We start from the raw sequence: 136,792 nt of genomic DNA, 5'->3' as shown, positions 1-136,792 counted from the left end.
GCAAATTATAGGCAAGGCTGCAGCAGCTGTAACCAGAGGGCTGGAAGCTGGAAAATGTCACACCACATTTGAAGTGAAACTGATATAAATCCATGATGTGATGACCTCGTTAAAAAAGAACCAATTCCAAACAAACATTTAACACTCAACCTTTCCCCCATGAGTAATGTGGAGAGAAAGGATATATGGAAGGATACTTTGAAGGCCAGCAAGTGTTTGTGTGGCTAATAGCTCTTGATGTTAAGTATTAACAAACAGTTGTTCACTAACAAAATATCAAACGGTTGCTCATGCTAAAACATAAACAGCTTTTAAGAGACACCTAAACAAAGCTGGATCAGGAAGCAAATTGGCTCAGCTGAAACGTCTGTCATAGAGGAAAAGGAGGATTAAGAAGGGAAAATGGGCTTCTAAATAAAATAACATAAAGATGCCTGAACCATAAGAAGCTTTCTGCACTTGTTGCAGTGTGACAAGAAGGTGGTCGCCAACACAAGTGCTCTGTTGATCCATGGAGCTTTTACAGTTCTAAGTACGTTCAGTCATCCAGTTTCTGAAGCTTTCTATAAGCTAAAGCATCTACTTTCCTGTATTGGAGAAAGTGATAATGTTCCATTTACTTGATTTAGGTTGCACATCCCAGGAATTCCCTGAACATGCTCTAGTTACTTGAAAACCTCAAAATTACTCCATCATTTACGTCTGGAGGACAAGAGAGAGTTGCAATAAAAAAAATAAAATAAAATAAAGATTGTATTGCAAAAGAGAGTTGCAATTAAAAAAAAGAGTTTTTTTTTTTCTCCACATCATGCAAATATATCCATGTGCTCTAATAACCGTTGCAGACAAATTTGTGTAACAAAAGTGTGTGGGCAGACAATGAGTTCTGCTGGAGGGCAGTTTGGCCAGACTTAGCTGGTAGCCCCTCTGGGTGGGTATTTATTAAATGTTAAGTGCTGCATGGTTGGACATTTTGCTGTTGTTGTTTGGGGTCATTATATTGCCTGCTAGAGTGAAGACTTTGTTTTCTATGCTGCCTTAGGTGTACATGTGGAGAAACTTCACGCTGCCTTAGGTGTACATGTGGAGAAAAACCTCACAGTGTACTGGTGAAACTGGAGGGCATCAGGCTGCTGAAATGTCACCTAGTGCAGTGTTTCTCCAGTTTTGTGGGTCAGCCTCCTTTTGATCCCCTCTGACTACCATTTCCCTCTGCTCAGAGGGTGAGAAATTTCTCCACATCTGGGGGAAGGAAAAGAGGTAGTAACTGCTACAAGTATTTACATTCTCTAGGAATAGGGACCTACCTATAATTGCTGGCAGCAGCCAGGCAATTAGCTGTTCTCTGAGTAGTATAAACATTTATGACCATCTCTGAACTCACCTTTGAGGATCCCCTTGAGACAGAAGCATCACAATTTGAGGAAACAGACCTAAAGACAAGGAGAACTGAGGAAAAGCATCTGCACAAAAAACACAAGTACAAACTTCAATCTGACGTTGTGATGGGAATCTTTATTCATTTCTGGAGTTCTTAAAGTTATTTTAAGCTTTGTAAAAAGATTCACAGATTGCACTGTAAAAATACTGTTATGCTAGACTGAGTCAGAGAGAGCACAGTCAATAATTATGCACCAAGACATGGAGTTGTCATATGACTTCCATTCTGTCTTCAGCTTGTTAATAGTGATTAGTTCATAGTCTTTCCATTCTTCATCCAACAACACTCCAAAGAAGAGTGTGTTTAGGTACTGTAGGGGCTTTCTTTGCTATGAATTAAGGCAAATTCTGAGATTCATGATGTAGCAGACACATTGCTGCACATGGTGTTTATTCAGTAAAGATATTGCAGTCATGATCCTTCAGCTGTAAAAGAGATTCTCTGCTGTGCATTCAGAGGTTTATCCATTTTGGCAAGTGTGGCCCTCTGAAAAATTATGTTTGTGCAAAGCATGCCTGGTCATTCCTGATTGTCATTCACTAGGCTGAGTCAACTTCAGTCTCTTCCTCTGGAAATGCAAGTTTTTGTATATGCAGGGTTTCTGGTGAGAGCCTGCCATCAAGTTCCATCCAGCAGTAGGCTGCACAGATGGAAGACTGCCTGTCCACAGGGCATCAGCTTTTGCAGGTGATCTAGCATAAGGAGAAATGAGTAACAGTAATTGTAAAAATCAGTTGGATTTAACAAGTTTGGGTTGGCTGGGACTCAACTCAATGACCTCTTGTAGGATCTGGAAGTTCAGACCTAGCCTGCTTATTCACCTGCAGTGCACCTGAGCTCGTGAAGCCAATCCTTAGTACTTACTTTTTAATGGGGAATCTACTAAAATGAAAAAGGTTTTGGCCTTTCAGCTGCATGGAACATAAGTTTTAACACGAGGAAGTTAAGCAGTCAGTGATGGATGAGATCAAATGCAGGACTCAACTGTGTTTTTTCTAATATTTTCTGTGGAATTAGACTTAGCCCCCGTCAAGAAGGTCCATTGCATTTTTACACTATTCTAGCATGTTTTTTCTTAACACCTTCGTGCCCTTAGCAATTTGGCAAGTTTAAAAATAGCAAGCACATCGAATATTGTTTCATGAATGACTCCAACTCAGCAAAGGTTTCCTTGCTTGTAGTGTATAAATTAGCCAAAGAAGTAACAGCTCAGAGGCAAAGTTTGAATTTTATGCAGTATAAAGGGAGGCACTCCCAGCCTGAGAAATTATCCTTTGCTGATTTGTCACATGTATGGCAAGTATGTGATTTTTATATAAGGGTACTTAAAAGTAGAGTATAAGAGACTCCTTAAAAATATCTACAACCAGTAGCTTGCAATAGTAATAGCTACCATGTCTTACAGTTGCATCATCTAAAATTTATTGTGAATAAGCAAAGATAAAACGTTCTGCTCTAAGGAAAAACAAAGGCTACTTTGGAGTTTGCAATAATGAAATAAGCAAATGAGTTACATGAGCTAAAGAAGTAGAATGAATTTGCATCTCTGATGATCTAAGTGACTGGAGTTTCCATCTTACATCTGAAATAACTAAGCAGAAAAAGAGGGCAAGTGAGTGTGTTTGCTGCTATGGTGCAGTTTCCTGAGGTGGTGAGACGACGATGTGAGGCCAGTACTGAGACATGACTTTCAATACATTCTTCACTCTGACGAGGGCTTGTTCTGGCCCACCAGCAACTTCACTTCTTGCTTATCCAGGCTGGAATTGACGCTCTCCGCCTCCTTTTCCTGCTCGGGGACGCAGGTGCAGCCCACGGGGATGGTGATATAATCCTCAGCGTAGACGTAGCGGCCGCCGGCGCAGGCGGGCGTGCGGCGCAGGATCACCGTGGGCATGAACACCGGGGTGCTGCGGAAGTGCAGGCTCTCCTCGCCAAAGATCCCCATCAGGCAGCCCTTGCACAGGCAGTAGGCCTCGGGAATGTACTTAGGGTATCTCGTGGGATCGTAGGAAATTCTAGAGGGAGCAAGTAAAGATTCATTAGGGCCTCTAAAACTAGGTATCTGGAATTATATAGTCCTATATATTATTATAATTATTATAGCATTATAATAATTATGTCATGTTTTTGTAGTCTCTGTCAGGAAAAAGTAGCTGTTGCTGTCTGACTTCTGGTTTGTAAAGGGTAAAGAAAAAACCATGAACAGCTTACAGAACTGATTAGGTCTTACTATGCACATGGAAGTATGGAGTGTCTGGCTTTCTGAATTGTGAGATTCAAGGGTTTAAACAGAATGAGTTTTGCATTTTGGACCGGATGGGTAAACAGAACATTAAAAAAGACACTTGGGCATTTCTAAACTTTTTATCTGCCTTGATTTCTTCAAAAACTGGTTAAATCCTTGTTAACATTATTAGTGTTAAAGCCATGACATGATGTTTTAAAATTTAGTAATTTAAATAGAATTGAATTGTATTATTATTTCTGCAATAGGTTTTTCTCCTTAGTACACTTGGGGTCATAAATTTGCCTTCCCCTTGAAAGCAGAACTCTGTATTGCTTTTTCTAATTCATGTCTACTGTATTTTCCTCTAACCAGAGAAGGGGGCAACATTTTCATGCCCACACTGAGATAAACTGCAGCTTCCTGGGATGGGACATCCACAGCTTCTCTGGGCAACCTGTGCCAGTGTCTCACCACCCTCACTTCTTAATTCTTCCCAGTGTCTGATCTTAACCTGCCCTCTTCCAGTTTAAAGCCTTTATTCCTTGTCCTGTCACTTCATGCCTTTGTGAAGAGTCCTCCTCTCTTGTAGGCCCCCTTTAGATACTGGAAGGCTCAGTCTGTCTTTAGAGGAAAGGCTCCCCATCCCTTTGGGCATTTTCATGGCCTTCTCTGGACTCACTCTAACAAGTCCATGTCCTTCTTGTGTTGCAGTCCCAGCTCTGAATGCAGTCCTCCAGGTGGAATCTGTTAATAGATCTTAAAATGACCTTAAATCTTAATTGATTTCAAGTGATTTCTAAATTGTGTTTCCCAGGGTTGCCATCACTTCCTTGGATATCAAAGTGTTCACCTTTTACCTCTTCAGTCTGTCTCTGAGATGAGAAGAGGCTTCAGGTTTGGAAGAGGCAGAACTCTAAGTCTTGTCTCAAGCTGTGACTGCAGTCACTGCTAGTCCAGAAAATCTGTCCTTGTGAGAACAGGCAGCCTGGCTCTCCCTCTCACACCCACCCCTGGGTTGACATTGATGTTTTTCTGGTCACAGGATTGGTCAAGGAACTCATTCAACTTAGGAGTAACTCCATCAAAAGCTGGGGTTTGGTCTGTCAGCTGTCTTGCCACACGTACACAGAGTGTACCAGCCAGAGTGAATGAGCAGCTTTAGGCAGGGACAGAAGGGAGCCGCTCTTTTCAGAAGTATCACCAATTCATCTGGTTAAAGGAAATCTGGAATTACAGCTTTTGACTGATTACCCTGTCATCAAGGAAAAGAGCCTTTTTTAGTATATATGTAATGACCATTATGTTATATATATATATCTGTATAAATAAATAAAGTTTAAAGAATTTGTTCTCTTCACAAAAGAATCTGACCAGTTCTCTTAAAGCCAGACATCTGTGATGTTTCAGATATTTTTTGCAATGCTCCTCTGTCCCACTTATACTCGCTTACTTCCCCAGGAAATACCTTCATGTTGCAGGATCTCACACCAGTGTGAAATAAAATGCCTGGTAGCCAGCAGAAGGGAAGAAAGGGGAACACAGATCTTTCTACTGTGATACATTCCCATTTGAAACTCAAGTGTGAGTAATTTCAGTGGTGGATTGTTAAAAACACCATGTGTCAAGTTACTGGTATTTCCTCTGCTGTATTATCTCTAGCACCTGGTTTTATGATGTTACAGGAAAGCATGAACATGCTTCTGCATGCAAACATGAGAGGTTTCACTCATAAAAGGAGAACGCTGTCACTGGAATCATGGTCTACAACCATCTCTCTCCTCGAAATTCTCACGTGGAAAAAGTCAGGTATTTCAGTGGGGTGGGTTTTTTGAAAGATGGTGTGGTTGTTGGCATGTTTTTCTACTTTCCAAGGGAAAAAATCTCTTATAATACTAAGTTCAATGTCAATACATGTGAGGACTGGAAGAAATCAGAGAGAATCCAAACTTGATGATGGATTCAAAATATAGATGTGGTTTTGCATCCAGACCAGAACTTCAAGGTTGAAGCCTCTAAGTAAGTAATGCCTCCTGAAATCAATCTTAACTCAAATGTCACTAAAACTTAGAGCCACATATAAGGTTCTGCATCTTCAGCTCAAACCTGTTCAGAAAAGCCATATAAATAAAACCTCATTTGTATCTTTCTAGGCAACCCAGACCTACTTGGGTCAGAGCCACTAACAAACACCAGTAACATCCAACATTTAGCTGAATAAATGCAGCTGGACCTGCTTCCTTCTGTTTGCATGAACTGAGCATAATCGTGCTGTGCAGAGAATGACCACTGCCTCAGCTGCTGTAGTTGGATTCCTCTCCTTTACTTCAACCACTACAAGTCATGTTTTAACATCTTCTCCTGGAAGAGGATAAACATTTTTGATCAGGTTAATTAACCAGGTAAAATACATGCTGAAAGTTCCTACTATGCCTTTCCTACACCCAAAAGATGGATGGGAAAAGTGGTGGAGAACCAGAGAAGTGCAACTTTCCACAGGTATTTAAGTGTCACCTGCAGCCTTGTGTCCCTTGCTGAAGCCACTGCTGCAAACCAGACAGCCCAGACACTTCCGTGAGGATTGCCCTTTCCTGTGAACTCAGGTCACCACTGTGTAAGACCAAGTGTTCCTGGCCAGCACTGCTGGTTCACAAGTGACAGGAGCAGTGAGCTGTGCTGGGCTGCTCTATTCCCATCTGCTGGAACAAGAAGCAGGTTTGTGCTGAACTGGAACTGCTAATGAAGTGTGACTCGGCTGCTTTTCCTTATGACCCTACGAGTGCTTTGAGAGCTCCCAGTGAAAAACAAACTTCCTGCCATTTACGTACTAAGCCTGGAAACTCGAGAGAAAACTTTCTGTCAGAGGTAAAACTCTTGCAGCGACTTAATCTGCCTTCTCCTGTACCACTACTTTTATATGTAGTATTTTTAATAATATTGTCACTTCATAATTTCCAGGCTTCTGGTTCCACAGGGTCAGACGCTGTGCTGGGGCAGGGAGCCCACTCTTCAGAAAACCACTGTTAGCACTGGGCTAACAGCTGGATGTTATCAAAAGTCTAATAAGCAGATCATCATCCCCTTCCTTCACACTCTGAAATACTTACAGGATTAAGAGCTAACAGCTTTTTCCCCCCTTGCCAAGACATACATTTCTCTGTAGCAGGTGTTCTCTTGTTCATGTTATGCTTAGTTTATTTTATATACAGGCAGCAACATAGTTATTACTACTATAGGTAGCACAGTGCTTGCACAAAAATAGCCCAGTGCTAACTGACCTTCTGAAGAATTGTACAAATGTGCTCAACTAAAAAGGATGGCTGCTCTGCATCCCCTTCTATTCCTTCCCTTGGCTGCATCTTTGGGACATGCACACTGTGCTGCATGGTAATGATAAATCCTGGAAAATGCCTTGCATAAGCTTCTAGAAAATCACTGGAGTATTATTTGAAGGAAAACCCTCCTGTATGACTTTGTTCAAACACACTGCAGACAAGCTTGGCTTTTACCAGTGAAAAATTACTTGCCCGTATCATTTTTATTAAGATTTGATGTAAATGAGCACTAAACCAAGGATGCTTATAAACTGAAACTAATTTTTGAAAAACAGAAAGAACAAGCTGGGCAATGTTTGAGAGAGGGACTGGCTAACTTGGCTAACATCATCAGAGCAACACTGACAATAAAAGGTACATCTTTGTAAATTAACCATTAGTAGATGCAGGATTAAGCTCCAGAGGCAGAAAAAAAAAAGCCACAGGATTTGGAAATTCAGAAACATGAACGACTTCTTGAATACACATAAAGGAATTTTCCGAAACTCACATAGAAGTGTGTTTGCAAACTAACAATGATTGTTATTATAGCCTTAAGACATCAGAAAATAAAAATAGATCTGATATCTACAGCTTGTTAATGAATGTCATCTGTGCTCCGCAGCACCATGAATGGAATCACAAGTCAGCACTACCTGTAAAAATGCTGCTGCCCTCAGCAGGATCAGATTTTTCAGCGTTTGCTCTGAGCTTTATGATCAGACCCCCACAAATGTTTAGGCAGACATTTAAAATAAATCCTTTTTATAATGGCTCTTGTCCACGAGCATTTTCTGTGCATCTCTGGAGCTGTGCTTGCACTACTAATGATTCTCCATGATTATGGCTTCTGTAAATGTTAACAAAAGCACCTGTCCTGTGCTGTCAGCAGGGTCTGCAGGTCCCATATCATTAATTCTTGTTAAGCAACCCTGAACCACAGCAGTAGCCAAGTGGCCCATGCCAGAACCTCCTTGTACAAGCAGGCTTTCTGGATTTCATTGAATGTCCATGTAATACTGTTAAAAAGGACAAGCAACCCCTGGATAGATGTCACAAGCTGGCACACAGTCAGCCTGATGATTTCATGGCAGAACTGCTGCTGCTGGCTCTGTTTTTTAAAAAATATGTGTAATTTGTAGCCCACCTTCCTGAACTGCTGAGCAAATCCAGCATGCTCAACTGACTTCAGGGAACTCTGCTGTCTCTTTATAGCTCTGCAGAGCAGAGTGATTCGCATGATTAAACTCTGTGCCCTGAGTTATATACTGATCTCCTGTGGCCACCAGGATGGAATTTCAGTATCAGACACACAAACCAGTATTTTTCCCCTAACTTTTGCCTTAAATACCACCTGTTGGTTGATGCTAGCAGCAGGGTCATGGACCAGATGGATCTGTGGTGCAATCCATATACAACTCCTGTATCTCTGGGTTGTAGTAAGCAAAAATGATGTAAATCTTGATTTTTGCATAACCAAATTAAAAGACCAAGTAACGGAAAGTAAACAGTAAGCACAGAACAAAGACAAGCAAAGAAGCCACACAAGGTTTATCTGAGCTTTGAGCCATTCAAACCTAAATCTTCCACACTTAAAGTTATCCAAGAATGGCAGGCTTCGATACAGATGATGCAGCAGAGCCAACACTATACACAGTTCTCTAAGTAATATATTTGATTCTTTCTCATAAAGGCTGATATGAAAAAATTCCAGCTGACTTGGACTGAACAGTCATGTGAACAGAAGAATTACAAGCAGCAGCGTTAAACAGCTGGGAGCAGGTGCCTGGGGAGATATTCAGGGGAAGGTAAGTAGAGCCAGACTTAATATCTTTATTATTAATGACCTGGAATAGGGAGTATAAACAGTATGTTAATGAAATCTGCAGCTGGTAACAACGGGAACTGCTGCAACACCAGTGAAGACAGAGAAACAGCATGAGGTACCTTAGGCATTAAAATGCACGTCAAAAAGAAAAAAGAGCCTTTATGAACAGAGCAGAAATGAATTGCACTGTAAGTCTGTAGGTGCAGAAAAGAAGCTGGGGAGCAGGATGTCTGTGAGATGCTGGAACAGGACAGGCATCTTGATGCAAATTTCAATTAGCCAAATTCAGCCTTTGAGCAGTGTCCTCTCAGGGCATACAAAAGGGGTCGGCCTACAGTGAATTTATGAGCATTCACCACTAGAACAACTTTGGTGATTCAAAAGATAGTTCAGGAGACAGCAATGAATCTGTGAAGGGGAGCAATTTACGAGGGAAAAGAATTAAATGCAAGTAGGCTTGTCAAGAAAGTGCTGTAATACGGAAGAGACACATGTGCAGCTTTTCAGATTAACACTTCAGCCATGGAGAAGAAATTGTTGGGACTGTATAAACGAAATTGGTTAACCATTGACAAAGCATAATGGGACAATACTTGCAGTCTTTAATGGAGAGCTGTGTGTCCCTCTCAAAGATATGGAATAACTCTATTGGGATTAAGGAGCTTCCAGGGTACCCAGCTTAAGACCACAGAACAAAACAAATTTTCACATCTAGCTTCAAAATCTATGAGATAGCAGGTGGCAATAGCTAAGTATGATATCATCTTATATTCTACACTTTAATTACACATATTGCGATATCTGTTGCTGTCTCGTTGCACACTAATGATACAGTAAAACTGCAGTCACAAAAAAAGCTGTAAATGAGATCTGTTTAATAGACAGGGTACTCAGGCCTCTTTACTCGAGAGAAACATTTTTCCCACTGAATATAATTTTAGATTTTGCTTTCAATGGTGTAATACTTCTTCCCCACTATATTTTAAAATTTGTAGCTTGGAGATGTCATCAAGTTACTTGCATGTGAGTAGTTAGTGTCTGAAAACACTTTGACGAAAAGTACAGTGGATTTACTTTTGTAAGCCAAGCCCCAAAAGCAGCTCCATTAAGAAGTAAGCCTATACAGAGCTCCAACTGAAAACAAATACCTGCCCAACAAGATGTAAGGACGGAAGGCACTGTTTTTAAACCAGAGGAACAGTTTTCTGATAGCACCAGTGTTTTGCAAAACCACTGTAAAAAATACCTGAGCCCACTGGTAGGTGTTTCGTTCATGGTATTTACTTTGTGCACTCTTAGGTAGCTTAAAAATCCTCAGTCTTCTTAAAGAAAATGTATTGCTAAAAATACTTCGCTTATGAAAGGCTTACTGAGCAAATACACCATCTTTCTCTCAGTAGGATTACTTCTTACACTAAAAGCGAGCAAAACCCATGCCATAAAATAAATATTTATTGGAGAGCCTAACAAGGAGATAACTGTTTGCTGAATACACAAGGAACTGCATCAAAGTATATACAGGGATAATGTATAAAAAGTAGCAAGAAAGTAAGATCCTTTTAAGTTTGCACATTTTAGCTTTCTGTTGTCTGCAGTCCTTTACAGACAGCTGTAAGCAGAACTCAGTCTCATTCAAACCACCAGAATACTTCATAGTCTTCTGAGAATATGATCAGACACTGGGTTTAGCATGCTAGATCAGTGGTTTCCAAGCTTGTCCAGAGCTTCCTATAGAAGTGAAAGCCCTTGTTTCATGTGTTAACCAGCCTCACAACAAATTAACTTTACTTAGTTGTTTTTCTGCCTCCTAGAAATAGTCTGTCAGCCCATATCCACCTCAGGGGAAGGAGGTTTGCAAAGCACGTGTTGAAAACACAGGTGTAGAGTATTGCTGCACTCATTCCTTGCCTACGCTCCCACAGCAAAGGGGACACCGAGCCCTTGGGACTGTTTGGTAGGTGACCAGAATACAGACTGCACCCTGATGTATTTTAGAAACAGCGTCTGGAGGCACATTTTGGGGGAAGCCCAGATCTGTGCCCCTCTGTGGCTGCTGCAGTCAAGAGGTGCTTCTTTGGTGGCGACCCTTTGCTGAGGGTCCTCTGATTGTCACACATGACAATTCGCCCAAGTGACTTTTTGAGGGTGGTCGGTGCTCCCGGGTGGGTGTGGATGCGGGTGTGAGCTCCGTCTCACGGCTTGCTCCACCTCATTCATTTCTCTTTTCGCCCATAAGACCTATTCCTCACACAAGCTGTTTCTAGATAATTACCTTATATCGCCTACCTACACGTGTGCTTTAGCGCCTTTCCTGCGGCTGCTGCCCGCGGCCACCCCGAGCCCCCCGAGCCCCGGGCGGGGCGCGGCAAAGGCGGCGGAGCCCGGCGCTGCCGGTGCCGCACGGGGACCCCTCCTCGGCTCCTTCTGCCCGCCGGGCGCCCTGAGGCGGCCGCTCCCCGCTCCCCCGGCGCCCGGAGTCACCTGTATGCCCAGGGCGATGCGCTGCGCAGGTTGACGGGCAGCCGGACCCTCTTGTCGGCGGGCGGCCGTGCCCCGGCGGGGCAGCTGGCGTTGTGCTGGCGGCCCGGCGGCTCGGGCTGCAGGGTGTGGTGGAAGGCGCTGAGCATGCCCGCCGCCAGCCGCCCGTACAGCTGCTCCAGCAGCTCCTCGGGCCGCTCGCCGCAGCTCCGGGTCCGCGCCGGCCGCTGCTTGGGCGCCCTGGCGGCCTCCGGGCGGAGCGGGAGCAGCGCCGCGCAGAGCAGCGCCAGGAGCGCCGCCGGCGCCGCCCGCACCTGCAACGAGGCGGCCGTCAGCGGGATGGGGACACCGGGGACACCGCGCCCGCCACCGCCCGCGCCCCGCAGCCCCCGGCCCGCAGCCCCTTACCCTGCCTCTCTGCATGGCGGCCGGGCTGCTTCTCCTCCAGGGAGCCGGGGAGAGCGGCGGGCTGCGGCGCCGCGCCGTGCCACTGGCTCTCCCGGCGGAGGAGCTGTTGGAAAAGTGCCCCGCGCCTCACTGCATCTCCCCTGGCCTCGCCTGCCAGGAACATGTTCGGCCGCGCTCAGGAGGCGGCGAGCGCTCGGCGCCGGGCGCGGGCCGGTCCCGCATCCCAGCGCTGCCCGCGGCCCCGGGGACGCTCCGGGCACGGGCGGATCCAGACACCGCAAGCCCGGGGCTGCCGTCGGGAGTCCCGCTCTCCCTGTCACCGCACCGGCGGCACGGGCGGGAGCCGGGCTGTCCCCAGCCCCGCCAGGACACTGGGCATCCAGTGGCACTCTCTGGGCCAGGGCTCGAGACTGAGGCAGAGCCAGGGGCATTTGGCCCAGTCGGAGCCGAAGTGTCAAGGCTGCTGTGAAAAGATGTGAGGATTTACAGCTGGGGAAGGAACAGGTCTGTTTAGCCCGGACTTTCCCAGTCACTTTAGAGCAATTGGCACTGTCCCTCGTAGGGGGTTGGGATTTCCGACTTGCCTGACTCCAGGTAGCACCTCTGGCATGTTTCTCCACCCCAGCTCTGTGGCTTCTCCAGCAGGCACCGAGGTGGTTGACGTCCAGCACGAAGACCGGGGCTGGTGACAGCGAGGCCTGATCCTCCCGTTCCTCCTGCCGAGGCGGCCGGGGGCAGACACCCACGGCAGGGTCACTCTGCCGACTGCAAGAGAAGCCGCTGTAGAAGAGGAGAAATTTGCACACCTAAAGGAGGTTGAGGTCTCTCCTCTAATGACTTCTCCATCTATTCTGTACTTTTAAAAACATATGATGCAATATATTCATGGTCCCTGGCGCAACCCACAAAAATAAGCATGTAAATAGTACTCTGGTTAATAAAAGATGTGGTCTGCTGAAATGGTGTGCATTAAAAACTGACTTTAGGATTCATCACTTGAATCAAATATTTCCTGTTCTCTGATTAAGTTCTGCACATCTCTTGAGTAATTTAGGATAAGCATAGTTAAATATGAAAATACTCGTTAGGAATAAGGGAAAATGGGATCATAAATCATCCAAGGACTGAGAAACCCCAACTTGGTACCACAGAAATACAAGACAGCAACTTCACCAAACAGGCTGGAGTTGAAGCAAAACGGTCTGGCATTCATAATGTAATGAAGTTACTTGATTTTGTGGTTTTGGAAAAGTCATACAGTTAAGTCTAACTATGATTTTTTTGTGGTTTTGGTGCCTTTTGCATCACAGGTCAGTATCACTTATTAGCAGCATCTTAACCTTTAACTGTGTGGGATTTGAATCAGATTTCAACCCCGAGGAAGGACAGTTTAACAGAATTCCAAACTCTCCTTTGCAGTCATATCCTCAGGCGAAAGACTGGGACAAGGTGTGTGTCCATTTAGCCCAGTCCAGTCCAACCCCTGACCATGCACCTGGCCTCATGTTACTTCACCTTCAAGTGATGTGTGTGGAAACATGGCAAATATTTATCACCAAAGGTCTTTTTATATTACCCTTTCTAAGACAAACCAGCATCTTGAGAATTGTCAGATTTTTGAGTAGGATGAGGATGTCACACTTGGCTTTGCAAAACATGAGTTTTATGTACTTCTTTATATGCATTGACATTTCTAGGAGAGGTCTCCCTCAAAGAATCGGAGCAGATGAAAAGAAAACAATGGCACAGGCATTAAATTGGCATTGAATTTAAGGCTTTGTGCCTTTTCTAGGCAATTTTCTAATTCTGTACGATAGTTGCGTTGTACTGTCTTATGAAAAATCACATTGATTCAAATAATAAGAACCACAGAAGGGCAGCAAATGAGATTCCATTAGAGAGGAACTAAGAGTGCTATGCCAGTTCTTGTGGCATTGTCTATCCTAGAGACATCTGAGTCATAAAATATTCCCTAATGCACTCTGGCAACTTAGATTCTTCCGTGACTTTAAGAAATTACTAACTAGTACCTTTCTCACTGGTGTTAGTTTATAGTTTTCTTAGAATTTGAGGGGGATTTAAAATATCTATACAAATGAAATATTGAAAAAAATTTTCAGTCATATGAAGTCTGTCCTGAATTTGATATAATAAAAGATATTTCAATCAATGAATTCACAACTATGTGTTTCACTTTTACATAATATTCTTAATGCTCTTCCTGGAAATTGTCATTCAATATTTATATTTGGGAGTAGTGTCTACCTCTCTCCTGAGATTACCACCACAGTCATCAGTGTCAGATAATAAGTTCAGTTCCACAAATTCCTGCTATGAGAAAGCCAGGATGTTCCAAAGAAAACTAAGCTCCACAAGAATAAGACAGACATATTTAGTGAGTTATTAAAAATAAGAAGGAACATTTTCTGCACCTGATTCTATCAGAGAGCATTTCATGCCATGTTGAACACTGAAACATATTAAAGGAAAGACACACCAGGTTTATATCTTCAACCTTACATTGTTACAAACAGCTGAAGAATTGTGTCATAAGCAGGAGAAAAAAAAAATCCTTTTCAAATACATTATCATCAGACCTTTATGATAATTTGGTAAATTGTTTCAGAACTGTTGGAATGATGGTGAAAACCTGACAGTAAATGTAAAAATATAGCCCTTCCCAGACACATTAATTCCCAAGGAGCAGTGTTGTGAGGTCAGGTCATTTTCTGGTTGGGGTTGTTATCCGTAGCTGCTCTGGCACACAACAGCTGGTTTCAGATACTGTGGTTCACACATAAATAAATCCCATTATTCTGACAAACATTAATGATACCACAGTAATATGCTTGTCACAAAACTGGCAGAATTGCCCTATACTGGCACATTCCAAATGCTTATTCCTGTCCTGCTACAGCATTAATGAGATCCTATCTCTATCTGAAATAATGATGTGACAAAGGTTTTAAAAATCATCATACAGACCTTCAAGTTGAACAGCTCATGTTGTTGGGTGTAACAAACATTCAGCTGGCATCCCTAGCAGGTATAAATCTTCAGAGAGAGAATTAAATTGCTCCCTGAAGATGTCCTTCTCCCTCACATTCTGTTTGCAGATAACCTGTCACCCAAACTCTTATGTTCCCATTCATGTTCCCTGCAGTTGTAAGCATTGTAATACCACTTTGCAGTGTCCATGGCGTGGCATCTTCTGCAGCAGCATCTCAGCATATTTTAAAGTTGTTAGGCAATTTAACGTTGCAAAAGTGAATTATTGAGAAGTGCAGAATCTTTAAAAGACTTCATTTTGCCAAGGGGGAAACTGAGGAGCTGTCAAACAGGTTAAAACAGCCTTTTTACCATGAAGTTGATAATCTGTGTCCTTGATATCAAGAATAATCAAAATGTAGCAAATTAGATTAATTTCTTATGATCTCATACTGCTCTTGCAAAGGAACAAAGTTAAAGAGCCCTTTATCATAAAATTTTAATCTAAAATTATTTATTGGCAATTTTGGATTCCTCATTCCTGGAAGTGTTCAAGGCCAGGTTGGATGGGGCTCTGAGCAACCTGGTCTAGTGGAAGGTGTCCCTGCCCACAACAGGGGGATGAAACTGGATGATCCTTAAGGTTTTTTTCCAACCCAAACCATTCTATGATTCTATGAACTGGTTACTGTACAAAGAGAAGTTTTTCATACATGTAAAGAGAAAGGTAACTTGGTACATAAAGTTCCTATCCTGAGAAAGATCTCAAGTCTAACAGGTCAGCTGAGGATTGTTTAATATTGTATAATAGATCTTTTCATGACAATAGAAGCTAAAACACCTCACGAGTCAGTTTCTTCAGGGGGTCAGCATTTTCCTAGGTTTAATGTAGCTGCTCTTCTAACATAAAATAATAAATTAATACAAGAGCAGGAATCTTAAATGACTGATCTACTAATTCCAGAATGATAAACACAAGATGGGAGTTTAACTGCTGCTGGAAGCATGTATCTGCAGTGCGTGGCTTCTGGAGATGTAGTTTTGTGCCACCAAGCCTGACAAAAAGTTTCTGCTTGAATTTCTTGGATGAAAATAGAATTATTTAGCTCATTCAGGTTCCTACTCCTGTGGTTTCCAAGACCCATTGCAGGACCAAGGGCATCCTGTGGCAGCAGGGAACACAACTCACTGCACCTCAGCTGAATGCCAACCAAGGACAGGGTCAGGGACATCACATCAACATAGGACAATAATCCCATATAACCCATTTGAAACAAGCACTCCACTGGCCTGGCAACATTTCCTTGGAGAGCTGAGCTGCCTGAATCACATGGATGTGTTCACCTGTGTGACAGCCTGAGGTTCCCCAACAGCACGGTGACACAGCACTTCAGACGTGCATTTAGCTTCTTTCTCAATAGATTCCAGTCATATCAATCTCCATCAAGGGGTCACTTTTCAGCCTTGAGTCCAGTCCTTGTCTTGAGTCTTGTGTTCCCTCATACAGACTATCTCACACAAAAGAAGGATGAGGCGCTGAAGCTGCTTCCAAAGAATGGTTCCTGGCCCAAGCTTACCTTTGGATCATGCAAGGCAGTTCTCTGGGAGATGAATTGTCACGGTCCGAAACTGTGCTACTGTGCACTACTGTGCTACTGGTCTTACAGAACAGCTGGGTATACATCATCCCCTCTGCTCTGTGCTTGCCTTGGCAACATTGCAGTTGTAGGAGAGATGCAGCCATAGTGAACACGGTTTTGAAGTGGATGAACCTGGGCTATATCATTTTGACTGTCAGCAGGACTCATTATTCCAGTGTTGGAGCTGGATCACATGGCTTTCTGTCAGTTCAGAACAAGCTCAACTGTGCTTGCAAAATAACATGCAAATTCATCATAACCCAAAGCATTATATAATCAGATCCTCATGCTATAGGAAACAGCATGTTCCAGAAGTCCCTGGGAATCTGTACGTAGGAAACAACATGTTCCAGAACTGCCTGTGAGTTTGTGCAGTGCTGGAACAAAAGTGCAATTGTTAGTAATCCACAGAACTTTACCCAGTGTACAGTTATGCATCTGGGCAAACTGAATCGAGAAACTGCTGCTGATCAAAATCTCTCTGATGTCCACAGGAGTGTTTCTACGGATGTATCTGTAGAAACACTGTATCCCAAGTTATTGGTACTTCCTGCCACTTTATCATGGACATGCTTGTGTGATTGCAATGTTTGATTGGATGCTGTATCGAGTTTGCATGGCTAAACTTTGGTAGTGGGGGGCTGTGGTGAAAGAGCTGTGCCCCTGCAGCCCATGGGGATCCATGGAGGATGCAGAAATCCACCTGGAGCCCATGGAGGAGCCCACACTGGAGCAGGTGGATGTCTGAGAGGAGGCTGTGACCCCGTGGGAGGCTCCTGGAGAGAGGAGCCCGTGCTGCAGCAGCCTGTCCTTGAAGGGCTGCACCCCGGGGAAGAGTGACCCAGGCTGCAGCAGTTTGAGAGGGACTCAGGAGATGGACTCACACTGGAGTTCATGGAGAACTGTCTCCCATGGGAGGGACTCCACAGTGCAGCAGGGGAACAACTCCTCTCCTTGAGCAACAAGAGAGGCCACAGAATTGACCATGACTCCCATTCCCTGTCTCCCTGAGCCACTGTGGGAGGAAGTAGAGCTGGGAAGAAGGAAGGGATGGGAGGAAGGTGTTTTGAAGGTTTATTTTAATACTCATTATCCTGCTCTGATTTTGTTATCAATAAAATCAATTAATATCTCTCATTAAAATCTGTTTTGCCTGTGATGGTATTTGATGAGTGACCTCTCTCAGTCCTTATCTCAACCCATGAGCCCTTTATTTTCTCTCCTCTGTGTGTGTGATAGGCTTCAGTGGGCACCAGGCATCCAACCAGGGTCAACGCACTGGAGTCTACCCAAATGTCCTTGTGTTAGAAAACCATGGCAGTATCTCACCTGACTTCTCTTCTGCACGGTTTCACAGGTTTATCTATGCTTCCTGCCATGGTTCCATGTGTTTTCTCTTTCTTTGATTAACTCAGTTACTTCATACCACCAGAGTGTGTAGCTGAAAATGCTCCCTCCTGCATGGCACGTTGCATCCTGGTGGTCTAGATCTTCCAAGACTAAGCCTGACAGGAAAAACTACCAGGACATCCAGGAATATGTCATTCTACAACCAGAGCAGTAGATACAGCAGGACTGAGGAACAGGCAAGAGAGATTTGCAGGAGTAAGGCAGCTGCCATCCATTTCCTTCTCATGCTCCTTTCCACCCCTTAGAAGGATCAGGGTCCAGAGCTTACCATGTCTTTCTTCCTTGGTGAACCCCTCAGGGTGTTCCATAAACAGCACTGAACATGCTCTGCCCATACCATGAGGCAGAAGAAGTGCAATCCCAGATGGAATGCTGCTCCAGTCCCATGGGAAGCTTGGTACACACAAAGCAGCTCATAAACCCCACAGGACATTTCTGAGCACTTGCAGACATCCTATGACACTGGACAGTGTTTTTAAAACCTGAAAAAAACATTTTATGAAGATACAAAGAGACTTCTCCACTATCACTGGGAAACAGTCTGAGCACCAATACTGAGAAGGAGCACTGAGTATTTCAGAAGACTGAATTCTTGCATTTCAAAGTGCAATAACCAAAGTCTAACTATTAAACCAAACTCATGCCAGGGTTCAAAAAACAAGCTATCTCAGTGGACTAGTTTTGCAAGTATTTATTAGGAAATTCTGAACACCTGACTAATATTTTTCATCTCCTCAAAGTGATTCCTACTACAAGAATTTAACATGTCTCAGTAACTTCAGATCAAACTTGTTCAGTTCATAAGCAGAACTGATTATAAGCATATACTTGTTCAGTTCATAAGCAGAAATCACAGATGGTGATTTCTGTAACCATCTTCTTTGCCCATACTCAGCTTAGGCTGCAGAAAACTATCACTGTTTTCTACAGTGCCACAGTCTCCAATATAAGACGCAAAAGCTGCAATCTAATTAGTAATTCTGAAGAAACTAGGCTGAAATCCTGACAACTCTGACCATTCAAAATAAAAAAAACAAAAATAAGGACATTTTGCCAAGAGACTGCAAAATGGCCCTAGCTCATCTAAGCGTAGACTAAAATTAAGATGCTTTCTTTGGTATCAGTGTAAAGTGATTTGTTGAATTGGGGCCTTAAGGGAAACCAAGGCCATATCCAGCATTTTCAGGTCAGTTCACAGGACTTAAATCCTGGCTTTGGATGAAGGATACGGGATTTTCACCCTTACAAGCATTGCTTTGAGGTATTCTGCATTGAAAGATGAAATTTTAGAGGCTTCTCTGTTTCATATTATCATCGTATTTATCTCTGAAAGCAAAAGCTTTATGCATTTGATAGAGCTTGCAATGTGTGTGAGTACTTGTGTAGATCTCATGCATGAGTAAAATAACCTCACCATTATTTTTTTAAATCAATCACAGAAGACACTGCAATTACAAATCCATGTTTTTAACATAAGGTACCACATGTTCAAAGTATTTCACAAATAGTTTATAAAAATCCACTACAAAATCATTATGAATGAAAAGTTTTTCAGCTAAAACTTTTACAAGGATTAAAAAAATAGTGGCCCATATGCTATTCTGGAAGCAGATCCTCTCCTAGTTCTTCATCAGCAAAATCATCTTCCTCCGTTCTTTTTCTTGCTGCTGTTTTTGGTCTTTCTGGTTGTGGGCCAAGTGGATCTGGGTAGGAGGCATCTAGGATTTAAATAAATACATGTGAAACAGTTACAAACTACTTTTGCTTTAACTTTAGCTGGTTTTAAACATACAAAATCAAACAAAAGATTAGGATTCAGCACTACACATATGTGTCTTTGAAATGCAGACCAGAAAGAGCACATGAATGCTGAAGGGGAACAATACACTGCATTCAGGAACTGAAGCAGAGCACCAGAGCAAAGTTTGAGTTCTACTGATGGAAGCCTTTTGGATTTTTTAAAAAGAAATTTCTCTTACTATACTACAGTGAGCAAAAGACTTTGGAAACGTGCAAGGAACAGCAAGACTGATGACCTGTTTGAGGAATGGCATTTTAGGAAGTACCACATTCCACATGGATTTGGGTTTTTAAACCCATTTGAAAATTCAGTCTTATTGAAGAACCTTTGACTGCAGAATGGCAAGAACTGACTTAAAGGATGCAGCAGACAGATATCAAAAGTAATATTAACATGGGCCACACTTCTCCTCACAATTACTTTATAGTGAGCTCTGAACAATGCAGTGAAAGCCTCATTTTCATGGACAAATGTTGCCCCAATTATCTAATTTTACATACTCTTCCAACAACTTATTTTTTTTCCTCTCTCCTTATTTCTTCTCTCCCTGAGAACCATGAAAGTAAAAAAGGTATAACATGTCCACTTGCCTATTTCTTTACTGCTGCTACTTTCATAGGGTTCACTTGTTCCAGGCAGAGCTTTTAGTTTGGCACTCAGTCTTTCCCCTTTGGTACCACCACTATCTGGGGAACAGAAAAAAAAAAAAAATACAAATAACATGCTGTTATGTTCCGTGAAACCATGATACAAGAATAACATCAATTCAGCTACTAGTATCTGTCAAACTAGACTTGAATGAAACCATCTTTTCATGACAGACACAGTACTCATTTGTAATAGTGGTCTTTAAAACACAGTGGACACTGTGTCCACACATATGTGCGCTAAGGTTTTTTAAAAAATATATACAGCCTTATGACTTTGGAGTAAACATATTAAAACATCTCTGCTTCGAATGCTGACATTTCAGTTGCTTATAAATTACAGTCACATTTTGGAGTTAAAATAAGCATGATAAATATAAACACTGTCACAATGTACACAGGACATTTCCTATGTTTGTGTGCTTACTAATATGCATCAATGTGATCCACCTGCTCAATACTGTCAAGGTTAAATGCAACACTAAGTTTGCTTTTAATTAGAAGAGTATATTTGCCATGTGCTGTCTGCGTGGCAGGCAGGCACAGCTCATGTGTACAGACCATGCTGGCCCTGCACCTCGCTGTAAACACTCTGCTGGCAGCTCAGTTTGCAGCAGGGCCCCAAGGAATGTGTCGGCTCCAAGGGCTGCCTCCTGCCCAGACAACATCAGATTAACATTCTCCTGCCACAGCAGTATTCCAGACACTTTAAATATTCTGTGCACCTCTGAATCTCTTTTTCACATTCATGGCAAGCTTTCAATCTCATCTGTTACAACAAATTTTTATGCAATATTTTTTCTCCTGGGAGAAAACATTTTGAGTTTGACTTGGTATATTTACAAGGCAGGATGTACAGCCAAATAGAAACATGTTCATTTACAACAGCAAACAATGTGGGCATTAAAAGTCTTCCCTCTGTAAGGAGGAAAAATGGGTTTCATTCAGGAAACATTATTTACAAAGTCTGGACTTGGCAACGCATTTCCACTGTTTTATTTACTACAAATGTTGTTTTAATAGATATTGTTATAATTAAAAGAAAAAAAACCCAACCCCTCCAACTTCTACAAAGATGACAAGGCTTTATCTCTCCATAAATACTACCACAGACTTCTGTTTGCTCAGCCCCAAAGTGGAAGACAATGTCTCTGCTCCAAGAAAGATCTAATACATAGTCCCATGTCAGTTAATCAGTTCACAAGACACAGATTACAGTTGAAATTTCAAAGCAAGGAATATATATTTTTATTTACATCCACTTCCCTTGGACCAGTTCTCACTGACAGTTTCATGAAAGAAGTGAGTACTTGAAGGATTTGAAGAAACACGGGGAAAACAGTGGGTTTGCCTGGAGAGAAGCTCAACCAAAGGGCTGCAAGATTACAAAAGGGCCTCCTCTTGATTTTAGTGGGCTCTGGACAGGCCTGTGCAAGAAGGAGGTGAGAGCTGGGCTTCAAAGATGCTGTGGATGAAAATGTTTTGAGGAAAATACAAATAATCAATGAGAAAAAGAGGAGGATAGAAGTAGGCACAGTCTTGCATAACGGAAAACAAGTAATTTTAAGGGGATAAATAAAGCTGTAAGAAGCAGTAAAGAGATGCAAAGACAGGAACAAAACAGCAGATTACACAAGGGGAAGACTGAATAGTCAAAGAAATTCCACAGATTTAATTGGTTGGTCCCAGAAATGAATGAAATGCAATGAAAATAAAAGAGGAGGAAAATAGCATCACAAATGTTTTCAGCTGTGAAAGAGGAAAACATATGGATGTTAGTGATTCTACCAGAGGAAGGTGAAAGACTTAATATTAAGTGAAAGAAGGAAGAAAAAGATGGTAAACAAACCAAACTGCGTGGGATCAACATAATACCCACTAGTTATCTGCACATCTTACTGCCCTAAAAAATACAACTGAAAAAACAGAGGCTTCTTTAGATGTTCTAGGATCCTTAAGTTTTACTAGGTACATTTAAAAGTAACCTAATTAAAACTTTTTCTCAGGTAGATCAGCAAAGTAACACTCCTCACCTTACTTCTGTATGAGCATTGTATCTAGCAAGAGTGAGGGGAAGGTTAACAACCCTTCTGGTTAGTCCTTCACATTTAGTTTAAATTAGGCTAATAGGCAAAACCACATCAAATCTCTGTAGAGATGCAGTATGCTCTGAGCATACCTAAAGATGAGGAAGAGGAGCACCTTTCATTTTAAAGTGCACCCAGAGGAAATTAAGAGGTGCCTGACACCATCTGGACTACATGGAGATGTCAGACAGAGGTGCTTTCTTTCACCTGAGGGAGTTCAAACCCACAGCTCCAGCTTTCAGAAGGAATGTTCTAGCTGTTGAGCCATTTGGGGTAAGCTTTTCTTGACACTCTTGCCATGGGATACAGGATTTGGCTGCCAACATGGCAGCTATTAAAAATTCTGTTGACCATGTAATGTGATCTGCCAGAAGTCTAAATCTCATCTTGAACTTACTTTTTATAGTTCTGTTTGCAGAATCATCTACATGTTTTTATTCAGTATACATTCACACATAATTTGGCAATGTTAAGGAATATAAGCTTGCAGTACAAACTTCAGGATTTTGGTGTCCTACAGTGAAGAGAACTTCAGGGAAGGAGTGCTTTTAAAGCATTTTGTCACAGACATGCATACTTTTGAGGAGGCAAGTTTTACAATTTCTACTCATCATTCCCTGCTGCTCTCACCCCATCTAGGAAAAAGATTTTATATACATTTATATACATTTTGAATTATGGGAATGAAACTAACTTTCACTAAAGTAATCCACAGAAGAAAACAAAGCTAACAGTGTGACTCTGAATGAAAGGCTTTATTTGTATATTTTTTGTCTACTAAGAGCACAGCTTTGAGTGCTGCCATCTGTCTGATTGCACCTACAATCAGAGGACTACAGGTAGATATTTCTGAAACTGCATATTAATTCTCTCTCTATTACTGTATTAACTGTACAAACACCTGCTCCTAATTCAAAGCAGCTTTTAACTAATGGAAGATCAGTGATGAACTTCATTGCTCTCTATCTAAGGAAATCTTCACTGCAATGAATACCCAGTCCTTATTAACTTACTGGGCATTTATTTAGTAAGTTACTACTGTAGTTCATGTGGAGGCCATGCCCACTGTACTCACTTTGGGGTGACAACGTGGACACCTGCACATGAACCGACCGTAGGAACACTGCTCCAGATTTCAGTTGAAAAAGCAACAGGAACCAATTAAGCAGTTGTTTACAAACACAAACAAATTATTTGCTCTGTAAAATCGTTATATTTAAGATCTGGATTATCATGCTGGCATTACCTTCCCCTCACAGCCTGTGTTCAACAGCCTTAACTGAGTACTATGCATACAAAGACATAAATAATACACTCTGCATGCTGATATCTTTTACAGTGCATTCCTTCCTCTCATCTGTTTAAAAGTCATGTCCATATTATTGTATTTAGGACGTTTACATTATTCTCAATGCCTTACAAAAACTGATTTGAACGAATTCCTTCACATAGAATTTGAATGGGAATAAAAAAGAATCTAAATATAAAACCTAATTTTAAAAAAATGGCCAATTTTATATGGCAGAACAATAAATAATGCAACATACTGCAAAAGTAATCCTATTTTGTAATAGTCCTATTTTAAGTAGTGATACCTAGCAAAAACGATTCTCAATTTTTTTAATCTGTTTCTGTACTCCCTGTCACAATACCTGTGTGTACTTCAAGCCAAAAAAATCCATTGTATTTGTATTTATTTTTCAGAGGACTCTAACTAGTTACAACTACAGTGATGAAAATTGTCCTGCACTGGAAATTGCTCCTGTATCACAAAGGACATAAATTAGAATTTTTAATACTATTTTACCCATCAAGAAAATACATCAAAGGGTAAGATTGTTTGGTAATCTGCCTCCTCTGTAAAATGTTTATGTAACAAAGAGCACAGTGGGCTAACGCTCCACCAAATCCAGAATGTGTTTTAAGTGCAGCTCTGTGTATCTTTCCTATCTGAGATGAAGACACCATCTTTGGAGAAGAATGGGCATTGGTTTGATTAAAGACAAGAGTAAGTTCAGTGCAGAAGGCAGAATAATACATTAAAACCGTAAAACAGCATGGGAAGTAAATGCAATTTATAACTTGGCTGCTGTTCACTTTGATCTGAAATTTTGCTGAATGAAAATTGTTTGTGGTGTGTCAGTTCAGCTAACTCTTAAGGTGAGTTCAGAGCAGAACACTGATTGAGATGTTCTCTTCATTTCAACAGATTTTCCCTTCTCCATTAATTAAGAAAATCTGTTTCTATTCTGCACACACAAAAGGAACAATCCCACAATGACATGTAATTAATGAGGCATCAACAGGCACACAAAGCCTAGCAAATATAAATGATTGTCATGTCTTGGCTGTAGGGTAACAAGAAAATCTCTTATCTTTATCACAGTCAGGATTACCTGGAATGTCCACAGCTCTAACATCTAAAATATACTTCCATAATACATAAGGAGATCCCTCTGGGATGGTAAAAGGGTGTTTGAATATGGGAAGTCTTTGGGGATGGACAAACTGACACAGTCACCAGTGAATTGAAAAAGGCAAAAAACACCTAAATTATTCCCATGTGGTTTATTCTCCAAATTCATCCTGACAAGCCTAGGTACCAAGGAGAATGCAAAGTACTCAGCCTTTCATCTTCTGAATTCAACATTGCTTCTCTGGGCTCCTGTCCGAGACTGCTTGGCTCCTCTCATCCAGCACAAACCTCCCCATTCAGAGAGCTGGGCAAATGCAGAGACCAAGTAAACACAGCCACGGGAATGGATTCCTGAATGTCATACTTTGCATTATCTACACATAGAAGAGCATTATGCTATTAAACAGGAAAAATCCCTTATGGCAGTAAAAACCACAGTGCACCAACTGCTAAGTTCTGGGTGTTACAATCATATATCTGCAAGACACGAAAAAGTGAGTATGAAAACAAGAAAAGATTACTGGAAAGAATATCTTTGACAACTGCCTAAACTCAGCTGTACTGTTAGCTCCCTTCAAGGTTTCGTGGTTATTGTGGTTTTGGGGTTTTTTCTTCTTTTTAAAATAAAAAAAACAATAATTTTAACAGGACTATATATTAATGTCACGTGCTTCCAACATGACCCAAGTAAGACTGAAAACCATAAATCTGATAATTGTAAGGAGAAGAAAATTTCACTTTTTATAGTGGCTGAAAAATGTGTTCAGTTTTGGGTAGGGATTTTAGATTTAATGCTTATCTTCTCGAAAGGCACGAGCAGATTTTAACTGACATTGATATAGATGTCAGTTTTCTTGTCTCTCTGTTTCCATTCTGTCTACCATTCAGGCATATACCAATCATATTGCTGAAACTCTGCTTTGGTGCATCTCATACACCTTCTGTTTTAATTTTTATTGGCAAAGTACTTGATGCCCTATGAAGTACAAACCTTGCTGGCTTAGTTTTCTTTCTTCTTAGCTTCCTCTTTAAAAGCAATCTTAGATTATACTTCCTAAAACAAGGAAACCTGAATTATTAATACTCTTAATATAAATAACTATATAGGGACAAAATTCTTGGGGGAAAAAATTTCTTAGGAATGCTAAAAAGTATGGGGACAGTGAGCTGGTAAGAGGAAAGAAAGAAAACAGGCATCAGACCTAAAATATTTGGAATGCATAAGACTTCAGTAAGCTACTAAGTACTTCAGTTGAGCTAGTAAGTACTAAACTAAGGAGGATTCCATGCTTCACTGGGTTCAGTAATGATGGCCAATCCCTCATACAGTGTAGGAAAATGATCCCTTTTGGTCTTGGCAACACCACTGGAAAAGACTAACTTTAAAATGTATACAAATGTTTCTCTTTTTTTTTCTCTCCTTTTGAAGTCAGTAATTTATCATGAAGTCATTAATATTATGAAATAAAATAACCCATGTTTATATTTCATACGTGTCTTCACACAACCTGCACACAGAAATTTATGAAACTGCAAATTACAGTCTATAACCCAGGTGAACAAAGCCAAACATCGGACAAAATAAAATGCTTGGGTGTTCAGGTTTCTCAGTCATCCTCAGTACAATGTGGACAAAATACAACACAGGATGCTGTGAGTGTCCAGTTTCTTCATTGATTAGGCTCCCCAGAGCCAACGTTACCAGTTAAAATGTGCCCAGCACCTTTGACTCATTCTAAAAATACATGTAAGTAGTACAGCTCACCACAGCTTTTAATTAAGAATCCCAGCAGGAAGTTAACTCTAGGCTCAGTACAGGACCTTCTTTGTACCTCTGCTTGTTTGCCAAGTCATTTCCAGAAAGGCTGGACCTTTGGCACTGAATTTGTATAATGGGGACTTCTCAAACATGCTCTGATATACAAACTTGTTCCCAAACTCCGTTTTTTTCCACTCATTCACATATTTGACATAACATCTTGAACTCAACAATCTAAGAATTATTGATAGGGCAAATTCTAGGTAAATGATGATCCTTCTTAACCTCTCACCCTCTTTTTTTTTTTTTTTTTTTTTTTAACTAAAAAAGAAGAAAGAAAACAACTTTCCATAGATACTGCTGTCTTTAAAAGAAATACTGACAAACTTGTTGTTTGGGAGATTTATGCTGTCTTAGCATCCTTTCAGCATGAGCCTTATGTATATCTTCTTTTGCTAAATTACTGACTCTCTCCTGAAGCTTACCCCTTTCCCACTAATGAGGGTGGAGATAATTACAAAATAGAGCTGGAAGAAAAGAGACCCTTTGTGCCATTTCCCTACACACCTGATGCAAAGTTTTGCACAGCTGTAAATACCATTGTGCCTGCTACCAATGCTGCTCTTCCTTTCTATTTGCTGTATGCCAAAGTGGATTCCACTTTGTGACAGAGAACAGGGACCAATCCTGTCTCACACTGCTGTTTTGTTGGCACCTCCAGTTGGCTGCCTGGTCACAGGGTTTATGTAACAAAGGAGAGCCCAGAAACTCGCCATCCTCTCCCATCCCGCTCTGTTACTTAAATAAAGAATTACTTTGGCCTGAGGCCCAGAACAGGTAAAATTCAATCCTAGGTGAATGGTTGTCTCTTCCACACATCAAGAAATTATTTAAAAGCTTCTCTAGTGAAACTACTGAGCTGAAAAAGGAATGAGATCTTTCTCAAGCACCTAACGCTCACTCTTAACCCTCAAAAAATCTAGGGAAGCAGTCTTCATAAATGTAACAGCTTTCTAAGGTCATCTTCAGATTACATTACTAGATGCCACGACTTTTCATGACCCTATCGAATTTGCTTAATGTAGTAAAATATCTGCTATGTAGGTGGAGAAAAATATTTACCAAATAAGAAAAAAAAATCATAAATTATTTATCTGTAAAGGAAGGGAAGAGAGTCAAGAATTTACAGGGGATATCTTCTAATGAGACCTATTGATATCCAGAAAAACCAAAAGCAGAACACAAAGAAACCATTTCCTCTTTGGGTCAAAATATGATTTTTTTTTTTCAGGTGGCTGAAGTAGCATGAAGTCTGCTAGTTTTCTTAGAGCAGCAGTGGGAGACTGTTAGGTTTACATTACTGACTTCATGGATTTATTAATGGAAGTGAAAAATCACGGGCTGTGCAATATGCAGGCAACCCAGTGCAGAAAAGACAAAACAGGGCAGTTTCCTGACTTGCACTGCAAAGGTTTTATATTTATGGAAATCAGCACTGCAAATCTATAGAAGCAAGAGAAGCAAGGAGACTGAGTACCCAGAGAGGAAGCTTTCTTCTAGGAAAGACTCCAGAACTTCAGTTCTGCTAGACAGAGAAAAGGGAAAGGATGAGCTCAAAGATAGTAAAGGGTATTATCCAGATTACAGAAGTGGCTGCACAGAACAATCTGCTGAACTTGTAACAAACACCTAACACAGCAGGTTACCTGGTGGGCACAAAAGCCCCTTTCCTTCATGCTAAATAAAGAAACAATGAATGCCTATTTTCTGTGGCTTATGTGTTCTGTTTTGCTATGATAAATGATTCCTTATAGCAAATATTCCAAAGTTAAAAATGTTCAAATACTAAGTTAATGGGATGAAAACATTCAAGGCCACAGTACTGAAAACAATCAGAAATTTAGCTTTAGGAATACACTAAGATCTGTATATAAAACACAGACGTTAGACCAAATTCATGCTACTGTACCAGTTGTGATTTCATACAGCAATGAGAAAACCAAAAACTATGACACAAAATTTGTGAAATACTTACATATTACTCAGTGCGTATTTGTTTGAGTTTCAGGATGAAAGGAGGCTTTACAAACATTTTCAGAAAATCTGTTTTCTTCAGGATCCTGTCAAAACTGATATTTAAGCAGAGGCTTGACTACTTACCAGCACTTCCTTCTTTGCGGCTACGTGCGCTGCCATCTCTGCCAGATTTAATGCGCTGCAGAACAGGAGAAAAGGTTTGAAAAGAACAGAACAAAAAAATCCATTTAGTAATATATATTAGACATAATTATTGAAAATTCAACTCAGCTTATTAATAAAACAGTAGAAGAATGTTAAACTAGACTTACTATACTGTAGCTACTAAAGCTTGAAATTGTCCTTAAAATCAGGGTTAAATCCAATGTTTATATAAAACAAGAGGACTGTGAAATTCAAATACAGTATCTCAATAAATTACTTTCCTTCAGATAAAATTCATACAAGGAATGTGCATAAAAATAGTTCAGATGTTCGTTTGTGAAGTACAGCTGAAAAAACAGGCAACACAGCCCTCTTTGCATGAGTTCAAAGTAGCCTCTCCTATTAACGTCTTGTAAATCCAACAAGCATTTTATTATTGTAAAGACTCAAAAGAGAGAAGTGGGAGAATCTATAAAAAGAACTATTCACCCTATGGATCTTGGATTTTGAATTTTTAGCACAGATCTGTATTTCACAGCAAAATTTAATTTGCTGTTGAGTGTTAAATGCAAGATAAAAGTGAAGGTAAATACTTTAAAAGCTGTGTTTAAACAGTCAGCTCTCTTGCATAGAGGAAGGTACCATAAACATCTCCCAGCTGTGTTTTTTTTTGAGTGTTATTTGAAAACTTTAACAGTTTATCAAAGCAATACCTTTGTATGATATGGCAGACTTAGATCTTCTGGCAAAACACCAAATTTCTTATGCACACATCTTGTCAATTTTAGGAAAGGACACCTCAGTGAAGGACTTTTTGATAGGTAGGTACAAAAACTTGATGTTTAAAGCACTTAACTATTAATAAAGTACCTCTGCACCTTATTCTAAAATATGAATTCAGGATCTGATTAAAACACACATCATGTCTTCAGGTCAATTACTATAACTTTTTCACCAGAAAAACATCATGAAGTCTGGCAAAGTTGGAATGATACCAAAGAAGCGAAAGAACTTTCAAGATTCATGCCAACAGAAAAAGGAAGAACTCTTAAATCAAAACCCACAGGAGTCAGACAGGAAAGCATTGAGCCTAGTGTGAAACCAGGACTGGTCTTGGAGCAATTCAGTCTGGGACCAGAATTTCTCACACTTTTTTATTTGTTTTGGGAAATCCTCAAGTCTAAAATATGTTCTCTGAATTTTGGATTAAATATCCTTTTCACAGCCCAGTGAAGTAGCATATATCAATCCTTCAGGAAACCTGTCCAGACTCTCCAAACTGTTGAATGACTGACAGCAAGTCTGACAGCAGAAGCTCAGCTTCTGTCTGCCCAAGGGAAGGAGTCCCTATGTGATAGTGCCCTCTTGGCATTTACATCCTAGGACTTTCCTCCCAAAATATAACATAAGAACTACAGCTTAAACATATGATTAACTCCTGTAAAATTCCAAGTGAGTAGTTTGTAAGTAATCCCACACTAAAAGCAGACATTCAAAATAGGTTTCCACCCTAAAAATGCCTATTTCTCCCACGACTGCAAAAGACATTTAGGATGGTTAGCCCAGATGTGGATGCCTGAAGGCAAAGGCAGTAAGGCCCCTCCAGCATTTGCACCTCTCATCACTGCTTCTCACTACACCCCATCAGCCCCGTTCTCAGTCACTTAACGGAAATAAATAGTAATGCGTGTACACAGCAGCCGCCAAGGAGGCTCTGTGAACTTTTACACTATTACCTGTCCTTTTTAGAGTGAAACATGAAAAAGGAAGACAAATTCCATTAAAAAAAAACATCAAACAAACAAAAATAAAAACCCCAGCCCCCAATCCCCCTCCCCAACCCAAACGTTCCAACATATGAAGGCTGCAGTAAAAATTAAATGCTGTGAGAAGCAGGGACAAAATTTCTACAGGGAATGAACTCCACAGATGTTCCCAGATTCTTGGCTGGAAGTATTTAACAACTTGTCCATATTTGAGAACTGAGGGAAATAAATACACCAGAATATTTATTTTGGTATAAAATCCATGTGAATATACTTATTCTGGAAAAACAATGCCAAAATAGAAAATTTTGATAAATTTCTATAGAAAGATAAAGTCTGTGTGCAGACCATGAAAACAGGTATACCATGCTAGCATTCTACCTATTTTGTCTTTACTGGGTGCAGTTGAGAAATCAAGGGCTAGGCCAAAATTGGGAGCAAGAATTGAACTGTATCTGGTACTGCTAACTGAACCATTCCTGTTGGAAACTTAGGTGGTGAAATATTAAAAACTGGTAATTTTAGAACTAGAAAGTATAGTTTATGACTGTATGGCCATGGATGACAGAAGGAACTTTTGAAAAATCCCCTAGTAATTTCCAAAGCCAGATGGCAGACAGAAGACTAAAAATCACACACACATTCACCCCCAACCAAGAAACAAACAAAAAAGCCCTTCCCAAACCCCAAACCAGAGGATGGGAACCCAAATACAACACCAATAGCAAAAGAAGGAACTGCAGGGCTATTGTTAGCACGAGAGCAGTGATGTAGAGATTGTCACAGAAAGATACTCCACTAGTAATGCAGCTGCACACTGAATCGCAGCATGTCCTGAAACATCTTTTCTTAGAGTCTTTGCTCCTTTACCAACTACAATGGTGTTCATTTTTAAGAAAACTGTGTCAGAAGGTTCCTTGGGAGCAGAAAAAGTTGTTCCCTTCCTTTGGGAGGAACTTGGAAAGTTTCCAGAGGGTGGCAAAGGAAAAAGCCAGAAGGAGATGGGAACATGTCCCACCAAGACAAGTAACTACAAGAGGAAGCAGAAAGCAACTCATCAGACTTCACAGGTTCTGAAGAGAGTACACTTGGAACCACAGGGGCAGAATTTTGCTTCCATTCAGAGCTTATTCAGGCTGGAAACACTGGCTTGTCTGCAGGAATGAAGTTGACAGGACTGACAAGAAACTTTTATTTTTTTTATCGGAGGTGGTTTTAGGGGGCACAAAGGCAAGAGGAGTGTTTGTTCAGGGTTTTTTAAACTTAGTGCATTTCATTTTATCTGCTTAAATGAAAATTGGTTTAGTTTAAATTACAATACAATCAGGCTTATTCAAAAGGCTGATTTTTTTTTCTTTTCTGGGTAACACACTAGAGGAAATATTTAAGCAGATCTACCTTAAAGCTTTGACTAATTAAAAGTGCCGTCATAGACACCTTATCTGTTCTAGACAGATCTGCTCTACTCTGTTCTCCTGAGGCCCCAGAGCTGTGTGTCCAGTTCTGAGACATCTACTGTAAGGACATGGACCTGTTGTAGAGGGCCCAGAGGAGGGCCATGAAGATGAAAAGAGAGCTTAAGCACTTCTCCAGTGAAGACAAGTTGAGAGGGTTGAAGTTGTTCAGCCTGGAGAGGACTCTGGGGAAATATTGTTGTGGCCTTTCAATACTTAAAGGAGTCTTAAAAGAGAGTTCGGGACAGACTTTTTACTAAGGCCTGTGGTGGACAGGGCAAAGAGTAATGGCTTTACACTGAGAAAGGGTAGAGAAGGAGAAAAAATTACATCGAGGATGGTGGGACACTGAACAGGTTGCCCAGAGAAGCTGTGGATGCCCATCCCTGGAAATGTTCAAAGTCAGGTTTGATGGGGCTTTGAGCAACCTGATAGTAGAAGGTGCCCCTGCCCACAGCAGGGGGTTGTAACTAGATAGTCTTTAAATGTTCCTTTCAAACTAAACCATTCCATGATCCTGCTTTGCAAGGGTAGTGTTGTGAGAGGTCCCACATCATGGCTGAATTATGATCACTGTTACAGCCTGAACAGTCTAAACCAACTGTGCAGTAACTTGTGCAATCAGAAGTCTGTGTTGGATCCCACTGATACTTCTGTCATTCAGGTACGACTTAATGAATTCCTTTACACAATGAAATCAAAATGAAAGAAACCTCCATAATTTAATTTTTTTAATTTAATAACTTTTCTGTTACTAAAATCTTAAGTTACTTAGAGGATTTAAACTTACATATTCTATCAGTAGCTTTTTCCTCACCAGAAAGTACAGAAATGTGTTTGGGGAAGCTCTTGCTTCCCATATGAAATAAACAGAAAGAGAAATTACAATTTTTAGGGTTTATAAAATTGTATTCAAATATTAACTTTCTTAAGGAAAAGGGTGTTTTCTTTAAAGTCTTGACATTTGCCTATCTATAATTAATGCCTTCAGCGTTAAAAAAAAAAGGACAGAATTACATGCAAGGAAACAGCCTTTCCTTCTCCAGGGACCTCTCTCTCTCTCTAATCAACTACAAGATAATCCAGTTTTAACTGGTTTTGTTGGCGAGCTTTCTCAAGTAAAGCACTGAGGTACCGAAAGTTACTGCAAGGAACAATGTATATCACTGGCACTGAAGTGATCAGAAACCAAGCAAAGCCTGTTGAACACACTTCAGTGAATCTTTCAACTGTGAGTTCTGCAGAATGGGAATATTATACCTGGTCATCTGTTTTGCTTACTGATACAATTATGAGGAGACATGGAGGAATATCAATCCCATTAAAGCTGTGGACTGCTTTCTTTTGTCCATTTTCTGAGGTGCTTTGAATTTTACATTTACTGAAAAACCCAGTCAGTACACTTCAGCTAGCTCCTCAAAGTATGGTTGTAGCATAAAGCAGGAATCCTTCAGTCAGTGTTTCCCCTTGTGAGTTTCATTTTTGAAGTGTCTTAGTGTTCATATGCATACTCAAGCTCCCTGGAACTTAAGCAGAAGTAGCTAAAGATGCATGTGCACATCATCTGGCATCAAAAGGGACCAATAAGTGTTACTAAGAGCCGAGTAAATTAGTTAAGACTTAATGTACCTTAGTGTGACTCTGCAGCTTTGAGACAATTCTCTGGAAAGGCAAAGCAAGCTTGAATACTTTGCAGCTGAACAGGATGGATAATGCTTTTCAAACAAGCAGCTGTTTTTAATTTTAGACCTTATTTTATCACCAGAATAGCAAGAAAACAATGCATAAGTGCACACACACACAAACGTGAGCTCACTCTTCTGAACAGAACACAAGTTATGATCTCATACCTTTCACAGTCTGTTACTTTTCTATGGATTTTTTTTTTTTTTTTAGTTTAAAAATTGGCACTCACACAAATAGTTTACTTCTACCTATATAATATGTCAATGCTGCAGTTTTGTAGCACAAATATATATATATATATATATAAAAAACTAAAAAGGAGTTTTCTACATGGACAAATTCTTAGGCTTCCCATCTCTCCCTATAGTTGCATTATTACTTGGCTCATAAATACACTAAAGTATTAAATAAAATCTGGCAAGTAAGTAGGAAAGACGACATTCCACAGACATTGAATTATGCGAGTGGCTCCAGCATTCCCATCATGTCCACATAGTCCATCTTGCACTGGTATTTAAAAATCACAGAAAATCTGGTGCTCAGAAACTATTCAGACAGATGTCAGACTGATTTAAAAGTAGTAATTTAAAACTAAACCTCCCAACCTCTTAAAACAGAAGCCTCTGTAAACCAGGAAGTTAACAACACATTTTATCTTGAAGTATCAAAAACACCACTCTAGCTTCATCTACATCTGTAGCTATACTGTATAATACACAGAGAAACAAACTTACCTGCTCTCTAATTTCTTTTAATTTTTCTGCTTTCTTGAGCTTTGTTATATATTCCTGGACTTCTTTCAGCCCCATGTCTGTGCAGAGACGGACTAAAAATCGGAGGCCTAATTGGAAAGCAAAGCATTGTTAAATAAGACTTACAAGCAGGTCAAGCTACAGGTGCACCCTGACAGAACTGGACACGCGGAATGGCAAACACTGCAAATAACTGCAAACAAGGCAACTCCAGTCCAGTATCACTATAGAAGTTGTAATATTTTGCAAGTAATTCAACCTTTCTCTGTGTCTGTATCCATGAACAGCACAAATACCATTGGTGTATGTCGAAGGCAAAAGGCATACTAATTAATTTGGGTCAGAACTCTTGACATTTGCAAAGTATTTTGGAAGCTGGAAAGCATAGAAATGATACTAAGATATTACTGAGGAGCTGCTATCAAGAGAATGCCATTGAAAACAATTTTGCAAATGCCAAGTGAATGCAAATGGTTTTTTCCCTCTAGCTGTGGTTGATTTTTAAAAGAGTAATATTTATAGAATTAAAAAACCCCAACAAAGCTGACATGAAAATCAACCGTAACTCTGTGACTGAACTAAAAGGATCCCTAAAAACCATTCTCCTGAGACACTCTACCAAACTCTAAAACCACTGTTGGTATTCCTACGTGTTTGATAACGTTCCTTTCAAAGAACTGAAGCAGAAACAAGCAGGACATGATCCATTACCTCCAGACTACTTTCACAAATATGTTATTTCATTTTGTGCTAAGTTAGTTTTCTGCTGGTTTAGGAAGCCCATGATCAGGAGGGATGAGGGAAGAACCATTGTTTCAGCAGTAGAAAACTTAAATCAGTTAAATTGTCTTGCCTAACTCCTGCCTCCATTTGTGAAATTTGTAGAAACTACTTTCAGAAACGTATTTGCATTCTAAAAGGTTTACTAAATGCCCCTCTGAAACATGTGTGACCAACACAAACCTGATATTTGCTTATAACTTTGAGGAATTAGAGTACTCAATTTCACTTGTACAAGAGAGCTGTGATTCCTCTTTTTAAAAAGCAATACATTTGTCAAAGCAGAATGATACAGTTTTAAAATAAAATACAATGAATCTTCTTCTCACATTGCATCTAAAAGCACAAACTTGTTGGTGACAACCTTGTATTTTGGAATTTGTGAGGCACAGTGTGGGATGGAAGAGAATGTTTACACAACCACTGACAACTCTATTTTCCTACAGGGCTTTTTTATTTAGAGTATAGGTGTGACTGATATTGCAGAATGTCTTACTCTTCAATGTTGTGGTTACAGTAGTTTAGTTTGAAATCCTCTATGGATTTTCCAGAGACTGGGTGACCAGCTATAGAAAAAAAACAATTTAGCAATAAAATTTCTCATATCTAGAAATTTACAGCAGGAGTCTGAACTAGCAGGAACTAGAAGTACAAATACAAACATTTTTTTATAAGAACAATTAAATAAGTAACAGTTATAAAATCTAGTATGTATGTATTAGAAAGCACTCATCCAATGCAACTCAGTTAAAGTTTATTTTCATTGCTCTTCTTCAGCATCACCCTCATATTTCTCAAATCGCTCATCAAGCTGTCACAAAAAACACACAGCATTGGCATGATAAAAATGTTAGTTAATGGAAGTATTTTCATCCAAAAATGCATCATTGTGATTACCAACACACCTATTTGATGTAACAAGTTTCTTTTGATAGCTGTACACCACAGAATGAAACAACTTACATTCAACATTCTCTGGGAATTTCCTGTGAATGACTTTGTATTTCTCCAGAGCTTTCTGGTAGTTGCCTGCAAACAAAACAACATCTTCTAACCACATATTCAAACATAAAAAAGGATATTTGATGAGAAATTTGAACCACTTTAACATCAATTAATCTTTTTTCTTAGAGTAAATGATTTAATATTGTAGGACCTAATTTGATAATACCAAACTTAACATTCTTTATTAATGGATAGTAAAATTAAGAGCATCTGAAAACAGTCCAAATTACTCTGTAAATAACAGAATTAATGAGGAGGTTCCTGATTTTTGCTTTTATTCTTTTATTTTATTCTATTATCCTTTTTTCAGTTTAAAACCATTGTTCCATGGACCTGGAACTGCAGACCCCAGTCTGTCTCCATCTTTCCTATAAAACCCTCTCATTATTCTCCAAGCTGATAACCCAAATGAATTACAAGAAATATCACAAACCTGCAAGCAATTACAAAAAAGTTACAGAACTTACCGCTTCTCCTGTAGCAACTGGCAACCATCAGCTGCCACTTCACTTGTGTTGGCCTGCATATAAATAAAACAAACTCATGTACACTGCCAAACAATGAATGAGCAAAATAATCTGCATAGCACTGGTAAAGACCTAGTATTAACTACTAATCATTTTTCACCTAGCATGTTGCCTTCCTAGAAAGAATGCGCCTGCTCAGCTCACACACAATTCACTGCTGCATCACACAACTGTTTCCAGGACTCCACCGTCTCTCATTTTCAGTCCCATGTTAGAGTTTTTTTCTTGGGCTCATGATTCTGTGCCCAGACACAATTAGTAGACCTGACATGTGAACACTGTCACAGATACAGAACCATGCAGTGGGAGAGGAACAAATGGCTAAACTGTATTCTGAGGAGGTCACACCAGTAGGGATGTACACCAAGGGATTCCTGCCAGAAAGCACCATCCCTACTTACAGCTTTGAACTCTGGCTCCTCTACTGTGCTATTGCCTCGACGTCCCTAGCTGCTGCCTGTCTTCTCTTTTTAGCACATAATGGTGACAGTATGGTCAGAGAAAATATTTGAGATGCTTGAGCATGTAAATGAAACTGTTGGACTCTTTCCTCATTTTTATCAAGACTATGTGAAAAATTAGGAAATGTTCATGATAACAGTGTAAGCATCCTCTATAAGCCAAAGCACTTTGCACATGTGGCTTACAATTGAATAGCAGTATATCAGAAAGTATTCACATTAACATTTCAGAATAATTTTGTACTTATCCTCTTCAATTTTTCTCTCTAATCATAGCACAGGCCATTTTTAACTCTTAAGCAATCTGTCACCGGTAGTTGCCAAGCAAGTTCATGAAATACAAATGACTGTCACCGCTTGAGTTTCAGCTGAATGTGTCTCTTGCAAAGAAAGGCAGCCAAACACACACCATAATAGAATTTATTACACGGTTCTCTAGAGAATAAGTTGTCAGCAGCAAGTACTAACTGCACTAAATCCTTTTATTAATGAGCATTTTATTAATTAATGAGCATGCTAGAAAACACAAAATAGGGAAAAACTGTTTCCCAATTCATTGTCTAACATATTATACTAGAATGTAATTTAATTATGATTAAAAACAGTGATTAAACGCTGAGTGCCTAAACAATTATATTTAAAATGCTCGTTTCACAATTAAACAAGGATACAACTTCTAAAATGGCACTTTATTAAAGTCAGTAGCATTTATATTTACATTCATGTCTTACCCAATTAGCTATCTAGTTCTATTTTTAACACCAAATAAACAGCAAAATATTTATGCTCTGAGATCTAATTAAAAATCTCCCCCAGAAAAATAATTTCTCTGTATTACAGACAGATTACAAGTAATACTGAAGAATTTAATATGCCAATTCTTCATAAGTACTTTACAATCCACATACTTCATGCATGGAATGTGCGACATGAAGCACAAAATATTTAAATCTTTGCCAAAACAAGATTATGAAATAATTCTTTTTATTCTCAGCTGTTTCTTTCCAAATTTTCTAAGAAGGTCGTGAATGCCAGCATATGCAATCTCAGACTTGACTAAAATACAATTTTTTAAGGAGGCCAGTACTTGTAGGGAAAAGAACACTGGCAAACCCGTGAACTATGATTTCTGTCAACTCTCTCTCTGTATTTTTATTTAATCTACTTCTCTACTTCTTTATAAATATATCACCATTTGAGTGAAGTCTACTTTCCTCTATTTTTTTTCAATTTCAATCCTTATTAAACCTTAGATTTTCTCATCTGTAATTAATGTCTACTCTAGCCCAAGCATCTGAAAGCCAGAATTAGGATTTTTTACTGAACTTTTTATAACTTATTGCAGTATGATCTTTCCTTGAATTATACTGTACAAATTTCTTGTTCACATGCTGTCATGTCATTCAGATTCACAGAACAAAAATAGTATCGAATTTTAGATCATCACGAGAGAAGCAATAACAGAGTTTTGCTTAGTCTAATATTTCATAGTTTTCCTAAAACACATAATAAAGAAATTCACACTTGTTGGGAGTGAATTTTAGTTTGTCTATTAACACAAGATTCTTCATGAACCTACAGACAATATTTGTTTCCACATAAAAAGACTGTGTGCATGTATTTTTAGAATTCTCTTTGAACTCTGGATTACAAATTTAAATTTGACCAGATTTTATTTATAAACCATTCTCTAGTAAGGTCCCTTTTTGAACTAAAATAAAGCATATGGCCTATATACCTACTTAAGTGCATTAAATTCTGCTAAAGAACAATTTCAGCAAGTTGTTGAACTGAACTCAGACATCTTTATCAGAATCAGTTTAGCCTGTCAATTTATTTTCACTGACCACTGGTAGTACAGCACTGCACAATTTTGCTTACTTATATGCTTTATTTGATGGACATAGAAGTTATGTGAAAAGAGGAAATGCAGGAAGATCAGCTAAAACATGCACTTATCTAAACCACCAAATCCTCACCACATAACAAAACAATAGAAAGGAAATATTTCACATAAAGCCACAGAGAAAGAAGTCTTGGTGGCTTTGGAGAACTGTTCTCATTTTCATAGTTGTGTTTAATGGCAGATAATAAAGAAAAATAGGTTCTAATATGTAACACTATCTAGTGCACAGTGGAGGATCTTATTTAACACTAAAAATACAAACCAAGAGCAAAAACACGCTGTAAATGAACAGAAAGTTGAGAAAATTAAAAAATATCACAAATATTCTTAACCCTGCTGTTAGTTTATAGCATTAATGTTATCCAGCTGATTCATCCATCTCTAGGTATACTGATGGATGTCTAGTCAGAAATCTGAGTAGGCATAAAATAATAACTACTTACAGGATAAGTGCAGCCCTTTCAAATACTCAATGGCTTTTTCACAGAACTGGGTGTCAATGTAGTATGCTCCAAGCCATTCAATGACCTCAATGTTGGAAGGGAAATACCGGTAGGACTGACAAAATAGGAAAGGTGAAAAACCACACAACTTCAGTGATAAACAACATCTTTATGTTGCCTCTGGAATATCTTACTCAAGTGTTTCATTCTCCAGAAGCCCAAAACATGTAATATAAATGAATGGAAATAGTGTGCTAACTAAGTGATCCTGGGGGGGTGGGGTGGGGGGGGGGAGAGAGGAAGACATGCCAAGTTTTCTAATTGCAAAATGCTTTTTAGAAGTTACCCAAGATGAGTCTGTCATATTTTCCAGGTAGCCTTATTTGAAATACCATTTTAAATAGCTTGCAACAGCAAAAACATTTACTTGAATCACATCTATGTACTAATAACTTACCTAAAACATTAAACAATGCTAACTAATAAGCATACAATTTCACGTTCACATCAGTCTGCTGGAAAACTCAGCCCAAAGCATTCCTTTCTATACATAACTACATGAATAACATTTTCAGCTTTTTAGAAATTCTCTCTGAAATAGGCATCAAAATTATCATCAAGCATAACTCAACTGGTAATTCAGATTGCAACACAACCTTTGGTCATCCTCACTTTGCACAGATAAAGAAAGAGAACTCTCAGATTGCACCAGACACTTCCTGTCTTATTCTTGTTTCTAACACAGAAGAATCTCTACAAACTATGAACAGCAGTACAGCCAGTTTGAAATCAAAGAAGCTGCCTATCTTTAGGCAACTGTGTATACGTAATGTATAACTATCCTGTTAAAATATATATAAAAGCTTTCAAACATAAACAAAACACAATATACATGTATCTCCATATCTATCAGTTTCCAATCAACTCGGTCACATTACACGCCTCTAAATTACTTCTATTATATCCTGATTTTATTTTGTCCCAGGCTGTATTTTAAATTAACATTATTACAGGTCAGTGTAAACAATGACTACATTAAAAAAAAAGGAAAGTCTGAGGCCAATATTCAAATGGAAACACAACCTATGTATTTCCTTAGGATCTGACTAAAAAAAATCAGACTTCATTAACTCTCTTATCTTTTTCATCCTCTTTTCTGGATGAAATTTTATAAGGTTTAAACTAATCAATTGTTGATTTGATACAGGAACTTATGGCAAAATTTCTTTACTTAGGACAAAGTGCATTGAAAAAGCAATATAAGAGCAAGTACCTCAGAGTAATGAAAAGCTTGGGATTTATCACCTTCAGTATCATATAAATTCCCTAGCTTTGAAAGTACATGTGGATCAGTTGGTACTACACTGATCAACTGCAGCAGCCACTCTATGGCTTGATTGGGATCTTCCATGATCTGGTATCTGAGTTTTCCCCAGTCAAGGACTGATGCCAGTAGTAGTTTGATTTATTCAGAATCCCTACTACTTTACCTAATGCAATCCATATGCTGAACACTACACCAGTCACTGGAGTGTGGAGACACAATGACTTTTTTTTACCACACTGTTTTCATAATTCATTTGTATTAGAAAGGATTTTTGTTATGCAAGAAGAATAAAAGTATCCAGAGACTTTGTCTGCTCTTTCACCTTAGAACCATGCTGGACTCAGCAGAACTTTGGGCTCAGTTTTCCTCTCTCTCTCTCTGAAACTAATCTTACTTCGACTTCCTTATTTTTAAGAATGAAGTGTGAACCCAGGCCATTTATTTGCAGCCTTTACAACCTGGCTAGTTTCTGTACTAAGAGCATTTTGTTTTAAAGTGACTAGGTAAAACTGCTATTGCCAAGAACAGCCTTTTGCCAGCAGGGGTTTTTCTGCTGTATGTCTAAGGAGCACAGCCCAGACTATTCTGGTTCAGAGAACAGCGTTTTAGTTGTAACTCAGCTTGCAGCGTGCTCTTCCCTCCTGAATTGCACAATGGCTCGGAGCTCTGCAGCAGTGTCAGCTGGACCTACTGCCCAAGCTGTTTTTTCAGTTTCTGCTGCATCCTACCTGACAGAGGAAACCTCTGAGAATTGGTGGAAAGCAGTTTTACGCAGCACCGGAGCAGAGAAGGTCTTCCCCAGATGGACACTCAGAGCTGTCAGCAATTTACACTGCTGTAAAGGGGCTGTACGGAATAGAGATCCTTTCGGATTTTTGGAGGTTACTTCTTTTACTGACCAAAATACGTTTTTATTACCTATACTATTCTTAAAAGTGTAGTACATCAACTGGATCTGTTCTGCCTTAGGGAGGATTTTATTACAGTCTGATATCCTCAGAAGCATTGTTAAAGAAGTTCATAGTTTAGAATATCATTGGTGATGTGCAAAGCCAATCTCTTCCCTCAGCTTTTCAATTGCTTGAGTTTTTGCAGTGCTGGGAGATAATTATTTTCTCACACATACACACTAATCTGAAAACAGCTTTCAGACAGAACTTCACATTTATTAGCTATATAACTTTTTTCTTAAAATTTTACTTAATTGTGCTTACATCTGCCACATTATTTTCACAGTAAAACCAGCAGCATTTTAAATATTCCATGACACAATTTAATACTGAGTGTAAATCTAATCCCTGCAATGTGAAGTCTTAATGTTCATCACTTGCTTCACTGGAAATATTCAATAAGGGTTAAGTTCTGGTCTCACCTTTCTCACAAACATCAGTTAATAAATCTTTCTTACTATAATGGATACCATAGCAAATTCCTAAATCACCTTGACACGATTGAAACATGCATTTCAGATTAAATGAGTTTACTAAAACCACCATTCCTTATAACCCAGAAAAAGATACATGCTTGTCTGGTAAAGGACTTGGGCACTATTTGGAAGGATTGCATGGAGTTTCAGAAAACAATCCAAAGCTTCATCTATCCTGTTTAATTTCTTGTAAGTTAAACCTAAAAAATAAAGGTAACAGAATTAATATAATGAGAAACAGATTACTTCAGCACATTAACTGAAAGAATAATCAAGAAAAGCCAAATAGGAGCACATTACTCGGAGGCAAGTCTACCTGCCTTGATTTAAAAGGACTCTCTACTCGTGAGAGCTATGCACAGAATTCTTATGAGCCAGCATGACCTACCAAACTGATACACATAAGGAACATGAACCCAATCAAAGACCAATATCTTACATAATCCCATTTTTTTAACAAGATGAATGAGGAAAAGGCAAAACTTTTAGAGGAGAACGACTCTCATAGTTTAATAATGCTGAAACTGGTATCCTTTAAGTAGATCGTATGAATTTCTTAATCTTGAAAGTAACTTATTCATCTGCAATCACTAATTGATGTTGTTAACACTGGGAATTTTTTTTGCAGAACAGACGTAGTACAGGTTAATTACCTTGCCATAACATAAATTACTCAATAAAGTAATAATAATTCACACATATTCCTATAAGAAAACTTTCCAAGACAGATTGTCAGAGATACTAGTGTTACCTTCAGTCAAAAGCTATACCACAATAGCGCACCTTTGACTTACCAAGATTATAAAGTGCTTCAGTGCATAACGAATCATTCCTGAGAGCTTCCTTATAAAATTCTGCTGCTTTTTCACAGTCTCCATTTGCAAAAACAGTATTTCCTTTGTTAGTTAGAGCTGCTGGATTGTACCTATCCGAATTTACAGCTAAATCTGCATAGTTAGTTGCTTGTTCCAATTCATTCCCCTATATGAACAAAACAAACATTGTATTAGTTATTTGTCAGGTAATTTTCTTGCAGCTGTGGCTTCTAACAGGAATTTCAGGGGATTGAGAATGAAAAAAAAACCCCATTATTCAGTCCTAAAATATATCTTATATATCTGCATAAGGAAGATAATCTCTTTCAGGTTTCAGATAACGCTTGACACATGTCTTGCCACTCTGTCCCATTCAGTCTGCAACCTTTCTTTGTTGTAATAAAGCAGCATTTATAAAAAAAAAAAATCCATACCCTCAAACTTCATACACAAAGACAGCTACCTAAAACATATTTCACTTTTCCTGAAGTTCAGCCAGGGTCCCCAGGGCCAATGTTTTAAATTCAGCCACTGCACAAATCCAACAGCAGGCATGTTTCTGTGGCCTGGGGCTCAATCTCACTCTTCTTCCCATCATAGTATATAAAGGGACCTGATCCAAATTCCAACTGGTTGTGTTCCAGATTAGAGGTGCACTTTTTTTACAGAGATTATTTGGGCAGACAAAAAATTGCTACAAAAATACAGAAGTGGCTACATAAACTGCAGTTCTTAACTGGTTTTGTTAAAGCAAACACTTACCAAATAATAAAGGAATGAAAGGTTTGTTGCAGCTGCACTCTTTACTCTGCTATCCTTTTTTTCCAACATTTTCAAAGTCTCCAGTGCCTAGAAATAATTTGGAAGCAACTTACTTCACACTGAAGCAAACTTACTCCAAAATCCTTTCCGAAAGCATTGATAAACTTCACAGTAACAAACAGCTGAAATATCAACTCATACAGTCACATACATGATATTACTAGAGCTTGTGTAAGACACACTTGTGAACATGACTACACAAAAGCATATCTGTATTTATACTATATTAATTTTCATCATAAAATTTCAATAATATTGGCTATTTAGCACCTATCCAAAATTTACGTTAGATAAGGCTGCTGTGAACTACAGGTATCTGACAATTCTGTATGTACAAATATAACATTAGATGATTTGCTTTTAATCTAGTGACTAATAAAAATTCTCATATTTTTCTAGTTCTTTAAGTGAACACAAATGAATTGACAAAAAACCCTTACTAAAAAGCCAAAAAATAACACCTATATAAAAAAACATACACCATGGTGTAGGACTGGATTTCAATGTGCCTTTGCTTTGTGAAATAAGATGATGACAATTGTCTAAGTTTACGAAGTACTCAAATGCAGAGCTTGAGGGCAGAAGATTTATTTAAAAACTTGAACATGAAAACTGAATTTCATAAACTTCAAAATAAAGATGCTTATAGAGAAAAAAGAGCATATTTATAGCAAAAAAAAAATCTACAAAAATCCCTCAGATATAAAAGGCAGCTTTTTCTTTTCATTGACTATGGAATAACATTTGCAAGTGCAGACTAAATTATTAAATAAATCTGTCTCCCTTATAAATATTTATTCTAACAACACAAACTGTTGGAATATCACAGTGAGCCCAGTTCCATCATCTATTACAACACAGATGTGGCAACCACAATTTAACCATCAACATTACCAATTCAAAAGTTTACTTCCTCTTTTCCATGAAATTTTTAAGCTGCTGTTTACATATCAAAACAAAGGCATGGCACTCACTATATGTAAAATGCCAAAACATAAAGAGAAGTTTTAATTCTCTGTCATGCACAGTTTTCACAGTTACTCTACACAAAAAAAAACCTGTAGTAACGATGAGAAAAATTACAAAATATACACAGCCATATGTAGCTCATAGATTTAGTCAACTACGTTCTACTCAACAACTATGAACTACTAAAGATCCTAATAATCTTTTAATAGAAAGTTCTTTTAAAATACACCAATTTCAATCAAGAAAAGCACTTCAAAAATTAGGCTCTAGATTTTGTGGTCTCAGAAATGTATGACTATTAACTATGACTTTTAAACTTCTTATGTATATATTTGTAACTTTCTAAAGAAAGGGAATGATCCCAAATATTGCCAGATATAACATTACTGTATCTGAGGTACTCCACTCTTAAGGAAAGATTTGCTTCTTTATGGAATTAACTTCTGGTGTATTTAGAGCTTTACAGTTCAAAGGTACTTTCTGAAAAGCCATTCCAAATTGTGTCTGGTTTATTTACCTTTGCTCTTACTGCTAAATGGGACTTGGATGATAAAGACTGGACAGAAATACCTTTTCCTGTCCTATATATAGGACCTTTTATGTCCTTTTACCCTATATAAATGAAAAATTCACGAGTCTGAACTCAATTCATTTACTGGCAAAGTATCTTGTGGGTCTCTTGAACCATTTCAGCAATTATGAGCCCTAGGATGAAAATCCATAGGCATATTCCTTTTGTCCTTGAAAAGTAGCACTGCATCATCAGTTACATTTAAAGATTTCTAAAGAACTTCTAAGTTTTTAATCCAAACTATATTATTTAGGTTCAACAATCAAAAGACAGACTATCCAAACTATTCTTTGTGACTTGCTTCCAGTGTATCTATATTATTTGCTTACAGAAGTTAAACTTCAAAGCAGTTTGTCTGACTCTAGCAGTTTGTGGCAGAGATGTTAAGAAGATGCATGGTTAACCTGCAGAATTTTGTTTTTAAATTAATTTTCGAAGTTTTTCTTTGATATTAAAAAAATTAAAAATATTTTACAGACACAAGTAAACATAACATGGTAATTTTCTCTTGAATTTTAATTTACATTTTATATGCATGGACTTTTAAAATAATATATTCATTATGAGGAACCCATACTTAAGCCCATTGTTCTAACAGGAGAAATCTATCTTAGTTTGTTGTTTTTATTAAAAAAGACACAATAAAACTTCAGCCTTGCAACTGAGTATTTCAAGAAGTTTCCATTCTTGTTATTCAGCCAAAGGTGTGTTGAGCAGTTGGTGAGTTAGGAAGTATTGACAACAGACAGACAGGATGAATGTAAATCTCAGCTGCAGTTTTATTAGAACAAAACAAATATAAAGAAGCTCTGCAGTCACCATTCTGCAGTCCCACTCTACTTTTAAATGGTTCCAGGCAGGTCAAAGGTCTTCTGTCACTTAGAAAAAGGTTCTTTTCCCCTTATTCCTAACTTCCAACACACTTCCCTCTTCTTCCATTGAAGTACTCCACAAAACATCACCAATAATCTCTGTATCTCATTTTACCTGTGGGAACTGATTTTAGTTTTTTTAACCTATACTGAACACTAACTGGAAATCACAAAAAATACCATTGAAACAATCAATTCCTGAGATCATAATACTTTTTACCTACCTGTAACACTCTCACCCTTCAAAAGCTATCATCAGTAAAGGTTCCAGATTTGCCCAAACTTTGCAAACTCACAATCTGCTTCCTGATCTCCAAAAAGGTTTCAATGTGCTCGTTTTGGCTGGCATAGTTAATGCTTTTCATAAAAACCTTAGGGCTCTGTTTTGGGTGTGTGCTGCAAACTGCTGATAACACAGTTTTTGGCAAAGCAAGGCTCTCACAAAGCAAGGCCTTTCTGCCCCTCACCTCCACCCTACCAGCAAGTGGACTGGGGGTGCACAAGGAATTGGGACAGGACACAGCTGTGGTCAAAGGATGTCCCAGACCACACAGTGTCACTGCCCAGCATTAGAGAGTTGGGGGAAGAAGGAGGAAGAGATGTTTGGAGCAATGCTGTTGTCTCTCCAGTCACCATCATGCATGCGGAGCCCAGCTCTCCTGGGGATGGCTGAAATTCCCATGGGAAGTGGTGAATTAATCCGTGGTGTCATTTTGCTTGTATGCACAGCTTTTGCTTTATCATTACACTGTCTTTATCTTAGCCATGAGTTTTCTCCCAGTCACTCTTCTGATTCTATCCCCCATCCCAGTGGGGCAGGGAGTGAGTGAGTGAGTGATGCTTAATTGTCAGCTGGGGTTAAACCACAACATACAGGATAATACGGATAACTCTCTTGCTCTATCTACACGGAAGAAGAGGGACAAGACAGACAGGAAAAGCAAGAGCTGCTCAGAAACCAGCAAAGCTTAGATATGAGAAGTAAAAGCAGGCCGAAGTGAAGCATGTGGTGGCCCTGTGTGCATCTCTCCAAGATATGGGAATGTGAATGACTTTAGAATATGACAGGTATCCACAGCTTCAGCTCTAATTTAGGCTGTATACGATCTCCTGTAATTCTTGCAAACTCAGCACAACTGGGGATGCTCTATTACTTTTATTTATCAAGCATTCCCATCACTGAATGTACCAGCCAGTGCAGGTTGGAAGAAAAACCCATCAAATCCTGTCAGATTCCTGAGTTTTGTTTTTGTTCAGATGAGGCTTTTTTCCAACTACTCACATTCTAACCAAGCCTGGTTGTAATGGAATGACAGAAGAGCCAACTAAAGTATAAGGACAATTTACAGTATTTTAGGGACTGCTCTAGTATGTGGGGAATGGCAAGAAATACCAGAGCATAAACAGTAATTATACATAGCAGGTGCAGCTGCACGTTTCTGTACTGTGGTCAACCTAACAGAGAGAAAGATTCAGCTCATATTAATGACAACACTCCCAGGCTGATTAACAAAGGCTTTCTAGGCTCTATGACTGTACTGGCCCTCAGTCCCATTAACTCCAGTGACAGCTTGGACACCCAGTGAAGAAAACCATGCTCAGGTGTTTTGATTTTGAAATGCACTGCATTCACTCGAACTTCCACGGCAGAAATTTCATTTAGATAAAACTTGTCTCTTGCCAGTGTTTTTATAAAGTTTTTTTACTTATCAGCATCAAAATAATTATTGTTTGCATATACACACTTTCCCTCGCCAAAAAATATGCTGTGCTAACAAAGGCATCTTTGCAAATAGAGTATTAAAAAGTACTAATGTGAAAAGTTACTATACCTGGTTAAAATTCTGTTGCCTCAAGTAAGTAGTGGCTTTATTTATTTCCAGATCATTGGCTAACTCCACATAGTGGGAAGCTTTCACTGCATCAACGCACCTACAATAGAAAGCAAGCCATGATGACAAACAAAATGCAAATCTGTGCAAATGCCTCCAAGTTATGTAGTTTTTTCAGGTAATTTGCTTTCTGAACTGAATTTTCTTAGCTAATTTCTTCACAGTGGCAAAGACACTCTGATTAAAAATACTTGTAAAAAAAATATTTCAGTTCTATAACCTACCTTAATTACAGTGTCTTGGCTGACTCTTATTTCTTTTCAGCCATATTTCTGCCTAAATACCACTTTATTTTCTGCCACCGAGCAATACTGGATGTCAAAACTGACTAAAATAATTTTTCAAGCATTTTCTTTGGCTACATTCTATAATGTGGTTTTTCAAATTTCATCTCCTGATCCATGTATTACCAAACCTATAAAAATATTAGTGAACAAAGCCAGTGACTACAGACCATGTCCCTGAGCTACATCATAATAACAATAAAATCATAATAAGTCTCTTTAAGGTCATCCTCCAGTTATTTGTGGCTTAGAGTCTTCTGCAGAAAGAGTGCAGAACAGAAGGCCACAGACAGTTCAGATGTTCACTCACAGCCACTGTCCTCCATGGTGGTTTGGTGTGCTCTACTTTCAGCTGCCTGATCACTTGAGGACCTTTATTTACTGTATGCATATCCTGTTCTCTCAAACACTTGGAAAATAGGCACAGTAAATGAACAACTTGTGGGATGCTTCCTTAATCCCTTCCACTATTTCTTTAACTGGTGGAAAGCCACCTTCTTTCCTTGTAATAGCTGGCTATTTTGTCAACAGAAGTTTAATTCGACAAACTGCCTGCTGTTATAATTAGTTTGGCACGGGCACAGTCATTAGACAAATGCCTTTTATGTTAGGGGAAAAGCTGTAATAAAAATTGGTAATTTCTTCTTTTATTACAGATGTCTTTGCAACATCAAAAAAGCATTTTCAACTGTTAGTTTTAATATCTTTTAACCATAAAATGTAATGAAATCTAGCTATCCCACTGTTCTTTATGAAATATGACAGAACAGTCCCAATATTATGTCACATTTTAAGTAAGAAGTTATGAACTCTGAAGAATATTCTCTAAATAAAATTAGTTTTATTGAAAGTACATTTAATACACAGAAGACCCATAATAAAGTTTATAATTAGAAAAACTAAGCTCAGGCTGCCAGTGAAACTTCTTCACTGGCTTGAATACCTCAAATTAAAATAACAAAGAGTGAATATGTCCTGATACACACACCAAATCCCACAGATCTTAGGAAAAGCTGTTCAATTAGCCACAGCAGGCTTGAGAGTGTTTTACTTCATGACAAGTATTCTGTGGATAGCACTAAGAAAACTGAGTATATGACAACCTTTTTCAAGTTTTTCTGAAAAAAAAAAAAAAAAAAAAAAAAAAGGCAAGACACAGAGCAAACAATCTGACTTCGCTCATGCTAACAAATTAGAAAACAACAACCTAATTTTCAAAAGACATATTATTTAAGTCCTGATAATTCAGAATGGCAGAAGTAGGGAAATTGTAAGATTATAATTATTATTAAACCATCAAACTCCACCTTGTGGTGTCTAGCAGACAATACATGCCTGTGTGAGAGATTGTTTTCTGTTAGTATAACAGCTTTCCTAGCAAATTATAATTATAGGACCTCAAAAATTTGAGAATAACTCTACAGGCCATAAACCCCAGGTAAAGAATAGACCCATCAACATTATTCATTACCCAAACACTAACAATATGTTAGAGCAATATAATAATATTGTGCCTGCAATACACAACATTAATTTGCATACATATTATTTTCCAGTGCTATTAAAATACAAAAATATCAAAGTAAGCCCTTACAAGATAAATTTTGGGAAAAGTTATGCTATTAATTTTTATACTGTCATTATAGGAAGTGGTGTATTCTGCTGTAGAAAATACCACAGAAAGCAATGCTAAGCAGTACATTGCAAAATAAAGTCCAAACGACGAACTGAGTCAGCAGCCTATCACTGTGCACACTTGTATAAATGTTTTAAGAAATGGTATATTTATAAACATTAAGTTCATAAATTAAATTCAAACAAACCTTTCTTAAAATTTAGATTGTAGTTTTATATAATGACTCAATGGAATGATCAAAACACCTTAAGCATCTGAAGTCTTCATTATGCCATCTTCAACCTTAAAGACTACCAATCTTAAGGTTTGAAAGATTGCTTTCAATCTTTCAAATTGAAAGACTGAATTTGAAATTCAATCAAATTCATTGATTTTGAATTCCATATAGCATTTGTCTGCTGAGACTTTTAAAAGCTTTTCAATTTTGAAACTGAATTTTCAAATTCAATTTAACTTTTTGTGTGAATTCAGAAACGCCACAAATGTATAATTAAGAGCTGAGTTTCAATGAAAAATTACTTTTTAAGACAGAACACACTCTAATGCTTTGTTTTGTTAGGGGGCAAACTGAAAATCAGCCTAGTCACTGTGTTTGAGATGCACAGAGAACCACGTTCCTCCAGCTGCTTCCATCTGTGAACGGGTTTCATAGGCAGCACAAGAGTTGACAGAGTTTAGACAAAAAGAAGCCCCACTGACCCTTACCAGTCATAGCCTACTGCAAAAGATGTCTCGATTGCTGGTGCAATGAGCTTAGCAGCTGTCATGATGTATTCCTCTGCAAGGACTTCCTAAAGAGGAAAAAAAAAAAAAAACGAACCCACAAAAAAACACAACGTAAGAATATGAAAAATGCTCCACTCTCAGGGAGGTGAGGCACTGGAACAGGCTGCTCAGAGAAGCTGTGGATGCCCCATCCCTGGCAGTGTTCAAGGTCAGTCTGGATGGGTCCCTGAGCACCCTGGTCTAGGGGAAGGTGTTCCTGCCACCGGCAAGGGGCCGGAACAAGATCATCTCTAAAGTCCCTTCCAAACCATTCAAACCCTTCAAAACCATTCTATGCTTGCATAGAATTCTATGTCACCATTTCAAAAAACATGTATAGAAAAACAACTAAAACAAAAATGTGGTCTGGCGTCTCCCTGCACTCAGTATAAATCTCAGAAGTCAATGTAACCAGTTCCCTGTTACCACTACTTTCCTGTATCTTGATTAGGTCTTAATTTTTTTCAGTTTTCCTTTCACTGACCACACTAATTTTATTTCTTAAAAAACCTCAAACGCAGCAAGTTCTAAGCAGTGTACCTATACCATTTGGGGTAGATACCCTTCTTTAGGCAGTGCAACTAAACTGAGTTGATCCAGCGGTTCTTCTGAGCATGTTCCTTCCCAAGAATTGCGAGGACACTTTTATAGAAGAACTGTGACCAGGTGACAAGACTGATATCCTTCCAGAAGCTAAAATTCAAGGCACCACAGTCAAGAAAGAACAGAGTCCACCATTACCTCTCACGTTGTATTTGACTTAAGCTGTCAATTTAATGGCTTCGATAGAAGATTCGTATGTAGATTCATCCTGGAGGGGGAAAAAACAACTCCAAATTACACCAGATACAACATTTTAATTATTTCATAGACAATATGACTGCAAACTAAATGATGTCAAATATGTAGTCTACATCGTCATTACTTTCCACATTTGAAAAAGCTAGCTTCGGATTTAAAGCAGTTTTCTAACCGTATACTCCAGAATTTGGCAAAATATTACAAATACATCAGTTACTGTTTTCTGCTTGTGTGTGTTGTCACAGCTCACATTACGGTTGTTAACAGATGTACTTCATGTCAGTGTATCAGCCAGGAGGCTGCAGGTCACAGTGAGAATATTCTCATGCTTAAAAATAAGCATTTGCTGAACCACTGTGGTATTCAGCAGATGAGGACTTGCGCTACCTCCTCATTACAATAACTTGCAGGATCATCTTATGGTTTCTATCACACATCTCTCTTAGCTCTAAAAGAAGTTATTGCAGGGTATGCTAGGCAGCCTTTCCCCATTTACTGGGGACAGATCATAGATCATAGATTTATGCAAAATAAAGACCAGAAGGAAAGCATGATCTTTTCTCTGACCTCTTCATAAATAAATAGAAAACTTGGAATGTCTGTAAACTATAGTTTGCCTACCCTTAGAAATAACTTTTGCAATCTCAAGGCTTTCCTCCAATGAATGATCTGAAACAGTCCTCAATTACTTCAAAGGTTTAATGACCCTTACTCTTACACAATTTCTAATATAAGAAATTATATAGAATGCATTAAAAATTATACATAATATCAATAAATCTATCTGTATGCTTCATATGTGAAATTTTGTTTCCTTATGCTATGACAATAGGAAACAACAGCTACCTTAAGCTGTAAACAGTTTGAAGATTAATTATATATTGATCTTTAGGGCTGAAAGATTGCATCACTGAAAAAAAAGACTGGTAGAAGAAGATAAAAAGCCTTGATCTTTCTATAGACGATTTTACTAAGAGGGACCCCTAAACCTGTTTTATTATTTCTTCCTCTCTTTAGCATCATGGAACGTCAAAGGAAGTCCAGTTCCAACAAAGTCTAATAAACTAAATAAGGATCTGTAAATGTCACTATAGGTTTTTTCTGTAAAGTACACTACAATATTACAAGCTTTATTAGCATTCAGCTTGAGGAAACTTGCATTAACCCACTCATTATTTAGCTCCCTTCATTTTACCTTACAAATATTTATTAAAATTTATATAACTGAAGATGGTAAAGCAGTAAGTGAGCTATGCAAGTAAGCGCAAATGAATTTCAACAAAATCATTATGAAGACAATCTTGTGGTGTGGGTTTTATGTACTTCATATCTTTTGAGAGGAATAAAAGGTTTAAGTGTTCTCTCATTATTTTACACATCTGAGCAGTACTGCAACACTAAATGCATGTTGGTAAAAAAGTTACTTCAGACGCTTAAATACACATCAATTTCCATATTCAGTATAATCCAAGCAATCAGTATCTCTCTCTCTTTCTCCTGATTTTCTATATAAAGACAAAGTTTCTTTCTTTCAAACTTACATTTAATGAAATGTATTTGTCTTCATAATCCACGTCCAAGGGAACTTCGATGAGGTTTTGAAGGCTTTCTTCATTTGCTCACCACTTCCAATAGCAAAGTAACATAGGATCAGATTGAAGCCTGCCTTCAGGTTTGGCGATATGTTCATTATTTCTTCAAATGAAGAAATGGCATCAACGTATTGGCCAGTTTTAATAAATGCAACTCCAATATTTTCCATTATTTTTATCCTAAGTAAGAAACCAGGTTTAGGTTGGATTTTTAACTACTAAATCATACTGTATCCAAAACTTTATTTCATAGCCATGCCTCCTAGAAAAAACTCACCTCATCTGTTTGTGGGAACTAGTAATCTGGTCTAGAGCCATACGGTAGAATTTGATAGCCTTGGAATAGTTCCGTTGTTTCAAATATATATTTCCCATATTTACCCTCAGTACACCTATCAAAAGGAGTCAACGAGTTACAACATTTTAAAAGTGTTTCAAAGCGACAGAGCAGAACAACTTCTTAATAAATTTGTCTTCATTATAGGACAGTAATGTCCCTTTAAAGCAGCACAGAACTGCCTTCTGTGAATTTAACTCAAGAAAAGATAAGATAGAAGATGAAACCTAGAAGTGATGAAGTCATGAAACCTACAATAGAACTATCATGTAAGATGCGCTCTCCAGGAAGATAGCTGCAAATAAGCATCTCTGAAAAAAACACATTGTAGGAGTCTCAGATATATGCAAAATACTAAAAGAAGCTTGTCAGAAGGGAAGGCCAAGTCAAGAGAAAAAATTAGTACTACAGAAGAGCACATAGCATGTGTGGCATGAGAAAATTATGTATTTGTCTTTATGTTTAGCTTAGGCTGTGGAAAGAAAAGACTTCATGAGTCAGTACAATTTAATATAGTTTGGCTCTCCAAGTCAGAGACGATGAATATGTCACCCACTCTGAGTGGCAGACATGAGGGCTGAGCTCTCTGAGTATCATGAACCATGCAGATGCAGTCCTCACTTTGAATGCCTGACTACCAGTTTTAATCCACTTTGGGATACAACCTACCTCCATTACTGAACATCTTATTCTTCACTATAACTTGGTAAGTAGTCAGTGCTTCAGCATACATTTCATTAGCAACATACTGAGTGGCCAGATTGAGGAGAACCTATAAAAAATTGGAATTACAGGTACAAGAAAATACATTGTCTCTCAACAGTAATCAACCTGAATTCATAGTAGATAATTTCAAGTTAATTTCACCTTGGAACTATTGTCTTTACCACTTATAAGCTTTCCATCTTTAACGTTCCTTTGCTCTTGCAAACTGACACAGAGGAAACAAGTTTAAAAGCTACTTATTCTAGGTAGTTCTTTTATTTTTGTACATAAATTACTAGCATTCAAAGTTATGCTACATGGGCCTTAGACCTAAGTAAACACAGTGCTATAATGAAAGATTATTAAAAAATATTCATACAAGAAAATTCTCAGAAACTGTGTGTAGTTTATGACTCCTAACAGGCGGAAAACAGTCCTAATACCTGTGGTCACTGAGTTAGAAGGGGAGAATTTTTCCAAACTGCTGTTTCACAACAGAAGTTCTGTTGGTGTCAGGTGAAATAGTTCTGCATTTTTTCCACAGCTTTACTCTGATCTCATAGCAAAATAAATTACCATGTCTGCCTAATTCAATATGTTAATTTTTAATAATCGTCTCCACAGCACTACCTGGAATATGAATTTAAATATCCCTCAAGTATTTTTATGTATGTTGTACTCTTTAAAAAAATTACTATTGAAAACCAGAAGGTAAATCTAGATACCTGCTTTAAGATTCAAGAATATTACTATATCCTATTTCATATAACACATTCATGGTCACTTTATGGTTCAATTTAAAGGCAGCATCTGATCTTTTCTGTTTTATTTTCTCCTCTCGGCCTATTACATTCCCTAAGCTATTTCTTTCTGGAATACAGGATCTGCATCTGCTGTACTTTGACATGCAGGTTTTAAGTGTGAGTAAATATCTGGAATACATATCCATGGAAACTCCTCTCCACTTTACGTAGACTGGTTCTCTGCTTTGAGATGGCAAGGGAATAGACTTGATGACATGAATGGATCTCCTCTGTACACTGCCAGGAGCATTGGAACACACACACACACACTTCAGGAAGCACTGACATTTCTGCTCAGAAGGTTTTTTAGCAACATTTCAGATAATGAAGATGTCCAAGCACTTACTGTGTAAGTGAGGTCCAAGTTGATGCTTTCTGGAGGAGCAATTTGTTCACGTTGTCTCAACAATTCTCTTTCCTGTCTTCCAGCCTCTTTTGCTTTCTCCAGAGCCTTAAACAAAACACCAGAATTAACAGTGTCTTGAATCTTACTGATTCAATATGATGAAAATATATTCAAAAAGTATGAAGAGAATATACTCATGTCTATTTTCTTTGGTTTACAGACTGCACCAAATGCCTGAAAAAAGCACCAAAAACTCACTAGAAGGTTTTAATTAGCAATAAGCAAACATACAGTTATCTAAGTCTGCTTAGCAGTGTAATTATGTACCCAGTTATAATTCTCTGCAGATTTGTGTCAACATTCTTTGTACAAGTAATGCTTTGGGTCTAGCAAGTGCCATTAGCAGCCCTGTGTGCCTCCACAAGGGTGCAATGGTTAACAAAGTAGTGGTTACTACTCAAGGGGGCTATTTGGAAGCCAGTGGTGAAAGCAGCACTTTAGGACACAGTTTGATTCCTAGTCCTTATGATAGAAGGCAAATCCAACTTGGCTGTTTTACAGATGAGTTCACAACTTTGATGACTTTTGCAGGAAAATGGATAGTCTGCTGCATTTGTCAAAAACAAACATCCTATAGGACCCTTGGAGTCACCTGACACAATCTACATAAGAAGCAACACTTTCACATCAAGAGCATTCTTGACCATACATCCAAGAGGCTCAGGAAAAATTAACTAAATAGATTAGTTAGTTAGCCACTTCTCAGTGGCACAATGCTCTAGTAACCTCTATAACAGAACAAATACATTCAAACTGTCTACTGGAAATAGCTCCTTACCCATGGGAACCTTTGATCATACCTAGGAACTGTTAAATGGTAGCTAGCCTGGGCCAGAACTGTGCCAGTGCAACTAATTCATCAGACCCACCTGAAGAGGTCAATGGACACAAGGGGAAGGGAATTTTTGTGACACTGAAATCTTAACAAATACATATGCCAGAAATACAGCTCCTACCTTTTTTTTTCTTTTCAGCAAAGCAAGGTTATCATTAGACTATAAGAGTCATAATAAATCTAGAATTAAAATTATTTTAATAATTTTAAACATTTGACTGCAAGTAATTTTGAAACATCTATCTACATAATTACAGCAGAAATGAAGTGAAATTCAGAAAAACTACCAATTTCAAGTCTCCACAGCTATTGGCAAAGCAGCTTTCTTCAACCAGTTCATTCACTTTTTTTTCCAACTGCTTCATCTTCTCTTCTAAACTAAAATAAAAATAACAACAAAAGTATTAACACTAAAGCAAAACTAATGTAACTGCAAACACTAAGCTTTTACATGTTTACAATAAAACAATACAATGACATATCACATGTCACAACTAACTGGTTTTCCCATCAAAGAAAGTATTGTGTGAAACTATGCCAAGAGAAGATTGTCCAAAGATATCACACACTCTTAATTTGAGAACAGAGACCAAAGAAAACATAAATCTTCTTACAAGAAGAGTACCAACAGGCAAATTTCAGAAACCAAATTTTTTTGGGAGAAGTAATGACAAAGCAATAGATGAGATTTCATATCAAACACTAATGAAATGAAATATCACATTAAAAATAACAAAAAGTTGTGGTTCTTCTTGACTTTTTTCTGCTGCTAAATACCCAAACATTTCAGTAGGATTCCCTATTCCTATAAAGCTACATTTGAACTTTGGTATTGGAAAGTTCGACAATTTTCTGAGTGAGCACCCCAACATTCACACCAGCTGGCAAGTTTCAGCTCAAGTGCTAAGCTCAAAGTGAACAGGGAGAAAGAGCAGGCAACATCCCCCAAGTTCTTCCCAAAGAGCTGCAAGAATCGTGGTGTTCCTTGCCTGTCACACAAACCTCCATGTTCCTGCACAATTCTGTGTAAGTATTTGTGTGGCAACAGCTACATGCAGGCTGCTGAGCTAGTCAGAACCAGACACCACTGAAATCAGATGTTCCTAGAAGTCAGCCAACCACACGCACAAGTGTTTGGGGCATTATTCCACCAAGTTCAGAGTTTGGCCCCCCAAAGTTTTTGTAACTGCCTGGATGTTTTTAAACGCTAGGCATGGTTGGTTGGTTTTCTGTTGCTGTTATTGCTTTGAAAGAATGTAATACAGAACTGAGCAAACCTGTCCGAAGTTTTCTTTTCCAGAGGGGAAGCAGGACCTCTTGCCCGGCCAAGAGGATCAAATGAAGAACCTGAAGAATTAACAGAGTACTGAAAACTGTAAAATAACATCTCCCTGTGGCAGCTGGTGATTTCTACAAACCATACCTCTCACAGCTGCTTTAGTGTAACCTGCAGCTTGCACTGCTGTCATTGGTCGAGAAACCCCATCCTCAAATAAAGAAGAAGATATATTAAAATAATCTCACTAAAAATTATGTTGTCGACAATACAGACATAATTACATGTTTTTATATAACTTTAATATACTCTCTATATATTACTTTAATGACAAATTGTTTATTGTATGTCAGTAAGCGTTAGAAAGCACTGTTATTGCTTCCAAACCTGTCCTCAAATAAAACACACATCACTACCCTCATGCTTCCTGACAGTACTACGTTCAAAAAAGGACAAATTAAAGTGTAGTAATTTGCATTAATTCCATCAACTTCTAAATACTTGTATCTAACACTTACCAGAAAAATTCATTGTCCCAAATGAAGATAAAATGTAAATATTGGAACTATTACCTGCATAGTTCCTGTCATGGGTCTTCCCATAGATGAAGTTGAAGTTGCCTTTGACTACAAAAGTAAGTAGATTGTTTGAAATTGTCATTCACAAAGCATAAGAAGCCTATGTATGGTTTTCTCAACAACAAATTTTAGAAGTTGAGCTAACTCGCACATAAGTTCATAGCAAAGTTCCCATTTATAATACTCATATGCAATATGCTGCCAGTGCCTGGCAGACTTAAACACGTTGAATACTTCAGTTAGCACAAATTCACAATAAAGGTTTTTTTTATGTTTTTGGATACTTCTGTGAGCCCTTTTAAAAAGAAATACATAGAAAATTATCTGAGGCAGCATACTTTCCATTAATAAATTATTGAAATTGCTACCTTGAAATTGAACAAGAAATTTACACAAAATACTTCAGTAAAATTGCGTGTAGAGCCGATGAAATCTGTCACTGTATTAATCTCTTAAGCTATATTTTCATGCAGATTTATTTTATCAGTACATCTAAGTATAGCAAATAACACAACCAACTTTTTCTGATTCAACTAGAGATGCTTTAGAGCCCATATTCTTCAAGACTTGATTTCACCTGAACTTCTAGAAAGCTTTCACTAGCCCAAATAACAGCCTATTCAGTTCCTCCTGCAAGTGAACCCTTGGAGTCTAATGCCTTATAGAGTACAGAAGATTTGCAGAATGGTTCAGGAGAAAAGAAAAACACTAGTAACCATGCCTTGACCAAGTGCAACGTTGTGAATTAAAACTAATGAACAGATGCACTTCACTGGAATGAAATTCTTAATTCAGAAGGGCTCACTTTGTGTGTGGAATTAAATGGTACATTTATATTTTGCAAATGACATTTTCATTAAGGATACAACAGAACAAAAACCTGCCCCAAATCCAGTAGCTAGAGGTCTTGGACTTGATGTACCAGGAATATTGGCTGTCACCTAGGTAGGAAAAAAAAGAATCAAACAAAAAAAACCCTCCAATTAAAACCTGTATGTGTCAATTACTAGTATTTCTACATAGCAAGATCTACATTAATGCAAAGTGTTTTAAAAGGTACTTACAAGAGGTCTTCTTCCATGACTTGTTCTTGCTGCCTGTTGAAAAGCTACATCATTTTCTAAATCCTAGAAAAGATAAAAGCATTAAGCCTTTTAAAACCACAATACACAAACTCACAATTCCACAACCTTCAGACTACTGAAAGCAGCTTGCTAAAAAATCAAAAATTCTTCACAAAATACTTGAAGATAACTGAAAAACAGGATTTACTGACAATAAATTACAAATATATTATTTGTCTATCTTTTTTGTTATTTTAGATTAGGAAATGTAAAAACTCGTTATTTTCTAAAAACACAGAGGAAACAGAGCCAAAGTCATAAAATACAACACAAATTTCTTTTTCCATCCAGATGCTTACTACTTATGTTGTTTCTGAAATTTGACATTAACAACTGCAATGCAAGACATTAAAACATCTCATGTCTCTCAGGTCCTGCAGCAACTCCCATGAATTGAGTTCCGGGATTTCACACAAGATACCAAGTCTTGCTAGTGGGTTTGGACCAAATGACATCACTGTTACCCAAAAGTGGTCTGCAAGGCTACTTTAAGACATCCCAGATGCTCCACCCAAAGGCACAGAGACCTGTAGCATTCCATTCTACTGTGAGCTCCTCCAGCAGCAGCACAGTAGGAAGTTAATGACCTACTGAGCACTCAGGAGACTCTTTTTGTCAGAAAACTTGTTGTTGCACACAGCCCGAGAAGTAACACATTAAATGTGCCTAAAAATAATTATGATTTTATATTTCAAAAATTCTAACCATTACGGCATCTTAGATCTGTTGAGATCTGCATCAGTGTTTAGCTGGAATAAAAAGCTATCAAAGAATTAACTATTCAAAAAGATCCCTGAGAAATTTCAAATGTTTCTTGCTAAATAAAGTAAATTCCATTTCAAAGCAGTTGTAAACTTGTATGGTACTATACCCATAAATTCTTATCTTAGTACTTCTAAGTTAAAATTCTATGAATGGGAAAGGCGGGGAGCAGCAAACATTTTACCTCTGTGTCAAACATGGGATTATAGTCATTGTAGCCAGAATAAAGATCATCTTCATTATTCTCAGGAGCCAGATGCACATTTTGCATCATTTTTCTGTGGAACATTTAACATGCCAAATGTTATCTCAGTGGGTTTATATAAACATTTAAATGTGCAAAATATAAACACTGGTTTGATCAGATGTAAAAACTAGGACTCGCCTATAAACAATATTAAACGGCACCATTTCATGGATTGATACGTTTGTTTATACTTATACCAGTTATAATTATGATTTAAAATTGTTTGAAAGACGTTTATCATTAAAACTAAATTATAATAACAAGTAACCACATTACTACTTCTAGAACGGTATCTTCCCACTGTCAGCTAACTCATGTTTAAGACAACTCATATTCTAAAGTTAGTCTTTATAGGCCAAACTATAGTCATAGTAGAAAGTCTAACGAAGGTATTTCATCTTGCTTTGAACCTTTCCTTTCCCTTTCCTCCCGCTTTCTAACTTCAACATAGCCACAGTGAAGCCATTTCAATTAAAAGGGGTTTTAAAAGCTGGCATTAAAGACGCCCCGGTTCCAAAGTCTTTCTCCACCAGTATTTCCCTGTCTAACACGGTGCGTTCTCCCGGTGGCCTCTCCCTCACGTAGCGCAGACACTGAGGTGCCTCACTCTGCCTGGCTACCTGTTTTCAAAAAAACCCGAAAAAGGCAACGTTTGCTTTCATCGATAACATGAAGTACATGCCCTTCCGCAGGCAAGCCTCCGGCAGGACGAAGCGCACGATTCCTGGGCAGCGGCAGCGGGAGGATGAGGAGCATGGGGAGGATGGGGAGGATGAGGAGGATGTTCCCCGTCGCTCCCCCGCCGTGCGCGGTGCCCCGCGGCCGAGCCGCTCCCGGCGCGGCTTCCTTCAGCGAGGGACGCGCCCGGAGCGGGGCGGCCTCGCGGCACGGGCGGGACTCGCCCTCGGCTCGGCTCGGCTCGGCCGCGGCCCGCCGGGCGCTCGGGGCCGGGCGGCGTTGCCCGGGACACGGCGGCGCTCCCCGCATGCACCGCGGCCCCGGGCGGGGCGAACCGCGGGCGGCGCCGGGCGCTGCCAGAGCCACGGCCCCGGGCGGGCGGAGCTGCCGCGAGGGGCGGGCGGAGCTGCCGCGGGGGGCGGGCGGAGCTGCCGCGGGGGGCGGGCGGAGCTGCCGCGAGGGGAGGGCGGAGCTGCCGCGGGGGGCGGGCGGAGCTGCCGCGGGGGGCGGGCGGAGCTGCCGCGAGGGGCGGGCGGAGCTGCCGCGGGGGGCGGGCGGAGCTGCCGCGGGGGGCGGGCGGAGCTGCCGCGAGGGGAGGGCGGAGCTGCCGCGAGGGGCGGGCGGAGCTGCCGCGAGGGCCGGGCGGAGCTGCCGCGGGGGGCGGGCGGAGCTGCCGCGGGGGGCGGGCGGAGCTGCCGCGGGGGGCGGGCGGAGCTGCCGCGGGGGGCGGGCGGAGAGGAGCGAGGGGCGGGCGGAGCTGCCGCGGGGGGCGGGCGGAGCTGCCGCGGGGGGCGGGCCGGGCCTGCGGCTCGGGGCGCGGAGGGCGGGCGGAGGGAAAGCTCCGCCGAGCTCCTGGACACGCGCTTCCTGTACAACCCACTACAACCCAAAACGTCACCATTTCTTCAATGGGCTGAGAAATCTGCTCTCCAAACTGAAAGGCTCAGTTAAAAACAACAACAACAACAACCAAACAAAAAACCCCCCACAAAAACACACCACAAAGTTGTTAAAGCTTCCCATATGCCATAGCCTCTGAAACGAAATTTTAAAAATCCCTACTGGCTTATAAAAAGACGATTCTCCCTGCCATCTTTACTACTTTCTCTTGATATTTTGGAAACCCTGACAAGTATCAGCTGATTTGCTCGCGGCAAATAATTTTATTCTGGAGAAAGTTTCCTATTGCCTAAATGGAAAAAAGAATAGAGAAGGGATCTCTGAACATGCCTGCAGTATTTCTGAGAGAGAAAACGTTTTATGGGACCAGCTGTAATCCCCATTGCCTTATGTCAATAGCATAAGAAAGCTGCAATGACAATATACAGTAGAGTCAGAACGCCCTTTTTACGGTCCGGGTTTGTGCACATTATGCAATGTCAGGGTGTTCTGCTGCTCACCTTTCAGCCTCAAAGTCCTTCCTGAAGTGATAAGTGCAGAGGACTGAGCGAAAGGTCTTTTTACTCTTGCTCCCAATGAGAGAGACAAAGATAACATAAAGAATTATTAAGACATTATCACTTCTTTCATTAACCTGTTCACCTTCCATGCATGAACCACTTTCACACAGAAACCTGAGACTTGAGACCTTGGACGCAAGAATCTTTATACCTGAATTTTCTGGAGTACAAGTAGTTTGCAGAATAACAGACTTAGGGTGGGAAAAGTTTTCAGCTGCATTACTTGCCACAAATAATAAACTTCAGCATAAGAAATACATATAGATTTATAGCCCCTCTTTCTCTGCCTGTGACTCATCATATGTAATTGAACCTATGGTTTTTAGGTTTTTCTTATTGTTGCATTAATTTTTTCATTGATGCATTAATATATACCTGAGCAATTGTGGTAGATTGTGTAGTAAGAGACCTAGCTCTGGTGTCCAGCTTGTCCATATTGGAGACCTGGGCATACTAGTGCCAAGTGCTATTCTGACATTTCAGCCCAAATATCTAGGCCAGTGAAAAGAAAGCACTGTGTCAAGGAGGCAGTGCATCTAACTTGTAAATGAAGTGGTGCCAAGGCAACCCTGGAATCTGACCATGTTCCTATTGTCAAACGTCCTTACCCTCTAAAATTTGGTATATAAACTCAGCCTTAAGTACCCCTGGCCTGTATGGACTCTGACCATACTGGGAACATGCCCTGGCCCAGGTCCTGAGACCTTGCATTCCAGCTGCTACTTCTGACATATTCACAAGAATATGAGCCTCTCAATGACTTCGGTCATATTTCTAAAAGCTGTGTCAATCAACAGGGTTGTGGTGGGGGTTTTTTCTGGTGCTATGAAGTATAAATACACCTTAATACATGAAGATTTCACACAAACCCTCAATATCTCAGGTTCTTTTGTGGCAACACAGGGCTTGTCCATGAGTAAGGATTCATGGGTTGTGATCATCAGACATCACCTAACTAGATGATGTTACAGTAAGAAACAGTAAGTAATGGTTAAGATGATGTAATTGTATTTGTTGGCTAAATCTAGAGGGCAATCTAGAAAGTGAAATTGCCAAACAAAACAAAACAAAAAACCACAAAAAATACCCCACAAAAAACTAAAGTAAATTTAGTGTAGAGTCCAAGTAACATTGTATGCTTTAAATTCCCGATCATTTTAAGTTGGATTAAACCATGACTAAATGCTCCACATCAGTCCTCTGACTGGCATCAGGTTACATACTTGTGCAGCTGAAGCAAACTGCTAATCTGATGAGGTTTTCCTTCAGTCACTATTCAAGACATCAAGTACCTGATCCAGTGAATTCAGTGAAAATTTAAGACAGATTCAAGAGACCATGAAGCTATACTCTTAAATAGAAATTTCTTTGCCTTTCAATACATGGTGTATCTGCCTTTTTCCAGTGGTAACTTTGCAAATAAGGACTCAGACAAACTGAGTCCTGTTCCAGGACCTACTAATTTGGGTTCAGGGGTTACTGGCCATGGTCTGCCTGTTATAATTGCTGTTAGTGTGTACCTTTTGTAATCGCTGTTAGTGTGTACCTTACCCTTGCTCTGCCAGTTAACTGTTCGTCTGATCAAACACTGATTGGTGTTTTTCTGAATTGAAAATGTAATTCTCCCACTGTAATCTTTAAAAAAATATTTTTCTAGAACTGAATTCTGGACTGATCAGGTCTTTGGGATTTCTTGCTGTCATGCAGAAACCATTTAAGTAGCTTGACTGCCACAAACAGTGAAGCTGCATTTAACTCCTCCTCGAGGACCTAATGCATCCATTCAGTATACTGTTTGAAAACAAAATAATGTATATAAGACCACAGAATATGTGAATTGGAAGGGATCCACAAGGATCATCGAAGTCCAGCTTCTGGCCCTGTACAAGACATCCAAAGGATCACACCATGTCCCTTTCTATGTTGTGCTATATGTTGTAGTTTGGGTTTAAAATGCATTTGCAACATGAAAATTATCTTCTTAACAGGTACTTTTACTATTGAACTGTATAATTCTATCTAATTTTGTTGAACTGTGCTTTAGTAGTATCTACTTTATTACTTTTTACTTTCTTATTTCTTCAGATTGCTTCTTAAAGAATCAGCATTTTAACAATACTGGTAGTATTTGCATCACGCCATCTGCACTTTGAAAGACCACCCAAATTAACAGCACAAACTACTAACAATAATTAAAATTAGAGTTTTAATTGTAACATCATTTCAATGTAACCACTAGTTATAACACAGTATGCAAAACATTAGTTAGAGCTCTACAGAACAGCAATAAAATTATTAATTAAAGATATCTTTTTAAGGCATTACATTTCTTGAACCATCTGTATGTAGTAGCAACAGATCATAGTCCATTACCAAATAATGTGCTTTCTGGCTTCTCTGGTGAACAAGTAATGTATTAAACAGATCTAATACTTAACAAATGTGAACTATGCCTCTGTTTTTATTCCACACTACAAGCTCAGGCTAGAACTCTCTGTATTTTAAAAGCATACCATTCCTTTATTTTCTCCAAGGGGGAATTCCCATCTCCTTCATATTCCACATCCCCATGGCTCAGAACTAGTGAGAGTTATTTCCCCTTGCTTATTACACGACCCTTTTATACCACCCTGCTTCTCCCCTGCAGTAAATCCACCCCTCTGTGACCAGTAGCAGATTTCAGCTCTGCCCGTGGGGCAGCACAGGAGGAAGCTCCATAGAAAGAAAGTAAAAACATAGAGGGATCAGCTGTGCAGCTCCCAACACAAGTCAAATCTGCCTCTATGCCTATTTGGCTTTGAAGAAACAATACATATACTGGTGAGTGCCTATTTGCTCCACCTGGGCCTCTCCTGCTGCCAGTACAGGCTCTACTTTTCATTCCCTAATGGAGCCCAAGTCCTTTCACCGTGTTATTGGTTGGTTATGGTTTTGGATGTTTCGGGGCTTACAGCACCTTGTCCTTCCCATGTGAATTGCAGAAGAGGGAGGAGAATGACTGCCCCTAACTCATGGAGACACAAGAACTGGGCCTAAAATTCTTATGCTACTACACAAAAATTAAACTTCTACTTTGTTTTTTAAATAATATTTTCTTCCCTTGATTTACACTTCTGAGAATTTTACTATTTATTCTTTCCTTTTTCTTGCAAACTTCTCTCTCCCCTTTTGATCTAGTTTGGACATATCAGTGTGTCTGATCACTGAAGATGCTGGGAATGTGGCTATGGTCATACCCTAATTTTGATTAAGTAATGCAGAGCTATGGGGCTTTGTCACTAATATATGGATAACAACAACAACAACAACAATATTGTTCTAATTTCATTGCCATAGATTTGTTTTGTTCACCCCTAGAACTAAAAGGCCCTTGAAACTGTTTTTATCACAGCTGTGATTAGCTCTCAAACCCTTGCAGTAACACTCCCAAACTGAGCTTTTAATTCTCTGGGTCCATTTGCAGATCTGCAGTGGCTTTTGTCTCTTAGTCTATTGCTGATGACAAGTAAGGTATAAATACACATCTCAGGAGGTCAAAGAGTATTGAAATAACCAGTAAGTACTTCAAAGTGGAAATGATGGTAAAGTTGTTCTGAAGGCCATTTTTCTCAAGCCCAGGTGACATTACTTTTTTGTTCTAGGAATGTACAATTTTTTTCTTTGAAGTAAAAACCTGAGTTCACGAAGTAAATGTACACTGTTAGCTTCAGTTATGCTCTGGCTATACAAGGTATTTGTGTTTAGAGAATGTGCCAAGTCATGCCATTTTGAATTAGTCTGCAAAGGAGCAAAATTTGTAAAACCTTAAAATGCTGCTTTCTACACCAGTCTACATAAGCCCTGAGCAGCAGAAGTGGCACAGCATCCTTACACTCTTCTGTCCCACTGCCTTAAATCTTCCCACGGCCTGGTTTACTGCCATTTTACTCCACTAACAATGCCCAGCTATTGGCATATCTCAGGTTACATCGGTGGTGTTAAGGTCAGGTGGCCAGGGAGATAATAGTTTGGTTTTCTGCCTGCTATCTGTTGAGCAGTCTTCATGAATATATAATTTTGACTTCTCCATCTCGTTGTTGAATGTGACTGGAATTAGCAAAGTGCCAGTGAGAGGGCAGATGTACCAAATTATTATGTTGGCCTTATTTTTTTTTCCTTGGAGAGCAGAACAAATGATAAGCTGAGCAAAGTTTCAAGCGATAGGCAAAGGTTCACTGGAATTCATCAGTAACTACCAAACCTTTATTCTGGGATCAAATATATTACTGTACAACAGTTTGGGCTTTTTTTCAGAAAGACAATAAAACTTAAAATTATTTCTTGGCTATATTAGGAGTACATTAACATAATCTTTGATACAAATTAAGCGTTTAAAATGTTTTCTCTCCGTGCCTGGGGAGCGGCGGGGGCGGGACCCGGGGGCTGCGGCCGTGGGAGACACTCCGGCCCCGCCCACCCGCCCCAGGCCCCGCCCACCCGCCCCAGGCCCCGCCCACCCGCCCACGGCCCCGCCCACCCGCCCCAGGCCCCCGCCCACCCGCCCCAGGCCCCCGCCCACCCGCCCCAGGCCCCGCCCCAGGCCCCGCCTACCCCCCAGGCCCCCGGCCCTGCCCAGGCCCCGCCCCGGCCCCGCCCCCGGGGCGGTGACGGCCGCGGAGCCAATGGGCGGCCGTGACATGGCGGGAGCCGCGGGCGGGGCGGGCCGGCACAGGGCAGAGGTGGCTGATCCCGCTGCCCGTCCCGTGTCTGCCAGTCGCGGCCGCCGCAGCCATGGAGCCCTCGCAGGTTGCCATCATCGGCAGGTAAAGGCTCTCGTCGCCCGCGGGCGGGGGCAGCGCCCCGGGAGGAGGTGCCAGCCCGGCGCGGAGCCTGTAGGACGGATGCCCGCGGCGTGCGAAGGGGCTTGGGCGCCGTCTCCCGGCTCGGCCCGGCTTGCGGGGAGGGGGTCTGGGGACTCGGTGCCGGGTACGGCCGTGCCTCAGCTGTCCCCAGTGCTGCAGCCGTCGGATGTGACAGCGAGGTGCTGGCTCCGGGCGGGCGGTGGGTTTTGCCCGGCTGCGGGGGCGCGCTGCTGCTGGATCTCGGGAAGTGAGGGGGGATGCACCTGCTTGGCTCTACTTAGAGTGCTCTTTGTTTAAGCACCTGACAGCTCTGTGCTACTTGAACACAAACAGCAAATAAACATCTTTACCGAAGTAAGTCACCCTTTAGGTCCGAAAGGCTGCTGTCCCTTTTCATTGCAATGCCTTGTGTATGTGTGTAAGTGCGAGAGGAGTGGAGAAGTCTAAGCACTGCTTAACATCCTGTTTGTCAGCTATGTCGGGAAACTCCTAAATTAGCCTTAGAAACTCCTGAAGTGATATTAACTTGCCACAAAAGTCCGCAATATTTCTGGCTCGTGGCATTGTTTCATCTTCTCATTGAACTGAATCTATAGTTCTTGAACAAGAGTCTGGAGGGGAGCGGAGATACGTGCGAGATAGTAACAGTCCCCTGTGCACCCCTGCACAGTGATGCTACAAGCGTGGGCTGCAGCAAACGCTATTAGCACGACTGCTTGAAGCCTCAGGTGGGAGTCCCGGTGCTGCTGTGTGACACTGACCAAACTGGCTCCTACTGCTGGTGCTCACAGAAACTTGCCTGCTGTGGCTCCTGAGGCACTACTGCAGGTTTTGGTAGCACCTGCAGAAGTTGTGTGAGCAGATGTGGTTGTTCTATCTTCCTGAAGATAGATACTTTATCTATCACTGGGCTTAAAATGACAGTGCCTAAAGTGTCTAAAAGCACTGTCTTGGGGTCAGCTATGCTAACAGCAGGTTGTAATGATGCTGTCATGTACAATGCAGTAATGGTGCAGGCCTGATACCTACCATCAACTCGCTTTTTGTGCTCTGTGGTTCAAAAGCAAAACCCTCAATCCTAAAAACCCGAGTTAAAGTGAAAGAAAAAATTTTGTGTGTTTTAAGAAAATTTAATTTATAAGTGCAGTTTAGAGAGGTTATGCTATTTCCTAAAGGTACTGGTAGCTCAGATATGCTTATGTCAGGTTGAAGTGATTCAAATGCTTTTTTTTTACAAATACTGGTTAGCCAGGAGGCTACAGTAGCGAACAAACCTTGACCGTGCCTATTCTGTAAGTTTGTTCTGTTGCTTGCCTCAGAATTGATGAGCTCTGGGCTTACTACAGAGAAGCTGTTTATTTTTAGTTTTAAGTGGTAGGTTTTGAGTGAGACCTTACTCTGTGCTTAGCAGCACTAAATGCAAAGCTTCACTTTTTTTGTTTTTTTTGTCCCAGTTATTTCCACTGATTCCTGCTATTTCTTGAAACTTCCTATTTTGATCCTTTTTTAAAATACATAGTTAAACCAAAGGCTGAGCATGTTCCTGTTTTTTCTTCCTGCTTTTCTCATCTACCTTATTACTTTATCTCTGACTTTTGCTCCCCTTTAATCTTTTACTGATGCCCTAATAGCCTTGAATTTTTCAGTTGCCAGAGATCACTAAAGTTTAATGCTGCAAATACAGTGATCTTGGAAGTAAGAGGAAATGCATGTAATTATCAAAATCCCCACTGTAACAGTCATGGATATGGAGTTCTGATCTTGCCTCTGTTATAATTTTTTTCCTAATTTTTTTGTGATTTCAGGTTTACTTAAGCTTGTGACACTGTGCCTTGGTGCTTCCTTTTGAAAAGACTGCTGCCTGCTACATATCTAATGAAGTTAAAACCTGCATTGCTTTAAGAGAGATAATAAAATTGTCAGTTACTACATATTTCGTCCCTGAATTGCTCAGTAATATGATTTCACCAAAAGATGTAGGCAGACTGCTCCTGTGTGTATCCAGCATGATTAATGCTTCATCTAAAAATAAAGGTAGTGCTAGAGGTGGCTAGGTGGAAAAATAGTATCAAACCCATGCTCAGTTGAGATTTTTTCCCCTTTTTATGTGCTTGTGGTACTTTCTGAATTGCTGAGGGCCTGTGACTTGAGTAGCTGGGCCTTGGGTTTTCTGATCACCTCCGGAGCAGGATCCTGCAGACTGGGATCAGTGGACTGCTGCCTGTCTTCAGTCTATGAACCGACCAAATCTCTGTAACATAAATGCCTTAATCAGCTCCAGTTTTAGCTTGTGACTGACAAAACTGTTGGTGATTGAATCCAGTATCCCCAAGTAGTAGTTCCTCCTATTTGAATTCTGCTCTCCTTTTTCTGTTATGCTTTGGGTTTTTTCTTCCCCATTATTTTCGTTCCAGCTTTTAGAGAAGCTGCTGTACACATCCAGCAAAGGGGATTTATCTGTTAGAGAGATTTGTTTCTCATCAGTATGTAACTGATCTTTTTGTCAAATATTGAAGTGTCCAAGCTCTGGTTTGGCTTTTTCAACACTTTCAAGATCTCGTTCCCCCTATTAAATCCTGGTTTATTCATTGATTGATTGTTTGGTTTTTGTTTTTTTGTTTTTTTTGCAGTGGACTCATTGGTCGCAGCTGGGCCATGGTGTTTGCTGCTGCAGGCTTCAAAGTGAAACTTTATGATATTGCACAACAGCAGCTAACAAGTGCACTGGAAAATATTCGGTAGGTTAACCTGACTTGAAATTACTGGGGTTGGAATGAAACTGTGGGATTTTTACAATTATGAATGCATAGCCATATCTTGTTATTTCTGGGAGCATAGATTTTAGGCTTTGAAGAAGGCTCTAACTTGAAAGTACAGGCTGAGATCTGTGCTTCCAAGTGTCACTGACACTTCTGAAGAGAAATTTAATTTTTAAGTTATTCAAAATTTTAAATTTAAATTCAATTTATAAAAATAATGCTATATTTAAAATATGTGAAGTTAAGAGTTTTTGCACAGAAAGACAACAACGACCCTTTCAAAGTGGAGGTAGGTGAAGATGGATTGCTGAGAAGCCCTGCTACAATTGCTAGCATTTTATGACTGGGTTTTATACTCTTAAATTGGTTGTTTTCCATCCTAGGAGAACAAGTTGCTAGTGTCACTGATCAGTTATAGTTGAAGTAGAAAACATCTATGGAGAAGGAGTGCCAGTTTGAGGGTGTGAAGGTCACATCACTCACACCAGCTGAGTCCAGGAGGCCTCTTCTGGGGTCTTCTGTTGCCCATGGCACTGTGGCTAAAGCCTCCTGCTTTTGCTGCTACATGAGCTGCAAGTTCAAGTCTTTGCCTGTCTGCTCCCTTCCCCCAACCTTCAATGCCAACAAGTTAATTACCTATTCAGTCACTCTTTACTGGATTTCTTCCAAGTGTTTCTCTCACCTTCCCTTGAACTGATAAAAATACTTCTGTGGCCTCCTTACCAAAGGACTTTATGTTCTGCAGATTTACTGCTCGCTGCGTGAGGAGCCATTCCCTTGTGTTTGTTTTGAACCTGGCACCTAAGTTGCTTTGACCCTTAGTTCTTGTGTTAGAAGGAATGTCTGCTTGGTCCTATGCACTGTCTTCTTGCTGGGCATGAAAAAACAGCTTTTATCTGCCTGTGAGAGAGGTTGAAAGTACATTTATAAAGTGGTTCTGTGCACAACCTTATGTTGCTGTGTCAGGATTTAATGCTGGACTTCAGATGTCTTCACAATTAGCATCAGCCTACATGCATCAGCTCTCACTTCATGAATCCTCATGACATAATGTCAGCTTGTGTGTCAGCTGTATGGGGTATAAGGTGCCCCTTAAAAAAGGTTGTGGCGTGTTGCATCCTAATTGTTTTCTGTAAAAAGCCTTAAAGCAAACAGGAGTGACTTCAGGAACACCTTGTAGATCAGTTCAGTTGTTGGCATTCAGAAGTTAACAGTGTGTGATATCTAGTGAGATCTGCTAAAAAAAGGCTTGATAACAAAAAAAGGGAAAATCTATCCCCTCTTCTTTTTCTTTCCAGGTAGATGTTAGACCAAACATCTCTGTTGCATCACTTAGATGACACAAACTTTTGATTTTTTTCAGAGTTGCTGTCATAGTGATAGCCATGATGAGGTTCTGGATTATTAGCTGGCAGTTTTGTGGTGTTCATTACTAAAGCCAGCACTTGCCCCAGATTTTTTCTATATGTAATAACAAGATGAGGATGTTAGCCTTCCAAGGTTTTCAGCTTGAAAACATGAAGTATAGAATGTTATGAGTAATAGGATAGAGTCCTATTTGAGTGGGTCTGTACAGTTGTGTGCCTGCATGTGCTCTCCTGTAGGAGTTCACAGAATCACTGAATGGGTAGTGGTTGAAGGGAGCTCTGGAGGTCATCTAGTATAACTTTCCTGCTCAAGGAAGGTTTTATAAAGCTCCTTGTATCCAGACAGCTTTTGAATAGCTTTATGAAAGTGACCCTACAATCTTTCTGGGCGAGCTGTTCCTGTGTTTAGTTACCCTTGCATTAAAGAAGTTCTTTCTCTTGTTCAGGTGGAACTTCCTGTATTCCAGTTTCTGACTATTGTCTCTTGTCCTATTGCTTGGCACCACTGAGAAGAGCCTGGATCCATTTCTTGACATCACTATTTCAGATGCTTATAGACATTGTTGAGGTCCTCTGTGTTGTCTCTTCTCAAGGCTAAACAGGCCAAACTCCATCAGCCTTTCCTTGTAGGAGAGATGCTCCGGCACCTAAATCATCTTCATAACCCTCTGTGTCTTTGTCTGTGTACTGAGGAGCCCAGAACTGGACAGAGCACTCCAGATGTGCCTCACCAGGGCAGAGCAGAGGAGCAGGATCTCCCCCCTCAACCTGCTGGGACTGCTCTTCTAATGCACCCCAGTGTCCCTCTGTCATCTTGGCCACGAGGGCACTGCTGGCTCATGGACAGCTTGTTGTGCACCAGGACCCTTAGGTCCTTCTCCAGCAGGTTGGCCTCCAGCCTGTATTGGTGCCTGGGGTTATTCCTTGTTGAATTTCAGAAGGTTCCTCTCTGCCCATGTCTACAACCTGTCAAGGTCCTTCTGAAGGGCTGCACAGACCTCTGGGGTATTGGCCACTCCTCCCAGTTTGGTGTCACGAGTGAAAGTGCTGAGGAGGCACCTGTCCGTTCATCCAAGTTTCAAGGCGTGTTCACTTGAGTTCAAGGCAGGTTTTGCCTTTTACATAAGATGTTCTTAACTTATAATTAACTTGTGTACTTTGGCTATTGTAACACTCTAGTTAAAAAGCCTAGTTTCATGAAACATAGCTGTTGTGACAAGAATACAAGCTACACAGTTTTTTCAACCACTCTTTTAATGATTGTATCTATCAAAACATGGTCAAACTTCTTGGCAGTCATTTCATAGCACACAACCTGCAGTAATTCACAAGTTACTGCTGTGATACTTCTGTAAGAGTTGGAGCTTGAGCAGGTAATGTGTGCTCACAGGAGAGCAGCAAGGGAATGTCTGTTTGATAGTGCGAGCTGGTGACTGGTTCTCTGAACTTGATGTAACTTGCTTTCCTTTTCCCCTCCAAAAAGCAAATACTTTTTTTGCTAAAAGAGATGGTACTTCTTTGATGGCAGAAGTGATACTTAATTACTTTGTGTGGTTGCCTTTTAGTCTGTTGACCTATAACTCATTTCCTTTTGTATAAATTCAGAACATCTCGGGGTCTGCTCTAATGGAACAACCTTTTGTTCTGCTGAAGAAACCAAACTAATGAACACCCTTGTACCACACTGGACCTACTGAATGCATGCTCTAGTAGCATGCCTTGGGAAATGTAATTTTTCATATCCAGCATGCTTTTTTCTGCATTAGTGTGACTCTGGTTTGAATGCAAGATTGCTGAATTTTGAAAAACTGAGAATTAGAGTAACAAGTAGTATCCTATTCCTGAAGGTAGTCCTAAAACATACGGTGCAGAAATACTTTAGTGCGTGCCTCTCTGTCAAAAATAAATTTATGATTCTTGTAACATGTAAAATTTTCCAAGTAGTTACTGTGCTATTGTTCTAGACATAGTTATTCTGCTGGTAAAGATTGATTAATTACCAGGCTTACTGGCTTAGTCTTCCAGTCTGTCTTATGTCTTGCTTTGTCATATTGGTCCTGTATATATCAAGGGCAAAATGCAGCTTGGCTTAGGTCTTCTTTGATAGTTTTATATATCTCCTTTGAGGGGAGAACTTCTAACTAGATGATTCTTTTCAGAACACAGTTGCATACTGAGTGTCTGATGCTGGCACACTAAGGTTGTGCTAAATCGTAGGCTTGATTCTACATTTTGATTTTTATCTCTGCCCACCCACCATGCCCAAAAGTGCAATTAACTAGCGTGGTAAAACTGCTTCACTTGAAGAGCTAACTAGAGAACATATTGATAGGCTTTGGAAGGGTATAGATTCCACCTTCACAAAGGTTCTGTCTGACTGTTCTGTCTGAGTGAGTTGAAAACACCTCCAAAAGGAAATGTCTTTTCACCTCATTCCTGCTTGGTAGCCAGTCCCCTGGGCAGCTGGAACATATGATTGCAGTAAGGGTGATTTGTGTAATTAGTAAAGTTGTGTTTTAAGAACAGTGATGGTGCTCACATTTGCCTGGTATGCAGAGTAACAGGCTGTCCAAGGAGTCGGTGAGATCTCCTTTCCTGAAAGCTTTCCAGCTTGGCTACACAAAACCTCCTTGGTCTATTCTGTGTCAGGCTAAACATATGGGACCAGTGATGTTTTGGTTTGTTGGTTTGTTTTCACCAGCTACTATCTAATTTATCAGACATCTCTAGATGGTAGTGGATTGACTGGTGAATAGTTCTAGTCTTTGGGCAACAGCAGCTGGCAGAACTTGTGAAGAACAGGGCTGGTGTTTTCTTCTCTTCCTTCCTGTTAGTGTGAGCAGTATGGTTGTGATTAAGCAGTCTTAATTCTATTAAGTATTTGCTGATCACAACAGTGTGTGCTGAGTACAACTTCCCAGTAGTGGCTGTGGATAAAGGTGAGGCAAGTGGGGTATGAACAAGATGAGTTAAATGCTTTCAGGGTCCTTCTTGTAAAGACTTGTAGAGTAGGATTTGTAACCAGAAGCATTTCAGGCATTTTATGTGATTGGGATAGTTCCCATAGATTGGATGCCTTATCCTGAAGAAAATACTAGCCCAGTTGTCAGAATAGTGCTGTGGGGCAGACAGGTACAACAGTAAAACTCTGGAGGTAGATGAAGCATAAGCTCAAAAAGGAAGTAGTATTTTCTTATGGGTGTGAATTCTTCATTCTTCAAAGACCTTGCAGGTATTGAGTGAAAGTCTCTGAGCTGCACACACAATACAGCTGCAGAGTGAAGTTATGGATGTGGCTGCAATGACCGTAGTTCAGGGTCATCCTAGGGGCGATGTCCTAAGAATTTAGGCTGTCATCGTTAAAAAGTCATCCAGTAGAGGTCAGTGGTGCACTGCTGTATGTACAAACCTTTGCGTCTTAATATATGGTCTCAGGGAATGGTGGTTTCCCACAGTGCCGTAGCAACCTAATACCCCATAGAAATATAAAGATGGTTTAGTGTTTGAAAGACTAGAACTTTTTTTCTGGAACAAAACAACCAGAATGGCAATAGGTGCAAAAAATGAAAATTTTCTAGGAAGGAAAGCCAAAATTCAAGTAATGACATTTCTTGCTCCATGTTTTAACTGACCTAAATGCATGGCTAATATGAAGATTGGTTATGTTAAAAGTAATGGTTTTTGTTAAGGAGTAAAAAAGGTCAATCCAGCCTCAAATTCCAAAGGTGATGATGGTAGTTTTGGAGGTTAACTTAGAAATGGTATTTGGAGTGCATCCTGTATTGTTAGCTGTTTATGACAGAAAAGCAGAAATGCGGGATGGTTATCACTGGCAGAGAAGGAAAGATATGGAACAGGAGATGGGTACTTCAAGCTTCTGCAAGAGCTTGGGGAAGAAAAATACAAGCCAGATCTCAAGCCAGATCTGTGACTCGAGCTTTTTTGAATTGTTCAGTCACCGATCATGTACGGTAATTTTGGAGAACCTGGGAGGATGAGACAAATGTAGTATTGCAATGAGAGTGAACAAGAGCTTCACCCTCTACTTCAAAGAAGGAAGTAATTCTGATATGATCTCTTAAAATGTAACTTTTGTTTTGTTTTGTGTGTTTTTTTAGTTTGGTTTGGGGTTTTTTTTCAAGCATGTGAGCAAGAGTATGCTGGATATGGGCAAGAGCACCTGGGAAATGAACTTCTAACTAGTGGATAGTAAAGACCTTTTGAATTACTCATCTTGCCTCATAAGGTGTGAGGGAACCAGAAGTTTGGTATCTCTAGCTTAGGGCACCTGTTTCTTTCCAGATGGAGCACTGGCACCTTTAGTGCTGGAAACCTTAAGTGTTGAAGTTTCTGCCCAGCATGCTGTGACCTTGGGAAAGGAAGCTGAAGATCCCTCTTTCCTATTCTTTGCCATAAATTGCTTAAGAAGTAGAAGTCTGTGCTTTTCAGCCATCCATTTGCTGTGTCCTTTAATTAAGTTGGTAGTAAGAATAAAGGAATTTTTTTGGTTACTACTGTTCATTAGGTCAATTTCCTCGTGTCTTCATGGGGATGAGCAGTTTTTGCTGAACAATAGCCAGAGGCTCAGAGGAGTTCTGTCTTGAAACTGATGAAAATGGAACTGAATTAACCATAATAAAGACTACATCATAGAGCTTTAGGTTGATTGTGATTAGACAGTTTAATCCCAACTAATTTCTGTGGCCATTGTTCCTCTAAGTGGCTTGTAATAGTTTTAAAAAATGGCTTGCTTGTTCTGGATGTTTGAGGGCTTCAAACTGCGGGAACCGTTTCTGGAGAAATGGCATGTCCTCTCCCAGCCTCAGTGTGTACTTGAGCATTCATTTCAAGTATAGTAACTATTTGAATTTTTCAACACTTATTCTGTAGTCATTAAAAAACCCAAAATGTAGTGAGATGGTTTTTAGGAAGGACTCATGCCTGTATTGAATGTATTTATTTGTTTCTATACTGGTAAAGAGGTGTTCCTACAGTGAGGCTTTGTAGCAAAAGAGCTGTTTGTAAAACTAGATGAAGTATATTAAAGGGACCTTGCTTCCCATTAAGTATGAGCAAAACCACCCTTTTGCTGATTGTGCACCATTTAAAACAAATTTGAAGTGGTGACAGTCTTGCATCCAGGTGTAGATATTGGCGCTGTCTGTGCTTGAGGAGAAGAAAAACCTTTGATAAGATAGGGGAGGAAGGAGAAATGACTGAAATTAACCTTTATATTTTTGAATTTGGATGTATGCAGTGGCATGACAAATAGTACAGTATGTGGTTTGTTAAGAAGTTTTTTTAAAAAATTGATGGTGGCTCAACAATGCTAAAGTGTTTAAATGAGTCTATGTTGTTTCTGTCAGCGAACAAATGAAAGAGATGGAGAAGTCAGGAGTCCTGAAAGGAGCTTTGAGTGCAGACCAGCAGTTTGCTCTCATTAGCGTCTGTACAGACCTGAAGGCAGCAGCAGAGGGTGCTACTTTCATTCAGGTAAGCAAAGATTTGCTAACTCCTAGCAAACGGTTCAGAAAGATGATTAAAGCTGTGCTATGGGCACTGGAGAGTTCAACTCCCTGACCCCATAAGGATTATAGTCATGCTTGTTAAAGTTCTTTCTAGCCTGGTATCCTGACGTGGGAGATCATGCCTCTTTGCAGAATTTCCCTACACTAGTCCTTGCAAGTTTATTCTGTGTTACGGGGGAAGAGGCTGGCAGCTAAGCTGAGAGGGAATTGCTGACGTCCATGTAGAATAATGACCGTACCTGTTAAAAGGATGAATGTGAAGTGAAAGTTGGCAGGAGATTTTGGGGGACAGATTATTTCTTAGGGAGTGCCACACGTTCTAGAACTGGGTCTAAAATGTGTTTTTTCCTCTCCAGGTACCTAATGAAGGCAAGGAGTATGACATACAGGGTGACTATTCTGTCTGTGGGGCAGTGCTGTAGCCAAACACAGCTATCCCAGAGTGTTAGGGTATTAAAACCAGGGTTGATAACATATGTTTGAAATCTGTGCTGCTAAGTAAAATTGGAATGGGGAACAAGCTGAATGAACTACTAGACCTGATAGTTAGTGGCTGCTTAGTTATTAATATGCTTACTGGATTGGACATAAGTGCAGAGAATAGGCTAATCTGGGACCATTTCTAGAATAAAGTATGAATGAGTTTTCATTAGGATTGGCATCTTCTACTGTATATAGCTCCCCAGTATTATTCCAGTGTTGTACCTTTAGCTGTCTCTACATATATTTGTGCTGCACTCAAGTTTATAACTTACACTGTTTCAGGCTGCAAATTCCCAGTCTGATCAGCTGCAACAGAACCCTAATAACAAATTGAACTGAAAGAGCACAGACTTCCTGATAATAATTCCACTGAAAGAGCACCTTTTATTCCTCCCAGTTTGGTGAAGTGAGGAGGACAGAATGGGAGGCAGGGTGGAGCCTCACACAGAAGTCAAAGTGTGAATGTACTCTAGATTTTTACAGTGGTACACTGTTTTGTGTTCAGGCCTTTTCTTCATAACATGACACTATATATTGTGACCCCCAGTATCTTACTCTTCCATCACTAATGAGCTCAGAACTTGTTGGTTCATAGTATTGTGTTCATGCATGTATTACCTAATTCTGCTGAGTTTAATTTGCAAATTTATTGTCTAATCACTCAGTCTTGTAAAGTCCTTCTGCAAATGTTTGTGGCTGTTATAATGATGGCCAGCTTTTAGGTCATTTGTGAATGGATGTAACAGTGGGCACAGCTATCTATGAAACAGCACTAGCCAGCCTATTCTAGTGAGTAAGAACTGATTGTTCTTCCTACCTGCTGCTTGTGAAGGCTGCCTTCTTGTTTCCAGTATTCTCACAGTTCTTCTTGGGTTTTTTTGCTGTTTCTTACTACCTGGTATATCCATATAGTGTTCTTACTTTCTCCATATGCTACCTGTAAGGATCTGATTGAACCTTCTTAGTGCCAACTTTGTATCTTTTTAGCATTCTGACTTCTATTTTACCATCTTGTTGTGAAGCTGTGATGGAGTTCTTGGGTCTTGTTGCTGTGGCAGGGATGTTAAGTTTTGGTATGCTGTTGGTCCCATGAGAGAGGGTCTTTGGCATGCCATGTCAGATTAAATCAAGGCCTGCATCCTTCTCCATCACTATCTGTTCATTTACAAAATGGGCATTGGGCAAACATTTCAAAATCAAAGTAATTTTCTGTTAGAAGGAACCTGTGGAAGTCATCTGGCCCAACCCATTGCAGGACCAACTTGCATCAACTTGCACAGAACTTGTGCAGTTGAGTTTTGGATAAATACTTCTGGTCTCTATGGGTAACTTGTTACAATGTTTGATTACTGTCATTGTGCAACTTTTCCCAAATATCTAATTGGATGTCTCTTGCAACTTCAGTCTCTTGCCTGCTGTCCTACCAGCCTGCACATCAGAGAACCTGTGTGTTCCTTTCAGGTGGCTGAAGACAGCAGTGTTGTGTTGGTAGTCTCCTAACAGCAGCAGCATGCTCCAGCTTTCTGCACTATTTTATGTTCCCTTGGCCCTCTTGATGTCTCCAAACATGTAGTTGTTTAGTGTATCAATAAAAATAAACAAAATAGCTGCAGTATGCCCATGAATAACAAGTCATACGTGTGAAACATGGTTGGCACTATTTGTATCAGCTCTCCAAACTATAGCCCTAAAGTTGAGTTTGATTCAAAGTGTTAACAAATGCATGGTGGAAGTGAGCAGGCAACTTACTTGAAATAGACTTTAATTTTCTCTTGAAAGAGGGTGGTGGAATAGAATGAAACAATCTAGGCTCGCAGCCTTATTTCAGCAGTGAGCAGACTACTTTATGGCTGAACCCTATTAAATTTAAGAAATGCTGCTTAGTGCACCTTTGAACATGGAAGGACAAAATGTACCAATTGTAAGTTATGAGCACAAGTGTTCTAACTTTCAGTTACTTAAAAAATAAAATATTGGTTGCATTAATCTTAGTCGAATATAGATAACTCAATTTTTATGTTTAATGATATAACCTATTGATTAGCTTACTTCAAAATTTTCATGAGACCTGCATTTCTTTACCCTGGATTTCAGTTGGTTAAATTTTAACTTCTTTTCAAATCTGGCCTTTGTAGAATAAGTCCATTTAAAGCTTTAAAAAACTTCTTGATGTTTGCCCTCCATGAGTAAATTCTTCAGACAATTGCCTTCCATGTAGTTTCCATAGGACATAACTTAAAACAGATAGGATAAAGTAGTAAAAAATGGAACTTGCTTGGTTATATCAGTGAAGATACAAAAGGGGAAAAGGCGCAAGAGATATTTAGGAAGATTGAGAAGAAAAGTTGTAACAGTAATGTCTTGAACCTTTTAAGAGGTTATATATTCTCTCTCCTGAACATTTTCGTGAAGTAACTTGTTGTGATTAGTGTGCTTTACATCAACTTCAGAAGGAAATCAGTCCGAGTTTTGCTCTCAAGCTAAGTGTTCACACAAGTTCACTTCTCAGAACTTTCCTGTGCTACTTGGAATAAGTGCATAACCTATAGAATGTATACTGCAAGTTTTTATATCATTAGAAGCTTTAATTCTGAAATAACTTTTCCATTAGCTGAAAACTAAATTAATGGATATCTTTATACTATAGTGTTCCTGGCACGGAACTATTGTGGGTGACTTAAATGTTTCTTACTTTTGTGTTTTTAGCTTTCCTGCATAAATACATGATGACTTTTGTCTTCTGTCTTTTTGTGATTATTGTGTATTGAACATGTTAGTACTCCTTTGAATATTAAAACCAGATTTTAGTGGGTATGTGTCTAGTTTATAAATAATATAAATTGAACAGAAGTCAGCGCAGCACTTGTATGATCTCTTACCACAACACTAGTAAAGCACAACCAATGGGTTTTAATTCAGCAATTTACTAGCTGAACAATAAAGTTTACTAGGTGTCAGAGGAAGATAAGATGTCTGACTATTGCTAAGATCTTAGTCTTGACATCTGAGCTGCTGTGCATTTTGGTGAGTTGCGAGGGCTGACTGGGCTGGTTGAAGATGGACACAAAAGGTGACTAAGAGATGATCTCTGAACCCATCTGTTGTGCTGTGGCATTGAACAGAGCTGACTGGGCAAGGGGATGAAGTTAAGCTTTGAACTTATACCTTGTGGTTTTGAAGTACTTAACCCTTTTTACTTCTAGAAGAACTCTGCCTAAAAGCTTAGAAGAGTTTCTTCATTTCCTGCCCCCCTCCTCCTCCCTCCCATTACACCTGCACAGACTGTTGAGCTGGTTATAACAACACTAATAGATTTTCATCCTGGTATCTTTCAGATCTTGCTGGCTCTTTCATCTTTTCCAGTTAGACATTTTTTTAAAAAACAGTGTTAACAGCTTTCAAAAAGCCTGGTGGTGCCTTCAGGGTGCCAAACCGGCATTGACTTTGGAGCTTTGACAACAGGTGTCTTGTGTATCTCATCATAAAAATTCGGTTTTGACTGTCTTACCAGTTTCTGCTTGAAGCTTTCGTTTGACTTTCCTGACAGCTTTCAAGAGCCTTTTTACTTCTGGGGATGAGGGAATGTCTGCAGACAGTGGGTGAAGATATCTTCAGCTACCCTGAGCTCATAGGCTGGAAGACCATACTGTTTTGGAGGCTCTGTTAGTCACAGACCTCTGTAAAAACAAAACTGCTGGCAGGCAAAGTGTGCAAGCATTGCAGTAACATGGCTTCTTCTGAACTGAGCCCTGGATGGACAAACATGGGTCTGTTTGTTCTCAGCTGGGCAAATACAACCTTAGGCCTGGTTTTACCCTACAGAGCTTAAACACTGGCCTGAGGCACTAAAAGTTGTGTTTTGGCTTTTGAGAGAATAGGTTTTTTAGGCTTGGGACCTGACTTGCTGTCTTTGTAGAAGTTTTGAGAAATTTCTTTCTAATTTTAAAGATTGAAATGATCAGATCTTAAAGACTTGCTGTAAAACATTTTATGAAGTCGGTATCTGAGTTGAACTGAAAGATGATGTTTAGGTAAACAGCTTGCCTGTTTCACTGCTGTGATGCTGCTGCTGAATGGACTTACATCCTCCCAAATTTTCCAACATTTATTTCCTATCCATTCTGTGCATATAACAGCTGCTGTCATCTACCATTACAGTCTTCAGTATGGTTTTGGTCCCTGATTCAGGAGGTTGTAATTGCCAAAACTGTCATCCTGCCTGACAATTAATCTTGCTCTTCAGGTTCTCTTTCATTGCTCCCTTGTCCCTTTCTGGATGGTATTGTGTTTCCATTGCCTTTCCTAGATCACTTTCCCTATTTTTCAGAGTGGATGAGATCAGGGTAGAGGAAAACAAGGAAAATCTCGTACTTTGAGGGAAGATGTAAGGAGGAGGATCAGTCAACTGGTTTGAGATCAGTCAGTCAACTAGTTTGAGATCTTATTGCCCTTTCCTGAGGACAAAAAGGATCTTCATCAGCAGCCATTGTATGTCTTTTGGTGTCAGCCATACACCATTGTATGTCTTTTGAAAGTTTTGTAGGACATGTGAGCATCATGGAAAATGATGGATCTTTTCATACCATGATACTAACAGAAGAAGCAAACTTGTCTTCATTTGCTGTATTTGTTTTAAACAAAAACAAACAAAACCAACCAAACAAACAAAAACAAAAAACAAACCAGTCAAAAATCCCCTCACAGAACCCCTGAAACCCTCCCAAATTTGCAAGTCTTATTTCAGAAAATGTAGTTCTAAAAACCAGTACCTCTGCAGATCCTGTTCTTTCTACTAAAAGTTGAAAGGACACTTATAATTCAGTCTTTTATTCAGAACAGTATAAAATAGCAGTAACTTGATATTTTTGTTGGTCAGATTCTTTAACAGAGTATGGTTATGAAACGTAGGAAAGTACAAAATGTTTCCATCCGGGTGCTGGATTTCTCCTCAGTGTTGTTTACTTGCATAGTATTGTGCAGTCAACAGTCTTTGATGTCACTCCAGAGGTAGTGATTTATGAAGCATCAGATTTCACACTCATATGAGCTCATATGCTCAAGACAAATAAGAAATTATCACTCTAGATCTAAAGTGATTTATAACCTTAAATAATTTTTTAAAATTAAATTAGCCTGAAAGTGCTGGTGCTTTACTTGATCTCATATGACTGCTTTTACAATAAACTTCTTCATCTAGTGATGAGACCAAAGGCAGGCAGGATGGCTCATACCTAGACAACTGTCTGTCAAAAATGTATTAAGCTGTTCTTAAAATTCTCTTGTGGTTTGATTCCTTCTCCACCCACATTTAGCATTTTGCTCCAGCGCATACATAACCCATAGAAAGTCTAGAACTGAAACCCTGGGATGTGAAACCTGCCTGCCTGTACTTCATTTTGATTTTTTTTTTTAATTGTATCACATAATGATAATGTGACACTCCCATTCCTAACAAACGGCCAGTCTGCTTTTCAGTTAAAGGAGCTGCTGCTCTTAAAATGCCTTTTTACCCTTGGTTTACAGGATAGTAGTAGTTAGTAAGGTAGTTCAGGTTCAAAACAGAAGTCTTGGTTGCCAAGGTTGTGTGGCTTGTTTTGGACTAACTAAAGTTGGTTTAGACCTAAGGGGGCTTGTGTTGCAAATGGGACTTCTGTTAATGATTTGGTTCTTGTTCATGAGCTTGAAACTGTCTGGGAGGAAGCTGTGTACTCACTTTGTGGAATGAGTATCTGCTGTGGGAAAGGGGCAGACAGTCTGATCAACTCCTGTTCCCCTGTGTGTATCCCACTGGGTTGGGTTTCTGCCTCACATCCAAGTGTTTCAGGGGTTTTATGGTTGTTTGTTGTTTGTTTTTTTCTTTTCTCCTTCTACCTCATTTTAACTGATCAAAATCCTGACACTGCACTGAAAGGTGTGCAGCAGCCTGGGGTCTCCTTTCCACAACAGCTGTGTGTGTGTCCCATCCCAAAGCCATGCAAAAGTGTGTGTGCCTCCTACCCAGCTGCTGCCCCTGCCTTTATCCTCAAGGATAGTAGCAAGACTTTACAAAAAGAGTAAAGTAAATATGTTTTCCCCTTACCATCTTTGGAATAATGCATTTTTGTTTGTCACCTTGTCTTAATATTGTCTTGGTATACTGTTAGATGCATATACTATCCATCTCTAAAGTGCCTCAAAATATGCATCTAAAACGATTTTTGAGGGGAGCATGATGGAAAAGTCCAAAATGCTTGAAGTCACGTATTTGTATTTGAAATATGTAATGATTTTGAAATTTTGGGAAATTATCAAACCTATTCAGTATATGAAGAAAACAGATATCTGAGCTAAGTTCTATTGGTTAACAATAATAGCAGAAGCAAAAATGATACTCTGACTTAATAATTTGTTCTGATGTTAAAAATACAATTTTATGTCTCTGCTTGTTTCCCTAGCTGAACCCCATGCCTCTGCAATCAAAATGTCATGTTTTTTAATTGCAGGTGGTGTAGTTCCCCTCGTTCATGTGACTCTTGTTCACTCACTAGAGTGCACTTTAGTGTCTGGCATGGAATACAATAGAAAAAAGTTCAAGTTTCCTTAATAAAAGCTTCATCTTCACTCCTCCAGAATGGAAATACACACCTAAACCCTGCAGGAACAGAACATACCAGGATGTCAACATGAAAGCCTAAATAAAAATTAGAATAATTAGGACAGAAATACTAATGAAAGTAGTGAGCATTTTAAATGCTCTTTTGCTTAAAATGTAATTTGATGCAGATTTAATAAAATGGTGACTGAAACACAGCAGTCCATATGCAAGATGGAGCAAATAGATGGAATTTTGCTTTGGTAACTTCAGTAACCTCAACTTTGCCAGTGATGTTGGGGGAAACAGAACTGGCTGTCAAATGGCAGGGTTTAATTTGCAGAGAGCTTATTTTGTACTTTTTTCAAAGAGGCTATTACAAGAATCCTTTATTATATTATTTAGATGTGGTAAAATTCTATGGAATAATTGTACTTGACTGTACGTTGCTATCTGTAGATAGTGACTTGAAATCTCTATTTCATTTCATTAAATTTGCAGGACTCCTTTTTCCTTTCTAATGTCTGTCTTAAATAGCATTCAGGTTATGTGTATAAAAATCCACAGGCCAAAGCTTTGTGTAGGTTTATATTATTCAGGCTTTGGTTTAGAAATAAAACCTTCTCAAGTGACTTGTTAGACTGAAAGCAAAACAATTATGCCTGTCTTTTCTGTGAAGTTCTTTTTCTAGTGGATTATAACTATAGAAGATAATGGAAGTATTTGTAGAAATGTATTAGGCACCAAGCTTTCAGAAAAGCTTATTTTCTGACATGTAGAACTCTTTGTCTCTTGATCCTGTGAAGTTCTTTATATTCCCACAAAAAGCTGGACATAATGTGGTTCCTGTTGCAGGAGTGCTGACAGTCTGGGTCCCGCTTGTGGGATAGTTCAGTGCTTTGAAAGCTGCTGCTATGGCCTCATTCTGTGAGAGGAGAGGATTGCTGTCACTTGACTCTGGGAACTGTTCTCAAGGAGTGCCTTAAAAATGTCAGCTAAATCACGGCACTGACAAGCTGAGGTTCCATAAAACGCTATAAGTTTTATATGTGTGTAAACAGAGCAGGGGCTTGTGGCATGTTTGGAAATCCTCACTTAATTGCAGAAGATGCGGACCGTTCTTATTGCAGTCAAAGTGGTCATGGCTTCTAAACAATTTACCTGCTGCTTAAAACCTTACTGAATTTACTGGGAAAGGGGAAGTTGCAGAACTCCAGATAATCATTTTCTACCTTAGTTATGGCTGGGCAAGAGCACAGGATGGCCTTGCTGTAGCAGCTGTGGCATGGCAGTGAAATGCAACTCTTGGGGGTTAGGTGGTACGAGACAAAGATGAATAGCTGTAGGAGGGAAAGAGCTGTGGGAGGGGAATTGGGTGTTCCTTGCTCTCCCTTGGTTTGATTGAAGAGTCACTTGAGAACTTATGGATCAAGATTAGCAGGACCACCAATATGGGAGACTTTGTGGTAGACGTCTGCTACAGATCACTTGATCAGGAATAAAAGGCTGCCTTCAGAAGCCTCCCATCCACAGGCCCATGTCTTCATGGTGGGGCTTCAACCACATCAATATCTGCTGGAGAGACAGCACAGGAGAGCACAAAGAATTCAGAAGGATTGTGGAAGGCATTCATGGTAACTTCAACACAGGCGGTTGAGAACTAGAAGAGGGCATGTTGTGCTGGACCTCACAAACGATGAAGAACTGACGATGAAGAACTGATTGGAGCTGTGGAGGTCAGGGGAAAGTCTTGGCTATACTGACCATTAGATGGTGAAGTTGAGGATCCTGAGAGGAGAAGACAAAAAATGGGATTACAGCCCTAGATTTCAGGAGAGGCAACTTTGGCCTGTTGAGCCAAAAGTTTTTGGAAGAATCCTGTGGAATGGGATAAACTCCTGCAATGAAGATGGGTCTAGGAGAGCTCAAGACAGATTTATCTTTACTTGGAGGAATGTATATATTATCGTAAACCTTCATATTAAGATTGCCAAAGAAATGCTTTGTTTATATTTTGAATTTGTAGCAGACAGCATCTAGTCAGAAGGTAGGAATTCATTGTTGTGCAGCTGTAGCTTTCAGACTTCTTTATTCATCAATTCCTAATGCTTCATGGTGACTACCATCAGACTCTATACTTGTTATTGGGAAGCCCTGCTCCCTGTGACAGCAGCTCCAGATGATTTTACAGAAAGTGGCTTGCTTGTTGCTGAGTGGTTGCTAATCTTTGACCTTCTGCATGCAAGTTTAAATATCTGGCTTTCATCTTATACTGCTTGTGTAGGATGTTGACTTATTTTAGTCACTCATACTGCTGTGTTTCAGGGCTCTGCTTCAGGCCATACTTTGTTTCTTTTGCCTCCCAGTACTAATAAATTGTTCAGCAGCAATTCCCATTGATAGTATAAGGAAAAGGTATTTTGCAAGATAGTGTTTTAGGGAGTGTTTTTCTAGAATTTACAGAGGAGTTGCTACCTATGCATATTTGAGAATGGATGGAAAGAACCTGGGGTGATGCCAGCATTTAAATATCAGAGAATGAGGTTGTGCATTTAGATGAGCGTGGATGCATGTGGGGGCACAGATGGTGGCTGGCATGGTGAGAAAGGCCTATACAGAAACACAGAGATACTGGATTTAAACAGGTAAAACTCAATGGCTTTCCATGTACTGATATTTCAGGGGTTGTGTCATATGAGTGCAGCTTCTTAATTAGGGGCAACTAGACCTCAATCACCGTGTGGTGTATCAGTTAGCTAGGGAGGGAGTCTAGCATGTGTTTATCTTTGTGTAGTTCTTAAAGAGTTCATAAACTGGTTCAAGTGGCTGCTGTGTGTTCTCTGAACATGTATTTGAATAGTGTAATTCCTGTTACATCTAAGCCTTTAATTCAATTCAACACTTCCAGGAGACTGGTTTTAAAAATTAACAGCTGTCATGTTCTGATCAGGCTCTTAAAGAGATGTCTAAAAAAGTTTTAAATTGGAAGCCAGACTTGTAGCAACTTTGTGACCAGGCCTTGGAATAAAGGTTTACTGTTCACTGCAAATGAGAAGTATGATCTTCCCTAAGAAAAGGGCACAGAAATATACAGTGTCACTTAAAATGCATAGTGGTGCATGCTAACCTTTTTGCATTGATTCTCTGAGAGAAACTGTGGTAGCTTTAAACCCGTATCTTATCTGCTCTCTGTTTGATCTTCTCTTTCTCAGGGTAAACAGAATAGCTTCAGACCTCTCCAGGCTACATAACTGACAGCAAGCGAGGTTCCTGTTTAATGGATTGTTTAGAGCTTAATTTTCCCCCTGTTCTTCAGGGAATTGGTGTCTCTGAGAAAATAATTGCATGCTTGAGAACAGAAACTTTATTGCAGTCATCCAACAACCTGAATACAATTGTGACACTATACAAGAAACTCTAAGCAAATGGCCCATTCAGAAACCTTATGTAACCATGGCAGGTTTGAGTTTCCAGCAGATTTGAGTTTGCCTTTTTGATTATCATCTGATGTGAGAGCAGGCTTAGAGTTTCAAGTTCAGAAACCTATTCAGAGCAGCTCTTTTATTAGCTTGAACAGTACCTGCAGAGTTCTCGTCATCTTTGGCTGCACTAAAAGAAACTATTTAAACTTAAACAACAAGCAAGGATTCTGGAACTATGAGCAGAGTATCATTTTGTTTTGATAAGGCTGTCTAATACTTTGGGCTCTATCTGGAGTTCTTAAATGACCCTGTTTATCTCTTCTGTATCATGGAACCTTTAGTACTGTTCCATGCAGGTTATTTTTTAAGACTTCAAATTACTTTTAACACATTTTTTTAATTTAAAAAACTCTGACTCGTGGCATTCTTCCCACAGGGTCTGTTCTGAAGCAGCAGATATTAAATGAAAATTTTGGATTATGTCAAATGTGTAGCCTTTTCCTCTAATCCTGCCATGTGTAATTCACCATAACAGAAGGGGCAGAGTGAAGTACTGAGAAGTGAGAGAAAGTTAGGGTTGGAAAAGAGAAAGTATTTTCTGTGTGTTTTATGGGGAAGACTGAGGTTTTGCAGCTTTGGGATCCTGTTTGGATTTTTTAAAACTCTTCCAAAAACCCTCAAAAACAGGCTGGCCTTCTTCCACCATTTTCTTCTCGTAGGCTGAAGACTTTTCTGTTGCTTGTGGGATCCACTGTAGTTATTATCCCATGTCCTCCTCCTCTCAGACTAGTAGATCTTTGCATTCTCTCCTTGAGGCATCTTCTGGACATAACTTTGGAAATCTAGTGACTGTAAGTTGTGGCTCTTGGCTCACACATGTGAAATTTCATACAGTAGTGTAGCGCTGAATGTTCTCAGTCACTTTGGAAGAAGTCTTGATAGCATTCATTCTATTTCAGATGGTCTTCATGAGTCTTTTTCAGTGACCCTCACACTTGAAATGCTTGAGTAACTGCATTAATTTCCACTCTAGGATTGTTTAAGCACAGGTTGCAGAGCTGTACCTTGGAATCTCCTGGCATAGTTCTGGAGATTGTAAGTTTGTTTTCTTTTGAGATACGCCTGTTCATTTCCATCTTGTCTGAGAGAGATTACTGACTTCTATCATGTGAGATTCTCTTAAAAAGTGGAAACCAGGTTTTATTCCTCTGTATTGTGTTGTGTTGTGTTCTCTCTCTCTCTGTAAGTTAAAGTCTGTATTTTAGACAAAGCAGAATATCTTCTTTTGTGTTAAATCTCCTGTAGGATGTGGTGGTCCATATTCTGTATGTAAACTCTTGGGCTTTCCATTTCTTTAGCTGTGGGAAGATACTTTTTTTGTTAATGGCTCACTGGTATATCTAGGCCAATTAAAATAGATTGTTTGTGTTGAATTCCTAGGTGTCAGTCTAGGATGGGATCGGTGAAGTTTGAGATGTATGGATAGATACTATTGAACTACATGACTTCTACTACTGGGTTTTGATTTTATTCCAGGAATGTACTCCAGAGAACCTGGAGCTGAAGAAGAAGATTTTCGGTCAGTTGGATCTTATTGTGGGTGACAATGTTATCTTGAGCAGTTCGACATCTTGTCTCTTACCCAGCAAATTGTTCTCTGGCCTTAAACACGTCAAACAGTGCATCGTGTCACATCCTGTAAGTATGACAGTATGTTTCCTTTTTGTGTAACCTGCACCCCAAACTGCTTCCTTCAGACTGAGAGAGTCAGGAGGGTATTTGGGGCTCTTGTGTGCCATTGTTAGTGTGCAGGACCAGCTTCTCTACAAAGTTGTATTTTGGTTATTCTGTGAGCAGCGGCACTAATCTACAAAACTGGGAGGATGTAGCATGTTGCATACTGTTGGTTCAAGATATGTTCTGTGTGAGCTGTTGTGCTTATATTGTGTGATTCTCAACTATTAACTTTCAGAGTGCAGGAATTCTATGTTTTGGGTACAAACTCATAGCATTGCTACTTTCTTCTTGTGTCATTGTTAGTCTTGTCTAGTATCCTCTTTTAACTTCTGTTGGGTAACGGTAAGAATTCAAACACAGAGCTGCCTGCATGTGCTTGTCAGGCTATGTTGATAAAAGATGGGAAATTTAGACTGCAGTTTTTTTCCGACTTGTGATGCAGAAGCAGTATTCCTTAATTCCTGAAAGAGGAATTAAGGAATGATGACATGGCACAAATTGGACTTGGAGCTGAATTTGCATGCTTCATGACCAACTGGGACACGGCAGTGGTGCAAAAATGGAATGACCAGAGGTTGCAGCAGAACCTCAGTATGGCCAAAGGCACTTGTGAGCTTCTGTAGAAGTCTGTTTGGAACTGCCAGGCAGCAGTTTATCGCATCTCTCCTCAGCATGGAAGAGCATTTTATCCTGATCATCACTGGGATTCTTACTGCTTCTGTTTTCCACTACTCAAGAAGCTGATGAATTTGTTAACCCAGTGTTAGTCTGGTGTCAGCTGAACAATTAAGAGGACTGTTGTCATGAAGAAAGGTGCTGCCCTGGTTTCTGCAGTTTGGTGACTACACAGTGTCTCTCCAGGGCATCCCTTAGACTGTGAAGTAAATGTCAATTCCCTGGCCATGCTCAAGAATACAAAAATACAGCACTATTTTACTGTGGTAGTGTAGTGTCTCTACAGCTACCTGTAGCCTGATGCTGTAGTGTGAAATCATTTGTCAGTGCCTTCCTGACACCTCTCCACCACCACCATTGTGCCTTGGGGTGCCTGGGTGACAAAGGGAACAAAAGGCTTGGTTTGGTTTGTTTCTGTATAATAAATTTTCAAACACTTGGTTTTCCCAAGTTGGTCTGTACCAGTTGACTTTGTTTAGTCTGAACTGCAGTCTCCCTAGGAGTCACTCCTGAAACCAGATTTTATCAGATCTTGAAAGGTAGTCGGTCTCTGCATAAACATTTTCAATGTTTCTGTTTTAAAGATATGTATTTTGTCAAAGTGAACGCTCTGGAGTACCTTAAAATGTCTAATTGTTCCAGAATGACATTGCAGTCCAAATGAGACTGTTTTCTTTGTAATCTCAGCTTCACTCAGCTGTTCTGAGTCTACCAAAGAAGCTGTAAACCAGTGTAATCTTCCAGGGGCCTTTCTGCATCTGCATCAGGAAACATGCTTGCTTTGTAGTATTATTGCCTTTGGGTTTGTTTTTTTTTGTTTTGTTTTGTTTTATTTTTTATTAAGATCTTGAACACAAATAGTAGGATTTGGTTGCTGCAGGAAGCAAGCAGCTCTGCAAGACACTGAAAACAAGTGTGGAATTTGATATACCAGAAAATTAAAAGCTAAATTTGTAGGGCCTCTGGCATGGGTGAGTGTGTTGAGGTTAAATGAAATGCCCAAAGTGCAGAAGCAGCTCATTGCTTTGCTTAACATCGTTCATTAATTACCGGAAAAAAAAAAAAAAAAAGTCCCACAGCACAGCTGTACAATGGAAGTGCACACAATACCTGTGTTACAATACAAAACAGGTACAGCTGTTCTCTGAAAGCAGTTTCAGACAGGGGATCAGTAGAGGTCTGCTGCAGGGTGGTTCTTTTCTCATGTACTATATATGCCTGCTAGGTCACACAACTAGAAATCTGGAGCTAGAGGAGACTGTGCCATTAAGGAAGTCCCCTGTTGTACAGGAAACCCTGCAATCAAATAACTTTAAACTTGCATTAAATGCTCTCAGATTATTTTTTAACTCCAGTTCTCCTGTTAGAAATTATTTGTGTCTTCTAATTTTTGTTCCTGTCTTATTACTGGTCCATTAAAATTAATATTTATGTTTGTTGACAGCTTTTGTGTAACTTAATTATTTTTGTGTTTTCTTTGTCATCTCCTTTCTTAGCTGTCACTGTGTTAGACTAAGGTGACCTTCTGTTCCCTGGAATACTTCTCATTTTTAGAAACTTTCCCCCATTCCCTATTTAATCTGTGTTCTATCACTGTCAGTTTTTATCAGTATCTATTATCTCACTCCTGAAAAGTTGTCTTCCTGTGTCTCCTCAGTGTGCTCATGAACACACCCATATGTTCCCTGTGCCAAGTTCATGAAATGGAATGCTTCAATAAGATCATTGTCAGCACTAATCTTTGAAGCAATTTTTAATACCTCTAGTCTCCTCTTTCTGATTGGAGCCTGTGGTAGACTTAAGGGTTAGAAAAGCCTCAGAAAATGTCTTAGTGCTTACACTGTTTTGGGTCTTGCTCAATTGCCTGGCACCCCTGGATGGTGTCCATCCACCACACCGTCTTCTCAGTGTTGGTGGCACTGCCAAAGATGCTGATGTGAGTGAGGCTGTGTTGGGACACAAGGCTCTCTAAAAGGAATGAAGTGTGTTGCATCAGTAGTTAGAGAGGATGTCAGACCCTGCAGGAAAGGGAACCATGCAAATACATGAAAAGAAGGAACATGCATGGAGGAAAGACTCCTTGCATGTTCCTGTGACTAAATCCCATACTTGCATTTACAGGAGCACAGTTAAGAGAAGTTGACCATAAGAAAGCATGATGAAAGAATCAGTATTTAATTACCATCCTTTGAATGTCAGTGGTATTCCTGGTAGTAATTTATTATATGTTAGCTGTTTCTATTGCCTGGAACTAGATGGAGAGCTGAATTTAACACCTTTAAGAGTACAGCTGAAGGACTGCTACTTTAGAAAGAGATGCATGCAGCATTATTGTCTGTAATGCTATGACCTGAAGAACTTTTAGCTGTTTCCAGGATGTTCTTTAGGATTTTTTGGTTTCCACTTCGAAAATACATAACACAAAGGTCTTGACTTGATGAGAAATTACATTTGGGAAGAGTCAAGGAGAGGTAATTTATTTTTTTCTGAGTACAGTGTTTGAAGGTAACCTGTTCTGCAACATTTTCAAAGTATGTTTTATGTGATATCTGTTACTGTATTTATCATATATTTACAGGCTTGGGCCAGTACCTGCTTATCTGTTAAGTGTTGCATCTTACAGATGGTGTTTAGCAATACTTTTGTTATAAAGTTCCTGACTCTTTAAAAGGAAATGCCTTGCTTAATTTGGAAATACAGGTGGTGACCGTATGTCTTACAACAACAAGCAGCCTGAATATTGAGCAAACAGTTCCTCAAGTCAGAATAAAGTCTTCTAGTACTGCTTGAGTGCTGTCATCTCTGGTGTCACTCCGTGAATTTTGCTGGGGTTAAAAAGAGTTTGATTAAGTGCAAGTTTAATTATTTCTTTCAAGTTGAATTAATGATTGGTGAAGTCTTCCAAGGTCTGAATGTCAGGCTTGCTGTGTTCACTGGAAATTATCCAAGCTAGTGCCAGCTATAAAGATGCTTTTTATTAACTTTTCCTGTTGGTGGCTGATGTTCTTCTTTTCTGTTTCTTCTTGAGGTAAATCCACCTTACTTTGTGCCGTTGGTTGAAATTGTTCCTCATCCAGAAACAGATCCTTCTACAATAGAGAGAACATATGCCCTGATGAAGAAGATTGGTCAGTCTCCTGTCAAACTAAACAGAGAAATTGAGGGGTTTGTTCTGAATCGACTACAGTATGCAGTGATAAGTGAAGCTTGGAGACTTGTGGGTGTATGTATATCTTTTTTTTTTTTCAGTACTTGGTCAGTTCTGTAGATGTGATAAGTGAGATTGTATATTTAAACATCCTTTAAATTTGTGTAATCTTTGTTCAGCTATCCCTTATGAACACAAAATGTATATTTAAATGTAAATTAAGCCCAGTAAGAAGTGATGTCAGTTATAAAAAGCAAAGACTGACAAAAACAAGGTGATATGCGATGGTAAAAATGATTCTTTTTTTCCTGATTTCTTTTTCCAGATTACTGTTATTTTTCAGGGCAATCAAAAGAATAATTTTAAAAACACGGGAATCAAAATACCAAATTTTTTTGTAGGCTTCTCATAATTTCCTGTTTGTTTTTTTTCTAGTGTTCTTGGCCTAGTGTACAGTGGTCATGAAGATATTTTAAATGGTTTTCTCTTTGGCCTTTCAGGAACTGCACTCATAGATTTAACTGTTACTTGATACTTGTAGGTAAAGACAGATTTCTCCTCCTCCTGCCCATTCAGACTTCTAGCTAAGAATCATTTGTTTGTGTGGCTTCAGCTTTTCCCACAGTTAGCTGTTTTCTGCTGAAAAGTCTGATCTTTCATCAGCAGGAGCTGAGTTATGAGTCTGTTGCTGTTCTTTTGAGAAGAGTTTTGACTGGGCTTTAATAGGACTTACTTTCTTTTGATTTTTCAAGTTGTTTAAAACAACCATGCACACAAATACAGGTAAAAATCTTAAAACTAAGGTAATATTACTAAAAATAAAGCAACTCTTTTTCCAAAGAAGTGTTTAAACATAGTTGCTGAACTGATTTTGCTTACCTGTAGCTGGCTTTCACTAGCAACGTAATACAATATAAAGAAGGTGGTGAATAACAGTAAGTAAAACAGTGTTGTGAGGAAGGAACTGATCTGCTGCTGGAGATGTTTATTTAAATTTTAAAAATGTTAAACTTCTAATAAAAAGCCTCAAGTCTATGATAAGAGAAACACCTTCAGAAAGCTGTAGTCATGTTGGAAAGCACAGGATAGAAAAGACAGTAACATACAATCACAGAATAGTTTGGGTTGCAAGGAACCTCTGGAGATCTAGCCCAACCCCCTACTACAGCAGGTTGCACAGATTCATGTCTAGGGGGGTTTTGAGTAACTTCAGAGGAGAATGTTGGTTCTCATTGGGCAGCCTGCTCCAGTTCTCTGTCACCCTCAGGGCAAAGAATTTTTTTCTTCCTATTCAGATGAAACTTTCTGAGTTACAAGGTGCCTGTTGCCTCTTGTCCTGTTTCTGAGCAGCACTGACAAGTCTGTCCCTATCCAAATTAGCCTCTAAATTATTTTTGAAACCGTGAGAACACTGGTGAAAAAATATCTTTGAGAATAAAAATGTAAAAACAGCTACTAAAAATTGTGAGCAAGGAAGGTTGAGTTAATGGGAAAAAAGCTAGCTCAACTGTAACATTCATTATTAAAAGAGGCTCCCACAGTGCAACCTTTCCTTAGAAGGAAGAGATCTGATATAAAATAAGTCATGCTAAGAGCAAGATTTTTGAAGGAGGAAAGAGTAAATGAACAATGACTGACTGTGGAGGAGAAATTGAAGTTACCTGAGGATCACAAAACTGAAATGTGAAGTTGATTAAATACTAATTTAAGCACCTTTTTATACACTAGCATAATACTGCAAAAAGGGATACCTCTTTTGTAAGAATTCCAAGAGTTGTTGGGGAACTGTGGACCAGCCCCCCTTGGTCAGCACAGCTATTCAGGTAATGCCTCAAAAATCAGACAGGATTCTTTCACATCTCTGAGAGCGTAAACTGCGTGGTGGAAGCTACTGTCCTATTAACCTAGGATGCTAAAAATTTGAATGGATGCAGGGATCATTTAGACACTTTCATGTTGGAATGTGCATAAACACCCTCCAGGTTCAAAGTCTCAAGGACTGGACTGCTGGGAGCTGAGGCAGTACAGTACATATCCCTGAAAATATAATTTTCTGGTCTTGCTGTGGAAGGAATTTAAGAATAATTCATGGGCTGCTGTTGGAAAGGAAGTACTGAGTTGAGGCAAGCCTTTAGTATGAACCTGTTGTATGGATGCTTTTGTGGCAGTGGTGGTTATGTAAACAGTAATAAAATAGTGCTTGAAGGACAGACAGATGAAGAAAGTTGATTTTGTTGTAAATCAAAGCTTCCAAGTTGTTCTGTTCTTGTGTAATTTTACTGCATTTCAGCCAAATGCACATTTAAGCAGTAACAACATTGGTGGCCGTATTTCCACTCCAGAAGCCTGAACAATAGCAGCTGTCAAAGGCTGTGTAGTTTCAGCTGTGTGACTTCAGGCTGCACAGTGCCTTTGATGGGAGGAGAATCACTGCAGATAGGTGAGAACTGCAGGCTTGGGGCAGTTTGTGTGTTTGTACTGTCGTGCTGCCAACTTAGTGACTTTTATTGCCAGTCATGTTCTTTTGGTGTATTTCACTTTCCAAATGGAGAAACATAGTTCTTGAGTCTTCTGTTTGTGAAGTCACTTTCCAATTCTTACTGTTGAAAACATCAATCTCCCCAGCTCTCAATCTTTGAGAAACTCCTAAAAGTCAAGTTTTACTAACATTTGGTAACGTCCTGAACAAATGTTTTCATTACTCTGAGAAACACTGGTGGGTTAGGTTGTTTTGTTGGGGGTTTTTGTTGGTTGGTTGGGGTTTTTTTTGTTGTGTGGTGTTTTGGTTTTGGGTTTTTTTTTTTCAGTCAGTTGAGCTTATTTCAATAAAGAAACTAGTGGAAGTTTCTCTGGTAGAACTGCCAATGTCCTGTTAAAGTCACTGGTGGTAGCACAGACATGCAGTATAGCTGTACTTACAACCTTTAATATTGGAAACTTTAGAATGAATAGGCTGAGTAGCTTGCAGAATATGTTTGAGTTCCCAAATCTATCTGGGAAACAGACAACCTGCTAGTCTTTCTCTTTTCTTCAGCAGCATTGTGTTGGGATGGATGAGACATGGATGAGGAATCATGTGATGGGAGATGGGCTCTGATACAGAGCATGGAAGTAAAGATGCAGCTGTGTAGAAAGAAATGTGGTAAAGATACCTGCTTTCTGAATGTTGTGTGGGGCCATTGACTTCTGCCATGTGGGTCCAAGAGTAGGACACACTTCTAACACAGCCAGAAAGCTGAGGTAAGGCTCTGCCAGCACACTGGGTGCAGGCTCAAGACTCCACTTGGAGCTCAAATTGCATGTGGCATGGATGCCAGAGCACAGAGAGAAGCATAATTCAGTGCAAAGAGATTAAAGTAGCAACAAGAAACCTGAGTATTTGGATACAATTTGTCTTTGCCAAAGGTGCTGGGGTTCCCAGCTGCACACACAGGGAGGCAGGGATTGTACAGTTGGGCACAAAATGAATTCTGTGAATACACGACTGGACCGAAGAAGTGGGAATTGTGGTAAAGTGGTAAAAAAATTAATAGGCTTACAAGTTGAGATCCAATTTGTAGGAAAGAAGAAGAAAAAACTCATTTAAGGTTGTGTATCTGAGGACTTTCTGTAGGACCTCATAGCCTATCTGAGACTGGCATTTATGTATGTTTCTTATTTATGTATTCAGTTGTTAGGGCTCTGGTAGAAGTGTTGCAAGGCTGATATCATGAGAGTAAAAGAAGTACTGTGAGATGTTGAGATTGAAGATCCTTATTCCTCTCTTATAATTCCTAAATTTTTATCTTACCAATTTGGAACCATTAGAATAACCTTCAGCCAGTAACAGGAAAAATACCTCAAACTTCTTTCTCTGTTATTCTCTGTTACCATTTATGTACTTTCTCACATCTCCATTGACAATGGTCACTGGTGTGTCTGATTTTGTTCATAACTCTTAGAGCAGAAGCTTACTGCCTTTATTTGCCTGGGAAGGACTCTGCACTGTAGACATCATTACTTTTGTACTTTTACCAATACCAGTACATTTTAGAGTAATTTAGGATTATGTTGCAAAGGGTATTAATTAAATGGCTTGACTTTATCTTGTTATGAAGGTAAAATTTTGGTTAACATAATCCAGAAAATAACAACCAAACAGTTTCACCAACACTTTGGTTCAGAGGTCTCAATCCTTACTCTGAGTAGCTATGATTGTCATTTAACTGTGGATCACTGAGTGAAATCTGACCTTTTTGCAGTATTTTCCTAATCATCACCTGGAATTTGCAAGGAGGTCATAAAATACAGCAGCAGAGATAACAAGTGGAGCATGACAGTTTTTTAACCTTGATATAATTTAGGAGTTTCAGCTGCTTTTAGGAATATGTTAAAACTGTTACAGGATGGATTGTGTACGTAGTCTACTTACCTCTGTATAAGATTTTAATACTGTCTTAATGTGGTTGTTTTTCTTTAAAAATGGATTTTCTTTTATGTTACAGTCATTGTAAAACATGACAAGAATGGGAAACTCTTCAATTTTTGTTAATCTTCTGGAAAATAAAGCCATGGTTTGGCTATGTGTCCATTTTAGTTTGTTTTGTGGCAAACGGGTGTATTGGCTTCAGTCATCAATTTACCTACCTTTTCTTTCTCAAGTGACTAGCTTAGCAGACTTTAAATGCTGGGAAGACTTTTAGAGTCCAGATTCCTTATTATTATTTATAATACAGTGTTATTCAGAGGACTTTTCCAAAATATTGAGGATGAGGTATAGGATTAAACATTTAATTACAGTGCCCCATAAAAGGGGGAATGTCATAAAAAGGAAGCTTAAAGGGACAGGAAGAAAAATATCGCTGATACTCAGTGTTTCTTACAGGGTGAGGTGAGTGAGGGTGCCATGGAAGAAGGAAGATAAAGGCCAGTAAAGCAAGGACATGTGAAGTGTGTAGGACAGCAAGTTTAAACATTATGAAATTGAGAGATGTAGAGGGATATAGGAGAAAAGTCATATGCTCAAAATGACAGGACTGGAAAAAGATCTTATCTGGGTGTGGATGGAAGGGACTTGATTGAAGTGATAGTGAAGAGGAGGGTGTGACAAGTACTGCTGAGACAGAATGCATATATTAGTGGCAGTCAGAAAAGAAAAAGAATACTGGATTTGGGGAATACAAAGGATGAAGTGGCAGATTTGGAAACAGAAAATATGTGGTCCAGGAATCAGTGAAGTCCAGAATAACTCTGTAACAGACTGGAGTGAGTAAGAGAACATGAATTAGTGGAATCAGAAAGATTGTGATGTTTTTTGGCCATTATATTTGGTACGATTACAAACCACGTCTGTGACAGAAGTTGCGATGTGGGTGTGAGCCAGAGATGGAAAGAAAGACTGCTGATTAAAACCAAACAGGTTGGGTCAGAGCCTAATGCTGGAGGCTGCAGAACCATCACAGGTTTCTGGAAAGGTGAAAAGGATCACTGCATAGGGAGAAGCACTAATAAAGTACCAAAGCCTCATTAGGATAATCCTGTGGTATCACTGGAGGTTAAAACTTCGAGGAAAATGAGACTGTGGTATATAAATGTTATTGTAAGAAGTGTGGAGGATTCTGAGTCTAGATTTTGAAATTTGACTGACTATTGGGATCACTGAGGATTTTGGTGGAATTTATTTAAAATCTTAATTCTGTAGCTGTTGGAGCTTCTAGTGAACTCTTAACGTACTTCCTCTCCCTCTGACAATTGCTGGAGGCAGAGGCTTACCAGAAGGGATGAAAAATCCACTTGGGAAGATTAATTCACACCTACACTTAGTGAAACCGGATAGGAACTCTTTCTTGTTTAGTTCTTAGCGTAAACACCAATCCTTGTAGAAGACACCTTGCTGAACTTGCAGCCTGATGAATTATCCCACTAGCTTATGATCTCCTTAGCATAAATGAGAGAAGGTTTATTCCCTAGGGTAGAAAGGTCTAACTTGTTTATCATTTATGTGTTCTTAATTTATGAAGAGAAGTAAAAAGGTTTTCCTTAGGAAGGTGTTTTTGACAGGAAGAAGCTGAGCTCATTTGATTAGAACACTGTATCCCTCATCTGAAGGGATCTGTCATAGTTTCCTTCTGGTAGCAATAATTCTTGCCTTTTAGCAGCTGTAAACATCAAATTGCAGCTATAGTCAAAAGGCCAAGAGCAAAGCACTCATCTCATGAATCTGAGGGCACCTGGTCTTCAAATACCAGTATAATAGCTGAGAACTATGGTATCCAAAGAAAGTAAGTTATTAATTTGGAAATTAATTTGCAATGACTCTGAAGTACTTCAAGAGCCTGTTAAATCTTTTAACATTATGTTTACAGTTTTTAACTGCTGCTGTGGTCCAAATGCTTGTCTGGAATTTGTGGTTAGTCTTTTGTCCACAAATCCATGTCACCCAGGGGGGCAGGGGGGCACTACTCATCAAGCACAGCTTTACCAGCACAACTCATTGTTTGGATGAAGCACTCCCAACAGAGAAACACTTTTGTTGACTTTGCTGATGTTGTTCAGAGAAGTTGTGTTGCCATGTCAGGGGAAAAAGCTTTCACAGAATGTATGGTGCCTGTGTTAGTTAACACTGATGCTGGTCTGTAATCTGAATTCTGTCTGAGGTTTTTGTTTAGTCCTGTCTTTATGCAGACTTTTCTATCTGCCTCTAAATGAGTTATTTTACTATGTCTATGCTTTACCTTTAGTTTGAAGAAAATAATGCTTTCTTATCCCTGCCATTTTATGGCTAAGAGAACTCTGTGTTCCATGTATGGTACATCAATCTTAATAATCATGTCAGTTTTTCCTTTTCAAGGTAGAATTCTGCAACAGGGATTCAGACAGGCTTGGTTTTGATAGGAACAATGCCTATAATAGATTGAGTCTTGAAGTTGTCTTATAAAAGTCTCGATTTAAGCACGAGATGATGAAACTTGATGTCTGTGGCAAGCTGTAGAAGTTATGTTGATTTGTGGCATTTAAGTTTCCTTTAAAGTAGCAGTAGATTATGTAAATGATGGACACAGGAAGACACTGTGGGTGAAATTCACCTCATTTAAGATGGGATATCGAAAATGATATCTAAGCTTCTTACTCATCTTTCAATCAGTGAGGAGAATTAGGCCCTTTTAGGACAGAACTCATCTTACCTACTCTAGATGCCTGCTTTAGGATGCTGATTTCCTCTTTCTCCCTGGTGATTATAAAGAGAGTCTAGATGTCTAGCTCAGATGTCAATGTCTACTACAGACCAGAAGAGTTGTCCTGTCTGCTTGTAACTCTAGCCCATGACTGCGTGATAGAAAGGAACATTCAGACAGGGCTCTGCAAGAGAGAAATTTAACAGAAAATGATGTGGTTTTGTCCAAGCAGATGAGTTTATGGGTATGAGTATTCTGAAGCTTAAAGGCACTTGCTAAGGAACAGGCACTGAGTAGGCAGAGCACCTCAGAGTAGGGTGAAAAGATAAATTAGAAGCAGTTCAGCATCTCTTCCACCTTCCTACCCAGAAGGAAATGTTTTCATGTCTCTGGGAATAAAGACGACAAGTTCTTGAAACCAAGCTTTATCTGATGAAAGTGGTTAGAACAAGTCTTCATTAATTCTTTCTAGTAGGTAGAAAACAACCTCATGTAATAAATAGTATTCTTCTCAAGTCAATCTGTTCAGGTAAAGAACTGTGAATCATTTTTTACAAGCCTTTCTGTGCTTGCCTCAACCTGATGGAGGCATTGGCTTTCTTGTAAGTGCTACATGTGGGTGGAATAGCAACGCTCAACTTTTAACATGAGAAATGGCTTCATTTTGCTTGCTCCATATCCTGCCAGCTCTTTAGATGTGAGGCTGGCAAGGAACTCAAGGACCCTGGGCAGGTTGAGGCTGGGTAGGTTGAATGTTCGTTGAGTTTTGTGGGAGGGAGTGGCAACTGCATTGCCTGCGTGTTTGGACCCAGCCTTTTTTGCAGGTGGCCTCAGGAGCAGTACCCACTGGCACACCTCCCTTCTGCTAACTGGGACTCTGTCCAAAAATCCCTAACTAAGAGAATACGAAGGGAAATGTAACACTTAGCCAAAATTCCTGTATTTAAAAGGGTTGGTATAGTACTTGGATTTGATATAAACTGTTTTGGCCATGTGCTATTAAGAGTGTCATGCTTGCTTTCTTCTCCAATTCTGTTTCTGGGACTATAAAGTACAGTCCTAGAGATATGAATGACTGCTTATGCCGAACATAGGAAGGCTTGCATAATAGATGGACATTGCTGGCAAACAGTTGTGTTTTTCTCTTTGCAATCTTAACTGCTATTTCTAGCCTTAGTTTTTATTACTTCCCAATTATTTTAATTATATACAAAAAATGGGAAATTTTGCATTAAAAGCAAACATTCACCAGTCTTCCTTCCTGTTGTACTTTTGATGCTTAGGAAGGAGTAATGTCTCCTACTGATGTAGACCTTGTGATGTCTGATGGATTGGGAATGCGATACGCATTTATTGGACCTCTGGAAACCATGCACCTTAATGCAGAAGGTAGGTAGTGTAAAATGTTATGAGTATGAAGGGAAGGCTTGCCTTGCACAAGACTCTGGAAATGTTATGTAACAAACCAAAAGTCCAGGTTAGGATTGCTGCAACTATGACTTTTTTTTTTTTTTTTTTTTTTTTTCATGTAATGGTAAGGAAAACTTATTTAAAATGTGTGGTCAATGGAAGGAAATGGATATTGATTAGCCTGTTACAAATAATCACATGAAAGATGACAAACTATTAAAACACTAGCTGTGTAATAAATTTTTACCAAAATTCATCCCATCATACTTTGACAACTTTGCTGTAGCTCAGAACTGTCTGAATGTCAGGTGAAAAAACTATTGAAAAAGTTTAGCTGATAATCCAGTGTCAACAGAAAATCACTTTCCATAGATGAGTACCCCCTGCTGCTGAATTTGTAGCAAAGCTACAGTGTAAATGTCCCTGCAGCTGCTGTACTTTAAGCTTATATCCTGAATGAAATAAAATTGCTTTTGCCAGCAAAATCTTGTGCATATAAAGCTGACTTGACAAAGCAGTCATGTAACAGTTTGATATTTGTCTTGCATAATTAAATCAGATTTTTAGATTTTTTTGGACTAGTATATGTGAATCCCAAGTAAATAAAAAGCAGATTGCATAAAATGAAATAAAAATTATGGATCAGCGTAACAAAGGTTTGAGCAAAGACTTTAACAAAACACAAAACTTCAAAAAATTAAGATCAGCTAAATACTAGCTCTTTATATTATGGGCTGTGTCTTTATTTTGCTTCTGTATGGCCCCTGACATGGTAGGCTCTTGCTCTGCTGCTGGATCTTTTAGGCAATGCTGCAGTACACCTGTGCACTGAACCACTTCTGCAACAGCACCTTGTGGGCTGGTTCAGTAACTTGGATTAGGAGAAGTATTGCTTCACTCCTGCACTTGCAGATACAATGTCTCTGAATCAGAGACAGTTTAAATCAAAGTTGCTGATGTCAGGACCTGTGATGGCCTATGTTCATAGTTCCATGCCAGTGCCAGCTTTTCTTTGGTTGCCCAGTATTGCTTCACATAATGTGAATAATATGGACCTCCTCTTCATCGCCAAGGATTTGCTTGACTAACCTGATCTCCTTCTAAAGCAAGACGATCTGCTTAGTGGATGAGGAAAAATATATTGTCTACCTGGATTTTACTTAAGCCTTTGACACCATTTTCCACAGCATTCTCCTGAAGAAACTGGCTGCTCACTGGGTAAAAGACTGTCCGGATGGCTGGGCGCAGAGAGTGGTGGGGAATGGAATTACATTCAGCTGGGGGCTGGTCACTAGTGGTTCACTGTCCCTCAGGGTTCAGTGTTGGGCCCAGTCCTGTTTAGTATCTTCATTGATTATCTGGGTGAAGGGATCAAGTGTGCCCCTAGTAAATGTGTGGATGACACCAAGTTGGGTGGGAGTTGATTTGCTGGAGGGCGGGAAGGCTCTGCAGAGGGATCTGGACATGCTGGATCAAGGGGCCAGGACCAATTGTATAAGTTTCAGCAAGGCCAAGTGCCAGGTCCTGCACTGGGGTCACAACAACCCCAGGCAGTGCTGCAGGCTGGGGGCAGTGGCTGGGAAGCTGCCTGTTGGAAAAGGCCCTGGGGGAGCTGGTCAGCAGCAGCTGGACATGATCCAGGTGTGCCCAGGTGGCCAAGAAGGCCGATGGCATCCTGGCCTGGATCAGCCATGGTGTGGCCAGCAGGACCAGGGCAGGGACCGTCCCCCTGTACTGGGCACTGCTGAGGCCACACCTCAAATCCTGGGGTCAGTTCTGGGCCCCTCCCTGCAAGAAAGACATTGAGGGGCTGGAGCGTGTCCAGAGAAGGGCAGCGGAGCTGGGGAAGGGTCTGGAGCACAAGTGCTGTGAGGAGCAGCTGAGGGAGCTGGGGGTGTTCAGCCTGGAGAAAAGGAGGCTCAGGGGGGACCTCATCACTCTGTAAACTGCCTGAAAGGAGGGTGCAGCCATGTGGGGATGAGTCTCTTCTCACAGGCAACAAGATAGGACAAGAGGAAATGGCCTAAAGTTGCACCAAGGAAGGTTTAGATTGGATATTAGGGGAAAATTCTTCATGGAAAGGGTTGTTAAGCATTGGAATAGGCTGCCCAGGGAAGTGGTTTTGCCATCCCTGGCGGTATTGTAAAGATATGTAGATGTGCCTGTCAGGGAGATGGTTTGCTGGTGAACTTGGCAGTGCTGGGTTAACAGTTGGACTTGATTTTAGGAGTCTTTTCCAACCTACAAGACTTTATGATTCTGTGACAGCCTTCTCTGATGCATTGTACTAATATTGTCTTTTTTTATTAGTGGAAGGAAGTGGAGGTAGATACAAGAAACTGCCTCTGTCCTTTTCATTTGTCTATCAGCTTCACCAGCTTCACAGCAGCTGCCTATTTTTACAGCTATAAGATACTAGTTGCCCACAGTCTTAAACTCTTTTGTTAATCAGTGAGGAAGAATGAAGGAAGCATGTGAGAGAAAATAGTCTTATTTGTGGGAGAGTCCCTTTGTTTTGTTTTGTTTTGTTTTGTTTTGTTTTGTTAGGGTGATGTGATGTTGTTTGGATTTGAATAAATTTATTCCAATTATTTTTTCCGAGATCAGTGTTTCTTCTTTCCTTGTGGGATGTATGCATCAAGATCCTCCCATGAACTTCCTATGGGCTACTGTCACTTTTTGCCTCTGTTAGTTCTTACATCCTTTCCTCCATATTCATAAATGTTCCTATCAAACCTGTTATCTTGGCCACTTTGGGTCACCATTTAATCAATGCATGAGCATTAGGAATGCTGGCTATATGGCAGTGAGCCAACAGCCTTGAACATGGAATAAAATGACAGTGCCAAGTCATTGAAAGGAGCTGAGACAACAACAGTTTGAGGACTGAATTGCAAGAGACAGGAAGGAAACTGCTTTGGGGAGAAAAAAAGCATACCCAAATTGCATAATAATACAAAGTTGATTGTTGATTTCAGCAAATAAAATTAATGTTGATATCTGTTTCAAATTTTGAGTTTGTCCTCTTATGATTTCACATGCCAACATCATGACAAATGCTGTTAAGTCTTCTACAAGGAAAATCAGTAGGCTTCACCACAATCATTTTGCCTGTTTACTGTTGTGGGATTATGTTAGCAGACACAGCATCCCACCTGTACATGTACTGGACAATCTGGGAATATAGTGAAGATGGTCCAGCCTCAGTGAGATTGAGAAATCTTGTTTCTTCTTATTTTTAAGCCCTTGCAAGCAATCATCTGTAGAAGCAGAGGCTAGACTAGCACATCCCGTGTTTTACAGGTTGCAGCAAAAGTTCTTCATACATACTTCACAATAGGCTTAGATCAGTTATTTTATTAGTAGGTTATTTAGTGGGGTATAACTGGAGCTTGATCTCGATTGCCAATATTAGCAGAAGAGCTGGATGAGGGAGGTTGAAGGATCTTTGTTGCTGTTTTCTCTCCCACATTTATATCAACAGCATTCCAGGATTACATTCTGTCACTAACTGAGGTAATCATACAGGTGTCTATAGGAGTTAGGTGGAAATTGGGGCTGATGTATGGTCCCCATATAGTAAGTACAAATATCCAGTAAACTAGAAATTAGTCTTCATGATCAAAATGGTGTTTCTCTTAGAGAACGTAGGAGTACTTGCTCATCTCAGAAGCACCTGCCTGCTGACTTGGTTTTGGATGATAGGAGCAAAATGATTGTGCTGTGTGAAAAGTACAAATTATGGAAAGGAAGGAGTGGAGAATCATAAATCGTAGTTCAAAAGGAGGAAATTTTTCTTGTTTTGTTGGGCAAGACATAGTCAAGTGTGGTTTCTAAGAATTACTCCAAGGAGATATACTGGCTGGTTCAAGAGCAGAAATTATTTCCATTGCTATGGCTACTTCAGTGCTGCTGTACAGGGAGCAAACCAAACTTCAGCCCAGTTCAGTTTTTGTACTGCAAGCTCGTCAGTAGGTGTGAGAACCTCAAAGATAGTAACATTTAAGAAAATGAAGATTGCCTTCTTTTTTGTCCAGTGTATGTGTCATGTTTTAGGATCATAAAATATCTCAACCCAATTCATGATGCTTGTAAGAGGGTACTACTGACCTGAAGTATCATAGTGGTATTTAATCATACAAACCCTTTAACTTTTCATAAACTCACCATATATTTGATATGTGCTTACATGCATTCAATTCCCTTCCCAATAGGCTGAAGAAAGCAGTTTATAGCCCTTCTAGAACTGCTGTTTGCCTTTGTGGAGCTGCAGGGCTTTTCTGAATGAAAGAGTTTATATGCAGTAAGTCAAGATGTGAATTTTTCAGGGTACTGGCTGCTGTGCACCTGTTTCCTTCTGTAGGCTCTTAGATGTAAAGTAGTTCCCTCTGCTTTCTGAAAGGAACACATGGCTTTGCACAGGAATTCTTTATGCTTTATTCCTCAAGTCATTACAGATAGTTCCCAGAGAACACATCTTGATGCATTAATGAAAGAATATGTATGATCACCAAGTGGCTCAGACTGAAGAATTCATCCCAAGTTTGAAACTGATCTAACAACACAAGCAGTGCATAATGACTCAGTTTAATTCCTTGATCCAGCTCACAGCAGGCCTGCAGAAATACTTGTGCATTGCAGTTGAGATGGTAACACAGGCACAACGAGAATAAAACTTTTTGATGCTACCACTGTTTCAGGTAGTTCCAAGTATTTGTGTGACTAGAACTGTAAATTAATTCATATGGCAATTAATGTAGTGTCCTGTGAACTCACGCCCTAACTCAGAGCGTGCATCTGTGATCAGACACACCCTTGATGAAGATAGGATTACATTTAGAAAGTTGCCCTTGGAGCTGTAATGTTCAGAAATGTAATCCCTCTACCATTAAAAATGTTTGGAACTTTTGTTTCTCTGAACATAATTTAACCATGTCAGATTCCTCCATGATGTTCCCTTTTTTCTGTTAAAATATGCCTATTTTTCTATTGTCATCCATACTCATCTTTCACTGCAGCCTCTTCTTAGATTTTATGTGCTCAAGTCAACCCCACCCCAGTCTTTTCAAATTGTTGATGCTATTGCATCAGTGGCTTGACCATGGTGCCTCCTCTCTTTGAGTCATTACAGTATCGTAATATGCTGCCCATCAGGTTCAAAGTCATCAAGTTAATGCTCAGTATGGTGGAGCACCCTCTCTTTGGCATGTTCCTGTCCCTGTCCATGCCAGTGACACTTGCTCTCTCATTCTCTCTCACAAATATCTCAGTGCCTTGCCAGGCTGGTTTACCAAGTTTGCTTGCTTGTATTCTTCAGCCCTCGTGCCTGTTGTCTTTCTTGTGAAGAGAAGACATATGAGGCAGCATATAAGAAGCTGATCCTTTAAGATGCTTACAAACTAGAATGCATGAATATACTACATTTTATACTGTTGTGTTTTCACTTCTCTTTTCCTACTTCTGCAGTCATTGTCCTCTTTATGAACTTCACTTGTGTCTTCTCTCAGGGCAGTGAGGCATTTTATGTGTGTTTCTAACCTAAATACCTGTCCTGAGTTCCTTTTCCTTCATCAATACTGTGTTCTTCTTGGTGATGCAACTAGAGGCATTGCAGCAGTAACCATGTTTGCACCACACCAGTGTAAGTTTTCAGGTAAGGATCTGCAAACCTTAAATGTGGTTTTTAGAACAAATTCTTGTGGGACAGTTCATTAGCTATTTTGGAAACTGCCTGGACCCTCATCAAAACTGAATAAGCAGCAGCTTAGTCCATTATTGGAGCCTTATGTGTCCTAGATACATTTGGGCAGCTGAAGAGCCCTGAATCAATGCCTTTGTCTAGCTTGTGGTAACATGTTCTTGTAACTAGACTGTTGGACTGTTGAAGCCAGAAATGCAGAGAGAGATTGGGATTTTTAAGGAAGATAGAGTATTCCTCTTTTCATCTCCATAATCCTGCATATACTGCCCCCTTAGAACTTTTTGTAACTCATTCCTTTCTTTCACTCCCTGCCATAGCTGTGACTAATGGTGGAAGGAAGATTCAGGAAACTCCTATCTTCCCTGGAGGTGTTCTTTTTGTGTTCATAGTTCTCAGCTGCCTGCTGCAACATCTGCTTCTTCCCATGGCCTCTTTCCTCCAACTTTGACGAAGTGAGTGAATGCAAGAAGGGTGAAGGTTTAGACAGGGAGCCAGCAAACCACACAGACAGGAAGCTATCGTCCTCTTCCTCTGTCCTAGATGCATCGTCTCATCTTTGCTCTCCAGGTGGAGATAGTGAGGCACAGCATGGACACAGCAGTGGCATGCAAAGAGAGATGGTTGTTTTTATCAACACCATTTACCATCTTGCTGTTTTTCCATCTCCCAGATGCTCCTCTGTTTCACACTGTTTGCCAGTGCTAATCCTTCCAGCTTAAGCTGCTCCCTGGGTAGTATCAACAAGGATTAAAGAGATTCTGTCACATTTGTTTTCCTTCTTGACCCTATGCTCCAGCCAAGGGCTCTTCTCATCCACCTTTGCAATAGCCCTGACCCTTGAACCAAAGGACTCCTAAGACTAAAGGCCTTGAGTCAAATAGTTGCTATGAGTTTGCAGTTAAAAAGCCAAGTGACTTTTTTCAGCGATATTCCCCACTGCCCAGGTGCTCAGCTTCAGGAATGCGTTCAATCAGTTGATGCTGACTACTGGAAAATAAAAATTGCATTTCACACTGGGAGAACCATCTTGAGTTATTAATTTTGAACTATCCATTTCTTTTAAGCCTTGAGTGAGATCGTGTGCATTTTCTAACTTTTGGTCTATTGACTTCACTTGAGACTTGAAAGATTTTGCAGTGCCCACCTGCTGGCTGGCATGCAGCATATGTGCCTGCATGTTACCACGTCAGCCACAATGTTGAGATGAGCTGTGCTAATGCTGCTGCTCTTCTCTAGACCCCTAACTTTTTTCTCACTTTTTCTTCTTTTGCTGACATTGCGTAAGGCTTCTTTTCATTCATGCATTACACGCAGTGGGTGAGTTGTGTTACCCAGCCTGCATTTGACACGTCTCTGCTGCATTGATGAGCTACACCCACCCAGAAATTGTTCTGATTCATTCAAGCAGTAGGTGAACTGCCAGTAGGAGCTTGATTTCCAGGTCTGGCTGGCTGAGTGAACTTTAAAGGCCATGTCCAGCTCAGGAGTTCATATTCAGCAGGTAAATGATTCAGCCATATCCAAGCATTCAGCTTTCCCAGGATACTATTGTACTTGAGGCTTGTGAAAAAGATTTCTGGTGTACAGTCTTCTATTCTACCTTCTCATTACCACCACAATCAAAACTACTCAGCTCTATGGTATTACTGCACAAGCTTGCTACATGTTTGAAAGGTTCCCGTTGCCTTTTGGAAAAGTACAAATCTAAACTATTTGGTCTGTAAGTGTCATAGACCTGTGTCAGCTGGGTAAACACCAGAATAACTGGTAACTGATACTTCTTTTACCATTCCTTCTGTTGCCAGGTGCTCATGGGGATTTGCTTGAATTGCTATATTTGACTGAGTTGCTTTTTTTAAATTTTGTCATTGTCCAACTGACAACAGCTGCTGGCAGAAAAAATCTGCACTCTTCTGCCTCAGTTATTTCTACTTCTGCATCTGTGAACGCTCTGTGATGTGGGCACATTTTTGCTCAGACTCCTCACTGTTAGAAGACAAAGCTCACATGAGCCAGTTGCATGTAACTATCTTTGTCTTGTGGCTGGTGCATGAGTCTTGTACAGCATTGTCTTGAGTTCCCAGGATTGCTCACATGGATAGCATACCCCTGGTAGGTCAGTCTGGGTTGGCTTCAGGTGCCAAAGTCTGTGAGCCCAGCTGTTAAAATGTAATAGGCAAACACTTAAGCTAATGGCAGGGTATGGTCAGAAAACCCTGATAGCCAGTGGTCCTTTCCAGAGTGCTTATGGAAGTGGATGGTGGTGTATGCTTCTTCCCCAGTGAAGAGATAGGATGATATCACAGCCTGTTCCACATCCCACAGTAATGCTTCTCTTCCTGAATCTCACTTCCTGCCAGGGATATTTTGAAGCCCAGTAGGCAATCTGGAGGTTTCTGGTTGTATGTCAATCAAGAAAATTGAGCAAAATACTATTTTTCTGTATAATTAAAAACCGATATACCTGTATGACTAGCTGGCATTCCTTCTTGTGTTGGGGAAAGCCAGAACATTCCAAGTTGTATTCTAGGAATGCATATGCTCCATGGGTAGATAACACGAGGAGACAGACTAACTGAATGCTGATTGTCACACTCCTGGCACCAAATATAGGTTCAAACTATTTAACAAGGCTGTATCAGGCTGCTGTTTTTCTCAGAGCCTCCTCCTTCCTTCAGATACTGGAGAATGTTCCTAGTCCATTTTTAAAAGAGTGGAATACTCTCAAATCTCCCCATGTTGCTCTTGTGCAATGGACATATTCTCCTCTTCTGTCCTTCCAATTGTTTAGCTGATGATCATCATGACTTTAGAGTTCTGAAGTAAATTTAATACTTTCTTGAGGCTTTGTCCTTTGAAAGTTCTTCTTTGGCCCAGAAACAAGAGTGTTCTCCATCCTCCTACTGACCTCAGAGGCCTTTCAGAAACCCTGTAGTTCAGCGATTTCAAGCATGTTGAGCAGTCTAAGTGGTGTTGTTTATGATACATTGGCAGTAGTCAGAGGTTGCCATTCATTTATTCCAACCGCAGCCATTTTAGGGATAGAGAGGTGTGACTTCTAAGGTATTGATATTATACAGTATTGCATTCCAGGGAACTGTTGAGGAAGGAGATCAGTTAATGACTCTTCACCTGATTTGCATTCTTTTGTGTGATAGTCAGGCTTATATTTCCTGCATTTTGTGGTTTGATAAGATCATGAACAGTTCTTGTTCATATTTCTCAGTCTGTACAATGTCCTGAGTCTTCATGGAAGGGTTGGTAACTGTAACTGCTTGCCTTTGTCTTTTGCACGTTTCTCCTCTTTGCTTTGATAACTAGCTAATGAAAATAGAATTAAGTATATGCAAATTCTTCAGTCTCAGAAGCCTTTAGTGGATGTCCAGAACTTCTCAGATCTGGGGTGATCATCAGGATAATCCACATAAGTGTGATAGGTTAGACGCAATCTCGAAGTATTTTCCAACCCAATTGATTCTGTGATTTTATCATTGTCAGCTTGCTAACTGCCAGATAAGCGTGCTTATTTACTATTGTGGTGCGGTTTCTGACATCCTGATTGGGAAAGGCTGCCTTATTTTGTGGTAGTTAATAGCCCTAAAAAGTCTACGAGATATGTACATTGGCTAAGTGACTGATTTCTCTTTTTGGTGCGTGTATTATTTCATAATCTCTACTGCCTCAACAATAATTGTTTAGAGCTTCCTACTAGAGCTGATGGAAGCTGGGTCTTTCTGTAATTCAGCCAAGGTCTACTTGATTGCCATTTTACCTGTTATTACCAGTTAGTTGGTTCTTAGGTTCTCTGACCATGTGTGTAAGAGCTTCACAGATCTTGTGTGAAGGTCCTGAGGTCAGGTCAAGCTCTCAGGGTTTCATACAGTCTTGAAAAACCCCAAAGGTGGAAACTGCACAGTCTCCATGGGCAACTTGTGCCAGTGCTTGAGTGTTCAGTCTGAACCTCTCATAACAAATTGTGCCTGTTGTCCCTTGTCCTTCTGCTGTCCAGAACTGTAAAGAACCCGGCTCTGTGTGCTCACTGACCTCCCCACAGGCTCTGCTGCAGCACTGGGGAGCTGCTGCTAGGTTCCCTCAAAGCCATCTCTATAGCAGGCTGAACAAACCCAGATCCCTCAGCCTCTCCTCACAGGACAAGTGCTCCAGGCCCCACCATTTTGGTGGCTTCTGCTGAGGTTGCTCTGTTTTGTCAGTGTTTTTTTATACTTGGGAGTCCCAAACTGAATGCAGTATCCTGGATGCGGTCTAATGCATGCTGAGTAAAGGGTGTTAATCACTTCCTTCAGTCTACTGTTAATTAATTTCAATCTGTTAACGCAGCCTAGGCTGTTTGCCCTCTTTGCTGCCAGGGCACACTGTTGGTTCATGTACAGCTTGCTGTCTGCCACTACCAGGAGTTCTTGGAGTTCACAAGCCTGTGTTGTTGGAAGGAGCTCTTCCTTCTGAGGTGCAGGATCTTCTGTATGTCCTTGTTAAAGTTTTATATTGACACATTCCTCCAACCTTTCTAAGGCCAGTCCTGCCCTTCAGTGTACCAGCTGGTCCATACCCCTCTGGCTCCCACTCCTACCCAATTTGATACTCTTCACAAACATTATGAACATGTTTTGGTGAGCAGTACAGGTCTCAGGACAGGTTCCTGCAATACTCCATTTTTGCTGGCCTGCAGGTGGAGCGCAATCCATTAACCACTACCTCTGAGCCTACATGTCCAACCCATTTTTTGTCCATCGAGTTGTCCATACAGATGGACCCTAATGTCCAAACTTTGATACAAGAATATAATGAAAGACCACGTCAAATACCTTTCTAAAGTTGAGGTAAATTATATCTACTGCTTTCCTATTTTTCACAAATGATTACTTAATCACAGAAGGCAACGAGGTCAGTTAGACACCATGGGTACACCATGGTGTACCCATTGAAGACTATGTGCTGATTGTCACAATCACACTCTCATTCCTGTGTCCAAGAGTTTCTTTCAAGAGGACTTCCTCCTTGATTTTCTCAGGAACAGAAGAGAGATTAATTGGCCTGTAGTATCCCACTTTTTTTTTGGACCTTTTTTGAAGATGGGTGCAATATTTGCCTTCAGTCATCTGAAGATCTCATGATGACATTGGTGCATTGACTGACTTAATGTTTGAAGTATTGTAGAAAGCAGACTTGCAAGGGCATGCTAGTAACAATAAGGGCTATTACTAACAGTAGAAGTTCTCCTTGTTGCTCTTAACATCCTCACAAGTTTCAACTGGAGCTGATCTTTGGCTTTCCTGACACCATTCCTACATGCCTAGATGGTGTTTTTTAATTTCTTCTTTACAGCCTGTCCCTGCTTCCACCTGCTGTAGGACGCCTTTTTGCACTGGAGCTCATCCAAGCAAATCTCTTGATACATGTACTTGTCTTCCTGAATATCAGGATGGACTGTTCCTGCCCTTGGAGGATGCTGTGCTTTACTGGCCTCTCCACAGGCTCTCACTCAGCCAGTCACCCTTCCCATGGAATAGCTCCACAGATCTGAGCTGCCCTGTTACAGAGATAGCACACTTTCCTGCAGTGCATATCTCTCCAGTTGTGTGAGCCATCCCCACACACCTCAGTTGCTCCTGATATAAAGTTTCTCACCAGATGGGCCAGGGTTTTGGCAAAGATGCATTTTCCCTGCTTTGTCAGGTGAATTCTGTCTCCCCCCAGAAGTGCTCAACATCAGAGAGGGTTATAAAGGCCAAATCCCTTGCTCTAACCCCAGTTAGGGGATGCAAGATCCATCTGTTCCTCCTTTAACCTTTTTCCTTCACTGGAGGCCACCTGTGTCTCCATGCCTTTGACACTTTCCCCCTGAGCCATGCTGTTCTTGATACACTCCAGTTAAATAAATAAAAATATTTATAGGAATGCTTGAAGATATGACACACACTGACTGAGAGGAGAGGTGAGAGCACTCTCCTAATGGACCCTGGTCAGGGAAGCTTTCTGGTCTCAAGTAACAAAGTACAGGTATATTGTGGTCACGCACTATACCCTCACACAGCATTGCCTGTGACATTCATTGGTTTTGCAATACAGCCGTGTCCTAAATAATTTTTCTGTGAACCTTAATGGAAATGGGGTGGATTGAATCCGTTTTTTCTTGACAACGATTAGGTGTCTTAGTCATAAGAACAGACCATTTTTTGGGTCTCTGATTTATGATGATGCTTAAGCACAGGCAGCCTTACTGACTTTAACTAGGAAACTCTGTTGAAATGTAACTTTTCACTCTTACTTTCAGGTGTTTCAAGTTATTGTGAAAGATATGCTGAAGGAATGAGACTTGTTCTGAACACCTTTGGACCAATTCCAGAATTTTCAGGTGAAACTGTGCAGAAAGTCAATCAGGTAAATAAGGAGTTGATAAAAACAGTGACATTCAGAACAAAGAATGTTACTTTTTATTTTAACATTTGTACTATTTCAGTTTACTGCTGGAGGTACTGTAGTCTGTATTTATTGTGTGAATGTGTACTTTAAGGGAAAAGATCAGTACAGCATGCTTCTGAGTCCCTTTTGAAAGCACTTGGACAATACATCATGGGAAAGTGACCTAGCAGTCACATTATTACCTGTAAATAAATACCTGTAACATTTTTACAGGTAATATTTATTATATATATTATATATATATTCATTATTATATAACATATAACTTGACAGAGGAGTCAGCTGCTAACAGCTGTATTTTATTGGCATTTCATCCTCCATGCTGTTCCTTACCATTTCCCTCCTCTTATATTATGCTCAGCCTCCTTTCCTACATGAATATTCATCCTGTGTCTTCCTCCTACTCCATGTTCCTGCATAAACCTGTAGCTTTTTTTCTTCTTTTTATACTTTACAAACCAGAGTTTCAGTTTGTAATGTGTGCAAATACATGTTTTAGACAAGCATGTGAGCAGTCTGGTAAGGTTACATGCATATTTAAAGATAGAATGTGTACAAGTGCTGTTCTGGATTGGGACCTAGTTTATGTATTAACATTTCTAAGCCCACAGTTTGTTTATACTCATGTCAATTTGAATGACCACTGGAATTAACTGAAGTATTGTCATTTCCTAACTGCCTTTTCAAAGGTGCCTTTTTTAATGATTAACTAAAGAACATGTGTAGACGTTGAATCATTTCTGATTAATTGTCAGAGATTAATTCCAAATACAGGGGCAGCTTGTCTGCATTTTGTGTTCCTATTTATGTTAATGCATTTTGAGGAAAGAGATTCTTTTATGCTTAAGTAACACAGATTGCTTATAATAACAATCAATAATAATTCTGGAGTCATTCACAATCAGAAGCTTTTAATTGGTATGAAACAGTTTGGCTTTCTTTACAGAAGGCTGGATTCTACTTCAACGTCTGCTTCTCTGGGTCTTTATTATCTTCAGTCTTCAATGCCAAAGATGGGCTTGCAGCAATGCTCTGTTAGAGTAAATCATTAAACATTTCTTATCCTACTTTCTGTCCCTTCCTCTGATTTTTTTTCTGGAGTTACTGCCAGTCATTGGTAGAAGGTCCAGGTTTCACCCAGTTTCTCAACACCTGCCTTTTAAGGCTAAGACCTCAGGTCCTAATTTGGCAAAGACGACCTTGTGGTCTCTATCTGCACTCTCAAAACAACTTTTTATTCCTTGACACTTCTAAGACAACTTTGATTGTGCACTCAGAAATACTTTTTTCCCCTGAGTTTTCTACGTGTCTTCCCCTGTCATTTTTATTATAACTGGTATTCTTAAGACAAAATGTATTTATAAACATGATATCTCTCACTGCATTTATGGGGGACCACACACAGGAATCTGGTTCTGAACACATTTTCAGCAACATAAATGGTCAGGTTGTTTCCTTTCTGCTTAATAAAAGATTATCATCAAAGAGACTAAACAGTGACTGTGTGAAGCAAAATGAGGGAGGAGGCTGATGCTTTGTTGTTCCTGTCATCATCTTCATTGCCACATTCGGGATAACCTTATCCAAGTGGGGGCATTTTTATTCCCGTACAGGTTGGTTCCTTTCCAGTCTCTCATGTACAGAATTAGTGACCTATTTCTTGTGATAGCCTAAATTATAGTTTGTGTGGATGGTGACTTGGTCTGACACAGGGAAAGCAGGAAAAAAAAAATGCTGGTGAAAAACTTTTCACTCAGAATGTGAAATTTAGTCATCTTAAATTTTCTCTTCCAGGCACTGTCTGAAAAAATTCCAGTTGTTCCAAAAGCCCTGGATGCCAGGAGAAAATGGAGAGATGAATGTCTCACTGGTCTTGCCAAACTGAAAACACAAATGAAATCTGACTGAGGTGCACCTTGTCTAACAGGAGAGACCAAATGAAGAGCGGATCTTCATTTAAAAAGTGGAAATTTTTGGTCATGCAGAAGAGAAGATTGAATGGGCAACCAATGATATATGCACATGAGACCAATGAAACATTTGGTCCTAATTTGCCAAATTCATGATTGACTAGAAACAGTTATTAAAACATTCAGTTAAAATTAATCAAATTACTACACAAATGCATTAGATGTGTAAGCATTAAGTAGCTTTAGCAACACTGATATTGTGCAATGCAGGAACAGAATCATGTTTTAAATAATGCATTTTTCAACTTGCTTAGAAATTCAGCACTTGAATAATATTTGCTAACGCAGAGATCTGAAACAGGCAAACGTCAGCTGTTTGTCACTGGAGAAAATAAGCCCTCCCCCCCGCCAGTCACTGTGACAGTGAGGTTAATTTGTAAAGCAGTGACTGCAGATAGGAAAGGTTGTATTGAGCAAAGCGTGGATTCACCCCAGGGTGAGCTGAGACCTCAGCAGCAGTTAAGGGTCACTTCAGTTCATATCTGTTACTGTTTCACAATGTAGGGGAAAGAACTGCTCCTCCTTTCCCTCCCCTTGGCACTTCTGTACCTGTGTGGTGATCTAAATATGAGTAAATAAAGCAGAATTCTCCCTTCATCCCCTCTCCCTGGTTCTCCAAGGCTTACCAGAAACCTGCTTGGTTTTCAGGACCACGCACTTGAGAGACCATGGCTTTGCTCACTGATGTTTGATGCTGGCTGTTGGCATTGCTGCATAAGTATGTGCCAGATTTTATGGCTTGTCTGTGAGAAGTAAGAGATTTGGATTTAGTAGCTAGTTTGGGAGTCAGTATGGTGGTGTGCATCTGTCCGGGCTTTCTCCATAACCTTCCAAATGATCTTGGGAAACCAGTTCACCCCTCTGCAGACACATCTGTTTTACACATTGGTTGAAGCAAGATCTGCTTCTTTAGGACTCAGTTGTAGTGAATGTAACAGCTGTAGCTGAAGGAACCCAGATACCTGAGTTGGAACTAGATGATCTTTAAGATCCCTTCCAACCCAAGCCATTCAATGATTCTGTGATCTGCTCTTCTGGTCCCCTACAGAGGGAAAGATGCAGTGGCTTAGGTGTTGCATCTATGCTTTACTGCTACCATTCCCTCAGGAGATACATCTCCACATAGAAAAACACAGGATAAGGATACACCTGGAAGTAGGATCAACCTCAGGTGCTACAGTGGCATCTTTTGGTCCACTGCAAAGTGTTATTGTGAACATGTGTACTCGGTAATATAGTTGGACTTTGATCTTAGCTGGAACCTTGGGGCATTACTGTTAATGCAGATAGTAGGAATAACTGGAAACAGTGCATTACACCCACCCTCCTGAGTTACGCTCTTCTGAATTTGTGTTAGCTGGTCATGCAATTTCACAGTACAGATGCAGAAGCTTTAAGCTGTCCTTCTGCTAATTCTCCTGTGTTTATAGAGAATGCAGTACACAAACAAGCTGTTGTTTAGTAAAGCTGTAACTTTACTAGTTACCATTTCGAGTTTAGCAGAAATGTCTGCATGAACATACCAAACCCAATTATTTGTGCTTAGGTCACAATAAAAGAGGCGTAAGGTAATTTGTATGGCTTGACACAAGTGGTGGGCCAAGAACACATCTCTGGATGTAAAACTAAAACATAGGATGGGAGGCACAGTGCAGAGGTTGTCCTGTGCTTCTTTATAATGAGTGGAGTGAACAGGAAATTTGTAAGCTCAAATTATTACTTTATCCCAATACAGATTTAAAATTTTCATGTTTCTTCTCTTGTTTTTTATTGCCACAGTGACTGGCTCAACCTACATTTATATATCTGAGAGGTCAGTCTTCACTCCTGAGGCCTTACTAAGCAATAGTAAATTAATTATGAGGTTGATTTCCTCATTTTGTGTATGGTTTTGCATTTCAGGCAAGGCTGTAGAAGGTCCTGATTACTTTCAAGATTTGACCTGTTTTTCTTGTGGGCATATGACATTGTCATAACTAATTAGCTTGCAGTGCTTCTGTTTACTCTGAGATTTTTTAAAACTTGATCATGCCATGAAATATTTGCTGCTTTATTATTTGCTTATTAATAAAATATTTTAATGAAGAAGATATTAATTTGAGTGCTCCAGTGTGATTGATGTTTTAGAGACAGAGGACTTCTGTACAGTGAGCAGCTGCTCCACAGGGTTACAGCAGATCTCACCTTGGACCATCATTTCCTACACAGGTTTACAGCTATAAATTGAGGAGGGGGAAGGTTCTTGATAAAAAGTGTACTTTAGCTGACATTTGCATAGGAGTTCTAGCCTCCAGGAGACATTTTTTGCCCTGTGAGGATTAGTCAGGCAGAGGCAGAGGTTGTCCACAGAGCTGGCGTATTCTCCCACCCTGGTGGTTTTCAAATGCTGACTAGATGAAGCCCTGAGCAGCCTGGTCTGACCTCAGAGCTGACTTGCTGTGAGCAGGAGGTTACAGCAGAGACCTCCTAAACTTCCTCCTGGTTTGCACTTCCTGATTTCCAGTTTTATTTGATTCTGGATAATGTTGCATCAGAAATGTTGCTCCAGACACAGTCAAATATTTATTTTGTTTGATTGTCAACAGAATGAGCAGTAGTTAAATGTTCAAGTAACTATTTAATGGTAAAATATGAGATATTTTGGATTAATTTATCTTGTGGTTTCTTTTTTACACACTTGCATGTTTTAAAATCCTGATTTTTTTCAGGTTACACCTATAGAATTTTCTAAGGCTGTCTTTGTTGCACTGTGTTTTCCTCTGTTTCACCAATTTGATATTTATTGTTTTCTTTATTGCGTGTATTTTACTGGAAGCTACTGCTGCTTATTGGAAGCAGTGTCCAATATGTTCATACCAAAGCCTTTGATTTAATGCCATTAAAAATAAACCATCTGTGATATGTAAGATAGGAAGAAAGGACAGATGCAGGGAAAAACTCAATTGCTTCACTGAGGGAAGTCTCCAATACATGTTTCCTAAATTTCTGAGTGTAATGGAGTAGTTTGCAACTTGCAAAGCAGCTATAATAATTTACTTTCCCTGTTCTATAGTTGTTTCTCTCTTCTTCTGTTAAGTCATGGAAAGTTTGAAAGTTAAAATATGAGTATTTTTCTGATTGCACTATTATCTAATTGGAATGGTATTCAACTGTGTTATCCCATTTATACCATCTTTTAGGCAAAGAGTGAACTGTGCTGCATTAGGGAGGCAGGAGAAGTGCTTGTGGTGCTAGTATAAACCAGAAGAAAATAATTTCAAGATAAAGTGACATCATTGTCAGACTCAGTTTCTTGAAAGATGAGATCTGCTGCCAGTGCCCATATATGTCAGGATTGCATTGCCATAGTACAGAGTTACAAAAAGGTGTTTGAGAACCTGTAACTGTGGTGCCCTTGCAGGGATGGAGATACACAGGACAGGAGCTCTCCATGAGAAGAAGAGCCCAGCAGATGTGAACCTAACAATTACTGGAAGTATCAGGAGGAAAACCAAGTGGTCTTGTGCTTCCAGGAGCCTACCAGGCCCAAAGGGAGTGTTTCACAAATTAATTTGGATCTAGTTACAGCAAACAAGTGTAAATGAATATGTTTGCTCTAGCTGCCTGCTCATCTGCTCTGTTCTCTCAACCTTCAGTGAGAATGTGTGTGCATACACATGTGGGTGCTATTGCAGAGTGGAAAGACAAAAACTGACCCCAGGGGAAAACTCACATTTGATTTGATGTACCAAGCCAACAGACAAGAGTTTGTTTCTGTTCTTTCCTGTGATTTCAGAAAGAGAAAGGAGTTCCTCCCTTCAGCATGTTACTCAGAGCTGAGCAGGGGTGCAGCTTAGAGCACATCAGGAAGTTACCTATGGACTGGTATCTGTTACCATTCATTTTTTGGGTAGAACCTTCTTCTCTAGAAAGGCCACACAAACCTCTTGCTTCTATTATAAATGGGAGGTCATAAGAAATGAGCAATGTTCTAGTTTTCTATGGAGCTATATAATGTATTTTCTTAACATATTCAAATAAATGCTCCATGGGGTTGTAAGGATGGATTGCTCTTCATCAGACATTTAAATGGAGAGATGCTTGGAATAAAACAGCACTCAGTGGGCATGAGGTTTCTTCTTGAATGTGCATGTGAATTGGAGATTTTAACATGAGGCTTGGTAGGCTCCTTCCAGCTACTTGGATTTCACATTGTTTTCACAAGCAGCAGAGATGTGTAAGAAGCAGAATCATCTAGAAACTTGTTTCCTTATATCTATGGGTGGAATATAGTCTAACATGGCAAAGTTAACTTAAGAATCCATAGTTTCATGTGGATACAGGAAAGTTTTATGTTGAACTTACTTTTTTTAGAAGGTTCTATACAAGAGCTGTAAATTTGCTCTAAATTGGATGTCTGATCTGTTTAGCCTAAGCCTAGATGATGACACTGTTGTAGTTTCAACAGACTGCCCAAGGCCTCCACAAGGGTCTAACACCTCTGTGTCATCACAATGGAGATGTTTTCCAATAGAAAACATTAAAAAGGCTCTGTAATTTAAAGCACTATAAAAACCCTTCTTTCCATTCACAATGTATTTAAACTTTAACATAAGGTCTTGCACTAATTTTTCCAATACCATAATGATACCTACTTTCCACATCAAGCCACGGTTGCTTGTTCTTGGCCTGCTTAAACAGATAGTGCTCCTAAGGAATACAATGGAGGCATTTTTTGGCAGCCCAAGGAGAAAGTAGTCCTCACTGTGACACTGATATTACTGAAAAAATGAGGTTGTTGTTTATGAGTCAGCTTTACTGCAAGCTATGTTGATGTGGAACTTGTTTTTGTTTTCTTTAAAAGCCCTCCTTAATGGGGTGAAATCTGCATAGTAAGTCCTTAGTAGTAATATAGACAGTATTTCTGTGCAGTTAGAAACGTATTTCTGGAATTGCCAGTATAATACAGAAGCAGCAGTCAGAGAAGTGTGTAGTTTTCCACATTCCAGAGCACCTTGCAACCACAGAACCAGATTGTTTGATACTACTCAGCAATTCCATTTCAAAGCTGTGCAGTAATGGAAAGATGTAATTGTGCCATAATGGAAAGATGTATTTGTGCCATTTCAAACACACAGGCTACTGGAGACAGCAAACTGCAAAGCCAGGTGATTTCATGGAATGAGCAGTGCCTGTTGTCCATGTTATACTGAAGTTTATGGAGTAGCATGAAGTCATGTTTTGTACTTCTACAAACCAGAAATGTTTCCATTTGCTTTTGATTTTCCTTCTTTAGAAAGAAAAGTTAACTACAAAAATCATCTCCCCTCTATTTGTATCTGTATCAGTGCACAGTAAAAGGTGATTACAAAAGTCTAAATATATCTTCAATTGCTGACACGTCAGCAATTCTACTCCAGTGTTGTTTACAAAACAAAAGCTATTAAAAAATAAGGATACAACTGCAGAGAAAAATAGAGAATACAACTTTTCTTACACAGATGCAGGGATTATTTATATCATGACAAATAAAATCAGATTTAATCTAATCTTAGTGTTCTAATAGTTTATTATAAGGGAAAGCCAGTAGGTAGGGATTAATGCAAACATATTTAATCATCAGTAAAAGTGAGGTACATGCATGTTTGTTGCACTATGTAAACAGTGCTCATTTACCCATTTTCCAAGCTTATTTCCCATTTTTAGTAACTATTCACCAATAAAATCAATTTTTTCCTTCCAAGATAGTTTACCTGTGATAGCTGATGTCCATCTGCCCTGGTGCTGTGCTGATGCAAGCTCTTTTCTGTGATCCTGGCTGCAGCTTTTCTGATTTTTGCTGATGTGGGTTACAGCCAGCTGCCATCTACCTGATGGCATTACTTCAATCTGAGGAAAGCTGGAGAACTTTCCATGAGGGAAAGTTCATCTGTCAGCAGCGTGGGGGCTCTTTTGCCAAGACATGCATAGTTGCAGGACTTTTCTCTGATGGTCATGTCAAAGGTTCTGAAATTTTTATTCGAAGGTAGAGGTGATCACCACTGGATGTTAGAGCCTACAGTGAGGGCTTTAACATGACCATGCTCATGATTTATGAGTAATTTAAAAACCAGATAATTTGTAAGCTGTCTAATTAAAGCAATGTTGAGACACTTCTAGAATAACACATGATCACTTTGTTTATAGCAGGAAAGCACAAAGACCAGAGCTGAATAAAACCCAGCTACCATGGGTTTGTTTAGCATTAACACCATAGTTGTTCCCTTACTTCTGGCAACAGTCAGTGAGCTTATTTTCAGTAGTGGCCCTGGAGAAGTGTTAGTCCGGTTGCCTCTCATCCTTTTATTGTGCATTTCCTCAAGAAGTTTCTCTGAGGGAAGCAAAACCAGCCAGTTTTTAAAATTTATGATCCTCTGCATCATTTCCAACCTTATGTAGCCATATAGCTATATTCTATACTTTGTTGTATTACTTCTTTTTCCTTTTTTTTTTTTAGCTTTTCTTTCAATTGTCCATTCACCATCACTTCTCTTTCTTCTGGTGACCTTTTATTACTGACATTTCTCAGCTGCTGAGAGGAATACCTTTAATTTCAAAGCTACACATGGGGATTAACTGCTACCCAGATATGGTACCAACCTCCCAGCCTCTACAAGCAAACTCTTTGTGTGTACTGATTATTTTCACTCAGTAGATGGGATCCAAGCTCTGGATCTGGTCATCTGGACCCTGTTTCATCATGTCTGGTGTCTCAAGGGTGTGTTTTGATCTTTCCCATTGCAGTTGCCCAGGCACAGCCCAGCTGCCCACTGGCAGAAACTCCTCTGACTCACATTCCTCCCAGGACAGTGCTGTGTGCTGCAGGTGCAGGAGTGCCAAATGCAGCCTTTTCCTAATCCTCTCTGTTGACAGCAATGTTTGACTTCTCCAATTTAATCTCATGATAGGCTCCAAGATGAAGCTGCTCCCTTTTTTATGTCTGACTCAGTATTTATCTGTCAACTTGGTGCTTGCTGAGATCATTTGTGATCAACTGCTCTGTGACCCTTAAAACAGTTATTGGCAAAAGGCCTTTTTAGACCACAGGGATTTTATGTTTGGATCTGGAAGCACAGGGCAGTAGAAGCAGGACCCTTGTGGTCAGCACAGTCCCTGTAATGTGGGATGTTATATTCCTTTTTTAGCCTCACAGGGCAGCTCTTCCAACCTCTAGCTCCTGCCTGTTGCCTTTTCAACTCCTTGCATCCTCCCTGAGAAGCAGAGACCCCACACAGGTTATATGTGTTGGGGTGTGCTCACTGATGTAGCTTTTCTGAGCCCTCAATCCCTCCAGCTCTCACTTCATATTCTTTCTTTCTATTCCCCAGCAATGGGATACATTTCTGCTTGTTTCCAGGCCAGTTTGGCAAATATTGTCCTTCCAGTCATGGTTTTCTCAAGGAGACCTTAATATTTTTATTACTTGGACTATTACTTTTTTAGTGGTATGTCCAACAATTTTACTTGGAGAAAGCTCTTATGGCAAACCTGCAACAGTTCTTCCTTTTTTTTTTTATTCCTTTTGTGAGGAAATTATGAAGTGCCTATACACGCTTCTGCTTTTGTGAAGGTTTGAATCAGAACCAGTTACAGTTCACACAGTTCCACCCTTGGCTAAAATCCCTGTTTACGTACCTGGTGAAGCCACAGTAACTGGGTATAGTATAGTCTCCACAATTAAAATGCAAGCTGACTTAATGAAGGAAAATTTATTAGGGGAGAGTTTTATGATAGTATATTTTCACCTTTGGCAATAATCTCATACACAGCACAACAGATAGCACAGGGCTGAACAACACCCTGAGCATTGACCAGACTGAGGGAGGCTGCACTGGGGAATCCTCGACTCTGTGTCAGTACCTCCCTTCACTGCCCATGAAGACAGGCAATGGTCCTGGCCCACCCAGTTTCTTTTTGCTTTGTGCCTTTTATTTATTTTATATTTATTTATTTATTTACTTATTTATTTATTTGCATTTGTACCTTATACAGTTCTTGCCCTACTACCCCATATTTCTAATTTTGTTAATCCATGCCTGTTTGAAGGCCCCTTACAATCTCCCTCATTTTCCAGTTGCCTACCTAATGCTGAACTGCATCTTTGCCTTCACATTTTTCCCTCGGTGGAGGCCAGCAGTGCTCTGGGTCATGCACCCTCCCAAGGGAAAAGGATTGGAGATGGCAGAGGGAATGGCTGCAAGAGCTACACAGGAGGCTGATCTGAGGGTGGCAGCTTGGCAGAGGTCACTTACTTAAGCCATCCTTTAAGCTCTGAGCAAGGCAAGTTAAAAAACTGGACTGGGATCTGATTTCCTGTCAGGCCAAGACCTCCTTCTGATGCCTCATGTATTTGGCTGACAGCTACTTTAACTGTTTGCTCGGTATTGAGCTTTGTTCCTTTTTGTGGGCATGGAGACCATCTTCACATACTTATCTACACTCTTGGGCTCACTGCTTATGAAATAGATTAATATTTTTCAAGCTTTTACAAGGTTGTGCAAAGCTCACCCTAGCTGCAAATACAAATATCAGGAGAGTTTGATCCACAGCTTAGATTTTTTTAAAAGTCTTCCTAAATGTAAGTTAAGCAACTGAACAAGTTATTTAGAGCAGTTGCAGAGGTCTTTGAGTTCTCTTAGGAAAGGACTGATACACATCTCTTGGAGATGATGCAGATATAGTCAGTACAAATCAGAGATCCTTGATCCCTATGAACATGCAAATTAGAAACAATTAAAATATACAACATGGTCTAATGCTTAATATAAGCATACACCCAATGCTCATGCAGCCACAAATTAGTTTATCTAAAGAGGCCAAGAGGAAGATGAAGAAAAAGGTGGGGTGACACTCAATCACAATAAGTAAAGTCTAGCTCTGAGAAGGTGGTTTCCAAAGGGATATTTCGGGAGCACTTTAGGTCATTGCACAAAGAAGAAAAAAAAAGAAAAAAAAAAGAAAAAAAAAGAAAAAAAATCACAAAAAAAATTCAAATCCAAAGTTACTGTACACAACAAGACAAATATTCAAGGAAGCAATCCAAGACAGAGTGGTGGTGGGCATTTTGGAAACATGATAAAGTGACACAAATAATGCATTATACAATAATTTCCAGAAGGGTATGAGCAAGCCAGGGCTGCTGGGACATCCCCATTGCATAAATTAATGAAGAAATCACAAGAGCAGACACTCATAACTTTTAGAAAGGGGAAGCTGTGAAGGAAATAGGAAATAAAGTCAAGACACAGGTATGTTGAAATAACCAGGGAAGGATGAATCACTATTAACACTCAGGTTGTGACAGATGATAGAACAGAAGAGGGAATCAGAATATGGACATGAAACTAGTTGGAAAAGGCTGCTGGAGCATCAGAAAATATCTGCAAAACCAGGAGAGTGTAAATAGGTACCGACTAGTAGGTTTTACTGTCCTTTCCTGATTTTATGGAAGGTCACCTCAGTGCTTCCTTAGATACATGATGGGAGTCAGTATTGGAAGCAGCCTTGGTGAAAGTTGCTGTCAGTGGATTCACATCACTTTAAAGGCAGCAGTGAGCAAGGAGAAGCCAGTCAACCCAAACATCTGAGCAGGGAGCTGGGGATGCCATGGACTGGTCATGGTCATTCTGTGCAAGAGGCATCTGCTTCAGGAGGCAGCATTTTACAGAGTGAACAATGTCATGCAGACACTAAAATGACATTGTCATAAAACAAAATGAAGGTTTCAACAAGATTACAGTTCTTCAAGACTTAGCAAATCTTCAGGCCATTGTCTGAGGTAAGTACTAATGGAGCCAAGGAGTTGCAGAGCTCCTGTGCTTCACATTTCCATGAGCAACAATTTGGCACTTAGGGGCTGGGAGAGATATTCCCATGGAAGATCTGAAAGCTGTTCCTTGGTCACTGCATATAAGACGGTATAAATAGCAGACATATATAAATTAGTGACAACATTCTCCATTGTCCTGCAAGCATCAGTCCTTCCACCTTAGATTTACAGCCTCTCATCTCCATTGTCTTCAGCTAAGGCAAAGGGCAGAATGTTGTCATGCAGGAATTAACAAATAACAGATAGGTGCTATGTTTGCAGGAGATGGACTCTGCACCACTAACTCCTCCACGGATGATGACAAATCGAGATTTGCTCAGCCACTCATGTTCATGAAGTTGCAGTACACTGCTACTGGAACCATTCTTTGAATGTCTCTTTGGTGTCCAAGTGCAAATGTCTCTGATCCTGTGTGTGATGGGTCCATGGGTGTCATTCCATGGAGTGAGGATGGCTACAGCAGGCAAAAGGCTGGGTAAATTAAAGATGTAAATTTGAAAAAAAAAAAAAAAAAACCGGGCAGATTAAAAGGACTGGTTGGAAAACAAAGTGAGTATGCTGTGAGATAAAGGTACATAATGGGCTGCAGCTGAAAAGATTATATAGTGATAAGTAGTGATTTATTAAGAATATTCTGAATTAATCACTTCCTTTGTGAAAGTATTTATGTTTTGCAAATCATTATCACTTAGCAACCTACACTGTCATTTTTACTTTTTACAGGCTTCAACTGTTTCCTGGGGGTATTATCTCTGTCTGGCTCAGCAAAATAAAAACAGTAGCTCACTTAACACTGTCTATAAGTAGATGGAAATAGTTGGCTCCAGATGTGTTATGAATGTGCTTAGAGAATTAACATGGTTTGCATCATAGAAAGTGGGGCATATTTGCTGTTCAACACTTTCTTATAGAGCAGTAATCTGCATTTAGCTTTATGAATCTTATCAAATGCTTGTTCAAGCCAAGTCAGAACTCTTGCCAAGAATACTTAATGCCACGTTTGAGGTAATGAAATGTAAACAAGGAGAAGACTTGGCAGGATTGCTGGATTCCCTCTCTGCACTGAGACACCCCGTGTCCAGGGAGCCCTGCCGGACCCCTGCCACAGGCACTCAGTGCAGGGAAACATCACAGCAAGGTTTGTCTAAGGACTCCTGAAAAATCTTTCTAGAAAGGGATTCTCCAGCCTCTCCCCAGACTCCACACCTTCCACATTTTGGAACTGTTCCCTAGTAGGTTGTCAAAGCATGCTTTGTTGCAGAAGGAAAACTGATTTCTTTATATCTTTGTCTACACAGATAATATAAGACTATCATCTCCTCAAGAAGGCTTTTTGTGTTAGAGGATTGTTTCCATTCTCTGTTCCTAATATTTTTTTCCTTGGACTAAATGAGCCATGTTTTTAATTTTGAATCCTTTGGTGTATAATTCTCTTGATTCTTGTAGCTCCTTGAATGCTTCTCACTTTGTCCAGGTCTGCAAGTACCGTGTCCAGACCAGAACCCCGCATCCCAGTTAATTCATGCAAACATCTTCAGCCTCTATTAAATCCCACTGTATCAATGCTCACTTCTGTTTGAAGATGAGTGATGATAATATATGTCTTTTCCCAGTCCTCAGACTCATTTGCTGCCATGCCATGGCCCACACCACGCTCAGTGGTGATCCCAGCCAAAGTGGCACACTCTGACCTCCACCTGGGCTGCCTGCACCTCTTGCCCTTCCTTTTGCACGCTGTTATTTTCAGCCCTGTCTAGATGAGCAAAGAGTGAATCAGTGGAGAACACAGGAGTGGATCATGAGTGGCTTTGTCCTTCTCTTCCTTCCTGAAATCTGCTGCTGCCCAGCACTTGTCGCTGGCAGGGAGGGAGGACGGGGCTGGGCTGTGAGTCATTGTCCACTCCCTGCTCTCTTCCTAAGCCAGGAGCTGCATGTTCCCTGCCAGCTGCAAGCTATGGCCAAGGCCCTGGCCCCAGGTTTGTAAGGAAAAAAAATCTTTCCTCCCTGCACATATCCACTGCTGTGGCACAAACATGGCCTCATTTAGAGCAGCGCTCCCTTCCCTTTGCTCTGGTGGATGAGCTCTGCACTCCTCTGTGTCACTGCTGGCAGCAGATGCCTGCTTCTGTACTGCTGAACAGCCCAATCAGTGGCCTCGCCATAAAGAATTTCAGCATAAAAATGGGTCCAAAAGTCTGAAAAAACTCAGCAGTTGTCCCATGACATCTTAACATGTAATGGAGAGCGAGATATTACGGATGCACAATGTGACTGTTTGTGGTTCCTGAGCTGATTGATAGCAAGGAAAGTTTAAACACTTGAACAATAGCTACATTAATTTCAGAGGCATAGACCCGAAGGGAGAGGTGAACTGAAGGGTTAAACATTAAATAGCTTTAAACTGTTAAAAATAACATGTCTATGGCCATAGCTTCCCACTGAGTGCACTTTGACACCTGTGCCTCTCAATCTCCCAAGATACTGATGGACAGATGCTCTCCATCAGGGTCTGTCCATACTCCAGCTGCGGTGGGGCAGGACAGACCCTGCCTGGGCTAAGCTGGAGGAGCCATGTGATGGGAAAGCGGGTGCACACAGCTGGCACTGCTCCAGTACTGCCAGCATCTGGAGAGTCAGAGGTCTGGGGTAAAAATCATAAGAGCTTTCATTGTAAAGAACACTTTCTATTTGTGGTTAATGGTTTGGGAAGGTTTTTAAACTAGTTCTTTATATTAGAGCATTTGGATACTTGAAGATGACTTTTTATTTCCAGTATACACAATTTGCAGGATTAATAATGCACTGTGGGAACTGGTTTTGATTTGACCTCTTCTGCTTGCCTGTGCTGCTTGCAGAGATCTTCGCACTCTCCAGGTGACACAAGAAGCCCTGACTTTTCAAAGAAGGTATCTATCATCAGTCAACACTCATAAAATCCTGCAAACCCATGATCAGCATTGCATGGCTGTGCCTTCAACTTTGCTTGGTATTGGTAAGTAATTTTTAAGCAGGTTCTGTATGAAGGTGCTGAGGAAGAAGTGCTGGATTGCTTGCGGCAGTGTTTTCTGATTATCTCTTTCTTGTGAAATCTAAGACCTCATGTATGAACGGGCAAACCCTGCTCAGCATCTTTGAGTGAGGGGAGGCTTTTTCACCTGCCCTCCACTCCAGGAAGAGGTCGTCCTTCTCCCCTGTCCACTGGTGCTGTGGGGACCCACCAGAGCAGCAGGTAGCGAAGCCGCCCCGGCTCTAAGTAGGCCAGTGTGGGGCCATTAGTCATCCACTCACTGCATGCCTCACTGCCTGTCCCTGGAGCAGACATGTTCCAGTGCCTTTATGTAACTCCCAGAGGGCTGCCTGCTGCCCGAGGCAGCCACCACCCCCACTGTCACCAGTGCCCAGCAGCGACCTTGTGCTGTGAGTGACACTGAAGTCTGCCATGAAGAAGCAGAGGTGCCCATGAGCCAGGTGCAGGGGGACCTGCTGCAACAGTACCAGCCCTGAGCTGAAAAGCCCACTTGGGGCAAACCCCCTGGTCCTGGCTGGGCTAACCCTCTGTTTCCACTCTCCCAGCTGGGAGTGCACCATTGGGATAGAGGGTCACCATCAAACTTACTGTTAAAAGACACGAGGCTCACATCCCACTTCACCTCCCAACCTGCAGGCTCAGCCCCATCTCAAGCCAACAGTCCTGGTGGATTTTAACAAGCATGAAGGATTGGTTTTGTCTAATCCTGTGTGTGCAACCATCAGGCAAGTTCTTATCTTGACTTAACCTACAGGTAGAACGACTCTGGTCATACTGCCAGCATATTTCAGGGGTTTATGTCCACACCCCTGTGGTGTGTGCACGCCGATATCCCTCAGGTCGTCTTTCATCATCGGTTACGCTTCAAATCTCTGCAATCAGATACGCTTATCTGAGCAACAGGGAGAAATATTTACCAAAATGAAATTTAGATGGGAAAATGGGGAAGAAAGCATAAGGGGGAAAAATCTAAAGCTGAAAACTCAGTGTCGCTTGAAATTTGCACTGATGTTTGTTAGAAAATGAATTGGTTTCACTTTTGCACACTGGCAGTTCTATACTATAAAAAGGAGATTTATGTCATGCAATAGATTTTTGCCTTCTAGTTTGCAAGGCAATTTGATTTTTGAGATATTTGGGTTTTTTTCTTCCCCACACATTTAGCTCCTGCTACTACTGAGAGAAGTTGTTGTTGAGGATCTCAAGAGAACTTGGATTGTGATGAGCCAGGAACGTTGAAAGTCCAGTTCCAGGTAATGTTTCTACATTTCTACTGTTTTTCTGTACATCCATTAATTTTTTTCCCAGAGTTTCCTCTTATGGGATGGTGTCTTGGCTATGATCAACAGAGGATGGCTGAGATGTGAGTACAGATTGCTGAGCTGAGGTGCTGGAGCAGCTGTGTGGTGATGACCAACCTAAGTACCGTTCACCTGCCAACGCAACTCATTGGGCCAAGGAACATCCCTGCCTTGTGACCCTTCAGTCCTTTTATGAGAGAACCACCTTGGCAGCTCCTGTGGCCATGACTGGGCAGAGCAGCTCAGTGACCTTGTGTTCTTGTACCAAACTCTTTGGGGATGGCTAGCAATGCCACTTGTCCCCTTGATGTCCTGGTGAGAGGCTATGGAGAAGATGCTAAAAACAACAGCTTCGTAAATCATGACCATCTACTGCCATCTCTGCATGTGAGCATTGGCAAGGACGTCAGGTGGGATAAATCCCACTGTGGTCTCCTGCACTGTAGTCTCTGGCAGGACAGACAGGGGCAGAATTTATAATCACATTTTGCTTGTAACTGGGAAAAAAAGAAAAGGAATTGTGATAAAACCAGAGCAGCCTTGTGGCAAAGGTACCTTTAAGCCTCTCTCTTTGCCCTGTGCTGACAGCTTCTTGATGTTAGGGCACTCAGGTTGCCTCCTCCATGCTCCAGAACAGAAATTTCTGCCTCCTGATGGCAGATTTAGCTGATTAATCACCATCAGCTTCTTCAAATTCCAGAGATGGAAAGCTGCATCTAAATTCAATGCTGTTAGCACAGGTACTGTCCACGGCCTTGTGGGGTTCAAATGGGATTCCTGATCTTTGTAGTTGTTCTTCTGGCTCTTCTGGACACACCCTGACTTGTGACTGCCCATCTCAGCACTTAATTAAGGGGTTAATGGACATCTCCTCCTGCTTCTTGCTCAATATGATTGTAATGGCAGCCTGGACCCCTCAGGGAGGGAGAGCAGGAATAGGTCTCCTATGGGATCTTCTTTACAACACTAAAATGTATTCCCATATCATGCTGTTGCCTTGTGAATATCTGATGTGGTATGGATTACAGAGACATCTTTGTGGACATGAAAAGTGTTAAAATGTATCTATTTACTCTGTTGCAAATACCATGCATTGCAAACTTAGGAAAGTATCTTTGGCGGCATGAATTTTGCCCTTAAGCACTAAGTAATGTGTGAATTACTACTCAAAATTAGTATCTCATACCTCTTACGATTTGTTTTCTTCAGCAAGTTCCTTTTCTTCCTCCTCTACATATGTCTGATGTGTGCCATTATTCTTTCAATTAGGGCAAACTTTGCATCAGGCCCACAGAGATCAGGGTGCTCTGTGCCAAGGTTTTACCTTAGGAGATTGTGACTTGCAGAACAAGAGCTGTGTATGAGAACTTGGAGTGCTCCAGAGCAGTTTGGAAGCCTGTAGGTACAAGCTGAGCAGCACCACCAGCCCCCAGCCAGCCAATGCCAAGATTAAAGTACCCCCCTGACTTTGGAAAGGGGAAAGAGGACAGATCAAGGTCACACGTAAGTAGCTCATGTAAGGTTTTCTTTCTCAAAACTTCTTCCTGTCTCCTGCCACAGGGTCCCCCAAGGAAAAGTCCCAGGGCACACTTGTTCTCTGGGGTTAGGCTGGGAATCTGAGCAGGGAAGCCAAGTGGATGTGTGATTCCCAAAAGGATTCGGAAGACCTTTGCATTCCCAATGGGGTTGATACATGGGAGGTGATCTGTGTCACAACAAAGCCACAGAGGCACATGAAAAAAAAGCTGGTCTGATTCCCTCTCTGAGCTATACTACATGCTGATGAGATGGACTCAGAGCCTCAGGGCTTAGCATAGGGAGGACCTGAATGCCCTCAAAGATGGAGGGGAATTCTGACTTTTCAGAGCTTGGGCTTTAGTTGGATTGTATTCACTTCAGTAAGGCTGTTTTCAGGACCTTTTTTTTTTTTTTTTTTTTTTTTTTTTTTTAATAATAGAAGGAAATAAAATAGGCTCCTTGAGTGAATAGTAGAAATAGCAGAAGTGGAAAGGTAGGTCTTGGCACTATTTGACAGAGCAAGACTCTAGGTAGCAAACCATCAAGATGAGAAAATACTTGCTACTCCTGCATAACGTGTGGCATGGTCCATGGCACAGGTTTTGGAGGCACAAATTTCCATCCTTTTGCTGACTCAGCAACTCCCTGTGTCAGCCATGGCTCTGCACCCCAGAAGAAGGGAGAGTCTGTCCCGGAGGTGAGACTCTCAAGAGGTTGCAGCAGCTGGGTCTTGGGCTGCTGGGTAAGGATGGTGCTGGTAGGGTATGGGCCATGCTGAGTAACATCACAGAAACACCTGATAACCCAAAATCCTCTGGACGTCTGTGCCTTGCAGCTCTCCTTCCTGCTTACAGTTGGGATGTGGATTTTATGACTCATCTCTCATAAAAACAGGGAAAGAGCAGCTATTTAGCTCTGCCTTGTACTCTGGTTTAGAAAATTTACTATTCATTTTATAGGTAGGCAATGACTTTTATTTTCTCATTGGTGAAATTATTTCATGGCTGAAGAAAGAGAAGATTTGTATATGAAGTACTGGGTAAAGAAGAACTCCCTCATATTCAAGGCCCTGATGATACAGAATGTATGCAGAAAACTCCTCTGCTCACATAAAATACAGAAGGCTTTAACAAAAAAAGTCTCACGTTTCCTTTTTAAAAATTCGGAGTCTCTTAAACCAAGAAAAATGCATCCATGGGAAGGGAGTGTCAGTAATAACAGGCCTGATCTTACCTCCACTGAAAAAAGAGAAACAAGCAGCAGTTTCCCCTGAGGGAAGAGGGATTCTGGAAATTAAACAGAAATGTTTATGCTTGTGAAGAGTTAAAAGGCTTCATAGGCACCCTGCTTCCCCCTCATATCCTGAGCACCTCAGGGCAATGCATCACCCCTGGGGTACAGGGAGCTTGTGGCACAAGCTCCAAAGAAGAGCTTGCTTCCAGCAGCCCCATCTTCGCAGGGAGACCGAGGAAACACCAGATCTCAGCAGATCTTGCCCTCCAAAATTCCCAGTGGGGACTATTTACATATTCTTTCTGTGCAGGAGACCACTGGTTTTTCAACAGCTGAAGCCTGCAGCTGCCCAGGTTGAAAACTACTGTTAGAGGATTTTCTTTATTAAATTTAAGGCAACTCACATAAAAAAGGAAGCAGTCTGAGTTAGATGTGGATCATCCTTTATACACAGATCAACCTTCCTGCTCTCATTTCTGCATTTGAATAATTTTGTTAAGCTTGCATTAAAAACCTTTCCATAATGTGGCTTTTGGCTTGGCACAAAATAGAAATAATTATCCTGCTCTATATTATTATATTATTATATTATATTAACATCTATATTTTGTGAGAACTCCTCCTGCAAATGCGCCACATAATCTACACAGGCATCGATCCTAAATTAAAACACAGCATGAATATCTGAGTCAGCTCTTCTTCTACACATTATTAAGTGTCCATTTTGGTTATGTTGTTGATGGTTGCCAATCCAATTTCATACCTGCCTGTCCCTTTTTTCTAGTCTTCCTATCCTGCTGGCAGACAACCGCATAGATAACCAGAGCACAGTTTAACATATCTTTGTGTCTGCCTTGCATTTTGCTTTCATATGGATTTTGTCTCATGTTTTATGCCAAGAGCACTTTGGTGATTCCATTCAATTGATGGTCTCTCCCCTCTCTCCTATCTCTCCAATCCCAGCCAAGACAAGTGGCTGAAAATCTTGTACAGAGAAGCTGAATTCCATAGTCCAGAATGAATTTTCTGGCTGTTTTCACTATGTGGAGAATAATCTACAACCAAAGCAAATCTGATTTCATGGCTAAGAGACAAATCTTTCCTCCCCTGCAGCCACAGGACATCTTGACCATGGTGGAAGGACAACAATTTTGCTGCATGCAGTGAGGGAAGGAAGAACAGAAGGCAGTTTCCAAAGGGTGACCTCCCTTCTTTGCTCTACACACCAAGGCAGGAAGATCCCAAAGTGGGAGGATACCCATGAGGTTGGAGGTTGGCAGCTGTAGGAGATCATAGCCAGGCTGTGTTATCTCATCTGAAAAAACAAACTGCTGAGCATCAGAATTTCAGAGATGTTAGCCAGTGCACACAACAAAGGAGATGACTGTCAGGACAAAGTAAGCAGGAGCCCATTCATCGCTTGGCAGAAGGTTGAGATAAATGGGAAGAGTCCTTCCTTAGGAGAAAAACTGGTTTGCTGCATAGTGAAGAAAGAGGTTCTGTAACCGAAAGAGGTTCTGTAAACCTCTCTAGCACAGACTCAGTGGGGACCTTTAAGTGTCATGGGACAAGGCTTCCCACGACCTGAGTCAGTTTGGTAATCCCCGCATTGCACATTACGACACAGACATGCATCCAAAGCAGCAGAAAAAATTGGAGATTGCGTCCCTCATGAACCACAGGTGCTCCCCAGATCTTCCTGCTGGCCCAGAAAATAACGTCATCATGCCAAACCAGGCAAAGCAGTGGGTGCAGTGGGTGTGACTGTCCTGCGTTGCCCAATCTCTGCCCACTCAGCTGATGTCTCCCTGGCCACACTGATGAAGAAGAGAGAAGAGGGATGGATGGGCACCTGGACAGGGGGAACAGGTTGGCATGTTAGCCTGTAGTTACCTAGGGACAACTGTGGCCTGGGATGGTTTTTGATGGGATAGGTTGTCCCTGGGTGTAATCCTAACCGCAGTGTCTAATGAGAGATGCTGGCTAAGCAGAGGCCATCCCACTCTGCTGAGCAGGAGTTAGATGAGAGGCACTCACCAGCCACTGAAAGTCAATAGTGTTGGGTAAATGAAAACTCTAAGTAATACTAATGGGCTCAGCAGACAGGCCAGAAGGGTGCTAATAGTCCCTGACTGATTTCAGCACCATGTCTCTCACAGCAGCCCACATGCTTCAGGGGATAGAGGACACCCCATGGGATTACTGTAATGATGTCCTGTGGGGCAAAGGATATATTTCTTACTGCATCTGGTAGGATCTCATATAGGCCATGAGGTATGAGTTGTACCTGACCAAATTAAAGAAAGGCTGTGATTTGAACCGGGACTATTCTGACAAAACTGTCTCGACTACCTTGACCTACTCATCTGGGGATCCTGGCACTAAAGGAAATATTATCTCAGTGGCTTCAATTGATGGGGACTGAGAGTTTTCACAGGAGAGATGAAAGCTGGAAAGATCTCTCCCTCCTTTCTCTTTCTGCAGGGACTGGAAGCCTAACTTAGTGATTCTCTCCTGAAAGGAAGAGGGGAGGTTTGTCAAGACCTTCTTTAGTCACTCTGTCTCTGTAACTTAATTCTTTCAAAAGCTGGGCATGTGCTGGGGCTGGGGACAGTGGTGCTTGAGCAGGAAAATGCTGCTACCTTTCTGCTCATGTTGCAGAGTCCAGTTTACTCAGCTTGCGTGAGGAGCGATTAAAGCATTTCACATTTGAGATGCTCCTGTGGGCACGTGCTGGGAATGACTCCTGTTCTAATCCAGTAGCTGACATAGCAAAATCTTGCACTCCATTGTTGCAAATCATTAAATCAGTCACAATCCATTCGGAGTAACTCATGGAAACTCATTATTATTTTGCCACTGCTTGCTGAACTGCTTAGATAATCAAAATGCTTGTGAGAACAGGGAAAAAAAATCTTACTTTTGGCCTAGAAGGTGCAAGTGACACACCCCAAGTGAGAAGCAGCAGGATATGTGAGAGCAGAGAAAGAGGACTTGGGAGGGTATGAGCCACGAGACCCCCTGGAGTTCCATGGACCTCACCACAGTTAAACACAATGCTTTCAAGACAAGCTCTTTCCTGCTCTCTCATTTCATTGCTAAGGTGCAATGGAGGTAAGGAGGAAGGTAACATGAATTAGTTCTTTTAAATATCCAGTAAGGGAAAAGCACCTGCCATGTTTTGGAAGCCCAGCATTCCCTAAGGTAGAGGCAACACAGGATACTTGGCCCAGTTGTCTGGGGAGCCATGGGAAGCTCATGGGAGAGCTTCCTCCTTTTTCAACTTGGAAGTCTGGGAGTGAGCAATAACTTAATGGAGAACATTTCCTTTAAGTCATGAGGAAAAATGTGAATTACTGCTGAGGCTTCCATTCTGTACCAGCAGGAAGCCATTTTTCCACTCTGGCCAAAGATGTTAAGGAATATTTGGCACATATTTGACACTATGTATTTCTATCACATGGGGTTGAGATTAACGCCATTTACTCATTAAAGATTGTTTCTGCAAACATGTAGGTAGGTTACTTGCTTATTCAGTGGTTTCTGTGAATGATTTTGTAGGTTTCTGGAAACATCCATGTCAGACCCTCACAGGCCCAGAGGCATCAAGGAAAATGTACACCTGGAGCTCTGAAGATTGACATTAGTTGTGACACTTCCAATAGGAAGGTAAATGACAGCATTTCTCAGACATGATCATTTACAAAGTGAAAATGTCAATGTAACCAATAATACTTGCAGCTATTTTGTCGTGACTAATTATACCTCTGAAAGTGAATATGCAGCTGCAGTTACCAAGTGATGGGGCAAAGTCAATTACCCACAAATACATTTCAACCATAATCATCCTTTTTCCCAATAGGAACCATGGCCTTCCACAGCTGAAGTGTATAAAAAGCATAAAGAATATATGAAAGCAGTGACACTGCGGAATTATGCAGGTTTTGAACAGTCATGGAAGAAGAGAGCAAAACTTTTGAAGGAGACAAGTCATTTAAGAACTTGGCAGCTAATTCATTTTGACCCTTACACTGCATTTATTAAATTCCCACACACATTGTGTTTCTAAGGCGAATCCTGTAGGCCCTTATTAAGCTCACATCTAAGGGTTAATTTACAGAGCCTCTGTCCTGCAGAACATGGTTTACTGTTCTTTGCACAGCTGCATAAAACTGTAAATGCTTCTTAGCAAAAAATGTTGGATAGAAAATAAAAGGCAAATCTTAGAGGAAGACCATTTTTTTTACTGGCGAGTCTGGATCCTGTGACA

General features: G+C 40.2%; 3 protein-coding genes across 3 annotated transcripts; 1 reads left to right on the top strand and 2 right to left on the bottom strand.

Annotated features, from left to right (window-relative positions):
- Positions 1–2,455: 2,455 nt before the first annotated feature.
- Positions 2,456–11,512, bottom strand: IL17D (interleukin 17D). The gene is made up of 2 exons (XM_066339400.1): positions 11,292–11,512; positions 2,456–3,459 (listed from the first exon to the last, which is right to left on the bottom strand). Exons 1-2 carry the CDS (start codon positions 11,435–11,437, stop codon positions 3,144–3,146), a joined length of 462 nt encoding a protein of 153 aa, XP_066195497.1. The 5' UTR covers positions 11,438–11,512; the 3' UTR covers positions 2,456–3,143.
- Positions 11,513–19,185: 7,673 nt separating this feature from the next.
- IFT88 (intraflagellar transport 88) lies at positions 19,186–60,277 on the bottom strand. Its single transcript, XM_066313046.1, is given in 29 exon segments — positions 19,186–19,452; positions 20,126–20,221; positions 28,605–28,659; positions 34,266–34,372; positions 36,027–36,092; positions 36,536–36,588; positions 39,406–39,427; positions 39,430–39,529; positions 40,685–40,826; positions 42,253–42,358; positions 42,953–43,139; positions 43,736–43,822; positions 48,040–48,139; positions 50,725–50,810; position 51,347; positions 51,526–51,556; positions 51,559–51,595; positions 53,127–53,185; positions 53,188–53,357; positions 53,455–53,569; positions 54,184–54,286; positions 55,369–55,473; positions 56,551–56,641; positions 57,541–57,610; positions 57,687–57,750; positions 58,112–58,165; positions 59,002–59,058; positions 59,182–59,244; positions 60,188–60,277. Coding segments are annotated over 29 exon segments (2,439 nt in total). The 3' UTR covers positions 19,186–19,330.
- Positions 60,278–67,143: 6,866 nt separating this feature from the next.
- CRYL1 (crystallin lambda 1) lies at positions 67,144–117,691 on the top strand. Its single transcript, XM_066313043.1, has 8 exons — positions 67,144–67,190; positions 69,860–69,967; positions 76,722–76,848; positions 88,896–89,057; positions 92,800–92,994; positions 101,357–101,462; positions 113,477–113,583; positions 115,420–117,691. The coding sequence occupies exons 1-8, from the start codon at positions 67,159–67,161 to the stop codon at positions 115,531–115,533; spliced, it is 951 nt and encodes a 316-aa protein (XP_066169140.1). The 5' UTR covers positions 67,144–67,158; the 3' UTR covers positions 115,534–117,691.
- The last annotated feature ends 19,101 nt before the right edge of the window (positions 117,692–136,792 follow it).

This window comes from Sylvia atricapilla, chromosome 2, assembly GCF_009819655.1.
Source record: "Sylvia atricapilla isolate bSylAtr1 chromosome 2, bSylAtr1.pri, whole genome shotgun sequence".
NCBI lineage: Eukaryota > Metazoa > Chordata > Aves > Passeriformes > Sylviidae > Sylvia > Sylvia atricapilla.
This window is presented reverse-complemented; position numbering and strand designations above follow the sequence as displayed.

What these genes read in the sequence shown, in the direction of transcription:
- IL17D (XM_066339400.1), bottom strand. Translation starts at nt 11,437, where the DNA reads ATGCTCAGCGCCTTCCACCACACCCTGCAGCCCGAGCCGCCGGGCCGC. An exon ending in GCATCGCCCTGGGCATACAG is followed by an intron (nt 3,460 to 11,291) that starts GTGACTCCGGGC and finishes TGCTCCCTCTAG; the next exon opens with AATTTCCTACGATCCCACGA.
- CRYL1 (XM_066313043.1), top strand. Translation starts at nt 67,159, where the DNA reads ATGGAGCCCTCGCAGGTTGCCATCATCGGCAG. An exon ending in AGTGCATCGTGTCACATCCT is followed by an intron (nt 89,058 to 92,799) that starts GTAAGTATGACA and finishes TTTCTTCTTGAG; the next exon opens with GTAAATCCACCTTACTTTGT. An exon ending in AAGCTTGGAGACTTGTGGGT is followed by an intron (nt 92,995 to 101,356) that starts GTATGTATATCT and finishes TTTGATGCTTAG; the next exon opens with GAAGGAGTAATGTCTCCTAC.